Source organism: Notothenia rossii (assembly GCF_949606895.1).
Source record: "Notothenia rossii genome assembly, chromosome: 2".
Taxonomy (NCBI): Eukaryota; Metazoa; Chordata; class Actinopteri; order Perciformes; family Nototheniidae; genus Notothenia; species Notothenia rossii.
Genome location: NC_136904.1, coordinates 5,799,432 through 5,943,610, shown reverse-complemented (window position 1 = coordinate 5,943,610; position 144,179 = coordinate 5,799,432). Strand labels below are relative to the sequence as shown.

The 144,179-nt window shown below is 43.5% G+C and overlaps 2 protein-coding genes across 2 annotated transcripts; both read left to right on the top strand.

Moving 5' to 3' along the window:
• Nucleotides 1-963: 963 nt before the first annotated feature.
• LOC307027958 (mucin-5B-like) lies at nucleotides 964-48,822 on the top strand (the record flags this gene model as incomplete). The annotated part of the gene is made up of 50 exons (XM_079662652.1): nucleotides 964-982; nucleotides 1,101-1,175; nucleotides 1,332-1,391; nucleotides 1,507-1,786; nucleotides 2,361-2,475; nucleotides 2,769-2,853; nucleotides 2,933-3,039; nucleotides 4,062-4,290; nucleotides 6,468-6,593; nucleotides 9,087-9,204; nucleotides 9,589-9,727; nucleotides 9,958-10,068; nucleotides 10,341-10,410; nucleotides 13,135-13,272; nucleotides 14,147-14,311; nucleotides 14,394-14,488; nucleotides 14,588-14,714; nucleotides 16,940-17,195; nucleotides 18,784-18,836; nucleotides 21,179-21,282; nucleotides 21,406-21,557; nucleotides 21,640-21,778; nucleotides 22,190-22,300; nucleotides 22,387-22,566; nucleotides 22,666-22,905; nucleotides 23,243-23,399; nucleotides 27,335-27,463; nucleotides 27,695-27,845; nucleotides 27,961-28,004; nucleotides 28,094-28,318; nucleotides 28,418-29,260; nucleotides 29,576-30,871; nucleotides 32,569-32,711; nucleotides 33,256-33,427; nucleotides 33,604-33,851; nucleotides 34,242-34,425; nucleotides 34,615-34,801; nucleotides 37,372-37,550; nucleotides 37,651-37,720; nucleotides 37,821-37,951; nucleotides 38,619-38,653; nucleotides 38,747-38,915; nucleotides 43,614-43,712; nucleotides 43,823-43,866; nucleotides 44,593-44,715; nucleotides 46,489-46,584; nucleotides 46,977-47,105; nucleotides 47,437-47,476; nucleotides 47,814-47,937; nucleotides 48,492-48,822. 50 exons carry the CDS (start codon nucleotides 964-966, stop codon nucleotides 48,709-48,711), a joined length of 8,532 nt encoding a protein of 2,843 aa, XP_079518778.1. The 3' UTR covers nucleotides 48,712-48,822.
• Nucleotides 48,823-93,827: 45,005 nt separating this feature from the next.
• On the top strand, nucleotides 93,828-134,248 carry LOC307027957 (uncharacterized protein; the record flags this gene model as incomplete). Its single annotated transcript, XM_079662651.1, is given in 70 exon segments — nucleotides 93,828-93,846; nucleotides 93,965-94,039; nucleotides 94,196-94,255; nucleotides 94,371-94,650; nucleotides 95,338-95,452; nucleotides 95,746-95,830; nucleotides 95,910-96,016; nucleotides 96,691-96,919; nucleotides 99,347-99,472; nucleotides 100,524-100,641; nucleotides 100,819-100,957; nucleotides 101,188-101,298; nucleotides 101,566-101,635; nucleotides 102,791-102,928; nucleotides 103,515-103,679; nucleotides 103,762-103,856; nucleotides 103,956-104,082; nucleotides 105,057-105,312; nucleotides 105,643-105,695; nucleotides 107,280-107,383; nucleotides 107,507-107,658; nucleotides 107,741-107,879; nucleotides 108,325-108,435; nucleotides 108,522-108,701; nucleotides 108,801-109,040; nucleotides 109,375-109,531; nucleotides 110,923-111,051; nucleotides 111,283-111,433; nucleotides 111,549-111,592; nucleotides 111,693-111,917; nucleotides 112,029-112,876; nucleotides 113,657-114,202; nucleotides 114,459-114,526; nucleotides 114,648-114,779; nucleotides 115,191-115,322; nucleotides 115,638-115,757; nucleotides 116,148-116,273; nucleotides 116,670-116,795; nucleotides 117,186-117,311; nucleotides 117,708-117,833; nucleotides 118,224-118,361; nucleotides 118,455-118,493; nucleotides 119,256-119,381; nucleotides 119,778-119,903; nucleotides 120,294-120,469; nucleotides 120,543-120,765; nucleotides 121,056-121,679; nucleotides 122,070-122,369; nucleotides 122,760-122,827; nucleotides 122,865-122,971; nucleotides 123,333-123,400; nucleotides 123,522-123,841; nucleotides 124,951-124,955; nucleotides 125,366-125,537; nucleotides 125,714-125,961; nucleotides 126,155-126,338; nucleotides 126,524-126,710; nucleotides 127,091-127,269; nucleotides 127,369-127,438; nucleotides 127,542-127,672; nucleotides 128,415-128,449; nucleotides 128,543-128,711; nucleotides 129,193-129,291; nucleotides 129,402-129,445; nucleotides 131,033-131,155; nucleotides 131,890-131,985; nucleotides 132,222-132,350; nucleotides 132,597-132,636; nucleotides 132,981-133,104; nucleotides 133,919-134,248. Coding segments are annotated over 70 exon segments (10,920 nt in total). The 3' UTR covers nucleotides 134,139-134,248.
• Nucleotides 134,249-144,179: the final 9,931 nt, after the last annotated feature.

Genomic DNA, 144,179 nt, shown 5'->3' with positions numbered 1-144,179 from the left:
GATAATTGTTATGATTGTGATTGACTGTTTCAATCTGAAATGTTTTATTAATGTGATTATTTGCAACATTGTGTAGAATGTCTACACCCTTTCTGAAGAATATAATTTATTAGGGTATTGAATAAATTATTATAATATTTTGTTTAGGTTATCAAAATTGATAAAAAGAGAGGGACAGTTAAGGAATAATTTGATAAGGTATTCAACCTTCGACACAGTTCATCGTTTTCTCTTCTCAAGTTCTCTTTTCCCAGGGCCTAGTTCTACGGCCTTGGGTATTGCTGCTATTTCTCTTAAAGAGGGGCAGTTGGGGCGCATTGTTGTTGCCAGTCTATGACAGAGGTAGCTGCCATGAGGTAGTTTACTGTTCAGGGACGAAGGTTCCCTGGCGCACATTCTTTCCTATGGACGAGAGCTCTAGTTAGATTCAGGGTCCATATATGTTTAGGCTCGCTGATGAAGAATTTTGATTATTACACTCCGAACTAGTTAAAACCTCGAGCTGCTGAAGAGTTCTTCAGAATTGATTTGGCATCTCTTCCGTGTGGTCAACTCTTGGACCGTGATATGTCTTGTGAATTCTCTGGCCGAAGCTCCAAATAAACCATCAGTGTTTGACATCAAAGCTCCAGCTCTCCACCATGTCTCTTCTAGTCCTGAGTCTCAATTGCTTCAGAAGTTTCCCCCTCATAATCGTTAGCCTTTTTAATTAAGTTGTGAAGTGAAAAGTGTGAGAGGGTGACTTTTACTTCTCTAGATTCAGTTCAAGATCACACCAGAAGGACCAGAAGCACCCACACTATGTGAGTCCGGCCATCAGAGTGGCCATTAGTCCATATAAGAACATGCTGTGGACTTTGGTGCTACTTCTTTTCCATCACAGATGTGAGGTGAACATCTGTTTGCATGCTCTGTAACCTCACCCTTAATATTAGTTGTTTGAAGGGGAGTGTAACAGGGACAATGGAAATAAATGGGACAGGTAAGATTAGCAATCATGAATCACCATGTCAAACTATAGGATTGCCACTCCCTCCCCTGCGTCAGTAAGACCTTACCCCCTGCTATAAAGCGCTGGAACTCTCTCTCATCTTCCTCAGAGTTCCCAAAGAAGCAAATGGCTATGGCTAAAGAGTTGCTGCTATGGCTGTCGGTTGTAGCTGCCTGGTACAGCGGTAAATATATTATATTCCATTAGGAAGCATGACAATATAACAAAAGGGACTATTAACAGTTCAAATGTTTACCTGTGGGATGCAATCTTGTTTTTAATGTAGATTGAGATTTGTTATGGATTACTTGACAAAATAAAACATACTTTTTTTCAACAGATGCAACGTCTGCTGTGGACCCGTTCACCTCCAGGTCCCAGATTCCTGAGAGAATAACAGGTGAGCTTTTTGGTTGTTGCTTCATAACTATAAACATCTTCCTTATGGAGGGAACATGTGAGAATCATGCATGGACCTAATGACACGTTTACAAATCTGCCTTTTGTGGCTTAATGTCCTGATCTCTCTGAAGGTGTGAGTCCCATCCACAATGGCCAGGTTTGCAGTACGTGGGGCAAATTCCACTACAAGACCTTTGATGGAGATGTGTTCCAGTTGCACTCCACCTGCAACTACGTCCTGACCTCTTCATGCAGCAGCTATTACAAGGACTTCAACATCCAGATAAGAAGGGGGGAAGATGGCGACCACCACACCATCAAAAACATCATCATGAAGCTGGAGGGCTCAGTAGTGGAGCTCTCTGTGGGCTCAGTGGTCATTAATGGCAAATCGTAAGTTAACCTTCAAAACACTAAGACCTTTCTGCTCTGCCTGCATAACACAGTGCTGCCGACACAATGGTGCATACAATATGAAATCTCATAACTTTATTAGAAATACACTGGGACTGTGGTTGTGACTTCATACACAGTAACATGGTTACCATGGCAACTTTACTATGTTACTAATTAAGTCTATGTGTGGTATTCCTATTAAAACGTTTGAATGAAGTGGTTAATGAGGTGAATTGTGTTGGGAAAAAATGTGGTTTGATGTTTTATGATTTTGATCTGCAAAAAATCCCTGACAAAATGTCGGAAACTGTGAATCGATTTGGCTTGCTTATCAGACGGTCGCTGGTCAAGAGTCCAAATGGACCAAGTAAGGGCACTGCCACAGTGCCCTTGAGCAAAGCACCAGAACCCCACACTGCTCCCTGTATATTAGCTGCCCACTGCTCCCAGCACTAGGACTGGTGTTGTGTACTTATGTAGGACGAGTAAATAAGGATATGATTAAAATCCTCTATTGAAAATCCTCCCTTTGGCTCTAACCAGCATGAAATGATGACTTTTCTTTTTGCAGAGTCATCTTACCATATAGTGAAGCAGGTGTACTCATCGAGAGAAGTCCCACCTACATCAAAATCAAAGCAAAACTGGGGTTATTTGCCATCTGGAATGAGGAAGACTCTTTTCTGGTAGGATTGTGTTGGCAGAGAAACATCTTTTATCGCCATTATTATTGAATCACTTTTAAAGCTTTGGATTAAAGTGCGGCAAGATGAGGCTGCACTCTAAACAAATTATGTTTATAAGTTGTAATGGAATGAAACATTTCCATTTGACAAGTAGAACCGCCATATTCATATTATTTAAAGCATCATATGTACTTTGATTTCTCAAAGTCGTGTTGATTATCAGAATTAGTATTGCATGGTGAATCATCTGCAAGTTCGAGCTGTCCCTTAATGCGATGGTTTTGTTCTCACAGGTGGAATTAGACCCAAAGTTCAAGAACCAAACGTGTGGTCTTTGTGGAGACTTTAATGGAGTCTACAATGAGTTCTTCAGCCATGGTACACTTTAAGCCACATAAACAACTCCATCTGTGTAGGTTTGGCCAGAAAACTAAGATGTTTCTTTGATGTAACCCAGGTGTGAAAATATCCCCCATGGATTTTGCTAACTTCTGGAAAATGAATGGTCCAACTGAAAGCTGCTCTGACTACACACTGGAATCAACACAAAGCTGCAGCAACATGGTGAGCTCCACCCACAAACCAAAACACATTGTTTTACGTACTGGGAAATAGTTTAATTTGAGAATGAAAGGACTAATACCTCTTTTTTATTATTATTTTGAAATACTTCTTTATTCTATTGTTACTTTATTTGTATTTCGTATTCATATTCTTCTTCTTCTTCTTCTTCTTCTTCTTCTTCTTCTTCTTCTTCTTCTTCTTCTTCTTCTTCTTCTTATTATTATTATTATTATTATTATTATTATTATTATTATTATTATTGTAGCCTTATATCTACCCTACAAATCTGGTATCACAGTTAATTCTGCACCAAAGCAAATAAGTATATTTCCTAGAAAAATCTTCACAATACAATAGTACTTTTCCCAGGAATAGTTCCGATAGTTCTTGGGATTTTACGTTCACACCAAAAAGATCTGGAACTAGAACCTAGTTCCTGCAAACCTTTTCACCCCTTTTTAGTCCCTGCTAGAGAACAGGGACTTTCCTGGGGAGAAAACGGTTCGTGGGTGTATCGGCCACACTAACAATTTCTGATTAGTTTTCCCTAAAACTCTGAAAAGTTTTGTGAAGCCGCCATTTTATTTGCCCGCATTAGCATTATTAGCATTAGCCCAGCGCACCAACGGAGAGAGACTAACTTATGGCAACAAAAAATAAAACATGGGAGCGGTGGAGTGATAAGTAGATGTCGGCACTTCTGGCGATTTACCCGGGACTTTGGGTGGCAGTATACGCCGTGATGTTGTTTGCGGCCTGCCAGTAAACGAGAAGAAGGGACGTCAGCGGCTTCATTTGCGTAATCCTCCCTCAGGGACTTATTCTGGTGTGAACGCGATCTACTAAGTTCCAGGGACTAAAAGTTTGGGGGAATTAAGTACCGGGAACTAAGTACCGGGAACTAAGTACCACAAAGTGCTTGGTGTGAAAGCGGCTATTGACTACCATACCATCTCCTGCGTGTGTGTGTGTGTGTGTGTGTGTGTGTGTGTGTGTGTGTGTGTGTGTGTGTGTGTCTGCAGAGACCTCTGTGCGAGCAGATCCTCACTGGCCCGGCGTTCAGCAGCTGTCACAGTGGTCTGGACGTGGCCTCCTTTACCTCTGCCTGTGTAGCTGACCTCTGCCACTGTGGTGCTGGCGGCAGTGAACAGCTGGACCCCGCCTGTCTGTGCAACACTGTGTCCGAGTTCTCCAGGCAGTGCAGCCATGCTGGTGGACAACCCCAAAACTGGAGAACCAAAGAGCTCTGCTGTGAGTTCACTCAATACACACTTTTAATGGAATATTCCATGTGAAGGAGGTTTATTTCAGTTTCCAATTAAGGGTTTTAAAAAGCAGATACACTACAGCGTATATCAGTGACCATCAACTGGCGGCCCGCGGGCCAAATCTGGCACGACAGACATTCTCATCCGGCACGCGCTGTGGCGCTGGTGGAGTGATTAGTGTGTTCGCCCCCCACAATTTTTTTTTTACAAAGTCTTGTGAGTAATGTGCAGTACCAGAGTCCAACAGAGAGGCAGCAGCTGCGGGACAGTAGCCTGCGTACTGCATAGCCTTCCCTGCCCTGAAGAAGAAGTGATCCTTCGGTAGCTTGAAGAGTCTGCTTTATGCGCTCCGCAGTAGCCCCCACTACGAGGCTCCGGCGTCTTGACAGTACATGAGTGTGCTCCACTAGCACCCCCCTGGTCAATTACTTCAAAATTCAGTGCTATATATAAAAATCGCTGGCCCCCGAAAGTGTATCAAGGAATAATTTTGGCCCTTGGACAAATGTAGTTGGTGATCCCTGGCGTATATGTTCAGCATCATGCAAATGTTTCATTTATTAAATTTTTATGTAGAACTAGAAAATCCAGAGACATTTTGACAGTAGGACTGAAACACTGGTGTGCATCCCGATGCTAACACTACCCCCGCTGAGTAAGTATTAATAGCATTAGTTGTATTGTTAAGGTACAACAAAGAATACCCAATAATGTTAGCTGACTATTTGAACTGTTTATGTATTACATTTTTGGATTCTTGTACCACATTCCTGCATCGTTTCTGAACATCTTTAGATAACCACTGGATTTATTTAACGAGCGACAGGTGAGTATTTAGGATACCAGATGACCAGATGACCACCTGACGGCTCTCGTGTTTGCTATATGTGATATGTGTCCGTTTGATTAAATGAGCATTGGTGCGGCCGTGTACATTTCCCTACATTATGATCACCAAATTATGATGAAGAGTGAAAATTGTGGCCAGCCGAGCAATAGTTCGAAAAAAAACTCTTCCGATTTTCAAGCTCCTCTCCCCTCTAGCCGTGATGTCACCCACTCTAAGTCTTAACCAGCTCTCCCATGCACACCCATTATAAAATGTGAAAAAGTGTGACATTTTCACAAAACGTAAGCTGCGAATACATGAGAACTGTACTAGCTATAAAAACATATCCGATCAGTCTAATAAAGTATTTTCGTATGTTAAAGTATGCAAAATCTGTATGGGGTCAAAGATTTCCCATTCATTCCTATGGGCAAAAAACTCCTGTGGCTTGGTCACCAAACATGGGTGTTTCGTCTCAATATGACGCCGGAGTTTACATGCTCTCATACTGTCATTAGCTAGCACCTCATAGCAGATAACACACTGTGGCAGTGGAGTGTCATCAGGACCGCTCCATGAAAATCCTAGCTTCAAATAATCATTGTCATAATTCCTCAGTTTTCTGACAGACGCTATCTCCTCTCTCACTTTAGGTAACTTCCCTAAAAATATATCCATATTTTGCCGCTCGCATACATTTAGCTGAAGTTAACTAGCTAGATTTCACTGTTTCTCTTTATTTTTTTCTGGCGGCTGCGCCTCCCTTGAAGCTCTCTGGCGCCCCCCAGGGGAGGCGCGCCTCACACTTTGGGAACCCCTGCTGTACATTATAAATGCAAGCTATTACATTTGTTATAATGCTACCGAACTTGCTGCTGCAGCTACAGTACAGCACAGGTTGATTAAACGGTTCGCTCGTCACACAAGGTATCACATGACATGGAACGGAGCAAGGTCATTGTACAGACAAATTACAAATTAATTTAGGTTGCTTGGTTACTTTGAAGACTGCGTGAACCGGTCAATGCCATTGGGGCCCCCAACAAAAAAAAAAAAATATTGAAAAACAAATATTAAAAAGAATATTGTAATATTTTGTTGTTGTTGCATGGGCCCCTTGCCGGCTCTGGACCGCGGTGCGTTGCACCGGCTGCACCGTCGATAGTTACGCCACTGAGGTCAGCTCAGCAGGACAACAGGTCAATTCAACCCCCCCCCCCTATCAAAGCTGAAAGAGGACAAGTGTCAGCGTGCGGTTGAGGGTCTGGTTCCAGGCTACAGAAGTGAAGTTATGAAAAGTGCATTTTACTAAAAATAAAATGTATTTACAGGGAGGTCATGTCCGGACAAAATGGAGTACAAGGAGTGTGGTAGTCCCTGTGCTGATACCTGCTCCAACCCAGAGGCCAGCCACACCTGCGACAACCACTGTATCGATGGATGCTTCTGCCCTGCAGGTACAGTTCACACATTTCACATTTTTATTCAACACCCTTTTAAGCTGTAAACAAGGTGAAGTGCTGCCGGAGCGAGATTCAATTATTGCAGTAGCCTACCCATAAGGAGCCGTACACATGCCACAGTGTTTTGCGTGGCTGTGTTTTTAGTTGAAAGCCCAGTGGCATCTGTTCATCTATCATACTGATCATACAATAAAGCCATCGAAAAGAATATACAGTTGTAAAAGTACTTCTGGGTCTCTGTGTGTCATTCAAGCTCAGCTGTGTGTGTGGCACAAGCGCATTTTGTGTGAGCGAGCGAGAGAGAGAGAGCACACAGGTGCCGGGGATTGTTGTTAGCATCTGGTTAGCTAGCTATGCTAACGTACATAAGGAGTTGTTTCTACAACAAGGTGGACGAGAGTCCCATACCTGCCAACCCTACCGATTTGGGCGGTAGTTTACCGCTTTTGATATGTTTCTACCGCCTACCGACTCAGCTGGCGTTCCCTACCGATTTTCAATCTTCCCAAACTCTAGCAAATAAAAATGACTCTACATAGACACTGGATTCGACTTTTGGCGGACACCGTTTGCAACTTGTCTGTGATCGCATCATACAAACAGTCCTCTGTGTTTCTGAAAGAGAAACAACGTGCAGACCGGGGGTAACGCTGCCTTTCCTCTGCACCCCTGGGGCTGATGGGTAATCACTCCCAAATGAGTTTAAGGGAACAGAGACGAGGCATTTGCAGGATTTCCCCGTTAGTATCAGTGTCTCGAAAACACATGTTGGCGACTGAAAGACATCCAGTGTTTGGTCTTTTCCTGAAGCATCCTTCACCTACAGTGTCTCAACTGAAAGAGGACCAAAAACACACACAACATATAATACAATTTTGAGATTTGGGGATATTTATCTCCCATTCTTTCACTTTTTCTCACATTTTCAATATTAAACATGTCGTTAATGTCTCTGTTTAGTGAACTACAGCAATCTGAAAGCCTGTAAATTATTTATATCACACTTTATCAGTAAAAACATGCAGGAAATGACTTTTTTAATGCAGTATTTTCTGATTTATGGCGCAACACCAAGATATTTTGCTCTGTGCAAACCTTTGACTCTAATATGCCAACAACATGAAACAAGAATGAACCTGGCTTTATCCAATGTTCACACAAGAGTTCTACATCCTGACACATCCTTCATCTACACTGTCTCAACTGAAAGAGGACCAGAAACAAATTAAACATATAATAAAATGTGGAGACTTTGGGATATTTATCTCCCATTCTTTTACTTTTCGGGCATTTTACAGACATGCCGTTGATGTCACTGTTTACCAAACTACCACTTTTTCTGATAAATGCATAAAATAATGCAATATATGTTAAATACATGGTTTATACATGTAATTACTGGGGTTTCATTTCTTCTGATTACCTAATTTGGGCGTGCACATTTGCTGCGTGCAAACCTACCTCTTTTGGATTTGGAAAGGTTGGCATGTATGGAGTCCTCTCCTATCAGACTGAGAGGATCTTATAACTACAGCTCAGTGAGGTAAAGGACTCTCTGAGGGTCTAGATAGTTAACTTTAGTCTAAGCTATCTCAGTGGGTCTCAAACGGTTTTGTCACCATTTATGATGAAAACAAGTATTTCCAAGGCACACCTTTTTACATGATCATTATAGTTATACAAAGTAAGAGAATAAATGAAATCATTCCAACTCATACTATAGGAGAGTAAAACTAAAATACAGTTTAAAAGGGGAGTGATTAGTTAGATATGCATAAATAAAAAGTACATCTGTTTACAGTACTGTTTTACATGGGTCTTGTTGAGAGATGTATCCATAGATGTAGTCCCTAATTTTGCTCTCAAAGTGCAAGAGTTGATGCATTAACTTCAACATGCCCCCGGACCTCCCTAGAGGATGTTAGGTCCACCACCCACAAAAAAAAGGGTCACATGGATAGCATTCTAAATACATTTGCACACTTTTGATATAGTAACCTATGTCCATATGTTTCTGTTTTGGTGGTCGTGCCACAACCGTGCACGTGCATGCGCGTGCGAGTCATAGGTGTGCTCCTGCAGTTGTAAAAATAGCACTACACCTATGGCTGTAAACAATGTCTATAATACTGGTTGACCTGAATAACAGAGAATATACAATGAATAAACCCCGAAAAAGTATTCCAAAATCAACTCGGTTGAAGATTTTCGGATGAGTACAATCTGATGCATAAACATAATCTAGGGTTACCCTTTCAATTCCTATGGCGTTCATATTTCACCGGCAACCACAGTTGACTAAACCAATCAAAAGTCAATGAAAGTGGTGATCAGCAATGTTATGGGTTCAAACTGTGGAGGATGTCATCAGTCCTTGAAGAAATCAAATGTAAAACACATTATTTATGATTGATGAAAGTAGTGAATTGGTCAGATGTAACCCGAAAGCCACAGGAGGGTTAATGCAGTGGTTCTCCGGTCCTGCAGGCACGGTGCTGGATGATCTGAATGGACGGGGCTGTATCCCGCTGAAGGAGTGCTCATGCAACTACAACAGCCAGACGTACAGAACTGGGGGGTCCTACTCCAGCAACTGCAAAAAATGGTACGACATCCAGTATTTCAGTGTTGTTAAAGGAACACGACACACAAATGGAACATGTGTTATGAGCGAAAATGTGTTATGAGTATTATTGAGATGAACCAACTTGTTTTCAAGGAAAATATTTCAACAAAAATACATCAATATATAATAAATAAATATAAATATTGATACTCATCAAGCTACAACAAAAAATAAACAAGAGCACACACACATAAGGGCTATTTTACAGGTGCTTTCATAACAAAATAAATGACAAAATAAAAGCTAAATAAATGTGTGTGTGTGTGTGTGTGTGTGTGTGTGTGTGTGTGTGTGTGTGTGTGTGTGTGTGTGTGTGTGTGTGTGTGTGTGTGTGTGTGTGTGTGTGTGTGTGTGTGCTGACAGTATGTGTCAGAGTGGACAGTGGAGTTGTACAGAGGAGAACTGTCCAGGAACCTGCTCTCTGGAGGGGGGGGCTCACATCAACACCTTTGATGGCAAAGACTACACCTTTCATGGGGACTGTTCCTACGTCCTGGCTAAGGTAGTACACACACATCCTCTTCTGTGCTGTTATACCAAAAACACACCCACGCCATGGTAACCCTTGCACAGCAGAGCTAACCAAGCCTGAAGCAACTGACGGTACTATTCATGCAAGGTTCTGATTAGTGTTGCTCTTCTACTGGGGTTCTATACACTGCTAGGTGCAGCCATGTTGTTTCACTGCAGCAGTGTGAGAGATGTGTGAGAGTGTTGTGTGTCTCTGTTTAGGACTGCAGTGGAGCCCAGTTTGTAGTGCAGGCGCAGCTGCTGCAGTGTGGAGTGACCGAGAGTGAAACCTGCCTTAAGTCTGTGACCTTGGGTTTGTCTGGAGGGGCTAACGTGAGTATAATAAACACAGACACAGACACACACACACACACACACACACACACACACACACACACACACACACACACACACACACACACACACACACACACACACACACACACACACACACACACACACACACACACACACACACACACACACACACACACACACACACACACACACACACACACACACACACACACACACACACACACGGGAGTGCACACTCATGAACACACGCCACCCAGATGATAACAACAGGTCTCTTTTCTATGAAGGTGATCACCATCCAACCCAGTGGCAAGGTGTTTGTGAATGGCATCTACGCTCAGTTACCCTTCTCTGCTGGTGAGACACTTTCCATATCTAATCTTATCCTTACGTTTCTTCCACAGTAGCACCGTAACTTACATGACCTGCGTTTGTCAGTCACAATCAGTTGTTTTTTCTGAACGTCTGAATGGAGAGACTGCAAGGACAGCATCATCTCCTTCCGTTGTTAAACGGTGGACCGGTGAATCCTAAAGGAGATAACAAAGGAAGCACTGAATCTTCTTTCCTTATCATTGAAGAATTCGAATAGCTCCTCTTATAATAATAATAATAATAATAATAATACAAATAAATAATATTTATATAGCGCCTTTCACGAAACCCAAGGTCGCTTTACAAGTCGGGTAGGGGAGGGAGTAGGGCAAAAGAGGCAGAAAGGTTAGGGGGGGTGGGGGGGGAGAGAGTTCCAAAGGGTGTGGGGATGCTACACTGAAAGCTCTGTCACCGAAAGTCCGCAACCTGGTGCGGGGGGTAGAGAGGAGATCCTGTCCAGACGATCGTAGCTTCCGGGATGGAGTGTGGTGGCGGAGAAGGTCAGACAGGTATTGGGGGGCAAGGGCATGGAGGGATTTGTAGGTCAGAAGAAGGAGTTTATACATGATACGGTGCTTGACTGGGAGCCAGTGGAGGTGGATGAGGGTGGGGGTGATGTGCTGCCAGGGCTTGGTGTGAGTGAGCACCCTGGCAGCCGAGTTCTGCGCATACTGGAGCCTGTCCAGGGCTTTACTGGGAACCCCGAACAGGACTCCGTTACAGTAGTCCAACCGGGAGGAGGCGAATGCATGGATGAGGGTCTCGGCCACGGAATCGGAGAGTGTTGGTCGTAGACGGGAGATGTTCCTGAGGTGATAGAAGGCAGACTTGGTGACAGATTTGATATGTGACTGAAATGAGAGAGTGGAGTGAAGGATGACACCCAGGTTACGGACTTCGGGAGATGGGGAGATGGAACATCCGTCAATGTGGAGGAGGAGATCCCCAACCTTCCGGAGCAGTGCCTTGGGGGCCACAACCATGAGCTCAGTCTTCTTACTGTTGAGTTTGAGTAGATTTGCTGTCATCCAGGTTTTTATGGCATGGAGACAATTGACCAGAGACTGTGGAGGGAGCTGGGCAGATGGTGAGGTGCTGAGATAGAGCTGAGTGTCATCAGCGTAGCAGTGGAAATTGAGACCGAAGTGACGTATGATCTGGCCAAGTGGGAGCATGTAAATGGTGAAAAGTAGGGGACCAAGCACGGAGCCTTGGGGGACACCATGGTTGACTGGGGCCGGGGGGGAGGATGAGCCGCTGATGCTGACAAACTGAGACCTGGTTGAGAGATAGGACTGAAACCATGACAGAGCTGTGCCAGTGATGCCAAGGTTGTCGGAGAGGCATTTCAGGAGGACTGTATGAGAAACTTTTTTTTTTAAAACTCTTATGGCATGAAGTTAGCACTTCTTGGACATTTCATCAGTTAGGAATCTTCCCGACCACACTGACAGTAAAGTTGTGGCTCCTTGTCCCTTGTCCTTGTTCCTGGGGGTGTGTGTTATTGTTAGTTACATGTGTGGGGTAAGGACTTGCTGCAGGGCCATTATCGCACTGTGTTTCATCATTGGTTGAGACGCTTGATGACGCCCAACCTAAGCCAATACTGATCCACATCCCCCCCCCCTCCTGTGGTCTGTCTGTATGTGTATTCAGTAGCAGTGAACAACAAATTTCAAATTAATAATATTAATAAGAACGCTATGTGTTAACGCTATAATAATGCTTTAACTTGCCCAGCCCTAATATATATATTTAGCAGTGGCGAACCGTTTCTATCACAACTGGACCTTCTGTATACACACACACCCACCCCCACCGTTAAATGTCCGACTTCACTGAATTGTCGTCTTGAAAAGGGTACTGACAACAATTCCGCAACAACATCAACATATTCGAGGTGGTTTTCAATAACATATCCGTATTTATTTATTTCTCCAATTTATGTTTTTGTGTGAACTGAAGAGTCTCAAACAGGCGTTTGTTTAATCATTTTAAGATTGGCTTCAATCAATTTGTTGCAAATTAATTCTTCATAAATGATAAATGAGAGGTAACATTATATTTATGGTATTTCTTTGACATATTTCTCTCCATTCTTCCTTCTGCCAATTTCGCCGCAGTTTCTCGTCTCTCCCGTTTTTGTGCGTACCGCGTACGGATGGTTCAGAGTTTGTGTGGAGGACCGCACATTTTCCCGTCAAGTTTGCTTTTTATAAATCGAAAACATTGCTTAGAAACTGGCGTACGCCATCTTTTGAGCGTACGCACCGTTTAGAAATGAGGCCCCAGGGCATTCTATCATGGATATAGAATCAACGTAACACTGTAATATACGATGACCGATCAACAACACATACGATTCTCATTTAGTCATTTTATTTACATTTTTTTTAATATAATTACATCGATTTTTTGTTTGTTTTATCTGAGTGTTTCACGGTATTCTCTGAATACCTTGAATGCCCTGACGGTTCACCACTGATATACAGTATATACGTTTTTTCCAGGTAAGGAAATCAACAGCATGGGATCAGTAATACTACACTTGATGAGCTTCTCTTTTTAACTTCTACACACATCCTCCAACAAAACAACATGACCATCTTTACTGTAGATCCAGAGTCATTTGCCTCTGAGCTGGATAGGATGACAGCTTTGTAGAAAGTGATAGATCTTTTTAACAAACTCTCGTCCCCCCTGCAGCTGGGATCTCGGCCTTCAGAGCGTCCTCCTTCTACCTGCTGGTGCAGACGTCTGTGGGGGTGCTGCTGGAGGTGCAGCTCCACCCGGTGATGCAGCTCCACCTCACAGTGACCAGCGACTACCAGGCCAACACCTGTGGTATGTGTCCTGAAGTCAATCAGTACTTCAGAATTCAAATAGTGCTGGCTATTGATCCGTGTTTGTTGTTACAAACAGTAAACCAAATATCACAAATAACACATTTTGGGTACAGCCTGATAATAATGAGTTACAATAATCCAGCATTTAAGTAACAAATGCAGGGAATAGTTTTTCTGGATCGTTTTGAGGCAGGAAGATTTTAGCAAGGGTACCCAGATGAAAGATCCTTGAGAATTATTTTATGTGGGCGTTAAAGGACTATTCCGGATCAAATATAATGCTGAGATTCCTTACGGTTTCGTTGGAGGCCAAGTTAATGCCATCCAGAGTGAGTCCTGTCTGTCTTTAGGTAATTTGTTTTGGAGTTGTTTGGGGCTGAGCAAAATAATAAATAAAAAGGTGTTCAACCTTAATAAAGTTAGAGGTCGTCAAAGTGTGTATGTCCTTTAAGGCATTCTTGAACTCTATTTAGATTGATAGGTGCCATCTGGCTTGGCTGATCACCTAGATAACAAAGCAAGTCAGAGTGAATCCTTATATCATATTGCCTACATATATATAGCATATATCATATATTGTTCAAATAAATAGCATTTGAACCAACCATTTTAATATTCCATGTACTGCTGTTTTCAAAGTGTAATATGTATGAATGAATGATGCACTTAGGAGCACATTGAACTGATTTGTTTTAGTTAGTCAAAGTTAGTCAATATTTGCTAACTCAAGTGGCACACGTTTGGTTCTAGTGTGGGACATGGCATTTTTATGTGTCACACATCAGTCTGCTTCAGTTTGAAAGAACAGGGAAGCTGGATAGACAGAGTAAAGTGCCCTGTGGGGGTCCTGATCATGATTTTCCTGCCTGCAGGTCTGTGTGGCAACTTCAACAGCAACCAGGCGGATGACTTCCTGAAGCTCAGTGGGGTTCCAGATGCCACAGCAGCTGGTTTTGTCAACAGTTGGAAGACACATGCTGGTTGCCGCGATGTTCAGAGCAGCTTTGAGAACCCTTGCAGTCTTAGTCTGGAAAATGGTTTGTCTGACTCTTTCCACTCTTTGCCGACACTTTGGGTTCTTCAGAATGTCTGATGTTGGTCCTGTTTTGTCCCCGACAGAGAGATACGCCCAGCACTGGTGCTCAATGCTGAGCGAGCCTGAGGGAGTGTTTGCCTCCTGTCACTCAGAGATCAGCCCTGACTCTTACAAAGAGGTGAGTCTCACTGTTTCCTGTGGACTGTTCCTAGACCAGTCTCCAGGCCTGTCACATGACCTCACACTGCCCTTCCTTTTCCGTTCCGTCTCCTCCCAGAACTGCATGTATGACAGCTGTAACTCTGAGAACAGTGAGGACTGCATGTGTGCTGCAGTCTCCGCCTATGTCCATGCCTGTGCAGCTGCAGGGATCCACCTCAGCGGCTGGAGGAACACCATCTGTGGTGAGCACTGAGTAACTGTGGAGCAGAGTCAAACCCAACGTGTTGCATCAGTATGGAAGCATTGAATCTGAGAGCGTGATCACAATACAAGTGATCTTACTGCTTTTAATATTGTATTGTAGAGCAGTCTGCTCTTGTTTGATAACAGATTATTGCTAGGGATGCTTTGATCAAGAGGATATTTGCATTTATATGAATCAGCAAAAATAAGTGTTGTCAATTTAACCTCAGCTGTGGCCATAAAAACATTAGTTTTTCTCCATCAGAAAAGAGTCATATTTTATATATTTGTGGAGAACAAGAAACTTTAAATTCCCCCAGTGAAAAAATGAATTGAACCAGAGCAGGAACCAAACACAGAAGAAGGTATGGAGTTGAAAGACATAGTGCTGGACGAGAGAGAAATCAGCAGAAGAACAAGACAGGAACACAGTATGGGCTCTATCAGTGTTTAAAGACTGGTTACTGGAAAATAAAATGTGAACAGTTCCCGAGAAATCTCCATAAAAACCTCTATCAGTTCTGCCATCATTTAGGTAACGTCGCAGTAGACGCTGTTCCAGTCATTGCTACACAGTAGAATAGACTATGATGTCTTACCGAAAGCAAGCCTCCTTCCAGAGCAGGGGTCTCCAACATTTTTGACCAAAAGAGCCATTTTGCGCCTTCTTCCAAAACATTTTTTTCTCTGGAGCCGCAAAACATATTTCATAGCTTGATAGCTAATAAAGTTGTATTTATTGTTATATCAGACAAAAACTAATTTTTTTTTGCCTTTATTAGGCTATTTATTACATTATATAAAACTGTTAACCTCTAATAAGAAACAAAGAACTCCTATAAGGAGAATTAGAAATAATACACAGGCCTACTTTAAAATGAATTAAACACAGCACTTGGGGAGTCTTCTGCACATTTGAAGGGAAAAATATTATTAAAATGGGCCCACTTTGAAATAAATAAAACATATAGCTGCACCCTAAAAAGAGTTAAAGGTAGGGTAGGTTAGAATGGAGAAACCAGCTCGAGTGCGCTAGAATTTGAATATGCCTCTTCCTTCAGACTTTCTCACAGAGTCCCTCCTCCAACACACACGAACGCGCATATGACCAATGAGGGCACGAGATAAGTTTGTGCACAGATGGAAGGCTGACAGGCAGGTAGGCCATCCAATCATTTTAGCCCGGCCGGCTAAAATGATTGGTCGTGCTTTTTACAGCGCTACGGCTTCCACAGATTAATTTGTTTATGTATTTATTGTCAAAGCATTTCATATATTCATTGCTATTGGGACGTTAAGAGCATTCCATGGAATATAACAAAAAGTTTTTTCTGAAATAAATTACATACCCCATTGAATTATGACTGAAGATTGTCAGCTGTCTTCCTCTCCGTGTTGTTCCTCGATACGTAAAGGCTGCAGCACCGTTGACAACTTCTCTCCACATATCAAACATACCAGTAAACCAGCATCGTTTGCTGTGAAAGCATATAACTCTGTCCACGCAGAATTAAATCCTGTGTTCCTCCGGTACTTTTCTTTGATTTATCCATAGTTCGCTCATCGAGCCGGGGGTCAGGTTATTCGCCTCCAAGAAAAGGCGCTGGCGCGGGACCGTAGCAGGATGTGACGCATATTTTAGTTGACCTAATTAAAACCGTTTTGTTTTTTATTTATGTGTCACAGTATCACCTCAAAATACAAGATACGAAACATTTTCAACCGTGCAACAAAACATAAATAGTCCTACAAATACTTTTATTTTATTTCCTTCTTATTTTAGTCTAAACTCAAGGGAGCCAGAGCAGAGGGCTTAAAGGGCCGCATGCGGCCCGAGGGCCGCGGGTTGCCGACCCCTGTTCCAGAGGAACACAACGGCACAGCCAGCGCAGAACCGTGTACTGCTGATGGTGTAAAGACAGCTTCAGCAGAATTATAATGGGATACAGCACTGTGGCTATGCCAGAGTACATTTTCTACATTGTTGTTTTAGGCCATTAGTTTTTTTTAAATAATAGTAATGTTAATAATCCACAGAAAAAGGGGGTTGTAACTCTGTTGTTGCTTGGACCCTTAAACAAAACCGTTAGCAGGAAAACACATGCAACAACCTAAAGCCCTGCAGCAAAACTACAAAGAGTTCTTGCTGTGACATTGCAGCACAACGGGCTAACAAACAGTGGCCTTCATGTGGCCGGCACTGACTCTGCTGTGTCCTCCTCAGGGAAATATGCCAGCTCGTGCCCCAGCAGCATGGTGTACTCGGAAAGCATCACGACCAGCAGCCACACCTGCCGCTGCCTCGGCTCCACGGACCTCAGCTGCCACGCTTCCTTCCCCCCCATTGACGGCTGTGTCTGTGCACAGGGAACCTACCTGGACGACACCGGGAAGTGTGTTCCATCTACGGCTTGTCCCTGTTATGACGAAGGCTCAGTGGTGCCTCCTGGACAGGTCGTTAACAAGCAAGGGCTCATGTGGTACGTAAAGCTTTTGTTATTTTGGATATTGTTATTCCAGGTATGTGTCAAGTTGTGATCTGGTTTGTTTGATTGACTCCTTCCTAAACTTGTCATGGCTTGATTCTTTCCAAAAGGACACAAGGGACAAATAGAGACTTGAATCTTTCCTCTTTATTTGAGTGATGGCAGATTCCTTTTTGCTTCATTCAGCCTCTTGTTAGCCTCTTGATGCATCGTTTAGTTATTTAGGTTGAAAACCTTTAACACAAAACATACCTTCATTCATTTTAGGCAAACAAACATTTCAATTAAAAACATGCCATCCTTTAACAAGCACTTTCATTTCTGCTCCATAATCAAGTTACAATTAAACCTAACATCTAATCAAAAGTAAATGCATCTCAACAAAGTAAATTATATTCCAGCATCTTATATTATAGCTTCTTACTTCATAAGAGTAGAAATAATAATACATGTAATCAAACATGGTTAAAACAGACTAATACATCCACAAATATTCACCAGCAGCGTCTTTGGTCGAATCCCTGAGCCTCCTCTCCTCTCTCACAGCGAATTGTTTGTCCTCTGCTGAGAGTGTGTTCCCAGGTGTGTTGCATTCAGCTCATTAAGGAGACTCACTCTTTCTTTGAGCCACATTCTCAGTGGAATCACAGACCCTATGCTCCCTGTCTCCACCTGCTGGACTGGAGCCAGATGTTGCATTGCACTTGGGGCTCTGACAAAACAGTATGTGTTTGGGATTTGGTAGGATGAAATGATTCCCCATGTTATCCCTTAATGCACATGTGTCAAACTCAAATCAGGCCCTTGGTGGATTTAATTTCGGCCCGCAGGATCATTTCGAATTACTATTAGATCTGGCCCGCCGGGATATATTGCACGAACTCCTCAGCTCAGAGCCTGACCCCAAGCATTGATGAACTTGCACCCAAGATGAGATGCCAAGTATCTGGCTTGAACTAGCATCACAGAGCAGCACACCGAGTTTAATGGATGTTTCCTTCTGCACTTTCTTTCTCGCAACAACAGGGCATGTTTGGTTTGTTCTTTGAGGGAAATAGTTTTTTTGAAGCTGTTGTTGGCCTGTGGGAAAATGTAATCATAAGAAATGACTCTGGAAAAGCTGCAGATAGAGCCATAAGAAATGAATGCAACTGATTATTTAATGTTTGATGTTGTTTTTATAGGCAATCATTTAAGCTTTGTTAGTCCCAGGTTTAATATGTGCAATAAGTTCATTTCAATAAGTTTTGCAATAAACATTGAACCAATCCGGCCCTCGACTAGCACCCATTTTGTTATTTTGGCCCACTGTGTTTTTGAGTTTGGCACCCCTGCCTTAATGCATCTGCAAACAAACTGAAGTATATGTGTGTACTTAAAATAATTGTGAATTATACGGGAACAGGTATTGTATGCCAACTGATCCTAAACATTATGGCTGTAGTTCCTTTGTGCCAGCTCTGGATCTTCCTTCCTTTCTTTCGGGCTTGAGAGGAACAAATTCATGTTGATCTCTGACAATGTGTACGCTGCAGTGTTATATACGTGTATGTATTCATGACTTTTTATATTCCTCCTCTAGCTCCTGTAAGGACGGTAAACTGGGCTGCATTGGGGAGATGATGGTACAGCCATGTAAGTAACACAATAGAAAGACCTGAAAGGGAGTGTGAAATGGCAGTGCAGTTGTTTTTTAGCTTCTAAGAGAGAATAGGACTTCATCCAGCTGAGACAGGTTTCAAACATCTTATATCCCTTTCAGATTTAGACCCTTGGGAAGTTGCTGCCTGCCAACATAGATCATAATTTTCACTTGTTTTACATTTGAAAATACTAACCCGGTTTATGACAATTTCAAAGAATGTACTGATCACTAACGCTCTCTGAGACTGAGCTGTTTGGAGGGATAATGATCTCATGCATGTGTTGGGTCAGGTAAAAAACAGCAGGGAAAAGCTTGCTCAGCTCTGATCAAAAAGACCTACCAACACCTATGAAGCTAATTTGTTTAATGTGTCCACACACAACTACCTCTAGAACCACTATCACTGTTGCCGTTATGTTTGTATACAGCGTTTCAACACACAAGATACAGCCTGAACTTTAGATGTGTTCTTCAGATCAAAACAACATAAGGTCAAAATGGCAAAAGGTCAGGGGGAAATATGTACAAGTGGACAGTTTGCATCACAAAAACTAAAACAGAACGATTTGCGGCTCAGACAAAAGAATAAAACGCTACTTCCCATCTGCTGTACTTTCTATACTGGAGGCACTGTTCGAAATGGGGTGGAGCCAGGGGGAGCTTGGCTCCCCTAAAGAGGGGGGGAGCTCCCCTGAAGGCCAACTTTGAGATAAATAGGGGGAGCTCAAAACAATCGTGCATATTTGTGTCACACTGTGACAGTTTACTTATTTAGGTTCTTTGGGGTGCCAGTCAGGTCTCTCTCCTGACGTTTGAGATTTGGCTAGTCAGTCAGTTTTAGTAAGTCTGCACAAAGGTGTAAACATCTCGCAGCAAACACCCAACATTGAATGACATTAGAAAATATAAGAAAGGACACAACTCAAAATTATAATCACAAATAGCAAGTGTATTTTTGAATACCCCACAAACAATCAACCAATTAGTCTTCCCACAGTTCAATGTTAAATCCAAAATGTTCCACTTCGGGTTTTCTTCAAAATAAATAAAACAGTCAATTTACCACGGGAGAATGTCAGTCATTTTTAGCAATCCAGTCGGTTTTGAAAATCCAGTCCTGGTTTTTAAGGTGGTTGGGAGATGACCGGCTCCTTTCAGTTTTGTAAACAATAATCCGGGAAGTGAAGCGACATAAGGGTATGATGACGGTGGACCAGACAACAGTAACACGGACTTTAAACGACCTAACTGCTGGTCTCTTAACAGATGAGCGTGTTGCTCCACCGATCCCTCTTGCTGCACACACCTTTCCCTTCCTGCTCCGTCTAACTAAATAGGGGAAAAAGGAAATGGAGGCGCCAACCAACAGCGAATCCCTGGCTGGGTGGGCGTTACCGTGAGTGACTACCGGTCCCATAAAAACCCCGGTTGTTACAACACAGATTAGAAAGGTTGAGTTTCTGTAAATAACAGTTCTTGAAATAAATAATAGTTATTGTTCATTACAGTTTCTGAATATTTGTTTTATATTTGTGAATATGTCTGGGTGTTGCCATCTGTACGTGGCGTCGCTGCATTCTTTACGTTACTATGGTTACGGCGGCAATGCTGGCACGGTATTTGAAATGTTCATATTGATATTTTTTTAACTCTGGCTTTGTAATAGAAAATATGCCGAAACGAAAACAGCCAAGCCTCGCAGCTTTTGGATTCACAAGCAAAGAAGCAAAGGAGTCTAAAATTGACAACGTGAACGGAACAACTTTTAGTTAGCCGGCTGTAAGCGGCGTTGGGGTCGAGATTGACAGCTCCACACCGAGGGAGAGGCCTGCCGATGCGGAGCGTGAAGAGGCTTCAACAACGGCCACAGCCGCCGGCCTAGTGACGCCGTCTGTAGTAGCAGAGTGTTTTTATAGCAATTGATCGAATCCGCGCTGCTGCGCCAGTCAACAGAGCGTGCGTGTGATTATTTAGTAGCAGGATGTGCACGGAAAAATAGGGCTCCCCCGAAAGCAAATGGGTAATTCGAACACTGACTGGCGGCCATAGCTGATGGTAATCATACAACTGCAGTTAGGGTGGCGATATACGGAGCCCCTAAAGGGACATGAAATACTCTGTGTGTTAGAGTGAGGGGGCTTGTTTACATGTAAAAAAAAACATTTGATATGATATCAAAAATACTCCACCAACAAGGTACGATCTTGGTTGTCAGAAAAACAAGTTTGTTTTTGATGTTGCATAAAATCAGGGCAACAGTAGTAATGTAAAGAAAGAAACCAAGATTCATTTTAGAATGAAGTATAGTAATTTCAGATGTGTCTTTTCTTAGCAGCCTGTGCTCTTCCTATGGAGTTTTTCAACTGCTCTACCCATGGTCCAGCTGCTAAAGGAACTGAGTGTGAGAAGAGCTGCAACACATTAGACATGGCCTGTGTGAGTCCCCTTTTTCCCAACATAGAGGAACAGTTATCTGCAAATACATTACTAGTTTATACGGATCAAATATTTGGAGAATCAAAGTGAAACATACAACTGTATGTTTGCTAACTTCTGCAGGTGTCCACTGGGTGCGTGTCCGGGTGTATGTGTCCATCTGGGATGGTGTCTGATGGTAAAGGAGGCTGCATCAAGCCAGACGCCTGCTCCTGTGTTCACAACGGCATCTCCTACCAGCCTGGAGAGAGCACCAAGGTGGACTGCAACACCTGGTAGGTGAATCCCAAGTGTTTTGGTTACTCCTCCATCTTTGAGTGACACGTACAATGAGAATTCCAATCTCTCTGTTTACAGCACTTGTAAAGACAGGAAGTGGCAGTGCACTACAGAGGCGTGTGATGGGACCTGCTCTGTCTACGGAGCAGGACACTACATGACTTTTGATCAGAAACGCTTCAGCTTTGATGGCAGCTGTGAATACATTCTCACTCAGGTATGAATTCACTCACAAACACAGGGACATAACAGATTAATGCAATTGTGGTACATATGTTATAACTAACCCTGTCCCACAAAAGGTTTATGCCTTACTATTGCTTAATTTCACGAGACAAGACTGACAGATAAATACTCAACATCTTAAATTCACATTAAATTATTATTAGGACGGGCCAGTGATGTGAATCAGGAGTGCTTTTTGAGGACCACCATTCTTTGAATGTGTTGCTGTAGTCCTTTGGCTTGTAGAGTTATTTCAAACCACTGTGACCTCCCTGCTTCCTTAACTGTCCCTGTCCGTTTGTTCGAAGAACATATCCCTGACAAAGCAGAGAACGGGAGTCGAGCAGGGCCACTAATATTGATGACTTTGTTCTGTGTGTGTGTGTGTGTGTGCCTTCCTCAGGACTACTGTGGCAGTGCACAGAGTAATGGAACCTTCAGAGTTATCTCTGAGAACATTCCTTGTGGAACCACAGGAACCACCTGCTCCAAGACAATCAGGATCTTCCTGGGGGTAAACAGTCAAATATCCATCCATCTGTGTGTCTGTCTCTCTGTAATGTATCGACATCAACAATACAAATCTGTCCTTTTCTATAGAATGCAGAAGTGATTCTAACAGAGGGACGCTACCAGCTGCTTTCAAGTGGAGATGAACATTCAGTTCCATTCCGTTACAGCACTATGGGCATCTACCTGGTAGTTGAAGCCAACAATGGACTCATTCTCATGTGGGACAGAAAGACCAGCTTGTTCATCCAGCTAAGCTCAAAATATAAGGTACCGCCGGATACATTTTTTTGGTCTTATTATCACAAAAATTGATTAATTTGGATATTCAAGCAGACAGCCATGACATAAGGACCTCTACCTTTTCAGGGTCGCGTGTGTGGCCTGTGTGGCAATTATGACGGCAATGCAAATAATGACTTCACAACAAGGGGCAATGCTGTGGTGGTCAACCCACTGGTGTTTGGAAACAGCTGGAAGGATTTACCCAGTTGCCCCGACGCTCAGAGCATTAGCAGCCCCTGCACAACCAACCCATACCGACAGGCCTGGTCGCAGAAACAGTGCAGCATTATACAGAGTGACGTCTTCTCCGCCTGCCACTCCACTGTAGGTTGTTGATGAGACCATGTTAGACTATTCATGAGCTTTCCTTTTCAGCCTGCTGGCCCAAAGGTTGTCCCTGTTAGGAAGACAGCACATAACCTACTGATTATGCTCTATAAAGTGTCTTCAAACATGTATGTTTAAACCTTTCTCAGGCTGTTCACTCAATGACTGACTGGTGGAAGACTTATCCAGATCCTTTACTCATTTCAAAGTAGAAATGCCACACTGTAAAAATACCATTAAAAAAAAAAAGGAGTGCAGAAATATACTTGGAAAAGAAAAGGAAAATAATGGCGTTTTTCATCCATTATTGTTTAATAATATAATTTTTTTGCAGGTGGATCCAACTCCATACTATGATGCATGTGTGTTTGACTCCTGTGCTTGTGACACGGGTGGAGACTGTGAGTGTTTTTGCACTGCTGTAGCTGCTTATGCTGAATCCTGTAATCAAGCTGGAATCTGTATACCATGGAGAACCCCAAATATCTGTCGTGAGTATCTAAGACGAACAATCATTTAAGGCAATAGACACAATTAATCAGGGTTACGTAAGGTAACAAGCAAAGTTATTTTAGATAAATACATACCTATCAAGATCACTAAGGTAAAAAAGGATTTGCTGGATATTATACAAATACTACATACTTTATATAACTGGAAAAATAACAAGATATTCATCAAACACCTTCATGATCTGTTTTCAAATAATAGATAACTTCTTTATTATTTAAGTAGCATCAACTATGAGGCACAGGCTAGCAGGGGTGGTAACCATGTAAACAAAACCAACTAGTAGTCTTCACCGCAAAGCTCTGCTCCCTACCTTGCAGTAAGCAAAGAGCAAATCTCTTATCAAGTAGAGTCAGTTTGATCCTCTTGGCTCAAAGTTTAGTTATAAAGCCCAAACTACAGATATTACATTTGTCTCAGGTATGAAAATACAGTATACGAATACAGCACATTTGACCGAGAGTCATCCAGCAAAGTCCTGATGGGGGCTTCTATGCAGGACCCTTAAGGTTTTTGAAATCAACTGCTGCCAGATGCCTCTATGAAAACACTTACTTACAAGTAACAAGTTACTGTATTATTTTAGGTATATCCTTGATCATTCAGAAAATGAATACAAATTCAGAAAGTGAAACACAAGTGTGGTATATTACGAAGAAATTATAATATCTGGAGTATTTTCCATGTTGGGTTTGAAAGATTGAAAACAAGGCCTTTCAAAGAGTTGTAATTAAGATTTGGTTATGTACGTCTTTTCTACATGAATATGTGTCCCCGGTGTTCCAGGGAACTCACCAAGTGTCAGAAAACACAACCCTCTCTATTTTCCTCCGTACCCAAATCTCTAAAAAAGGGGCTGCAACGGATCTGATACAGACTGATCCAGATTTGAACACTGTCCTGACGTCAGGACGGTGGCGCTACGGCTATTGGTCAATTATCCACCTATCAGGGGAATGTGGGGTTGGGCCACGGCCGGCCATTGCTGCTCGAAAGCGCTGGAGACGCTGTAGTACATATGCCAGGCCTGTAAGTGGCGCTGTAGTCTGCCACAAAAGCAGCAAAGAAGACTTCCCTTCTATTGTTGCCATGGTTGCCCTTCTGTTTATTCTCCGCTGTGGCTCTTTTTCTCCCTCCCCGAGGCAAGCGTTTGCGCCTCCTGCTTTAAAGAGCAACTTGCAGTTTAGAGACACCAGTGAATACATGTGTAGGAAAATGATGAATACACTAGATTTTCCCAAAAATATACAGAAATATACACTACAGTGACATCTGGCATTGTTTTAGTAAGACATTTTCACTTCCGCATAAAAAAGCCTCCGCACGTGACCTCCCGCGTGTGACGTAACATGGGGGAAACAAGGGGGAGAGCGGCCGGTCTAACGTATGAATAAACATGGATCACAATGCTAGTTTTGACACAGAAGAGGTTGAAAATATATATTCGAATGCATATGATTATAATTATGAGCCTGCTAGGCGTCCAAGAGACCAGGAGCAGCCAAGGATTAGAAAATATAACGGCCATCGGAGAGAAATGGAGCTTTGGTGTGTGGAGAACCAGTGGAGAACAGAGCAGCTGTCTTGGTGAGTGACCGGCGTTAGCATGTTAGCTAACGTCAGTCACATCACAACATTGTAAAGTTAGCAATCATATATCAGGCTATAACTAAAGTAGTATTGATAATATAGTAACGTTTCTGGCAGGACTGTTGATACTGATCCATAACAGAAACTAATGCGCAAGTATCAGCCGTATCTCGCGTTACCTAATGCAACTCCACCCTACGGTGCTGTGTACCGGAGGGGAGATGCGAGATACGGCTGATACTTGACGATCTGGCGGAGAAAGGTTGTGGAGCCTCCGTTGATATGCCGTTGTAAATGTCTTGATGGAAAGCAGGTGTGTAGTCGGGGAGGGTGCACAGCTGATTGCAGCAGGTGAGTGGAGGTTGAGCCGGGAGCCAGGAGTGACAGCCACCACGCCCACACAAACAACACACACAGGGGGAAACAAACAAACACAAAGGAGACGGCTGGAGCAGTACAGCCACCACAGCGTTACCAAATGCAACTCCACACTACGTGTTACGGTGCCGTGTACCGGAGGGGAGAGAGAGCAGCGAAGGGGGGAGAGAGAGAGCAGCGAAGGGGGGAGAGAGATGTAATACGGTTTCTTGATAAAGCTGTGGAGACGGAGTATGTGCTGCAGGGAGGTGGATGCACAACGCACCCAGGAACGAACGCTAGCTCCGGTCCTTTTCCCGTGAGGGAAACTGTGGACTCGATGCCCTGACAGGCTTGTTTTTGTGCAACCTGCACAAACACAAGCTCACCATGATTACAAATGGTGAAATGCAATGTAAAATTACCGAAAAAATACCAGCTCACTAAATCACAACCGTTCAAACCAACTACAAACTACTACCGCGGATTGGGCAGAGAACGAGTCCGAGAAAGTTAACTCCCCCATGTGACGTAATATGACGCGTTTGACGTATGACGTTGAAAAAAAGCAGTTTTTAGTAGCAGAGCTCAAAACGGCTCCTTTTCCTCTGAATAACTGCCCTTATGTCTTGTAAAACATATCAAATACTGCATTAACATTTTTAATTGTAAATTTCAGGCAAGGTTAAGCATAAATGTAGTAAAAACAAAAACCTGCAAGTTGCTCTTTAAAATGAATAATGACTCTATATAATCATATGTAAGGGATAATGTGCTGCGATGTGGTAATTATGGGAAAAAGAACACCGACAGGTTGATCAGGAGCCCGACGCGAAGCGGAGGGATCTAGATCGGCATGAAAATAGTTGTATGTGTTGATTTAAATTGACATGCATCCGCGAAGAAAAATAGTCCGTTGTTACCGTTTGAACTAACGTAGCAACGGCAGGAACTGCTTCGATCATGTTTTTGAGGAGCTTTTGGATTACAGATTTGAAAACATCGCTGCTTGCTTTAAAAGTAGAACAATTCATTATGTCAAACCTTGGAAAGTATCTAGATATCCCTGCTCTAATGCCAAAGTAACTGGCAACTCCCCTCTCCTGCAGGGGGGCGTGGTCAGTTTCAGCTCACAGAATCAGCCCCTGCAAAAACAGGGCTGGAAAGAGCAAATAGAGCGAAATGAGGCATGGCTAAAATGCAGGACCTGTTTGGTATTTTGAAAAAATATATATATTTATATACTTTATATAGGCATGGCCCTACAATATATGTTTCAAATATAGCATGATAGGTCACCTTTAAGTAAAAGATGGCTGGACCCTACCTTCTTGGCCTGTGCCTCAAGGAACATGAGTATAAATATAACCTGGCAGGGTGGATTGATTGCACTGTTGCAACACAACACCAAAAATAACTATATATTAATAAACAACATGTATATGTTTAATAAGTATTCAGATTAGTTTTGCATTCATATTTGTATTGCTCCCTGGGGCAGATACAGTCACTGTGGGGTTTTGGGAGGGCAACTGCTTTAGTAGAAACAAAACAGAGAGAAGAGTGTACAACTTCAACTCTTGATTTAAACTCTGGTTGGTTATGAATAAAGTTGTCTAATCAACTTAATTCTAGATCCATAGTGGGATATATGGCTTCTTTCCTAATCAGACAAGGCGTTTCCTAGATAACCAGATCATCAGCTGGATACCACATCGGCAGCCAGCATGGGACCAATGACATTAGGCTGAACTTCTGATCACTGGTTGGACTTGTCAGGGATGAGAGAAAACTTTGGAGACCAATATTATCTTTGGATATTTATACAACTACTCAGCATTAACTCAAGAAGTTCAATTGGCGTATTGATCATACTATGTTTCTACTTTTTCGTAGCCAGTATTTAAATAGTACAGCCACACTTTTAAAATCACCAGTACTTTCTCTGAGAGTATCATTTATTTTCCAGCTCTCTTCTGTGATTACTACAATCCCCCTGGAGAATGTGAATGGCACTACATGCCATGCGGTTCTCCTTGTATGAAAACCTGCAGGAATCCATCAGGCAGCTGCTCTCCACAGATTCCTCCTCTTGAAGGTAAGTTCAGCTTTTTTATAACTTGAACTAACCCCAAAAACACATTCAAGATTGAAGATTTGTGATTGAACGCATTGTCTCTTTCAATTGGCTGGATTTGTTTAAAGTTCTGTATTTTAAAGTTGTTGTTCAACCGCAATGCCAGGTTGAAGTACACAAAAAGCATTTAATCTGGTTGTACCCATGAATCAGCAAATATTCCAACATGACCGTTTGTTTGTTTTTAATTAGGTTGCTATCCAAAATGTCCTCCTGCTCAGCCATACTTTGATGAAGATACTATGACATGTGTTTCAAAAGAACTGTGTGGCTGTCGCGATAAAGAGGGGACATACTATAATAATACTGACAAAGTTCCAACAGCCGAAAACTGTCATACATGGTACGTCTTGCATATAATACATGTCCCAGTCAAGGATGTATGGGTTTGTTGCAGGTTCAAATTCAATGAAAACAATATTATTGTCAGTAATATTTTCTGTTTCTTGTTATTGTAGTAACTGCAGTTCAACGACCATCCAATGCTTTTATGATGCCCAAGGTATGCTAAAAGTTTGGAGAGATTGAGGGTTGTAAAAATATATAAATATGTCAATTAACTATGTTAACAAACTTATTATCTTTTTACAGCCTGTACTTGCACATATTTGAATAAAACATATTACCCTGGCAATACCATCTATAACACAACAGATGGGCTTGGTAACTGCTTCAAAGCAGTGTGTGGGACAAATGGTACCATTGACAAGGGGTCATATTTATGCCCAGTACCAACACCAACAACACCTATGCCACTTGTAAGCACATCTACAGCAAGCCAGTCTTCAGCCACCTTTGTTTTTACAACCACACCAGGTACGAGCAACATCTTTTTTTTTTTTAAATTGAAGTCATATTCAGCTGTATCGTGTAAGATATACTAAATAACCAGCCCACTTTGATGTATGTCCACAGAGCCCCATACAGTTACAGTCCCATGCAGTCCCTGTGAATGGTCCCCATGGTATGATACTAGCTTCCCAACTCTTGGAACTCCAGGAGGAGATAATGAAACTTATGACAAGATTAGAGAGGCAGGGCACAAGATATGTGCCAAGCCAAACGAAATCCAATGCAGAGCTGAGAAATTCCCAAATGTCTCCATTGACAGTGTTGGACAAGTGGTACAATGTGATCTGGCTAAGGGGCTCAGATGCAGAAATGAAGATCAGTCAGGACCACTGGCTTTGTGCTTCAACTACCAAGTCAGAGTTCTGTGTTGTGACTATAGTGCATGCCCAACAAAGCCTAGTCCTTCTATGACACCTTCAATCTCAACAGCAAAGACCCCAACAATACATACAACCAAACATTTTACAGAAACAACACCTTGTCAGGAAACGTTATGCCAATGGTCAAAATGGATAAGTTCTGACTACCCTGTATATGGAAATGGAGGTGGAGACAATGAAACCATCAAACACATCATTCAGAAAGGATTTAAAATCTGCGAGGATCCGGTGGCAGTGGAATGTCGTGCTGAGGAATATCCAACAGTTCCCCTTCACCAATTGCCGCAACAAGTGACATGTAATAAACAAGGACTTGTATGTAAGAACAATTTACAGTTTCCTCCCATATGTCTCAATTATGAAATAAGGGTAGAATGTTGCAGAACAGTTCAATGCAGCACAACACCACAAACTACTATTACTTTCACAACGACATCACAAAAAACACCTACCACTACAACCACCAAGCCTTCTACCACAACTGGAACAACAACACCTCAGCCAATCCCAACTGCACCTTGTCCTGGTGGACATAATATGACATGTGTCTGGTCAGCATGGATCAACCTTGGCACGCCAACATCAGGCCCCAATGGTGGAGATGATGAATCAATCCATAATATAATCTCTGCTGGTTATCATATATGCTCAGCTCCTGAAGAAGTCCAGTGTAGATCTGTTCTTCACCCTGGTATTCCCTTATCAGAGATGGGACAAACTGTGACTTGCAACAAAGATGTTGGTTTCATCTGCAACAACAATCAACAAGGGCCTACGCAGCAGTGTTTTGATTATGAGATTAGATTGAAATGCTGTGACTGTCAAACACCTTCCACTACAGGACCTACGACACCCTCAACGCCTTCCACCACAGTAACAACTGCAACACCCTCAACTCCTTCCACCACAGTAACATCTGCAACACCCTCAACTCCTTCCACCACAGTAACAACTTCAAGACCTTCGACTACAACCACCACTACACCTTCCACCACAACCGAAACAACAACACCTCAGCCAATCCCAACTGCACCTTGCCCTGGTGGACATAATATGACATGTGTCTGGTCAGAATGGATCAACCTTGGCAATCCCACATCAGGCCCCAATGGTGGAGATGATGAATCAATCCATAATATAATCTCTGCTGGTTATCATATATGCTCAGCTCCTGAAGAAGTCCAGTGCAGATCTGTTCTTCACCCTGGTCTTCCCTTATCAGAGATGGGACAAACTGTGACTTGCAACAAAGATGTTGGTTTCATCTGCAACAACAATCAACAAGGGCCTACGCAACAGTGTTTTGATTATGAGATTAGATTGAAATGTTGTGACTGTCAAACCCCTTCCACTACAGGACCTACTACACCCTCAACTCCTTCCACCACAGTAACATCTGCAACAACCTCAACTCCTTCCACCACAGTGACAACTTCAAGACCTTCGACTACAACCACCACTACACCTTCCACCACAACCGAAACAACAACACCTCAGCCAATCCCAACTGCACCTTGCCCTGGTGGACATAATATGACATGTGTCTGGTCAGAATGGATCAACCTTGGCAATCCCACATCAGGCCCCAATGGTGGAGATGATGAGTCAATCCATAATATAATCTCTGCTGGTTATCATATATGCTCAGCTCCTGAAGAAGTCCAGTGTAGATCTGTTCTTCACCCTGGTATTCCCTTATCAGAGATGGGACAAACTGTGACTTGCAACAAAGATGTTGGTTTCATCTGCAACAACAATCAACAAGGGCCTACGCAACAGTGTTTTGATTATGAGATTAGATTGAAATGTTGTGACTGTCAAACACCTTCCACTACAGGACCTACGACACCCTCCACGCCTTCCACCACAGTAACATCTGCAACAACCTCAACTCCTTCCACCACAGTAACAACTACAACACCCTCTACTACTTCCACCACAGTAACAACTACAACACCCTCAACTCCTTCCACCACAGTAACGACTACAACACCCTCAACTCCCTCCACCACAGTAACAACTTCAAAACCATCAACTCCTCCCACTACGATACATGTAGTAACAGAAGGAACCACTCAACCAATTACTTTGCCACAGCACTGCCAATGTTTTTATAATGGTACAACGTTTCCTGCTGGTAAGTACTCTTCATTATAACGGATTTCTCTTGAAAATGGGTCATATCAATTTAAGACACCAGTGTGATATCACAAAAAAACACAAATATAAAATAAAGGCCAATGCTACATAAGATATTTGTTGCAAACCCATTTATCCACTTAAATTGTACACTTAGCATGTACCAAACAATCCTATACTAAACTTTTATAGAATAATAAACCAAACATGCAGGTTCATTGTTGTTGCTCAAACAAACTCCAGTGACATTGGTACAACGGAATTAGGGAAAACAGAACGTCTTTCACCATAAATATATATATGAATAATAATAAATATGGATCATATGTATGTTAGCATGCTAGCTAGTTGTGCGTCCGCTCAAAGGCACAGTTGCATTTTGATAAAAGTTGTCAGAGCTGGGCATTTACAATCCTATTTTCCAAATTACTTAGAAAGACTGTACAGCAGTTTGTTTATTATAAGAACAATGTAAGTCTGATGAGGTAAATTAATAAGAAAGAGTGCCCAAGTCTGCATGTATTTTTTGTATGCACAGTATCTGAATACATCTGTGTCATGCATTTTTTTAAATGTGGTGGGTGGAAATCCGATTTATTAAACAAAAATACCGTGTTTGATTTGAATTAAACTATAGTATTCTGTAGGCCTATCCTTTAATTAAAGAGGACACATTTTTTTTATACGGAATCATTTGGTTTCTTCTTTTCTAAGTTGATATTGTTTTGTTTTTCTTCATAATACGCTAAAGTAAAAGCCATCTTAGTGTTTGCATGGTGATGGCATTGCATTTCATATTGAGGTACTCCAAAAGTAACTGAAAGTAATCAGGTACATAACTTTTATATTGTGATACTAAAATAAGGTTATTACCGTAATTTTCGGACTATAAACCGCACTGGACTATAAGCCGCAGGTGTTTTAATGTTTCATTACCATATGTAAGGGTTCGTGCACAGAGGGGATTGTTGGGAAAGAGATGGCTGTTTGAGGAAGCTCCCATTTATTAACATTTCAACAAACAAGTTGCATATTTGCATAACGTATTCAAGTGTTAGCATTTAGTGCAATAGTAGCTACAGAACATGTGCTGTGTAAACTGTACTGTATCACATAGCGTTTCAGACACACACACTTTTCAACTTTCAAACTTAAACGGTGCGCTCCCAGCGCACGTACCGGCAGTGATCTACAGCAGTGGTTTTCAACCAGTGGTACGGGGACAAACTGTCTCGCTCTCGTAATGTCTGTCTGTCTTGCTCTCGTTCTGTCTCTCGTACCACTCTCGGTTCCACTTTTACTTTTGCGCGCTACCTGTCTCACTCTTTTCCGGCCTCCAGCTTTTCCTGCTGGAGCCCGCCGCTTAAAGGTGGGGGGCGCGGAGCGGCCATAGAGCCCATAGAGTTAAAGGTGGTGGACTGTAACCTGTAAAATCCATAGATTTAGGAGGTCCCCTAGTGGCCGTTAGCTGTACAAATACATAGATTAGCCGCACCGTTATATAAGCCGCAGCGTCGAAAAAAGGGAAAAAAGGCGCGGCTTATAGTCCGAAAATTACGGTAATTAAACTTGTTTAACATTTAACTAATCATTTTAAGAGAATATAGATTTAGGGTAACCCTCCGAACTCTGGATATAACATTATGTGATATGTGATAGACTCCTTTTCACGATCCTGCTGTGTCTCATTTTCAGGCTCCATAGTATACAACGAGACAGACCATGATGGCTACTGTTACACAGGGTACTGCAATGAGAGCTGTCATATAGTAATCACAGCACAGCCATGTTTTCCAGGCATTCCACCTGTGTGTTTTACAGATCAAGGTACAAAACAGGTAATTCTTGATTTATATTCCATATAAAAGTTTTTTTTTTATACGCAATTGTTCAACCCACAAACTGTTGTCAGATAATGAAATGTGCATTATTAATTGTTATACCTACCTTACTGACTAATTATTTAGGTTTAGTCAGCACAGCTACTTGGTTAAGTTTAGGAACAAGATGTGATTTTAGTTTAAATAACAAGGTCAACATCCTTTGTTTTGTGTCCCATCCCTCCCTTATGGAGTGTTCTAGCTGATATACTATGCAACTGACTATAGCCTCTGCTCCTGTCATAATTGCTACTGTTGCTACACGTGTTGTCTTCTTTTATTCAATCCTTTGGTGAAAAAGCGTGCTGAAACATCATGAGTACTGCCTTCTAGTTGGTTTAGCAGGCCCCTTCTGACCTGCATTTATAAAGCTGAAGACCACTGATACCACTCATTTAATGGGCTGATAAATGGAACCAGGTGTTAAATCCTTTGATTGTTATTAATGCATTAAAACCACTCATCTCTATTTTTAAACAACAATCTTTGATTATCCCCACAGAATGGTGAAAGTTGGATTTCGAGTGACTGTAAAAATGCAAAGTGTATAAATGGCATCACTTACAAGAGCCCCAGACAGTGCCCTACTCAAAAGCCTGTATTCTGTGCAAATAACCTCGCTGCAATTCAAGTGCTGGATGATTATGGATGCTGCCCCCACTATGAATGTCAATGTAAGTCTGACCTGCTAAAAGGTTGCTTGTTGAAAAGTCCTAAGGTTGAGCATGTAAAAGCATTTTACCTAAAACAATCTTTTATCTTCTTTTCTTTCTCTATATTCTTGACTTAAATTGTTTCAACAATTGCGTGAAATGTCATAAAACAACTGAAATATATGTTTTGTATTAAGGTATCTGCTACGGGTGGGGAGATCCCCATTATGTCACATTCGATGGAACCTACTATGGTTTTCAAGGCAACTGTTCCTACTGGCTGGTGAAAGAGATCTCGCCCAAATATAACTTCAGTGTTATGATTGACAACTACTACTGTGGAGCAGCTGATGGCTTGTCCTGTCCTGAGTCCATCACAGTCTTCTACAAAAGCTACAAGATCTTTATAACGCAAAAGGAAATAAATAGCATGGTTAAAAATCAGGTAATTCAAAGCAACTATTAACTTTCTTCATTTAAATGTAAACTATCAATCAATCAATCAATGTTTATTTATATAGCCCAATATCACAAATGTTACATTTGTCTCAGTGGACTTCACAGTTTGTACAGAATATCAGTATGACAATACGACACCCTCTGTCCTTAGACCCTCACATCGTACAAGGAAAAACTTCCAGAGAAAACCCACAGTTTAAAGGGGAACATGGGAGAAACCTCAAACTAGTGATTATCTTAGCTTCAACCTTTTTTTGTTCCCTTCAATGCAAACGCAACCCATTGTGTGAACCTTACAGAACTGATTTGATCCTTATTTGTATAATTATCAAATGCATTGACCCTAACAAATTGTAATTTCTGCTTTTTGTTTTAGGTTTCCGTCAATGACAGGCATGTAAGTCCTGCATACCAGAACGGGGACTTCCGTATAACCACCACTGGTATTAATACAGTGCTTGTCATCCCTAAAATCTATGCCAAGATCACCTTCTCAGGGCTCATATTCAGCATCGACCTGCCCTATAGTAAATTTGGCAACAACACCTGGGGCCAGTGTGGTAAGTCCTGCAGTTTAAATAAAAAGCATCTCAATGTATGTAGACTTTGGAAAGCAGTCGATGATGGGCATGCTTCATATCTTCAGGGGTTGAATATTTTGTGAAGTTAATACTTACAATCTACATCTATTGTACCTATTCGACACATTCTGCCATCAGTGTGATTGATAATGATGAGGGTTTCTCCAGGCACATGTGATAACAACCGGACAGATGACTGCATGTTGCCCAGTGGCAAAATTGATTCTTCATGTCCTAATATGGCACACGAGTGGCATACTAACGACAGCAACTGTAAACAACCTCCTCCCACACCAAAAACAACTCCTACGCCCGATACCTGCAATACAAGCATCTGTGAGATCATCGAGAGCAGGTAGGAGGAACATAGGAAAACATGTCATCTATAACTCTAATTCTCAGTAACATCAGGTGTAACATTGCTTTTTTTTCATTTTCAGTCTTTATTTCGAACAGATTAAAAAATAACAAATAAAAAATTACAAATGTGAAAAACAGAATACCGTATTGTTAAATACAGTAATTATCCACATTCATGGTAACATTTGTATATCCCTTTAACTGCCGGGCCAAGAAAAATATTTTTTTTGCATTTTCTTATGAAATGGGCCACAAATAAGCACAAAAACATTTTTTTTTTTTGACTGACCACACAGTTTTGTTTTTATGAGCCACTACCAAATGGTCGAGCTGGCCTTCTATGGTAAAAGTACATTTTCAACAATCATCATATACAGTACATTATTTGTATGCATCAAACTCAAATAAAACACAAACTCAATTACATGTGTTTCTTTTGTGGAAAATGAGCAATATATACAACCAGATATATTCATAAAAGATAATAAATTATAATTGTAAAAAAAAAAAAAAATGGAAAAAAGTAATATAAAGTGTTTTTCATGATAAAAAAAAGACTTGCTCATCTTACTGTATATGCTGAATTGGCCTAACAGGAAACCACTGGCCTAACAGTAAATGTCTATATCCTGTGTTGGCCTAACTTGCTCATCTGTGTGCAACTTTGGGCTGAATGCCATGCATGAAAGGTGCTATATAAATTATTATCACTATTTCACTCTGAAACTCATAAGGCAGTATTAGATATAGTAATATTACCATGAATCTAGCCATTTATTTACCATATCTTATTGGAAAACATCTCTGAACTCTGAAAAAGTCATATTGCTAGCTTACCATAAAAGGCTAATTTGACCGATTGGTTGAGAATATTTTCAAAAAGACAATTACACCCTTGTTAAAACTTTTTTTGTGCATCAAGTTACCTAATTATGTTCAGTCAGTACTCTGACACTAAAATATGTCAAAAATGATATGGTTACCTGACAAAAGTTGACCAAAAAGAGTGATTTCTTCAGCAGTGATTTTTAGCATTGCCAACTTCCTCAGTGGAAGCTATCTGAAGGGCATTATGTTTGAACCACAGTGACATCTAGAGGTTGTTTTGTGCGTAACATGTCAACCAAAGGGTAGAGCTGGCTGAATCAGATGGAGTTCAACTTTTTTAATTTTTTTAAACAAGATATCATGACGCGAAATGTGCTCTACCAAATGGTGGTGCTGGCAGTTAAAGGGATGTTCAACAAAAAAACAAAAAAAAGTCATCATATTAATAATAATAATAAATCATATGTGTCCGAAAGGGAGTAGGAGCAAGCAAATGCTTATTAATTCCCACCCCTTACTTGCTCAATGATTGTCCTTTAAATCATTATGCAAGTTATTCCTACATACATTTACATTTATACATAGATATACAATAATTTCTCTTCTTCAATCACCTTTCTTCATTCTCATATTTTTCCAAAAAGGTGTTTCTGTACATCCTTTTAAACTGAATTATGCTTGTGCTTTGTTTTAACTCCTGCTCCAAACCATTCCATAAAATCACCCCACAGATTTGTATACTCATACTTCTCAGAGTTGTTCTGACCTTGAGTTGTTTAAAATGTAGATTTCCTCTCAAATTATACCCCCCCTCTCTGTCTACGAACAATGTTTTTAATTTCCTAGGAAGTAGATTATGTCTGGCTCTGTACATGATTTCTGCCGTTTTAAATTTAAACAGATCAGTGAACTTCAATATGTGTGAATTCAAAAATAATACATTAGTGTGTTCAAGATATCCAACATTATTGAAAACTCTTATAGCCCTTTTTTGTAATGTGCATAACGGCTGTAGGTTGGTTTTGTACGTGTTTGCCCAAATCTCCATACAGTAAATCAGATATGTCAGTATGAGTGTATACAGAGTAGATAATGATTTGTAGTCCAGAATGTATCTGGCTTTTCCCAATATTGCGATAGTTTTAGCCAGTTTTGCTTTTACATGAGTGATACGAGGTTTCCAGCTCATTTTGAGCTCTAAAACCACACCAAGGAACTTAATTTCATATACTCTTTCTATGTTTATGTTATCTAGTATTAATTGCACCTGTGGATTTGTTTTATGTTTTCCAAATAACATAATCTTTGTTTTGCTTATATTTAATGATAATTTTTTGTGTCAAACCAATGTTTTACTTTAATCATTTCTGCTGTTATCACTTCACTTAGTTTTAATAATACATTTCAGCTGATGAGTTTAAGAATTTACAAATTCTTTCACTTATTGTTGGTAAGTATAGTCTTTATATATATTCTACACAGGGATTTTAGCCTTTGCAGACCACTTACATGCACTAAAAACTATAGAACACACTACCGGAAAGGGAGCACTGAAAGAACACTGATAACTGACTATTTTGTCTTAATGACAAAAAGCCAGCAATATTTCATGTTTCCTCTCTTTAAAAGCTCTTATTAGACAACACACATACTGGTTTATTGATTTGCATGTCTTGTTAATCTGTAACGATATATTCAGCTTGTGTCCATTCTGACTATAAATCTCATACTCCCCAGTGTATTTGAAGCTTGCCACAAGGTCGTTGACTACCGTCCTTTTGTTGAGGCCTGTGAGTTTGACGTGTGTCACATGCACATTAATCACATTGGCTGCATCAGCTTACAAACTTACGCTGAAGTCTGTGCTTTGGCTGGAATATGCATCGACTGGAGGAATTCCACCAAAGGACTCTGTGGTATGCAACCAGATTATGTTATACAGGCACTATAACAATATCACAGCAATGACCTCAACTTAAAAAAGCATGATGTTTATTCTGTCTTCGTCTCTTATAGTATATACATGTCCAAGTCCCAAAGTGTATCAGCCCTGTGGCCCCCCGGTGGAGCCTACCTGTGATTCCTGGTACAGACATTCACCAACTCTCATAGTCAATCCATCAACATTCATTTATGCTTTGACTCACATACAACATTGGCTCTCACACAATATGTTGTTTCTGCAGGTACAACCTGAAGTTTATCGAAACTATCAATGAGTTCAGTGAGATGGATAGTGGGATGATGGAGGGTTGCTTCTGCCCCAGTGGCACCAACCTCCTCTCCTCCGCCTCTGATGAATGTGTTCCTACCTGTGGTAAGGGCAGACGGCACTTCTCTATGGCAGAAGCAGTAAAGGCAATCTCTCATTCATTAATGGACTGTATTTTTATCTGACAGTTTGTGTGCTGTAGAACAATTAGGATGTTAGGGAAACTAACTTTAAGGCCCTTCTGCCAGGTTTGTATCTGATCTGAGATCACTTGTGTTTATTATCCTTATCATTCACCTTAAAGTATTTTACCATTACTTTGCCGTACTGTCACTGACATTCTAAAGGTATTCTGAAATGTATTAAAAATGTCTTTCATTTTCCACTGTATCACAGAACTGCCAACTTGTCCTTATAATTAATAACCTGCACACATATACAGGTTTTTGCTTAACCTCTTTTGGTTTATGCAAACCAACATATTCAACTTAAAGTGAAGGTAGACAAGCAGTGATTTAGCACAGTAAAGCTGTGATATTAGATATTAGCCAATTTAAATACGGAGCATGCAAACTGAAAGCAACCTGCGTAGGCAATGGGTTACGTTTTAATGGTTAATCATCATTTGGAATATGAAGTTTGAAGATAAGATTAGGAAAGATATGAGGATTTTTAACACACTCAGTTTTGACTATCCTTATCTCCTGAGGCTGGCTGGCCAAACCACACATTATTGTAAATTACTTTATTCATTCTATTTCCCTCCTAACAGAAATATGTCGACTGGCAAATGGAAAATGGAAAGAGGTAAATGTTTTTTCAACAATGCCAGATTCTTTTTCTTAACCCTTTGATAATACTATGCCTCCTGCCACACTTACCTTAACATTGTGTCCTCAGGCCAATTCCACGTGGACAGAAGACTGTCAGACGTGTATTTGTGAAGAGGACACACTGCAGGTCACATGCAGTAACATGTCCTGTCCAGCACCGCCACCTGTCAGCTGTGAGGAGCCGGGTCAGGTTAAAGTCACTTATACTGTTGGCTGCTGTCAAGAGGATAAGTGTGGTAAGTGAGCAGCAAGAAGTTTAGTCACGTTGTGTTTGTCCCTTTTAAGTTGAACCCAAGGATGGCCTATCAGATGAGTAAGGGAGGCAGCCAGAGCTCTGTGCAGGAACCATGTGTCAGACAGATCCAAAATATGATGGTTGTAAGAAGTCATTGATGTATAAAACAAAACATCTGATGCTTCCAGAATGTATGCAGTGGTTGTTCCAAATGAGTTGGAGTCAGGATGAACTAAGGTTTCACTAGATCATGTGTGTTTGCAGGAAGCCATGTTCAAAGTGAGATAACAACCTAGAGAATTGTACGTATGTTAATTGTAATGGAGGACCAAAAATGACCAAACCATGGTCTTTTCTTCAAATCAAATCAAATCAAGTTTTATTTATATAGCACATTTATAAACGATTTTTGGTCGAGCCAAAGTGCTCTACATATAATAAAATAGCCTACAGTAGAGACTCTTTACAGCAAATACAACAGCACAGATTGTTCAGAATATCAGTATGAGAAAAAAACGACACCCTCTGTCCTTAGACCCTCACATCGTACAAGGAAAAACTTCCGGAGAAAACCCACAGCTTAAAGGGAAAAAATGGGAGAAACCTCAGGGAGAGCAACAGAGGAGGGATCCCTCTCCCGGACAGACGTGCAATAGATGCCGTGTGTACATCAAAGAGATAATACATTTTACAGCATAGGTAGACCAAATGTTAGAAAATGCATGTGTCTGTAATAAGAAGCTGAATCTACGAAGATGTCAACAACAATCCTGTGGAAGCCTTCAGGGAGGCAGCATGACGAGACCCAGGCAGGATCGCAGAGACAGGTTTAGCCACGACCCGAAGTCCACGACTTAATCCAGAACTCAGGACAGTGGATCCAGGACACAGGACCACAGCAAGAAGATCAGCCTCGACTCCGGATCCCGGCGTAGATATAGACACAAAACAAGAACAAATTTGGCTGGGCAGGGAATACACAGACACAGACAGACAGACGGAAGAACAAGCACTCCCTTAGAATAGGTTGAGGGCAAAGGCTAGCAAGTAAGAGAGTAAGAAACAGAGGTGGAGAGGCACACTCAGGGAACAAGGTCCCCACTGGAGCCTTAGTTGGAAATTGATGAGAGAAAGGGAGGTACGCTGTGTCTACGAATCGTAACACTCCCCGGCCTGTCTAAGCCACTCTACAAACCGGTTCCCTCTAATAAAACCTCGAGAGGTTAGAGAGGGAAAAGGTCTTGGATAAAAGTTATTCTTGATAAGAGAAGCCTAGAAGGCCAGAGAGAAAAAAATGAGTTTTAAGTGTTGATTTAAAAACCCCCAGGGTCTGGGCCGAACTCACATGGAGGGGCAAAATGTTCCAGAGCCTGGGGTCCGCTTCTGCGAATGCTCGGTACCCTCGGGTTTTGAGCCTGGTCTTAGGCACTATCAGCAGCAGCTGGTCAGCCGACCTTAAGGCTCTGCCTGGGGTGTAGCGATGGAGGAGTTTGGCTACTTAGGCCGGAGCCAGCCCATTTAGGGCTTTGAAAACAAATAAAAGGATTTTTAAAAAATCTATTCTGAACCGAACTGGAAGCCAGTGCAATGAGGCCAGAATTGAGTTGATGTGGTCACGCTTTTTATGGCCAGTTAGAAGACGTGCAGCTGCGTTCTGCAATAGGTACAGGCGTCTAATTGAGGCCTGGTCCATACATACAGAGCATTGCAGTAATCCAGTCTCGAGGTAACAAAGGCGTTAATAACCCTTTCTAGGTCTTTAAAATATAAAAACGACTTGGTCTTAGCCAATAGTCGTATTTTTCAAAAGCAGGTCTTGATAACGGTGCTGACCTGCTTATCAAATTTAAAGCGCTATTGAAGGTCACTCCAAGGTTCATGACAAAGGGGAGGATGTTTTTATTGAGGGAGCCCAGAATATCAACCGGACAGGCTGGAGGCCGGGGTCCAAAAAAGATGACCTCGGTCTTGCTCTCGTTGAGGGTGAGGAAGTTTTGGCTCAGCCAGGATTTAATCTCTGTTAAGCAGTCCATCAACTGCTGTATTGAGTTGGCATTTTGATTGAGAGGCAGAGAGATCTGTACATCGTCAGCGTAACAATGGAAGGGGATGTTGTGTTTTGTGAGAATTGAATCTAGGGGCAGTTTGTACAGTAGAAAAATTATGGGACCCAGAATTGAGCCTTGGGGAACCCCACAGGTAAGAGGGGCTTTGGCAGAGGAGAAGGCCCCCAACTGCACTGAGAGGCTACGGTCTGTCAGGTAGGACCTGAACCAAGCAAGGGCAGAGCCTGTGATGCCTGTGGACTGTTCAAGCCGCGACAACAGGATGCTATGGTCCACAGTGTCAAAGGCAGCTGTCAGGTCTAACAGCACCAAGACAGCTGAGCTACCTGAGTCAGCGGCTAGGAGCAGATCATTAAAAACTCTTAAAATGGCTGTTTCAGTGCTGTGCATGGGTTTGAAGCCGGACTGACTCAGTGAATGCCATGTGTGGTTAAAAACGACTGCAGCTAGACGTAGACTACTCGCTCCAGGGCTTTAGATAAAAAAGGTAGCTGTAAGATGGGCCTAAAATTTGCGAGAATGGAAGGGTCTAAATTTTTCTTTTTTAGTAGTGGCTTAACCACGGCATGTTTGAAGGCAGCTGGGACACATCCTGAGCAAAGAGAGGTGTTTACAAGCAATTAAACACTTGCTCCAACTGATTTAAAAACATCTCTAAGGAAGCGAGAGGGAATGCTGTCTGAGGTGCAGTTTGTCGGCCGCAGGCGCTTCACTACATCCGAGAGAGAAGAGAGGGATACAGGCTCAAAGTGGTCGAGGACAGCAGGGCACAGAAAAGGAGCAGAATCTGGGGTAGCACTAGTGTGGGCTAGCCTAAGAGCAGATACCTTTTCGATAAAAAATGTAAGAAACTTATCGCAGAGAGTAGTCGATGGCACAATTGGAGAAGCATCACAAGGATTAATGATCGAGTTGAGGACATTAAAAAGAACCTGAGGTTTATGGCTGTTTTTAGAGATTAACAGAGAAATGTGCTCCGTTTTGGCTGCTTTGACTGCCGTCTGGTAGTCGGAAAGGCAAGCGAAGGATTTCTAAGGAGACATGGAGTTTATCTTTTTTCCATTTTCTCTCTGCACGCCTGCAAGCGCGTCTAAGAGCGTGAGTACAGTCATTAAGCCACGGCTCTAAGAGAACTTTTGTGCGTCTAAGCGTAAAAGGAGCAACGGAATCCAGTATTAGTGTACATGTCGAGTCAAACATGGAGATAAGCTCATCAGCACTAAGAGCACAGTTCACCTCTAATTTGCAGATCGGAGAAGCATTAAAAGCATCTGAAAACTGTGAGGCAGTCAAGGGGTTAATCGAACGCAGACGACGCGCAGGGGCACGTCATTCGACTCCCGCAGAAGGGATCGAGGTTGTAAACAGAACCGGTAAATGGTCTTAGATAGGCGTTGCTGCACAGATTTCATCCACAGAGATAGACAGTCCAAACGATAATACTATCTAAGGTGTGTCCTTTATCGTGTGAGGGCCAGCCACAGACTGAATAAGACCGAAAGAGTCGAGAAGATTTAAAAAGTCCCTACCCAGAAGTTTGGACTCGCAGCACACATGGACATTAAAGTCTCCGCAGATCAAAACACGATCATATTTCACCATGATCCCGGACAGAAAGTCAGAAAAGTCAGTTATGAAATCCTTTTTGGACTTTGGTGGACGATACACGACTGCGCAGAGTATAGGCAAGGCCGGGTTCAGTTCAAAAAGCTGCAACTCGAAGCTAGCATAGCTAGTTACAGGGTGAAGCAATCTGCATTGGAGGCTAGCTCTAAACACTGATGCTATTCCCCCACCACGGCCGGTGGTACGGGGGGAGCTGAGGAAAGTACAGTCAGGAGGAAGAAGTTCAGAAAACGGTACATACTCGCCAGTGTGGACCCAGGTCTCCGTCAGGAACATCAAATCCAGATCACAAGAGGTGAAGAACTTGTTTAACAGGAAGGTCTTGTTTGCTATTGACCTAGCGTTTAGTGAAGCCATGCAGAGTTTTCTCTCCGGAGGTGCCGAAGGTGTCGTGCGTCTCAGCTGACGAAGATGTGCGTCTTGAACGCCGCGCGGACTGGGAGCATTCAGTCGGGCAGGAGGAGCTGCCAGCGGGCCCAGCAGAGGCCGCAGCTCCGCAAAGACAGGGTGAATCCACCGATCCCTCACATGGCGTGCAGCGGGAGGGCCATGACATCTGATACGTGGATAAGTCCCAGAAGAAGCCGTCAGGTGTGCTTTTTGATGGACAAGCGCGCCACCACGCTTTCGCCGTCGTCTAAAGCGCTTTCGGTGAGGCAGGATGCAGGGCAACCGGCGCAGGTAGGTGGGAATATCTGACAGTAGAGGGGGTGGGGGGGGAGTAGATTTACGGTTGCCAGATTTAGGTTTGGGCAGCAGTATAAACTCCAGTGAGGGTCTTAGGTGGAGGGGAGCTTGGCGATCATAGACGAGCAGAGCAGAGACATTCTGACAAACACAAAACAAAAGCAGGATAGCTAAAGGCAGAGAGCTGAGGGAGCGGCATGCCGACACAGGCGCCATCTTGAAATCCACCGGAAACCGGTGGATTGCCTGTTCTGATTAGGATAAGGATGTTTTTAACGCAGTAAAGATGAATTTTATGTTATTGTCTTGTGTTTAAACAGAGTGCGATGTGAAGCAGTGCTCTGGGGTTGTGCCATCCTGTCCTGTGGGTTATACTCTCCACACCACTGTGGGAGTCTGCTGTTCGAACTACTCCTGCGGTGAGTGTGCCATGCTGGTCCATCCCCTCACTCAATAGCCAGGTTGATTTTCACTAGGATTTTTATATCTGTGAATTAATCTGAATTGAATTGGTATTTTTCCTTCACAGAGCTCATTCCGGATGTGTGTGTTTTCAACAACCTTCAATATCAGGTGAGATCCCACATTTTAATATGATGGGAATATAATACATCATCATAAAGGATTACAAGATGGCTTTGTTTAAAACATAGAGGACTGTGTCATCTTTCTATAGCCATCTGTCATCAAGAACATTTTTAGACCTACCAAGTAGTAGTAGTGTGGGACATGTATGGTGGTTGTTGCTGTACTGCCTGCATACTGATGTTTAGCTTTAAAAAATTGCAAAAATAAAAAAAGTATGCAACATTTAGACAAAACTAGGTGGGAATTGGTGTGTCTTATAGTGTGGGACCTGCCAATGAATCCAGGGAAATGTTTATTTGCCTCATGTTCCAGTATTTATAGTATATTAAATAACAAAAAGTGCATTATTTCTAAACACATGTGCACTAGATCTGTTGAAACCAAATACATAGAAAGCCACTGGACATTTGGATTCAGTTAATCTATTAATGTCTTGCATCATAATGCAGTCTCTCTTACAAATGGAAAGTTGAATACATAAGCCATAACATATCAACGAGGAGCTGGTTTATGTTTGAGTCCTCTTTCCATCGATACAGAGGTAAATTGTGAACATATGTTAGTGGCCACTTTTCCAGTTACACTTATAAAACACAACCCAACAACACAGTAATTATCTCTGAGGTATGAACGTATAACTATATGTGTATTACTGAGGACTGCATAACAGAGGAAATGTCTTCTTGCTGACTGCTCACCTTGTCTACCCAGGTTGGAGACTCAGTGCCCATGAAGTCATGTGAGAAGTGCATATGTAGTTCCCGGACAAATGCCAGCAGCCACCGGAACATCATAGAATGTCAGCCATTACCATGTGACACACACTGCCCTGTGGTAAGATATTCAACATCCAATCAATTGTTGACGTGTTTTTAACTGTGCACAGTGTTTGCTGGTAGGCTGTGTACTTTCCAGACCATACAGTTATGTGTTTCCTTATCTGACTTGGAATCTGGTGCCCTCTTGGATCAGCAGCCCTCCACCCAAACCAGAAGTCCTTTATTTGTCCCACATTGCTCCCTCATACATATTTATTTTTAAGTTCATGCTACCTAGGTTCTTTATGACATTAATTATGATAATTAATCACATTCTATCCACAAAACATTAATCTTCTTTTTTCAAAGGTAAAGGCAAGCACTGGCGGCATTCTCATTTTTCAATCCACATTAATGCCCATAAAAATTGAGCTCTGAAGTGGACTTTTCTGTTCTGCTTTGATTGTATGTTCAATCATAACATATGGGATAAGCAAAAGAAAAACAGAACAATTCCACATTTGATTTAAAACCATCTATTTAATACACAAAGGGAATCCAGTTACAGGCCATTTTCATTACTTCTGCTAGGACACACGTTTGTCTTCACACCAGCCACACACAAGAGGTTAATAAGTGTTCTGTGTTTGCCCAAACTTTAGTTTTTATCTTTACTGCCACTGTAAATATTTAATACAACTTATTAAAAAGTAAGCAATACTGTAAACCAGCGGTTTTCAAAGTGTGAGGCGCGCCTCCCCTGGGGGGCGCCAGAGAGCCTCAGGGGAGGAGCAGCGTGAGACACAAAAGAACGAGAAAAAGACGAGTAAAGTGACACTTGCCCACTTGTGGCTGTCTGTGGAGACCGAGTTCCCCCACCTCGCCAAAAAGGCTGTAAAAGTGCTCATTCCCTTCACCTCCACCTACCTGTGTGAGTGCAGGTTTTCTGCATTGACTTTGATCAAAAGCAAGTACCGGTAAAGGCTGCAGCCAGAGTATGATCTGCGTTTATTCCTGTGTGCATCAAAGACGCAGACTCATTGTTCCCACTAAAGTAGGGGTGAGTGTAATAAGGAGGCAAAGTTGACGTTCAGTGTGTTGCCGGGAGCATATAAGGATTTATCCACCATGTTGAAAATGTTTTAAAAAATATGTCTTGAGAACACGGCGTGCGGAAATATACGGGTCGTGCTGCAGCTGTGCCTGTCCTCTGTAAGAAGGTGTCGGCGACTGACATGCAAGGAAGAACGGCTGTCCACAGGCTGTTCCAACTTTAACAACTGTATGAACTTCCAGGGTAGTGAATTGAACATGCAATTGTAATTGGGTGTGTGGTATATTTTCATGCACGGACACGCATGTTCCACAACACACAAACTGAACAACACTCAATTTTCCGATCGCTACTAGCGTCCTTGCGATCTTGTTATAATAACAAGTGCACGTTACTGATGCAATATGGTTGAGACCATTCGTGCTTATTCTAGAGGGGTGCAAGGAATAGTCCAAGTAGTGGGGGAGTTTTATACAATATGTTTAAAACATAAAAATAAAAAGGTTTTAAAAAGTTATTGTTTAATGTTTTAAGGAGGTAACGCTACTCAACCAATCAAATCGGTGCAGTCAGCACGATAGATTCAAACACAGAGACGAGACAAGAGGAGAGAAACAGTCTGAGTAATTTCAAATGGCGGTAAAGGCAAAGGTAGACAGCGAAAACAGAGCATTTAATTACATTTTCTCTTACTGGACCTCTTTGAAATGCAATTGAATACCCCTGCATTATAGCAACAATAATAATAATAATAATAATAACAGCAATAATATGAGTCTTTGTGTTTCTGTTCAGGGTTATGAGTACCAGGTCAGCCCTGTTCAGTGCTGTGGACAGTGTGTCCAGGTCAGCTGTGTTGTCGCATTGCCCAACTCCACACACGCATTAAAGGTTAGTATATGTGTGTGTGCATGCACTGCTCGTTTGGAGAGAGAGTGAAAGAGATTATATGTGATGATTCTGTGGCGTCATCAACATTCATTTTTTGTTTGCTTTTGGTTAATGCAAACCTTGCTGTGTTTAGAAACATACTTAGCAATATATTTTGAGTAAAAAAAATAAATAAACATACATAACCCCTGGTGCGACATCTCTTCAAGTTTTTCCGGTCATGCCACTAGAATCAGCAGAAATCCACAAGAGATGAAGTGCATCTTTATTCCTTGACACATTGAAAGAAAGTGCAGACAAGACAACATTCCATGAAGATCAGATGACTCTGATGAAGCACTCTTTGAGAGACTGTTTTACAAAAAATACAATTATTTGATTTGATTCTTTAGCCTGGAACCATTTGGAGTCCCGCTTGGAACCCCTGTGTGACGTTTGAGTGTGTGAAGATTGCTAATCACTTCATCACTGTTGAGGCCAAGACCATGTGCCCTCTCTACGACCCAGCAGAATGCATACCGGTAACTTCACACACACACACACACACACACACACACACACACACACACACACACACACACACACACACACACACACACACACACACACACACACACACACACACACACACACACACACACACACACACACACACACACACACACACACACACACACACACACACACACACACACACACACACACACACACACACACAGACACACACAGACACACCCCACACACACACACACACACACACACACACACACACACACACACACACACACACACACACACACACACAGAGAAGCAGCAGTATACTGATGTGATCTGATTGTGTGTCTCCTGCAGGGAACTGAGACCGTCGCTCCAGACGGATGCTGCCGCACCTGTATGTATTGCTTTCATGAACCTGAACACTATTTAGCAGGCTCTCCTCTCTCTCTGCTTCACATTGACGTCAACTTATTATTTAACCATTCAGAAGCATTGTGATCAGCAGGTCATTCAACTAGTTTTGGTATTGATCCAGGGCAGTTACCTGAAAACTAGGAGCTCACTTAAGTACTCATGTTCAACAAAGAGATTTGTCTTACCAAAAGAAAATACTTTTCAACCATGACCTGCTACCATCAAAAGCAGGAGAAGTAGCCTCCAGCCTACAGCTGCTATGAATGTGTAAACCAGGTCAGATAGAAAGATCTCATCCCTCCTCTGTCCTGCCTCAGGTATTCCCATAGGTCATTCCTGCAATGTGAGCAGCACTGCTGTGATCGTGGAGAGCCAGGGCTGCAACTCCAAAGAGGTCGTCAATGTCACGTCCTGCGCCGGAGCTTGTGGAACCTTCACCTTGTAAGTCCCCCTCATGTCATTATCTCAGGATGGGTAAAAATAATACTTTTTTTTCAATTGCTAAAACTAATCTTTTGGAAACTTATTTTCCCTAAACACAATTCAGAAAACCACACACCCAAAGTGCAAAACATGTCATATATCTTGCAAAATGACCCACTGCACTGCACTCAAAACTACGTCAACGCTTAACAAAACCAAACTTTGGTACTCACTTATTTTATAGTTCAAGACACTTTTTCCCACCAACTACACACTGTGGTGTTCTGTAGAGAATTCTTCAGAGTTTTGGAGATTTGAGCTGAGGTTTTGCTCTTTGAGTGTGAGATTAAATAATTGTGCTTTATGTGTTATAGCAACTGAAAAAAACGTTAGTAATAATAATCTCAGGCTTTGTACTTTCGCTACGACATCATCATTGTTATTGCCTCTGATGAAGTTTAGAGTAGTACACTGATCGTTACATATATTACGTGTACGTATATAATATCGTATTTTTTAGCTTTTTTTCTGTGTCACCTTTATCTTCACACACGGTTCCACTCTCTCCTCAGTTATTCTTACAAAATGCGAGCTCTGCAGCACTCCTGCTCCTGCTGCCAGGAGGTGGCTACGTCTGAGAGGCAGATCCAGCTCTCCTGCCCCGACAGCACAGAGATCACCTACAGCTTCACCCACATCGAGAAGTGCGCCTGCCTGGACACCGACTGCTCTGTGGTGCGCCGCGGGCAGACCTCTTCCCCAGCTACCAGCTCTCGCCGACGCAGGAGATAAGGCCAAAACCAGGCATCATCTGCATACATTTTGCTCTATGTCTCATGTATTAGGGCAGATACAATTATAAGCCCACATATATCTCTTTAATAAAGATCATACAGTACTGCAGGCGGAGTATGTCTTGTTTTCTATGCACAGTGTGTGAGTGTGAAGATTTGTCAATGTGAGAAGTGGACCCTTTGAAATTAAATCTAAGTCAAATGTCTACAATTAATAGATTCAAAATAAATTATTATATAGCTTAGTTTAATATTCAATTCTGATTGGTCAATTTGTTTGAGGTGTTTACTCTACAGCTCTGTAGTAGCTGAAGGTTCATCAAAGAGCAGAGGTACATAAAATGGAGCACATTTTTATGGCTGAGTCTGGGACAACTGGACTTGCAAGGGCCCGCGAGACAGTTTCTCATGGCCCCGTTGTGGATATCATGTAATCAGAGATGGGGTCGTTACTAAAAAAATTAAATATATTACATATTACTTTAAAAAAAGTAATATATTACACTCCTTCGTTACTCTCTACATAAAGTAAATCGTTACTTTACTTGTTACTTTACTCGCCGAATACGTACGAACTGCGCATGCGTGAGTGGCAATAACTCTCCTTACCAGCTGGTGGCGGTAGTGTGTATTCGTCATTCAAAACAGGCAACAAACGGAAGACAGAGAAGAACAGGGTATATGCAGGAATCATGAAGTCAAATTTAATACATTTTAAGACCTTTTTTAAGACCCTTTCCATACATTTTAAGACCTCATCGCAACTTTGAGTTCTAACCGGTTACATTGGCAACACACTTTACCTCACATTTACTATATTGATTGTAAGATAGCACAACTAAACAGAGTGCAGACAGACTACTGAAGCCTCCTTTCCACATGAACTTCAACCTCTCTGTGAAGGTCAGGTTTAATGCAGTATGCTGCTTTTTTGCTTCTGTACTCTGTGCTCTTTCATTCCAGTAAAACTCCTCAGAAACCATTAGAAACCAGTATTTGACCAATAAACAAAACAATTGACAAAACTTTGAACTATGAAATATGTTTCAACTTTGGTGAGCTTCAGCGGGGTAATGCCATATAGGAGCTCCCTCACAAATACCCAGGGGTTAAATTGGGCAGGGGCTGTCTGGGGCTAAGCCCTGGCACATAGGACGATGCTCTGACGTCATCACCCTCACACATTTGTCATACGTTTACAAAAAAGGATATATATGTTAAGACTTTTCTCGTTCTTACTATAGACTATATTTAGGGTCTATATGTGTTGACTTTACTTTAAAATAGCAGATCTCTGTGACCGGATATAGTTTGGCTTAGACCCCGGCCCCACGAGGACGCATACGGTAAAACGCATAAGCAAGAGCAAAAAAGGCTTCCGTTCACACGCATTCAATTCATTAACGTGTCCGTTCACACTAGACCGCTGGAAATGTTGGAAACGATGTAGTACATATGTCAGGCCTGTAAGTGGCGCTGCTGCCGCCCAAAATACACCAAAAGCAGCGAAGAAGACCCCGGAGCATGGTTGCCATGGTTGCCCTTCTGTTTATTCTCCGCGGTGGACGGCGTGTTCTCCTGCTGTATCTCTCAGGTAGTCCACCAGCAAATGAAAAACACCCACCTCTCCGCCTCTTCCAAGGAACGAGGGGACCGTGCGGCAGAGTTTCCGTAAAAAAAATGTTCCGCCGGTCAACATGTCCGTTAAAGTTTAAATCTTCCGTACAAAATTAGAAAAGTGCCGGTCAGAGGTCTTCTTTGTTATTTATTGAGCTTTAAAACAAATTGATAACGACTCTGTTCTCTGTATAATAATATAATAGTATTTAATAAACGGTGACTGCCTCTCTTTTCCTCCCCCTCTTCTGACAGCCCAGCAGCAGGAGACGTGGGGAGAGGGAGGCGGGCTATTTCATCGTTATCAGAAAATGATCATGTAGGGCTTAAACACGGAGCCGTTGGACCCCCAGAGCGTTGCGTATGCCGGTCTACCCACCTTGGGACCCGTTACCGTAGTCGTTTAGTCCCCGTCCCCGTCCCCGTCCCCCCACACAGAGCGGAGCAAGGCAACGAAACTTAAAATAATAAGCAGCATTTTACGGCGCGCTATGCATGGGTTCCCGACATGTCGTTTCAGTAAATTAAAGGGTGTTTCATGTTGTCGTTGCTGTGGACCTTCTTAGTACCTTGGAAAATGCCGTTTAATACTTTTTAATACTTTTTAATAGCCTTAATTTTCGCTAAATTGATTTATCAACTTTTAATACTTTTTAAGACCCCGCGGACACCCTGAAGAAGAACAGACTACGTGATATCAGTGGCGAGCCGTCAGGGCCCTCTAGGCCCTCTGTGAGGGCCTAAGATATTCTACAAAATAATATTTAAAAACATTAAAAAAATATATATATTTTTTTATATATTGTAACGTCCACCCGGACGTGTCGGAATGACGAGTGAAGCGTTCTCGAGTTAAACAGGTTTATTAACAACCAACGGCTCTCATCCGTCCTTTCTCACTCTCTCTCCTCTCGCGCCAACCTCTCACTCACCTGCACGCGCCCACACCGACACACACCCACCAAACCCTCTGCTCCCCAACCCCGCCCCTACCTGCTCTCCTCACAGAAGCCTGACACAAACAGTTAACAGAACACTTGAACAATAAAAGCAGATCGCTACATTGCCCCCCCCTTACTAAGTCCCTCGCCCCGAGGGAATGCATAAAAAGTCTCTGAGGTGGCCCGGGGCTCTTCTTGGTCTCTGAGGCCGCCTTGGAGTGAACACAGGCGGCTGCGCTTGCCGGCTTGGAACATCCTGTCCCGGAACAGGGGGTGAGTTTGGGGGTGGGGGTGAATGTGGGGGGTCAGCAGGGGACACAGTCAGTGAATCGGGGGAAGTGACTGTCTGGTTTCTCCTAGACGATGCTGGGGGTCTAGGCCGCGGATGTGCATCGCCTCTGTATGGGGCCAGCCGGTCCCTGTGGAGGGCCACCCGTCTCCCTCTAGGCGGCAGCTGGACCCTATAGACCACCTCTCCCAGCTTTTCCAGCACCTCACAAGGGCCCACCCAGTGACAGTCCAACTTAGGGCACCGGCCCTTCTTTCTTCTTGGACTATACACCCACACCAGGTCCCCGGCCTTGAAGTCCCCCCCTCTGGCCCTCGTGTCATAGTTTCTTTTCTGTCTCATGCCCGCCTTCTGCAGCTGATCGCGGGCAAAGGCATGTGCTGACTCCATTCTATCCTGGAGCCTCCTGGCATATTCCGGTCCCGGAGGAACCGCTGGTGTGTCGGGGGGTCGGCCAAAAGCCATTTCTGCTGGTGTCCGCAGCTCTCGCCCCAGCATGAGCAGGGCCGGTGTGCATGAGGTGGACTCCTGCACAGCCGATCTGTAGGCCCAAAGAACAAGAGGGAGGTGCATGTCCCAATCACGCTGATGCTCCGCGGTGAGGATAGCGAGTTGTTTTCCCAGAGTCCTATTGAACCGTTCGACCAGTCCGTCACTCTGCGGGTGCAGAGGAGTAGTCCGCGTCTTTTGCATGCCCAGCCGGTCACACATAGCGGCGAACACCCTCGACTCAAAGTTTCTTCCTTGGTCGCTGTGAATGACCTCGGCCGCTCCAAATCTGGCAAACATGCCCTCCACCAGGGCACCTGCAACGGTCACCGCCTCCTGGTCTGGTATAGCATACGCCTCTGGCCATTTTGTAAAATAGTCCATGGCGGCCAGGACGTAACGGTTCCCCTTCTCTGTGCACGGGAATGGGCCCATTATGTCCACCGCCACCCTCTCCATCGGGGCCCCCACCGCTAGCTGCTGAAGCTGGGCACGTGACTGATCAGTGGGACCTTTGTACGCCGTACAAAGGTCGCAGCGGCGGCAGAAGTCCTCAACATCTCTCCTGAGCTGGCCCCAGTAACAGCTTTGGCGGAGTCGACGCAAGGTTTTGGAGACCCCAAAGTGTCCTGCCCCAGTAGTTCCATGGGAGGCCTTAAGCACTTCTTCCCTCAGCGCCCTGGGGACCACCACCTGCCACCTCTCCTCCCCCGTTGCAGGCTCTTTCCAGGCTCTCTGCAGCACTCCATCCTTCGTCCGGAGAGCCTCAAACTTTGCAACCAGTCCTTTGGTGGCAAGCGAGCACCCAGCAACTTCATTCCACAGTGGCTTTTGTCCTGACTCCACCCACCTCAGCACTGGCTGTAGGTCAGCATCCTCTTCCTGCCGCGCTCTCCATTCGGGTGAGTCGATGATCCGTGCACCTCTGCAGACCGGCTCGGCTGGTTTATGCCTGTGGTCTCGCTCCTCCTCTGCACAGAGCTCCTTTTCTTGGTCCTCTCTCTTTTCACAGTACCGACAGCCGCTGGGAGCACAGGGGCGCCGGGACAGGGCGTCAGCGTTGGTATGGCGAACCCCCGCCCTGTGCTCCACTGTGAAGACGTACGGCGCCAGTCCTTCTAGCCAGCGTGCAATCTGTCCCTCGGGCTCCTTGAAGGACATCAGCCACTGGAGGGCTGCGTGGTCAGTCCTCACTGTGAAGGACAGGCCACACAGGTAGTACCTGAAATGGCTGATTGCTCTCACAATTGCCAGCAACTCTCTGCGTGTCACACAATAGCGCCGTTCAGCTTTGTTGAAGGTTTTGCTGAAATACGCCACCACTTTTTCCCCCCCAGGCCCCACCTGGCTCAACACCGCCCCCATCCCGACGTCACTGGCGTCCGTATCCAGGACGAACGGTAGGCTGAGGTCTGGGGGAGTGAGGATGGGAGACTCCGTCAAGGCCTTCTTTAAAGAGCTGAAGGCCAGCTCACACTCTGGAGTCCAAGCAAAATCACAGTCTTTCTGTTGCAGGCGGAACAGGGGTGCAGCTATGCAAGAGAAGCCACGCACGAACCGCCTGTAGTACGACGCTAACCCAATGAAGCTCTTCAGCTCCCGCAGATTGATGGGGGCTGGCCAGTCCCTTACTGCCCGCACCTTCTCCTCCAGCGTGCTGATGCCCTCTCCTCCGACTCGGTGCCCCAGGAACTCCAACTCTCTCCTCAAGAAACAGCACTTGTCGGGGTGGAGCTTCAACCCCGCTGCTGCTATCCTCTGTAGAACACGCCGCAGGGCTCCTAAAGCCGCCTGGAAGGAGCTACCATGGACCAGGATATCGTCCAGGTAGACCAGGCACTCCTGTCGGGGAACGTCAGCGAGCACCCTTTCCATCAGCCGCTCAAACGTGGCCGGAGCGTTGCACAGGCCGAAGGAGAGGACTCGAAACTGCCACAGCCCCCTCCCAGTGCAAAAAGCTGTCTTTGGTCTGGCTTCTGGGCTGAGGGGAACTTGCCAATACCCGCTGCGCAGGTCTAAAGAGGAGAACCAGGATGAGCCAGACACCAAGTCCAAACACTCATCTATGCGGGGCAGCGGGTATGAGTCTTTCTTGGTCACACTGTTCAGCGGTCTGTAGTCCACACAAAACCTCATCTTTGAACTCTTCTTCTTATTGACCATCACAACCCCCGAGGCCCAGGGGCTGTCAGAGGGCTCAATAATGCCAGCTGACAGCATCTCATCAATAGCGCTGTCTGCTGCTGTCTGATGGGCCAGGGGAAGGCGGCGGGGGCGTGTCTTGACGGGCCGTGCGTCGCCCGTGTCGATATCGTGCTGCACCAGGTGTGTCAGGCCCACTTCCTCTTCTGTCAGAGCAAAAATGTCCTTAAACTCCCACAGCACTTGCCACAGTTCCTCCCGCTGCTCGGGTTTTAAGTCATCACAGCTGCGTTTCCACACCTCCTTCACTGCCGCCCGTCTGTCCCCCTTTAGAGCTGCAGGTTGTTGTTCCGGGGCCGGGGGCCGTACATCAACTGGAGTACGGGGTGTGGGGTTGGGGCTGGGGTTAGCATTGATGACAGGGGGCATGGCTGCAGGGGGGGGGGTTTGGGGTGGGGGAAGTGTTTCAGTCACTCTTGATGTAGGTGGGTGTGGTGTCGTGGCAAGTGTGGGGTGCACCATTTCAACTGTGGGACCCCCTGGAAAGGCCAGCGTGTTCCTCCCCAGGTCTAGCACACAGCGTGCAACCCGCAGAAAGTCAAGTCCTAATATGCAGGAGTCCTGTACTGCCGCAACCCACACCTTAACAGACACTGACAGCCCCCCCACCTGTATAACCACCACCCCTCTCCCAAGCATAGGGGCTAGCTCACCGGTTACTGTTCGCAGTTTCACCAGAGTGGGTGTCAACCGTGTCCCCGCTGGGACCACGTCCGGTCTCATCAGTGTCGCTGTGGAGCCGGTGTCAACAAGGGCCGTCCATGGGGCCCCTGCCAGGGTGACGGGGACATGGCAGAAATCCCCCGCGTGAGTCCAGCCCACCACCCTCACAGACTCTGCGATGTCGTTTGCTTCTGGGGGAAGCGGAGCCCCGCTCCCCCCTCCGTGCAGCTGGGCTCTGTCCACTGGAGACCAGGCAGGATGGGACCCAACGGCGGGGGTCTGTGACGTCCCGTTTACACAGACCCGGGGGCGTTTCCCTGAATATCAGCATTCATGGGGCACCTTGTGCTAATATGGCCGACCTGGCCGCACCCCCAACACACCAGAGGACCCCGACGAGGACGGTTGCTGCCCTGCGGCGATTGCAGTGCCATAGCACGGATTAGCTCAGTCAACTCAGCCGCCCATGCTGGTTTCTCTTGTCCTGGCTCCTCCTGTCTCACCGTTCTCACAACCGGGCCGCCTCCCGTGTGCGTGCTCTCTGCCGCCCCTCCTACAACCTCTCTCTCCAACGCCAGCTCCAGTGCTTCCTGCAGAGAGCGGGGATGTGCCAGTTGTGTCTGGACGCGCAGCTCCCTGGGGGTTATGGCCCGGATAAACTGGTCCCTAGCCAGCTCGCTCTGCACCTCAGGGGACATGTGGCTGTATGCCCTTCTCGCCAGGGTTTCAATGTCATTAGCCAATTTGCGGAGCGGCTCACCCGGCTGTCTCTGTCTGCTTGACAGCTCCGAACGCAGCACCCCAGGCTGGCTGCATTGTCCAAACCGCCGCTTCAGAGCCCCAACCAAGGCCCCATAGTCAGTTCTTTCAGCCGGGCTGAGCAGTAGCAAACAGGATAAAGCTTCATCTGTAATACACAGGGCCAGCTGGAGCGCCTTATTGTCCTCAGACCAGCCCACAGCCCGTGATAACAGTTCAAATTGGGCATGGAAGGCTTCCCAGTCGGCTTTACCGTTGTATTTCGGTGTTTTAACTTGGAGCCGGGCGCCGCCATCATTGTTTACAACCGGCGCCGCGCCACTCCCGGGGGAGGTCCCTGCGCCGACGTGCCGCTTCCCGCCGGCCGAGTCGAAACCGGCAGCAGCATTTAATTCACGCCATAAATTGTCTTCTGAGTCACGCCATAAGCCATCCATCTCCTCCTTGACTTTCGGACGAGCTCCGGTCCGGTTCATCTGTGCTTCCATTATTTACCCGATGAAGCAGAGCTAACGTTAGCCGAGTCAGTGCTAGCTGCGGCTACCGGCGATTAGCGGATAAAACTCTGTTTTTTTTGTTGTTTTTTTTTACTTCTGACACCAATGTAACGTCCACCCGGACGTGTCGGAATGACGAGTGAAGCGTTCTCGAGTTAAACAGGTTTATTAACAACCAACGGCTCTCATCCGTCCTTTCTCACTCTCTCTCCTCTCGCGCCAACCTCTCACTCACCTGCACGCGCCCACACCGACACACACCCACCAAACCCTCTGCTCCCCAACCCCGCCCCTACCTGCTCTCCTCACAGAAGCCTGACACAAACAGTTAACAGAACACTTGAACAATAAAAGCAGATCGCTACAATATATTTTGTTAGTTATTTTTTTAGTTATATTTTTCGTTAGTTTTACCAAAAATAACTTGATTTAATTGTATTTAAAATAACATTTCCAAAGAAATATATCCTTCGAATCTGCCTATTCAGTTTCTGTTGGAATGTGAAAGGTTAAATGAAAGAAGCTTGTCTCTGCGAGTTACTGTGAAGAGAGGAGCTGTTGGACGTCCAGGCGGTCCAACTATGATTTCACAGAGGGCCCAGCTATAGTAACTGACCGAGAGAGTAATGTCAAATGACAGTACAATTGTCCAATCATATCTTCCCTCTAAATGGGTGGGTGCAGAGCCCTAGAGAGAAAGAGTTACGACACTCTTTGATGTCGCCGACAGCCGGTCACGTGGTTTATGTATGCCGGGATAGTTCAAAACGCACTTCCGGGGCAATGCTTCTCTATGGCAGAAACAACACGAACATGGTCAAAATAGTCAGATTAAACCAACGCTGTTATTTTTTAAAGATTGCTTTCATATGTACATGATGTGGTTACACTTTGTATGGATTGGCACTATTTCCAAGTTTCGTTATTTAACGATATTTTGAGGGGAAAGTGTGATAGCACAAGCAGGCTATGTTGATGTCACTGCCAGGGCAGTCACGTCCGTAGTATAGTTGCGCTGCGCTGTCATGTTCTTCTATGGGACAGACATGTAACGATCAGCTATCTAAAAATAGTTGTGTTAATTAAACGCACAAGGGGTTCTTGAATTAAATATTAACAAAGGTAAACAGAAATAATAAACGGATAATCTGCTCTTCCCACAAAATAGTCCCCACGGAAATGTATTAACTAAAGTCTGTATGCACACATTAACAAAATAAACAAAGAGAGGTTTTCTGCGTTATTCAAATGTATTCACAGTTTTTCGAGCCAAACAAAACAAATAAAACCCAACAAAAAGTCCACTCGCGATACATTGAAATTGTCTTTACTGCCTAATCCAGGCCATAGTATAGTTCATTGATACAAAAAAAAGGGCGGCAAAAACAGATATGTTTGTAAATGGTAAATGGACTGTACTTATATACTGCTTTATCCAGTCCTTAAGACCCCTCAAAGCGCTTTACAACCATTCATACAGAGCAGTGTACCTTACTCTAGGACCTAACATTCACACACATTCACACACCGTTGGCCATCGGGAGCACCTCAGGGTTAAGTATCTTGCCCAAGGATACATCGACATGTTGACTGCATGGGCTGGGATCGAACACACAACCTTCTGGTTGAAAGACGACCACACTCCCTCACAGCCACAGTCCCCCTGTTGGCGGTCGGTTCCTCCAAACTGCGGGTTCGACTCTGCTCCTGGAGCGGACAAAGATATGTGTATTTGCCTGAGTGATGAAAATAAACAAATAATTATATTTTACAGGACATGACGGAGCTCAGGAGTCTGCACTTTGAAGCTCTGGGAGCAGACAAAGATATGTGTATTTGCCTGAATGATGGAAATAAACAAAGAATGATATTTTACAGGACATGACGGAGATAGGTGTATTTTCCAGGCTTTTTGGAAATACACCAAATGTGATATTGCAGGGCATTACGGAGCTCATTTACCCATGTGATGTTGTGCAGTAAATTACTGAGCTCATTTAACGATATGGTGTACCAGGGGCACTAAGGTCTTACCCGGATGTCCTTATGTGTTTAGTCAGAGTCAGAGTGCTTAAGTTTGGGTAAACAGCTTTGCCAGACACACCCACCTGTGGAAAGACGAAAATAACAAAAAAGTTAAAGTGTGAACCTCCAGCGCAGGGGGGGTTCCGTGAAGAAGGCCGAATATGGATGCTGATGGGCGGACGGTAAAGCACCGCAAAATCCATCCCCCTTTTAGGGTTACCAGGGGCATGAGGTTATGTAGGGTGTGATCATCTGGGCTTAGTCCGTGGGGGAGCGCTTAAGTCCGGGGTCCCACGGTGTGCAAGGTTATGGAAGTGCCCATGTTAGCGAGAGATGCTGGAGCTACTTAGTCCGTCCTTTGGGGCTCTGTGAGGGGCTACAGAGAGGTGCTTTTCGTGGTCTCTGTCCTGGAGGCAGCACAATTAGTGCCAACGGAGAAGCGGAGAGAAGGGGCTCGAAAGAGCTCAACTCTTCGGCGCTTCGGGCTGAAGCCCCGGACACTTTTCCACTCCCCCGTTGCAACTTACAACGGAGAGGGGAAACTAAGCCTCCCCTTCTCCGTCAAAAAAAGTTCACTCACCAATTTCAGACTACTGTCTGCACGAAATCGGAAACCCGGTTATTGAGAGGACTCAGAAAAAAAACGGGTGTCTGATTTCATGGAGGAATGTATCCGCTCCATGTGCACTCTGGCTCAGATGCATGTGTTGCCTGGAGACCCCCCAGCGTGGTTCTTACCAAACTTTAAGTTTGCAAACTGGTCTCTGGATGAATGTAAGGGGAGTTTGAGGGGACTCTACCCGCATTATGAGACACTATTTTCAGATACATTTTCTCACTTTCACCCCTTTTCTATGGATCTCCAAAAAGTGAACTCAGACTTTTTCTGACTGTGGAGGAATGCAAGGGGAGTTTGAGGGGACTCTACCCGCATTATGAGACACTATTTTCGGATACATTTTCTCACTTTCACCACTTTTCTATGGATGAATTGAAATACTCCACTCCGGGGGTGCAGGCTCACCCAGTCTGATATGACCCACATCATCAGAGAGGTGACAGCCAACATGAACGACTTGCAAAAGTCTGTCAGTGTCCACCAGTTTAAGGTGAAGAGGAACAAGCTGGATCGTCTGTCGAGCCAGGCGGAGCTTCTCGCCGCCATGGCGGCCGCTGAGAAGCGCATCCCTGATCTCCTTGACCTGATGGCTAGCAATCCGACCTCAATCACCCAGTACCTGCTATATGGCTATCTAACCCTCCATTGGAGCCTCCTGTATGGCCACCGTCCGGGTGTGTATGCAAACATGACCAACACGGAGGTCTTTGAGGCGGACAGAAGGGGCACTGCTGAGGGCTACATTATCCATGTGCAGGATCACAAGACTGCCAAGACATTTGGCGAAGCACAGCTGGTGCTTACAGTAAAGTAGTTTAGCTGGGTCATGCGGTGGATGGGGATAAAAGAGGGCTTGTCGGGTCCTCAGAATGAATTCTTCCTTTACACAACGGGGAAGCACCTGAACGCTCACTTGAAGAGGGCTTGGGCTGATGCTGGGCTAGAAACAGCCGTCACCTTCACCATCTTGCGCACTGCCCTGGTTGACAATATCAAGCATCATCAAGATCCAGAAAGCAGGTCGATTCTCGCCAGGTTTCTGTGTCACGATGGAAGCACTGCAGACCGGTTCTACGTGAATACGCCTGGAATAAAGGAGGGATTGAAGATCCGCTCCATGTTCAGGACGGCAGCAGCTGCAGCAGAATCATCAGAAGGAGGTCTACCGCCGTCAGATACCTCCGAAGAGGGCTCAGGGCCGGAGAGCAGCGATACCTCTTCTTCAGGGCCGGTTGATACTCCTGATGAGGGGACAGGGGCCGTGGACTCAACCTTTTTTCCCCGGTGCACCGTACAAGTTAGACGGCTAATATTGCCCCCAGGCCCCCGCTAATCATGTTTTTATTATGTATATGCGACCCGCTCTATCGAAATCAGTTGGAAGTCGCAACGGCTCATTTCAAAATAAACGTGGATTTGCGTAAACATTTTTTTTAGGGGTTCGGGTGTTTTGTTTGATTTTAATCAAAAACAAAGTCTTGGCTTTCAGAATATGAAACTTTTATTTCCAAACTCACACGATAAATACATTCTTTAAGCTTGTAAAGGGAAGATGACAGGCAATCTGCTCCTCCGCAGCGCCGCCCCCCCTCCCTCCGGCTGACATTATGAATGTATGCGTAGAGTAATCATAAATAACACTGCAGGGTCCGTTACAGTTCGTTTTCATCTGATTTCAATTAAACAAAGTCTTGGCTTTACGAATATTAAACTTGTTTTGGCAAATTCAGATGATAAATACAAGTTTGAAGCTTGTAACGGCATAATTACAAGCGGAGAACGGAGTAACTTAACGTCACAGCAGGCATAACAACAGCCGGTGTTTCTCGTGAGGGTTTTCCTCGGGAAAGAAACGCAATACACACAAACGCAAAATTACACACACACACACACACACACACACACACACACACACACACACACACACACACACACACACACACACACACACACACACACACACACACACACACACACACACACACACACACACACACACACACACACACACACACACACACACACACACACACACACACACACACACACACACACACACGATCTTCTCCCAGACCAGTAATCCAAACGAAAATATCTTCCCTCCGTAGTATTTTGATCATTTGCTCCGCTAATAACCAATCAGATCGATGGATTCCAGAAAAGAAAACACTTTGAAGGCCTTTTTCTCAAAATGATGACTCGGTGACAGTCATTATATAATGTGACATATTTCACTTAATATTTGGAGTACAAACACAATCCTGATATCATTAGAAAGCTAGGAATCTCCTCTTTCCAGCAGTGTATACAAATCAAAATGTGTCTTCGGGTCAATGCGACTGATTTCAATAGAGCAGGTCACATATTGTGTATAGGCTACTGTTTTTGTAAAAATCGTGTGATAATTAAATAAATAATAAACATTAGTATAACCTTGAAGGTTCCCAGGGGCAGATACAGTGCCAGGTATCAGACTATTTAAACAATGTTTACCCATGATTCAGACACCTGCCCTGGCTTGTAAAATGTGGTGATGCGCCCTGGAGGTATCATACTATTTAAAACATGTAAATGCACATATTCTGTGCATTTCCAGGAGAGGTTCAATGTTAATTAATATCGTGCAAAATGACAGGCTAAAACGCTCTTCCAGACGTTTAAAGACACTTTTCCCGACCATTTAAACATTATTTCTGGCTTGTAAAATGTGGTGATGCGCCCTGGAGGTATCAGACTATTTAAAACATGTATACCCATGATTCAATCACTTTTCCTGGCTTGTAAAGTGCTGTGAAGGGCCGGCTGTTGAATTAAAACAGTTTAATGCACTTTTAACACTCATGTACCCAGGATTCAGACACCTTCCCTGGCTTGTAAAATGCGTTGATGAGCCCTAGAGGTATCAGACTATTTTAAACAACTTTCCCCCGCCTTTCAAACACTTATTCCTGGGTTATAGCCTGTCATTTTGCACGATATCATTTAACATTGACCCTCTCCTGAAAATGCACATATTATATATATTATTATATATCCTAGAAAGGCCACCTTTTCTACGTGGAACTCACACTTTTCTGCCTTGACATACAATTGATTTTCGAGTAGTTTCTGCAGAACCTGACGGACATGGTGAACATGGGACTTAGAGTCTGGTGAGAAAATCAAAATGTCATCAAGGTACACAAACACAGAAACATTCAAAAATTCACGCAACACCTCATTCACAAAACCCTGAAACACAGCCGGTGCATTACACAGTCCAAAAGGCATCACAAGGTATTCATAGTGACCGCTCTGAGTGTTGAATCCTGTTTTCCACTCATCCCCTTCCCTTATTCTAACCAAGTGATATGCATTTCTTAAATCCAGCTTGGTAAAAATCTTGGCAGTCTGAAGTAGCTCGAAAGCAGAGGACATGAGTGGCAGAGGATAGCGGTTTTTCACCGTAATGTCATTAAGAGGGCTGTCGTCTATGCAAGGTCTCAGAGAACCGTCCTTCTTTCCTACAAAGAAAAACCCCGCTCCAGCTGGGGAAGAGGAAGGACGGATAATCCCTGATTTGAGAGAAGAGGAAATGTAGTCGTCCATTGCCGCTCTCTCTGGCCTTGAGATCGAATACAGTCTTCCCTTGGGAATGGGAGCCCCCAGTTGGAGATTAATGGGGCAATCAAAAGGTCGGTGAGGAGGTAGCGACATGGCTTTTGATTTGTTGAAGGCTTCCTTTAGATTGTGATAACATAACGGTACTTTCTGTAGGTCAGGATAGTCTGGGTGATCTATGACGATCCTACTAGGGTCTGTTGGTGCCTTAACAGAGCGTGAATGTTTACACCTGTTAATGCAATCCTCTCCCCACTCTTTAATTTTTCCTGAGCGCCAGTCAATGTGTGGGTTGTGGATCTTTAACCACGGAAAACCCCAAATAATCGGATGCTGAGCAGATTCAAAAATGTGAAACTGCATAACTTTAGTGTGGTCATTATTTACAGTAATCTGGATAGGTTCTGTGCAGTGGGTTACTGTAAACAACAAACGTCCCTCTAAGCACTGGTGTTAATGGGGGTAGATAGAGGAACAGTCTTTATACAAAGATGTTTGACTATGCCCCAATCCATAAGACTTTTGTCCGCTCCTGAGTCTATTAGCACCCCTTGGTCAATGACCTGATCATTAATAAAAATGTTTACCTTGGTAACTGGTCGAGGAGGAAAGTCTGTGGGAAGCTTGCTCACCAGCGCCCTCCTCTTGGCTGGTAAGCCGGCCCGGAGCAAAAACTTTGCATGGCTTTGCTAAATGCTAGGTCGAGAGCAAACAAACATTCCTGCTAAATGACTTCTTCACCTCTCGTGATCTGGATTTTATGTTTCTGACGGAGACCTGGGTCCACGCTGGCGAGTATACACCGTTTTCTGAACTTCTTCCTCCTGACTGTACATTCTTCAGCTCCCCCCGTACCACCGGCCATGGTGGGGGAATAGCATCAGTGTTTAGAGCTAGCCTCCAATGCAGATTGCTTCACCCTGTAACTAGCTATGCTAGCTTTGAGTTGCAGCTTTTTGAACTGAACCCGGCCTCGCCTATACTCTGCGCAGTCGTGTATCGTCCGCCAAAGTACAATAAGGATTTCATAAATGACTTTGCTGACTTTCTGTCCGGGATCATGGTGAAATATGATCGTGTTTTGATTTGCGGAGAATTCAATGTCCATGTGTGTTGCGAGTCCAAACCTCTGGTTAGGGATTTTTTAAATCTCCTCTATTCATTCGGTCTCATTTAGTCCGTAGCTGGCCCAACACACGAAAAAGGACACACTTTAGATTTAGTATTATCGTTTGGACTGTCTGTATCTGTGGATGAAATCTGTGTAACCCAGGGCCGCCTTAATGCACGGGCTGACCTGGGCTGAAGCCCAGGGGCCTAGGGAGATCGGGGGCCTATCATGAGCCAATTAAAAAAAAAAAAAAATTCAATTTTTTATTTTTTTTATTTCGGGTGTTTTAAAAAAAAAAGTTAAATAAACAAAGTCTTGGCTTTCAGAATATGAAACTTTCATTTCCAAAATCACACGATAAATACATTTTTGAAGCTTGTAAAGGGAAGGCAACAGCTCTCTCTCACCACTCTGCTGTTCCACAGCGCCGCCCCCCTCCCTCCACTGAAATTATTAATGTAAGACGTATAGTAATCATAGATAACAAAGCAAGGTCCGTTACAGTTTGTCTTCATCTGATTTAAAAAAACAAAGTCTTGGCTTTCAGAATATTAAACTTGTTTCGGCAAATTCAGATGATAAATACAACTTTGAAGTTTGTAAAGGCATAATTACAAGCGGAGAACGGAGTAACTTGAGGTCACAGCAGGCATTACAACAGCCGGTGTTTCTCGTGAGTGTTTTCCCCGGGAAACAAACACACTACACACAAACGCAAATATACACAAACACACACACGTCAGAATGAGAATATGTTTCACATGTGACTTATTCAAATTGCGAGTGATTGAGTGAAGAAAAAGTTTGAGAGTGGCGCTCGGAAAAGGAAATTGTTGAGGGAAAAGGAGTTTCGAGACAAGCAGCTGTTACAAAAAATGCCGAAGCTTACAGGTTATTTTAAACCTGTAGGCCAGGATGAGGAGGAAGGACAGATGAGTTCTGTACCGAGCGGTAGCGGTGCCGGCCGCGGGGCCTCGGAGACAAGTAGGCCGTCTGGTTCTGATAGCGATGGAGTAGCGGGAGAGGAAAAACAGACAGGAGGGACATTATCTGTTGGAGGAGATGGAGAGGACGACGAGGACTTGCTACGTGGAGGGGAGCCAACGGCAACCGGACAAATACATGAGGGAGGCCCGATACGTCACTCATATGGAGGAGAGGACCAGGCGCGTGTAGAGCAGAGTGGAGAAGTGCGATCACAGAGCCTGCCGAGGCTATAAATGACTTGGATTTGTTGTTTAAATAGGGGGCCTACAAAAACTATCAGCCCCAGGGCCTGATGGCAGGTTAAGGCGGGCTTGCTAACAACGCGTATCTAAGACCATTTACCGGTTCTGTTTACATCCTCGATCCCTTCCGCAGGAGTCGAATCACGTGCTCCTGCGCGTCGTCTGCATTCGATTAACCCCTTGACTGCCTCACAGTTTTCTGATGTTTTTAATGTTTCCCTGATCTGTAAATTAGAGGTGAACTGTGCTTTTAATGCTGATGAGCTTATCTCCATGTTTGATTCGACATGTACACTAATTTTGGATTCTGTTGCTCCTTTTACGCTTAGACGCACCAAAGTTCTCTCAGAGCCTTGGCTAAATTACTGTACTCACGCTCTTAGACGCGCTTGCAGGCGTGCAGAGAGAAAATGGAAAAAGGATAAACTCCATGTCTCCTTAGAAATCCTTCGCTTGCCTTTCCGACTACCAGACGGCAGTCAAAGCAGCCAAAACGGAGCACATTTCTCTGTTAATCTCTAAAAACAGCGATAAACCTCAGGTTCTTTTTAATGTCCTCAACTCGATCATTAACCCCTGTGATGCTTCTCCAATTGTGCCATCGACTACTCTCTGTGATAAGTTCCTTACATTTTTTATCGAAAAGGTATCTGCGCTTACGCTAGCCCACACTAGTGCTACCCCAGATTCTGTTCCTTTCCTGTGCCCTGCTGTCCTCGACCACTTTGAGCCTGTATCCCTCTCTTCTCTCTCGGATGTGGTCAAGCACCTGCGGCCGACAAACTGCAGCTCAGACAGCATTCCCTCTCGCTTCCTTAGAGATGTTTTTAATTCAGTTGGAGCAAGTATTTTATTACTATTAAATACCTCTCTTGGCTCAGGATGTGTCCCAGCTGCCTTCAAACATGCCGTGGTAAAGCCACTACTTAAAAAGAAAAAACCTTGACTCTTCCATTCTCGCAAATTTTAGGCCCATCTCCCAGCTACCTTTTTTATCCAAAGTTCTGGAGCGAGTAGTCTATGCCCAGCTGCAGTCTTTTTTAACCACGCATGGAATCCATGAAAAGTTTCAGTCTGGCCTCAAACTCATGCACAGCACTGAAACAGCCCTTTTAAGAGATTTTAATGATCTGCTCCTAGCCGCCAACTTAGGTAGCCCAGCTGTCCTGGTGCTGTTAGACCTGACAGCTGCCTTTGACACTGTGGACCATAGCATCCTGTTGTCACGGCTTGAACAGTCCGCTGGCATCACAGGCTCTGCCCTTGCTTGGTTCAGGTCCTACCTGACAGATCATAGCTTTTCAGTGCAGCTGGGTGCCTTCTCCTCTGCCAATACCCCTCTTACCTGTGGGGTTCCCCAAGGCTCGATTCTGGGCCCCATCCTTTTTCTACTTTACATACTGCCCCTGGGTTCAATCCTTACAAAACACAATGTCCCCTTCCATTGTTATGCAGATGATGTACACATCTATCTGCCTCTCAATTCCAATGCAAACTCTTTACAGATATTGATGGACTGCTTGACAGAGGTCAAATCATGGCTGAGCCAAAATTTCCTCAACCTAAACGAGAATAAGACTGAGGTCATCTCTTTTGGGCCCCAACCTCCAGCCTCCCTAGCTGATACTCTGGGCTCCCTAAAAAAAAACATCCTCCCATCTGTCAAGAACCTTGGAGTGACCTTCGATAGCACTTTTAAATTTGTTAGACAGGTCAGCAGCTTTTTTTAAATACGACTATTGGCTAAGACCAAGTCGTTTTTATCTTTTAAAGACTTGGAAAGGGTTATCAACGCCTTTGTAACCACAAGGTTGGATTACTGCAACGGTATGTATGTGGGTATGGACCAGGCCTAAATTAGACGCCTGCAGCTAGTGCAGAATGCCGCTGCACGTCTTCTTACTGGCCACAAAAAGCGTGACCACATCACCACAATTCTGGCCTCACTGCACTGGCTTCCAATTCGGTTCCGAATTGATTTTAAAATCCTTTTATTTGTTTTTAAAGCACTAAATGGGCTGGCTCCGGCCTATATAGCTGAACTCCTCCAGCGCTACACCCCAGCCAGAGCCTTAAGGTCTGCTGACCAGCTACTGCTGGTAGTGCCCCAGACCAGGCTCAAAACCCGAGGGCACCGAGCCTTCGCAGCAGCTGGTCCCAGGCTCTGGAACACTCTGCCCCTCCATATGAGGTCGGCCCAGACTCTAGGGGTTTTTAAAACAAAACTAAAGATTCACTTCTTCTCCCTGGCATTCTAGTCCGAGCAGAGTATGACTACGGACAATTCCCTGTGTTGGATATTTATATTTGTTGTGGTAATTTATTGTCTTCTGTTCTTTGCGAATGTAGTAATGTGTTATTTATTATTTTCATGTACAGCACTTTGGTCTCGACCAAAAATCGTTTTAAAATGTGTTTTATAAATAAAACCTGATTTGATTTGATTTGATTTGATAAACTTGATCTTTTCCCGGACATGACGCGAGTTGGTGACCCGGCTGGCCACAGTAGAAACAACACCTTTCTCTCCTCCACGGAAAGCCTGGTCCTTCCCAACTGCATGGGTTCATCTGCAACAGGCGGAGGTGCTGTCCTCCAATGGACCGAATCCGCTGGCTGGAAAACCTCCTCTGGTGGAACGGCTGCTGAGAAAAGCCCTGGAAACTGGGACGTCCGTCACGGCTGCGTCGACGTTCTCTCTCTCTTTCCCGAAGACGGTTGTCGATCCGGATGGAAATGGCGATGAGAGACTCCAGGTCCAGTGGTACCTCCAGAGGAGCCAGCTGGTCCTTGATTGGATCTGATAGCCCAGTCAGAAAAGCGTTGCGAAGAGCCGGAACATTCCACCCGCTGTCCGCTGCTGCCGTGCGAAACTGGCGCATCTGAATTAGTCTTCGGCTGGCTTCTGTAGCAGGTGATGAATGGTCTAAAATACGACACATAGTGTCTGTGAAGTCGGTTAATGAGTAACATAGTTCAGTGTCTCTGGACCATTCTGCAGTAGCCTACGCTGCAGCTCTTCCCGTTAAATGGGACACAATGAACGCCACTTTACCATGATCTGATGAAAAAGCCCCTGGGTTGTGTTGGAAATGCAGATCGCACTGCACCAGGAAGGCTCTGCAATTTATAGAATCACCGGAAAACCTCTCCGGGAGAGCCAGCCGTAGTGAGGAAGAAACAGCCTGGCTCGGATTGAAAGCGTCAACATCTGATCCGTCAGCTGTCGTATCTGTGCAACGACGGAAACTTGGAGCTCGGCATGGTTTCCTACCAGTACTCCTTGGCTGATTAATCCGAGCTGTTCCTCGTGAGGAAAAATCCTCATGCCTTGGACTGACAGGGCGGCGTGAAGAGCTTTTGGGTCGGCTGAGTCCATTGTGGTCAGTTCGTTCTGTTACGAACATGGATTCACACGGGGAAAAAGGACTCAAATGCACGACCCGGGAGCCAGAGATAAAGTATAAGTAATATACTTTTATTTGCCAAAAGGATATACAAAAAGAAAAAAAACACTCTTTGCGAGGTGACAAAAATAAAGAGTTTCAATAAGGCTCAACAAAAAAAAAGCCGACCGTTGAAAACTAGCCATGGATCCGAGAAAAAACAAGTCTCCCCCCGCGAGTTGCAGCCGGGAACAAACTCCTGGACTACCATCATCACCACCATTTTGGACATCCAAATCTTGCAGTACTACTGCTGCTGATGTTACTCCTGGGGCCAAGACCTCTCTGTTTATGGACACAGTGAAATCGGAGTTGGTTGATATTCTGGAGAGGATGCTGTATCGGTACAGAGAAGAAATCTGCAACGGATGCCGAGTCAGTCACCCCGGCCAGAGGCAACACGATTGTCTGAATGATATGCCCGATTTTTTCTTCAGAAACAATTACAACGCGTTAATGAAAAGACTTTGGCTTGCCGACTTCATTACTGTGATTGACCAGAGTCTTATTAATAAAGGCATTTGCACGGATGAACGGAGGATCCGAGGCGCTTCGGAGGCTTTTCTGCACAATCTCAAAAATTGCAGATGCCTCAAGGAGAGACTTGAAAAGATCCATGCTGAGTTGGATGGAGAAGAAGAAGACTAATAACCAGCCAGGGATTATTTTTTTTTAGATACTTTGGCTTTTCTTTAAAGTAAAATAAAAATGGGAAACTACTATGCAAAACGCTCTGTATATATTGATCAGAATGTAGTCAACACCCTTTGAATAAGTGTCGTGATGAGGACGATTGAAAACAGAATGAATAGTGACCCCCGTGTAAACAGAATGGCTGAAGTTTGTAAACTAGAAGACATTTTGGATATCGTTCATTCTGGCAGTACTATTCCGGGTCATTGGGAAATTATTGTAAACTAAATATTTAAAGTGGTCCTGGAATCGTCATTTTCCAAAACATTCTGTAACATTACCGAAGAAATTAAACAAACATCAAAAGTGTATCATGTGCTCTCATTGTATGCTCTGTTTCTAGATGTAATGTATCTTTGTGTCAAAAACAGCTACACATGAATATTTTGACTCCATCATGATATTTCCTGTAATCTGGGGAATTCTAAACTGGATACGGTCCTGGGGATGTTACAATCAGTATAACTACTGATTTTGTGTGTGAAAAAAAATAAAATAAAAAATAGGACATTTAAAAAAAAAAAAAAAAAAAGTGTTTTTTACATTTAAAAACTGTTGTCTTCGTTATAGCAAGGGGAGTGTGTCTGCTACATGTGTATTACAGTCCTTCACATGCACTGTTGTCTTCATTATGACAAGGGGAGGGTAACAGGGAAGATGTATGGTACATGTGTATTGAAACGTGCGTATTATACCCCCTTGCATCCTGGTAGACTACGCAGAGAGGTGTATAATGAATAGGGTAAACAAAATGACTGTGTCTGCAGTTAAAGATTTCTTATCTGTACAAGACACTTATACTTTATATAAACCTGCCAGGATTAATTTAGTCAGAAACAGAGTGTTTGTACTTTGCCCCCCTGTATCTGTGTTTCATTTTAAAAAGTCAAATTGTAGCAGTCTCCCATCGACTTTTTAAAATACTGTTGTGTTTATTCAAAAACCATACGAGCACACAAGCCTGTTTTTGTTGTGTTTTCTGTGTTTTCTGTGTTTCCGTGTTTCCGTGTTACCGTGTTTCAGTGTTTTCTGTGTTTCCGTGTTTCCGTGTTTTTGTGTTTCATTGTTTCCGTGTTTGGTGTTTCTGTGTGTCGGTGTTTCAGTGGTTTTGTGTTTCTGTGTGACGGTGTTGCTGTGTTTCAGTGTGTCAGTGTTTCAGTGTTTTTGTCTTTCTGTGTGACGGTGTTGCTGTGTTTCAGTGTTTCAGTGTTTCTGTGTTTGGTGTTTCTGTGTGTCGGTGTTTCAGTGTTTTTGTGTTTCTGTGTGACGGTGTTGCTGTGTTTCAGTGTTTCAGTGTTTCTGTGTGTCAGTGTGTCAGTGTTTCAGTGTGTCGGTGTTTCAGTGTTTTTGTGTTTCTGTTTGTCGGTGAACACAGAAACACTAACAAACTGTTACGTTTACAGTGTTAACCGGTTAAACCCAGGCTTTTTTTTCGCGAAACTGTGTCTCAGGGCTTCTTAACATTTCACAACCTATTAATGTGTCATACCCACTTAACAGGAAGACACTCAGCTAACTGACCTTAAGAACAATTTTTACTGAAACAAAACTCAAGTCTCACAAGAAGCGTCTAAATGAGCCCTGAGCGAAAAAATGCTAACGCACTTAGCACAGAACTCACGGTGGAAATAATGTATTACTTATCGGATCTGCACGAACAATACATCAGATTAAATCTGAGATTCCACAGATTCTAGAGGTATTAGTATCATCACTGTGTGACCAAAACTTGCGGCAGCTCAGGCAAAACCAGAAAACACACGACGTAGCTTTACGGAGCAACAATGGAAAATAGTCTTACCTTTGCTGTTTTTCTGATCAAAAGTTATGTTCAATGGCATTAAAACGATAACAACGCTGCTGAAGGTTAATCCATAGGTTAATCCAATGTGTCTGTCACTTTGAAATGATTACTGATAGTCCATCATTCCATTTTTGTCAAAAACTGAGATTTCATATTGGCTGCTATTAGAGCTACAACCCAGCTTCCGGTTTTTGGCAAACTGCGTGCGCATCACTCTCACTCCTCAATGGAAATGTTTAGATAGATCTAGGAACGTCTCCTCGATTCTCTTGGCTCTAACGGTTCAAAAGAGGTGTCAATCATCAAAATTGGTGGTTTATTTTGGCTAAATCTCTCTAAAAAGGTCAAATGTCAATTGTTTTGCTTCAATCTTGATACAGGGTACTTATTATATGTTATAGTTTGGATTCCTAAAGCTTTTAGTCTACTAACCCATCAATCAAGGGTGGTTTTCACTAAAAGTAATTTAGTTTTTCTTTTGGACAGACACTAAAATTGAAATTTGTTTACTATGTTCAATCTGAATTTACTTTAAAATAAAAAAATTCTATATTGATTCTGACTTTTCTACATCCAACTCACAGGTTTATCATTGCTTTGAGAAAAAAGATTATTAATGTACCCTTTTAGATGTGAATATATCGTCATTAGTTCTGGAAATGTCATTTTCGAGCCTGAGAACTGAAAAACAGGCTGAGGGGTTAACAGGTTAACACATTCAATTATACTTTTCAGTATCATTTCCAGTTTAGTTTATGACAGATTTATTTAGTCATCCACACATATATTGTTTTGATTGTAACACCAAACCGAAATAAAAGAGTGTCTTAACACAACCCAGTGGTCTAGTTAATAAAACATAATAATATCAATTAACTTTATTGTGAAATTAAAACAGAACGGTGAAAAAAAATACAGTTTCTGTTGAGGTTTAGGAATGCAGCTTCTTCTTACGCTGCACTCGGAGAGAAGTAGTGGAGACGGAGACGATGAACTGTTTAGCCCTTGAGCATGATTCATTCCTCTGCTTCACAGGTGATTCCTTCGCTCAGCCGAGCTAACTTAGAAGAGAACAAACATAGACAGTGTACACATGCATCAGGTGAACACACCCTCATTTACATGACGCAAGCCTGGTCCTTACGTAACACGTAAAACTACAGTGCCTCACAGTGGTACAATAACAGTATTACATCCCTATAGTACAGAATAAACACAATCTCTCTATACATACAATAACTGAGGACATATGTAAACATTTCCCTTAACAGTCTCAGTCTCTCGATTTGAAGCTTATGCATTGTACCATGAACCTGTATAGACCTGTAACAGTCAACTGGTGAGGAGTTGGAAAGGTTCTGAAGATGTTACAAATAACACAAAGCATACAATGCCATAATAACTTTGTATTATTAGTGTAGGACACTTACAGATGTAGCACTCCAGATAGGACTCCACCCAGCGGATTCCAACCAAAAACCCAGCGGATCCCAATGACTGGGGGCGTTGCCAAATTTCCCCATTTGTTAAATTACAGGATTTAACCATGAGATGGCGCTTTGTCACAAATACACAAAGACAACTGAGTGTTTTAGGCCTTAGTTTGTTTGAAATGTTTGCAGCTCTGCAGTTGTGTTTGCTTAATACTGTAGCATTTAATCACTTATTAGTTATGGTTTTCATAGGCTACTATAACGAAAAAACTTCAATGTTTTAGATCAAATAAAGTATATCTAATCTTATTATCTTAATTGTAGTTCAATAACATATAGTCTTTATATATTAAATAATCATAATAATGTAAATGTTTACACTTCTTTATTTGTTATGCTCATACTTTTACCTTTACAATAGTTTGCTTTAATATGCAGTATATTTTTGTAATATTGTTGTGGTGTACACAGCACAGTAGATCGAAGTAAATCAACTCATACATTATCACATATTATACAGTAATGTGTTGTATTATTAAGTAATATCATACATTAAACCCATTATAGCAGATGCCACATTGAATGAATGAACAAATGTATGCATCAATAATTACAATGGAGTATTTCTAAATATAAGTTGTAAAATGATATGTATTTAATACTAACAACATAATGATTCATTTTACTTTCAGATCATAATACTTTTCACTTGGGCTATTGACAATTTTGAATGCAGGACATTTGCTTCTAACACGTCTTTTTACCTTGTTAATAATCGGAATACTTCTTCCACCTCTGATTTTAACCTGTCCCTGTTTTTAAGACTTTAATTAAATGTTTGATATTTCCAGAGACCCTGCATTTAATTCCGATAGTCCATCGGAATGTGACAAAAGTCAGAAGCCTCCCACCCCCCTTGGGAGACTTTCTCCGCACATTCCGATGGGCAATTACTTTTAAACAATGAGTCTGCAACATAGGCTACTATCTCTTGTTAACAGAGGGGGGGTGGTAGAGCTTTGTCACACCGTTTCAGGGTTAATGAATAGTGGATAGGAGAATTCAAAAGGATTTAGGAGAAGAGACTGCAGTGCTTTGAGAATCCGAGTGCACTTACACTATCGACGTATTTATTATGCGCCAGCGGACGTCATGAATGTGCGTCTGCTGCTGTGGGGAAACTACACTTTTCTGTACAGCGGACTACTTGATGTAGGTTATAATAAGAACAACAACAACCCAGCACCGTAGATACTTTGCACCGCGCTCCCACTTGTTGTACCTGGCAGAGCAAGAAACACTACAGCCTTTTGTTTAAACTTGTTTAAAACATATCTAAATAAATATGTGTGTCCCGGGCCATACATGTAAGTATGCTGTGCTGTCAGATAAAAACATGGCATCACAATTCCCGTATTGCAGCTGACTGTAAACTTGTCACTCAGAAAGGGTGGGGGCCAAGGCGGATGGGCCATTAGGTGTGTAAACACACAGCTGATCACATGAGAGCTGCCGTTTCATTCAGACTATTTAAAAAAAAGAACGGTCTGATTTTAACATTGCACAACAATGAACTCAATGTGTGATTGTTATAGCAGTAATATTAAACACTAATAATACAGTAAACTATTAACAATAGTATAATATTATAGTCCGTTTGCCCGTGGTGAGACGACGAGGCTTCATTAAAAATAAACCTCTTTTTAGTGAATTACTGAGTTTGGGCAAGTTAATACCGTTTTAATGAAGTTGACTCCAGTATTTTCATATTTGTCAGTGCTTTCATGTCAATTTGGCGAACATAAATTATGGTGAGGATGATGATTAAATTAGGATTAAAAATCGAGCCGTGAGCACTGCATTTCCTCCCGTCGGATGTGATATAAAAACAAAACGATTATTTTTGTAGTTGTAAACTCACGTGGATTAAACCTTATTTATTAGTGCTTTCATGTCAATTCGGCGAACATATGATACATTAAATGATCGTGAGGATGATGTTTAAAAATTGTTTGCTTGAGCCGGTCTGCATTTCCTGATGAAAAAACAAACCGATGGTTTTGTGTCGTACGTCAACATGGATTAAACAACATTATTTTGTTAAATAAAAACTTGGTGAGGTTTTGTAAATGATTACATGTCTCTTATTTAGCACATAATATGATCCTATCCTTGACATATGGATCTTAACAAATATCCGCTATTATACAATGTGATATTTGGGCCCATTTTCGCTACAATGAGGCGGAGAAAAAAAGAGAATGCATTGTTTTATCAGAAGGGAAGCAATGTGGCCATAACACAGCTGGTAAAAACACCACAAACCTGACCATATACTCTCTGCAAAGCTGCATTCTTAATCATTCAACCTGTGTTTTTCATATAATAAGGACAATATATAATCTTATTGTGAAATAAGGTTGACTAAAGTGACAAATTATTGGTTATGGCTAGACTAGTTAGTTAGACTGAAATGTTCGATATAATTCGATGACTAAAAAAGACTCAACAGTTTTCATTGACAAAAAGTAGACTAAAATAATTAGTTTTCTTTGACTAAAATGCTCAGACTTTTAGTCGACTAAATCTTGACTAAAATAGTTACTGTTTTTTTTGACTAAAATAAGACTAAAATGCTCAGACCTTTAGTCGACTAAAACTTGACTAAATAAAAACAGGATGAAGGTGACTGTTAGGGTTTGCGGAAAAGGTAGGACCCAAATGCAGACTATAAAAAGGTAAAAGGTCTAGAAACAAAAACGAGCTTTATTTAAAAGCTGATGAACATAAACATGGCACGAAAAAACACAAGTAGCACAAGGTAGCTTTAACAAACAAAACTGACCGTGACCAACAAGGAGGGAGACAGGAAAGACAAACAATGAACCGACACCGAACACAGTAAGAGACAAAACTAAATACAGGGAGGGGTAATCACAAGACGAGACACAGCCGGGCAGGGGAGGAGAAACACAAAAACACAAGGGACAACAGGTGAACACAATCAGACAACTAGACACACCAGGGACACTAATGACAGGAGGAAAAGCACAGGGAAAAGGACCAGACAATAAACCAGGAGGAAAACATGACAGGGAGAACAGCAAAACACCCAGACCTAGACATAAAAACGTGACATAACATGAATATTGTAACAGAACACCCCCCCCCCCCCCCCTCAAGGGATACTAGACACAAACAAAATAATCCAAAACGTCCAGCAGGGTGGGTGGAGGGGGTCCAGAGGACGGGCCATGACTGACAGCCCAGGAAGGGGTCTCGGGCGGACGGCCCGGGGGCAAGGCAGAGTTCTAGGAGGGGGTCTCGGGCGGACGGCCCGGGGGCAAGGTAGAGTTCGAGGAGGGGGTCTCGGGCGGTTGGCCCGGGGGCAAGGAGGAGTTCGAAAAGGGGCGAAGACCACAGCGGGCGAACCCAGGGGACCAGGCACTAGGGCGAAGGCAGCGGCAGGAAGAGTCAGGGGGAGGGTCCGAGGGCGAGGACCGCGGCCGGGAAAGTCAGGGGGCCGGGCTCGAGGGCGAGGACACGGTACTCAGGGGGCCGGCCTCGAGGGCGAAGACCGCGGCTCTCAGGGGGCCGGGCTTGAGTGCAAAGACCAGACAGCTCCAGAGGCCGGGCAGGAGCCGGTGTCGACCGGACAGGAACCGGAGCCGGTGGGACAGGTGACGGCAAGATCCCACACGGAAGAGGACACAGGGCCGGCAGGACCCCCGGCAGGAGAGCAGTCGGCGGAACCTCCAACGGCACAGGAAATAGGGTTGGCAGGAACCCCGGCAGAAAAGCAGTTGGCGGGACCCTCAACGGGACAGGACATGGAGTTGGCAGGACCCCCAGCAGAACCTCCAACGGAACTTCAGTAGGGACTTGAGTAGGGACTTGAGTAGGGACTTGAGTAGGGACCTCGAGTAGGGACTGGAGAGGGGACTGGAGAGGGGACTCAAGAGGGGACTCGAGAGAGGGAACTCGAGAGGTGACTTGAGAGGAAACTGGAGAGGGGACTTGAGAGGAGACTTGAGAGGAGAATTGAGAGGGGACTCGAGAAGAGACTCGAGAGGGGACCGGAGAGGGAACTCGAGAGGAGACTTGAGAGGGAACTCGAGAGGGGACTCAAGAGGGGACTCGAGAGGGGACTCGAGAGGGAACTCGAGAGGAGACTTGAGAGGTGACTCGAGAGGTGACTTGAGAGGGAAATCTAGAGGGAACTTGAGAGGTGACTTGAAAGGGGACTCGAGAAGGGACTCGAGAGGTGACTCGAGAGAGGGCTTGAGAGGGGACTCGAGAAGAGAATCGAGAGGGGACTTGAGAAGTGACTTGAAAGAGGACTAGAGAAGAGACTTGACAGGGGACTTGAGAAGTGACTTGAAAGGGGACTCGAGAGGGGACTTGAGAGGAACTCGAGAGGGAACTCGAGAGGTGACTCGAGAGGTGACATGAGAGGTGACTCGAGAAGAGAATCGAGAGGGGACTTGAGAAGTGACTTGAAAGAGGACTAGAGAAGAGACTTGACAGGGGACTTGAGAAGTGACTTGAAAGGGGACTCGAGAGGGGACTTGAGAGGAACTCGAGAGGGAACTTGAGAGGTGACTCTAGAGGGAACTTGAGAAGTGCCTTGAGTCGGTCGGTACGCCGACAGGACACGGGGAGCTGGCGTCGGCCGGAGAGCCAACAGGAGACGAGGTGCTGGAGTCGGCCGGTACGCCGACAGGACATGGGGAGCTGGCGTCGGCCGGAGAGCCAGTACTGGAGCCTAAACTGGAGTCGGGATCATGGCTACTGGGGCCGGTACTGAAGCCGGAACCATGGCTGCTGGGGCCGGAACTGGGGCCGGACCCATGGCTGTATTGGTCGGTTCTGGAGCCGGAAACATGGCTTTGTGGGCCGGCACTGGAACCGGAATAACTGGAGCACGGGCTGAAATCTTGGTCTTGCGTCTCCTAGAGATACTTTGGAGGATCCGTGGGCCTCCCAAGGCCTGGTCATACCCCAGGAACGGGTTAGAGGCTTCGGACAAGTCCTCAGGACAACTTGTGAAAAGTTGTAGCCACCTCCATTTGTGCCTTTTTGAGGATAGCCTCTTTGTCCCTTCTAGAAAAGGATCCACTCCACTCGGTATGATAACACTGTAGGGAGAAATCCAGATCGAACAGATGCAGCACAAAATCATAAAAATCTGCTGGGTCCATTATTGGTCGGTTCATTCTGTTATGGTTTGCGGAAAAGGTAGGACCCAAATGCAAACTATAAAAAGGTAAAAGGTCTAGAAACAAAAACAAGCTTTATTTAAAAGCTGATGAACATAAACATGGCACGAAAAAACACAAGTAGCACAAGGTAGCATTAACAAACAAAACTGACCGTGACCAACATGGAGTGAGACAGGAAAGACAAACAATGAACCGACACCAAACACTGGAAGAGACAAGACTAAATACAGGGAGGGGTAATCACAAGACGAGAAACCGCCGGGCAGGGGAGGAGAAACACAAGGGCCACAGGTGAACACAATCAGACAACTAGACACACCAGGGCAACTAACGACAGGGAGGAAAAACACAGGGAGAGGGACCAGACAATATACAAGGAGGAAAACATGACAGGGAGAACAGCAAAACACCCAAACCTAGACATAAAAACGTGACATGACATGAATATCGTGACAGTGACTAAATATGACTATAACTAAAAAGGGAATTTAACACAAGACTAAGACTAAAACTAAATAAAGAAATAGCTGACGAAATTCACACTACAGCCCATGAATCGAAGAAAAATCATATTGTGGCAGTATTTGTGATATGGGCGAATATTTGGACAATCGTTTCCAAACACATTTTATTAATTAGATTAATCGTAAAAGTGATCAGGGTGTTTTGTTAAATGTGTTGCATTTCCCAGTTGCACCAGCCAGTTACATGCATACAGAGACTTGTTCCTCTATGGTTTGATTTGATTTACTCAGCACATTACTGGTTCTATATCGTATAAGGCTTCACCCTCTAAGGCTATCGCTATTGGGTAATCCCTCCTGCACGTGTGCAGCACTGACAGATTTAATCCACGCCCACCTATGACGTGGGCCCCACCTCCGGGCTCACTTCCTTATAAATAGGAAGTAGGCCCTACTATCTACTCCCACTTTTCTTCAGCACTCCGTTGCAGAAGCATTGTCAGGCAAAAACAGTTATGTTAAGAGCTACTTACCGTAACACAAGCATTCCTCCTAAAAAGCTTCTGTTTTCCGGTAAAATGGAGACTGGACAGGAAAGTCAAGGCTGTGTCAGGGATTGCCTCGTATGCGGAACGGGCTACATTATGAGTTTTGACAGGCACTCACAGTGTGAGTCCTGCCTGGGATTAGAGCATGCGAACGCTGCTCTCAATCCCGGGGTGTCTTGCTCGCATTGTGCCCGTCTCCCGCTGGCCCTCAGACAGCAGAGAGCGGACGCTCTCGCTGCTGCGGCCGCCGAGGACGATTGGCACGTCCAGGAGGAGTACTCCGGGGACAAAGCCCTTGATTTCCTGGATCCGAGTGGAGGGCACGAGTCGGACGACTACGTCCCCTCCATTCAGGGATCACCGGGTGATTCCCCCATCATCTCTCCCCTCCGGACGGAGGAGACAGGTATGGGGCCCGGTGCAGGGCCGGTGTACGTCCCAGTGATCCTTATCTCCGGCGCCACGGCGTTGCCATCGATCGGTGGGATCCTCCTAGAACTTCCGGAGATTATATCTAAGGCGGCCGCCTGGAGAAATCTCCCTGTTCCCCTAGCTCAGGAGAGCTCACCGCCGGATGATATGTCCGGGGTGTTCTCCCGGGTGCACAGGGTTAGGACTGACCCGATCTGGCCACGCTTCCCGGCCATAAGGAAGTACCAGGAGGGGGCAGCGAGGGACCCTGGAGCAATGAAAGCTCCGATAGGGACATACGTGCCCCTCACGAGAGTGGAGGGATTCACGGACGTGAATTTCCCGACCGTGCCTCCTCTAGAGCCGAACCTCACGGCATTCTTTGGGGCTAGGCAGGCCAACACGGTTTCCGGACGGCAACCCATGTTGGCTGCCGCCAAAGATCGGTTTGTCGCCCGACAGACTGACCGCATGCATCAGTGTGCGTTCCAGGCGTCGGCGGCGGCAAACAATATAGCGTTGCTGTCAAATTCCATGGTGGAAATGTCAGAGCAGTCTAAAACCATGTCCTCAGTGGAGGCTGAGGAGATAGGTAAGGCGGCTAGTACTGCACTTACCCTGTACGCAGCAGTCGCAGTCTCGCAGGCGCGGATTGTGACATGGGCGACACAGGTTCAACGGTACCTCTGGCTACAGCAGGGGAATATACCGGAGGGTGCAGGAAAGGAGCTGCTGGAGGCGCCAGTCAGTCCGGACGGACTGTTTGGGCCACAGTTCCACACCATGGTGGAGTCTATGAAATCTGCCGCGGAGCAGGCAGAAGACATAAGGCGTCACGCTAGCTGGCTTCAGGACAAACGTCCTCAGCAACAGCAGCGACAGGAACGACAGCACCCGCAGCCCCCGCAACAGTCTCAGCGAGGGCAGCGCGGGCAACGGCGAGAACAGCAACGGCGTCAGAATCACCCTTCGGCAGCTGCAGGGGCTCCGTCCCAGGTCTCCGCTCCTCCGCCACAGAGACAGGATCTGCAGGCGTCGAGTCGGAGGGGAAAAAGGAACCCCCGCCCCTGGTCTGCTCCTCCGAGGGAACCTCCGAGGAAACAGAACCGAAGATGACTCTTTGGGGAGGTTATGTGGGAAGAGAGAATTTTGAATAAAAACGATTCAAATCTCAACAGTGTGTCTGTAGCAACTGTGTCTCACATGTCCCCCACACTAGTCAGGCCGGCTGCCATTAATCTATTGGTTAAAAGGCAGCGGGACTTGTTGCATATTCCATCTGTTTTTTCCTTTTCGGGTAAAAGACAGAAGGACTCGCCGTTTGAGCCAGCTGTTTCTAATCTGTCGGTTAGAAAACAGCAAGGCTCGCTGTATAAGCCTGCGGTATTTAACCAGTCGGTTAAAAGACAACAGGGCTTGACATTTAAACCGGCTACTTCTATCCTTTCGGGTAACAAGCAGCGCAGTTTTTTCTCTGTTCCAGTTGTGCCTACACACAGTCGTATTAAGCCTAGCGCGGCTATTACGCACGAGGTGAATAGCACTGCACACACCTCCACGAGTTGGAGCATAAACCCGCCTCAGGGTCCTGTTGATGAGTCTTCTCCTAAACAGAGACAGGTTGAGAGCCGGTATGTGATGCAGCGTGTGGAGACCCCTTCAAAGCCCTTTAGGGCGGGGCCCCCCTTGGGTTGCTTCACGGGCAACGGCGGCAAGGGCTCTGGCATGGCTTGTCACCATGACTACCACAACACAACAAAAACAGGTACGCCCGCTCTCAGAGCGGTGCTCAGAGTGGAGGCGGCTATGTTTAATGGACGGATGGATGAGCAGGCTGATCAGCAGAGGGTACTCTCTGCAATTTGCCTTACCTCCCCCGCAGTTCGAGGGGATTCAGGAAACGCTCCTGTCATCCCAAGAACAGTGTCTTGCGCTCCAGTCAGAGCTGCGGAGACTCCTGTTAAAGAAAGCAATTTCCAGGGTTCCTCAGGGGAAAGAAAATCGGGGGTTTTTCTCCCGTTATTTTCTTATCCCGAAAAAGACCGGGGGGATGAGACCCATCCTAGATCTGTCAGCATTCAACAGGGTGATAATGAAAAGACCGTTTCATATGCTGACAATCAAACAGGTAATGGAGTGTGTTCACAAGGGAGATTGGTGCACCTCCATAGACCTGAAGGATGCTTACTTCCACATAACCATCATCCCAAAACACAGGAAATTCCTGCGTTTTTCATTCCAGGGAATAGCGTACCAGTTCAATCGACTGCCGTTCGGATATTCTCTGGCTCCACGCACTTTTTCAAAGTGTGTAGAGACGGCGCTGGAGCCGCTACGCAGAAGAGGGATGAGAGTGTTATTTTATCTGGACGACCTGCTATTGCTGGCCCGCTCCAGAGAGGAAGCTGCTTTACAGACGGTACAACTTGTATCTCACCTGTCAAGCCTGGGTTTCATAATCAATTGGGAGAAGAGCTGTCCTCTTCCCTCCCAGGTTATCATATATCTGGGGGTGGAATTCAACTCAGCCCGCATGAGAGCACGACTCTCACAGCGGAGAGTGGAGGATCTGACAGCTCTCCTCGGGCGCGTCACACCCGGCAGGGTGGTGACAGCCCTCTCCGTGATGCAGCTGTTGGGCATGATGTCAGCTGGTCACGTGGTGATCCCCCTGGGTCTCCTTTACATGAGGAGACTTCAGAGATGGTTTATTCGCCTGCGCATCGACCCCGTGCGTCAGAAGAGACGCATGGTGTACATTCCTCTGTCCGTAGGTTTAGATCTGACCTACTGGAAAAATCCCCACGTCCTGTCAGTGGGGGTTCCCCTCGGCAGAGTGACGTCACACACCTCGGTGTTCACAGACGCATCGCTCTCAGGGTGGGGAGGAACATGCATGTCGCAGGCAGTGGGGGGACAGTGGCCGCCTCACATGTCCCTTCATATAAACGCGCTGGAATTACTCGCCATATGGAAAGTAATCCGGAACTTCGCCCCGTTGCTGTGGAATCATCATGTGTTGATTCGAACGGACAACAAGGCAGCAGCAGCATACATACATCGTCAGGGAGGTGTACGATCAGCGCAGCTGCTGGACACAGCCAGGAGGCTGTTGTGCTGGGCGCGCACACACGTACTCTCTGTCAGAGCAGTATATATTCCTGGCGAGCTGAACAGAGGGGCAGACCTCATGTCCAGAGGAGGTCCTCGACAAGGGGACTGGAGCCTCCACCCCGAGCTGGTCTCCCAGGTATGGAGCAGGTTCGGAAGAGCGGAGGTAGATCTGTTCGCTGCACGCGGGAACGCGCAATGTGCTCTCTGGTTCTCCCTGAGAAGGCAGGATCACCCCCCTCTGGGGGTGGACGCGTTCGCACACAGACCTTGGCCCAAGGTGTTACTGTACGCTTTCCCACCAGTCCCTCTGATCCCTCGGTTCCTGGACCGAGTGCAGGAGGAGCGGCTGATAGCGGTCTTAATAGCCCCGGAGCGCACGGGAGCGTCCTGGTTCCCCTGCATACAGCGGATGCTGTCAGGGAGACCGTGGGAAATTCCGTGGCGGGGGGATGCTCTCTCCCAGGTGGAGGGAGCGATCCACAGTCACCCAATGTTAGGCCAACGTTTGTGGGCATGGCCCCTGAGCGGGAACACTTAGAGAGGCTTGGCCTCTCTCAAGATGTTGTGAGTACTATTCAGGGGTCTAGGGCCGCGTCCACCAGGGCGTCTTACACAGCCAAATGGACAGCGTTCCAGCGTTGGTGTGTAGGGAAAGGCTTGGACCCCGTTACGTGTCCCCTGCCTCACGTGCTGTCATTCCTCCAGCTGTTGCTGGACAGGAATTTGGCTTATAGCACGATAAAAACATATGCCGCTGCCATTTCTTCATGCCACGTAGGTTTTGAGATCAGCACGGTGTTCAGTCACCCTCTGACAAAACGTTTTCTACGAGGAGTACAGAGACTCAGACCGGTGTCACGCGCTTTAGCGCCTCAATGGGATTTGGCTTTAGTGCTGCGCGCACTGGGTAAAGCTCCTTTTGAACCATTAGATCAGGTTCCCCTGAAGTTTTTGTCAGTCAAAGTAGCTCTGCTCTTAGCTCTGACATCAGCTAAAAGGGTGAGTGACTTGTCTGCTCTCTCGGTGGCTCCGTCGTGTCTCCAGATCCAAGGAGATGGCAGCTCAGCTGTATTACGCCCAAACCCGGCGTTTATGCCAAAGGTGATAACAAGCTCTTTTAGATCAAGAGTGATAACCTTGAAGGGCTTCTTTCCCCCTCCTCACATATCGGAGGAAGAAGCCACTTTTCATCTCCTCTGTCCCGTGCGCGCGCTGGCAGGCTATATTGCACGCACGGCTGCTTTACGCAAATCCCAGCGTCTGTTTGTACATTATAGAGAGCGCTCATTAGGGCAGCCTCTATCTACACAGCGCCTGTCACACTGGCTATGTGAGGCGGTGTCACAGGCGTATGTCTCCTCTGGGTTGGATCCCCCGGAGAACATTAAAGCGCACAGCACCAGGGGAGTTTCAACCTCTACGGCGTTGCACGGAGGAATGACAGTGGAAGACATTTGCACGGCTGCATCTTGGTCTTCACCCTGTTCTTTTATTCGTTTTTATTTGAGGGATGTCTCCCATTCCTCTCTGACACATTCAGTGCTGAATAGCCTGTCAGAATGAGTAATGTCGGGGTTTTTTAATTGCGTGCCCTCTCTCCGGCCGGTAGGCACTTAGAGAGCTGCCCTTTTTCCCCCTCTCTTGATCGTTTTATTTAAAGGAGACTCGGTCTCTATCTCTTATAAACGATAGGTAGCATAAGTAAGCCTACCCTCGTTCCCTTATGGAGAATATTCATTTTTTAAATGATATATTCCCTAGGAATGTGATGCTCCATTTTACGCAGGACGAAATGGACATGGGTTATTAACTGAGTAGGTGTGTTTTGTGCTTCTGGTAACGGACGGAACCAGTGGGGCGTAGACTACATCCTGCTTCGCCCTTAACCCAATAGCGATAGCCTTAGAGGGCGAAGCCTTATACGATATAGAACTGGGGTTACGTAATGTAACCCAGCTTCTATGAGTATAGGCGCAGCCCTCTAAGGGTCGGGCCCCACTGGCTCCGCGAATAGCTGAAGAAAAGCTGTTTGTGTGGGAGTAGATAGTAGGGCCTACTTCCTATTTATACGGAAGTGAGCCCGGAGGTGGGGCCCACGTCATAGGTAGGCGTGGATTAAATCTGTCAGTGCTGCACACGTGCAGGAGGGATTACCCAATAGCGATAGCCTTAGAGGGCTGCGCCTATACTCATAGAAGCTGGGTTACATTACGTAACCCCAGTTTTTGGTAAGATGGTAACTGTCAGGCCCTTGGTGTGTGTGTGTGTGTGTGTGTGTGTGTGTGTGTGTGTGTGTGTGTGTGTGTGTGTGTGTGTGTGTGTGTGTGTGTGTGTGTGTGTGTGTGTGTGTGTGTGTGTGTGTGTGTGTGTGTGTGTGTGTGTGCGCGCTTGATTATAAGAGTGGGGTCTGGTGTGCTGGTGTCAGGAACCAAGCTGTTGTCAATCCCAATCCCATGGACTATAAATACTGGGCTCCAACTCCACCAAGATCAGATCGCAGATTCGGCTGTCACCGGCCTCCTCCTGGACCACACTCTGAACCAAGGATTGACTCAACCTGCCTGCCTGCCTGGCTCAGCTCAACCCCTCTGCCCGCACCTTAACTATTTGTTAACAAACTCACATGTTTGCAACAGCTCTCAGTCTTACTGTTTTCTGCGTTTCAGTTCAACCGGTTATCAAGCTTTACAGTAAAATGTACTAATCTTATCTCATGGGCTAATGTTGAAGGTGTGATTAACAGAACCTCTTATGAAACAACAGGATCCAAATAGCATGACTAAAAACAATTGCTGATTGGTGTTTCTCTGCAGGGCCACATCCTGGTTCCTGGGTTGAGTCACTGTTAGAGCTTGCGATTGTTTAGGGTTACTGCTGGTGATAGGAAACAAAATACAAAAGCTTTAATCACTCAAAGATCTGAACACTCCTTGAAAAGGGCTGGAGCTGTTATCGCCTTAGTGAAAATATGACAAAACAAAGCAACGTCTTTAAATATCTACAGCATTATGTTGTCTCAATCCAAAATTGGAATTTTGACTGAATTTAGTTATAATGTTAATTTGAATTTCACTTCAACCCATAAGTAATTCTTTAAAGTAACTCTAAATTTGTCATGATGATGGATTAGTGCTCCACATGTTTTCCACAATTTTTTTTTACAATTAGGCCAAAGGTAAAGAGAGACATTGATGACCTTGTGTCCCTTTTTGTTAGTACGTGGCTCCATTTTGTCTATGGCCTTGGACGGCTTCACTAAAAGTCACCCAGTTGAGCCATTCTTAAGCCCGGCTGAGTGCAGTCACAGAGATGCTATGGCTGCTCTACATGCAATGACATTAATTGGTCTGGTCCGAGAATGGACACCATTTCCTGCTCCCAGAGAGAATGACACTCCTCAAACTGCCGCTCCTCCTCCTCCAAAGACTCAAAGGCACATGAACATTACAGCCGTTGATACTGTCTCACATGGGTCTGCTCCCCCCCACTGAGCGATGAACTGAAAGCATGACATCTGCTTTAAACACTTGGAAGCCTCCCTGTCACACCATCACCAACCCTGGGTCAGTCAGATGAGACTAACGGCTTCACTTCGGGCATTTGGTTCAGATACATGACTCTCGTTACCACAGAGTGGGTTGGGTTTTTTAAGGCTATTCATACTGCTATGCAGAGGATGCCTGTATGTTGGCAAGATGTTAAAAGCCCCTACTATTGTTAATATAGGCCTAATGTCAGGGGGCTTCTTAATGTCTAGTTCTACATGTATTCACATTATATATAGACAATGTTTCCACCAAGTAAAACTAAAGGCTGCATGAAACTCAGGCTACAATACAACTATCCTGTTCTGCTCTAACGATTCCATTTATAGATTCTCATTTTACATCAAAACAATTAGCTCTTATTGTTTCCAATGATAACGTCACCTTGACTGGAGGAATGCAAACCTGTTTTCAAATGTAAGGTTTTGATTCTCTTTGACATTTCAGAAGAGAAAATATATTTCTAGTAAACTAATATTTTATCAAATGGTAAATGTTGAATTAATATACATTTAGAATTATTGAGAAGGGGTTATATCCACAGGGACAAGCTCACCCTTAACTTACAATATAATGGACTGATGACTATATGATTCTTGCATGTTGAATGACCAACACAAACCTTCAAAATGAATGTGCATGTGTGAGGAAGGCTCTCAAAGCAATCTGAGGGACCTATCCTATTTTTGTAATTAAATGATAATGTGCTAATTAGTGCTGCGTACCTGGACTCACATTCAGGTTCAGGTCCGGACTTATAAGTCCGGACCTGAACCCATGGCTTGTGTCAAGTTGTGTGAATAACTAAAGTGAACTTATTGTGAGCTAATTATCAATTGAAAATAAACTCATAATCAACTCAAATTCAAACTCGTCAGGTTTATTGTGCTCCCTTCCAACTTGTGTCTACATTTCTCTACAAAGTACAAATGTAAAAAAACACTTTTTGCCACTTATTCTACAAATGACTTATGACAGCAACTACAGTGAACTACTACAAAGTTCAAACATTTATTTCATTTACCAAACTAAAGTAACCAAACAGTCCCTGAGCTGACTGAGCCTAAATCCCTAAAACTTTGCTGAAAGGTAGAGTGTAGAGTAGACTACACGCATTACACTGTTACACACCTACTATACATTATAAAACGGACAAGTCAAATCAAGCAATCTGATTGGTTCTTAGCCGTGACATACTGAGCGTATACCACGGGTAGAATTGTAAGTTACTTCTCACAACAAGTCAGTATCCCTCCGCGTCTGAGAAAAACAGTATACCGTTGGGCTGAAAAGCAGCAGTTTGCTTTTCATACTGGAACAAGAAAGCAGCGGAGAAGTAACGGGCAGAAGCCCTCCTTTTTGACGCAGCGGTCCAGAGACATAGACATCAAACGACAAAACATATTCAGTGTGCAGTTCCTTTGGCATTAGGCCAGGGATATCTAGACACTTTCCAAGGTTTAACATAATGAATTGTGCTACTTTTAAAGCAAGCAACGATGTTTTCAAATCTGTAATCAAAGAGGTCCGCAAAAACGCTAAGGCCAAGGGTCAGAAAGAAAGGGTCCACACTCTCCGGGTGCAGAGAGCACCCCCAGCACCTGCAAGGAAGCACGAGGTAGTTCGAGATGAGAGGATGCTTCTCTTCACCTTTCTGATGAGAGGGGGTTCTTCTCTTCACCTTTCTAATGAGAGGGGGTTCTTCTCTTCACCTTTCTGATGAGAGGGGGTTCTTCTCTTCACCTTTCTGATGAGGGGGTTCTTCTCTTCACCTTTCTGATGAGAGGGGGTTCTTCTCTTCACCTTTCTGATGAGAGGGGGTTCTTCTCTTCACCTTTCTGATGAGAGGGGGTTCTTCTCTTCACCTTTCTGATGAGAGGGGGTTCTTCTCTTCACCTTTCTGATGAGAGGATGTTCTTCTATTCACCTTTCAGATGAGAGGGGGTTCTTCTCTACACCTTTCTGATGAGAGGGGGTTCTTCTATTCACCTTTCTGATGAGAGGGGGTTCTTCTCTTCACCTTTCTGATGAGAGGGGGTTCTTCTATTCACCTTTCCGATGAGAGGGGGTTCTTCTCTTCACCTTTCCGATGAGAGGGGGTTCTTCTATTCACCTTTCTGATGAGAGGGGGTTCTTCTCTTTACCTTTCTGATGAGAGGGGGTTCTTCTCTTTACCTTTCTGATGAGAGGGGGTTCTTCTCTTTACCTTTCTGATGAGAGGGGGTTCTTCTCTTTACCTTTCTGATGAGAGGGGGTTCTTCTCTTTACCTTTCTGATGAGAGGGGGTTCTTCTCTTCACCTTTCCGATGAGAGGGGGTTCTTCTCTTCACCTTTCCGATGAGAGGGGGTTCTTCTCTTCACCTTTCCGATGAGAGGGGGTTCTTCTCTTCACCTTTCTGATGAGAGGGGGTTCTTCTCTTCACCTTTCTGATGAGAGGGGGTTCTTCTCTTCACCAACCCTGCAGGATGAGCGAGGGCTTCAGAGGCTTCTATAATACAAGGCTCCATGTTTCTTGGAGCAGTTTGATGTCTTCCTAATCTCTCCTTTCACGGGGGGGGGGACACCTTGATGCATCAATAGGAATACTCAGTTGAACTGCTCTCAACATTGATTGCAGAAGGAATACAGGCAGATGAGCCTCCGTTTCACTGGGGGGGGGATCAACTACGATGCTCAATGAAGCTCAGCGCAAGTTCTTTCAGGAAGACTGGGTATACATTCAGTCTGCAGCTGCTTATACTCAGCTCATCACGGGCGTTGTCTTTAACCTATTACATTCACCTCATTCTCCAGCAGCCAATCACCGTGCTGCAGCCAAACTTTAAAATTGGTTCTCCTCTCTCCTGCAGTCAGCTGTGATTTCAGGTTGTCATGCTGCCGCCAGCCCCCTTCCCACCCACCTCCTCCCCACCCACCTCCTCCCCATCCACCTCCTCCCCATCCACCTCGTTTCATCACATCCAGTGCCAGGAGAGTTAATCCAAAGACCTCATCACACCTCCTCTTCATCCCATCTCCTCATCAAACCCAGATCTTCAGCATCATCACAGTGTCTAGACCCCGGGGGGTTCCCTATATGCTCACGGCTGCATTTCCCCCTTTAGATATATGATTTCAGGATCAGGGTCTAATTGCCAAAGACTTAACATTTATCACATGACATGTGTCAATAAATGTTCTTTAAACAGAATGAAGTATCTCCTGATTGAACTGAATGGGCCACACAAAAGCAGAGCTATATGAAGGGGTTAAAATATGGCACTGATGAAGAAGAGTTTGAGTCAATCAGCACCTCATTGCTAATCTACAGTATCAGGATGCCTTACACAGAGAACAAGTCAGGAAGACTGACGGACATGTTCTTCCAGCTCTCGTACAAAGATGAACTTTTAATTGAATGACCAGAGGTTTACAGATGTAAAATTAATGATTGTTTTTATATTTCCAATGACCAGACATGTGTGAAATAGTGGTGATTAATATATTTTGTCGAATCAGATTACACTTTCGCACTAAACAAACTAAATACATTCTTATTTTCAAATGATAAGGTATTGAATAATAAGGTATTTCTACTATTATCACAGATAATGTTAATATCCTTAATCGTCCAGCAATCAGACTTAACAACACTCCTCAATGCATTATACATGCAAGGAAAGAACTAAAGTGTTGTTTCAAGAACTGGATTAATTTCTGTTTTGGCCCAAAACAAATATGTTTTACAACAATTATATAGCATATTGGATCCTCTAATAAGAATAATTAATTGAGTTAATTTGGTACAGATCAGTTGTAGCATTTACAAATGTATGAATTAAAGTTTTAAGAATGTTTAATCCTTCCTTTCCAGGTTCTTACACAAATCTTTGAATATTTGCCTAACTTTTCCTTTTCCGAAAGTTAAACATTTTGAGAATTCTTTAACTTTTCCCTTCAGATTTTGAAATGACATTATGATTGATCGGTCAATTAATGTAATTCTGTTATCATGCCATATTCTTTTGATTTAATATTTAATGAGTAATGTAATCCTAGGTTGATAGTTAAACTTTGCAGCCAATCTTATTTGTTACAGTGTACCGTGCACCAGGTCCTTATTCAGAATTCTTATCAGAATTCTCTGAGTTTTTATCAGCTTTGGTTCTTAAAACAGATAAAGTAATTATCGTAGGTGACTTTAATGTTCATGTTGACGATGATAAAAATAGCCTTACTGTTGCATTTAACTCTATATTAGATTCTGTTGGTTTCTGTCAGAGTGTAAATAAACCAACCCACTGCTATAATCACACTCTCGACCTTGTTCTGACTTATGGTATTGAAATTGAGCAACTATTAGTCGAACCGCATAATCCTTCTTTATCCGACCATTTCTTAGTAACTTTTGAAGTACTGTTACTAGACTACAAAGCATTAGCCAAAAGCTCCTGCAGCAGAAACCTATCTGTTAGTGCTATAGCCAAATTTAAGGAAGAGATTCCACCAATACTTAACTCGATAGCATGTCTGCATGTAAGGGAGGAAACTTATACAAAATGTACACCACCCCAAATTGATCATGTTGTTGATAGTGCTACAGATGCGCTGCGAATAAAATTAGACTCTGTTGCTCCTTTGAAAAAGAAGAAAATAAAACAACATAGATTAGCTCCATGGCATAATGCCGAAACCCGCAAAATAAAGCAAAAGTCGAGACAACTTGAAAGGATATGGCGTTCCACTAAACTTGAAGAATCTCGTTTAATTTGGCATATTACTCTCAATGAATATAAGAAAGCACTGCGTAAAGCGAGAGCAGCCTACTACTCTTCATTAATAGATGAGAATAAGAATAATGCAAGATTTCTTTTCAGCACTGTAGCCAGGCTGACAGAGAGCCACAGCTCGACTGAGCCTTCTATTCCCATAGCACTCAGTAGTAATGATTTTATGTGCTTTTTTAACGATAAAATTGTTACTCTTAGAAACAAAATCAATGACCTCTTGCCTTTGACCAGTATAGTGTTATCAACAGCTCCTGGAAACGTAAGTTCTAATATTACACTAGATAGTAAACTAGAATGCTTTTCAGCCATAAACCTTGAACAATTAAATTCAATGATTCTCTCTTCTAAACCATCAACGTGTATCTTAGACCCAATTCCAACTAAGCTGTTAAAAGAAGTTTTTCCATTAATTAGCACTTCTTTATTAAATATTATGAATATGTCTTTATTATCCGGCTATGTTCCACAATCATTCAAAGTAGCAGTGATAAAACCGCTTCTTAAAAAGCACAACCTCGATCCAGAGGTTTCTAATCTTCCGTTCCTCTCAAAAATGATTGAGAAAGCAGTCGCAGAACAGCTGTGTGATTACTTAAAAAACTATGATTTATTTGAAGATTTTCAGTCTGGCTTTAGAACACAACATAGCACAGAGACAGCTCTGGTTAAAGTCACAAATGACATTCTAATAGCCTCTGACAAGGGACTTGTCTCTATTCTTGTTTTGCTCGATCTCAGTGCTGCATTTGATACTATCGACCATGATATCCTATTGCAAAGACTAGAGCACTTAGTTGGCATACAGGGAACTGCTTTAGGCTGGTTTAGGTCCTATCTATCTGAACGCTCTCAGTTTGTACGTGTCAACGATGAATCTTCCACGCAAACCAAAGTTAGCCATGGAGTGCCACAGGGCTCAGTGCTCGGACCTATTTTGTTCACATTATATATGCTTCCGTTAGGCAATATTATCAGGAATCATTCTGTAAAGTTTCATTGTTATGCGGATGATACTCAACTATATTTATCAATCAAGCCTGATGAAATTAATCATCTAAATAAAATTCAAGACTGCCTCGAGGACTTGAAAACGTGGATGACCTTACATTTTTTGATGTTAAACACGAGCAAAAAGTTATTGTACTTGGCCCAAAGAATCTACGAAATAAATTATCTAAAGAAATACTAACTATGGATGGCATTAATTTGGCCTCCAGTGAGACTGTAAGGAATCTTGGTGTTATATTTGATCAGGATTTATCCTTTAACGCCCACATAAAATCAATTTCAAGGACCGCTTACTTCCATCTACGTAACATTGCAAAAATCAGGCATATCTTGCCTCAAAACGATGCAGAGAAACTAGTCCATGCATTTGTTACTTCAAGGCTGGATTATTGTAACTCCTTATTATCAGGGTGTAACAAGAAGTCAGTCAAGTCGCTTCAGCTGATTCAAAATGCTGCAGCTCGTGTACTAACCAGAGTTAGGAAAAGGGACCACCTTACTCCTGTTCTGGCTGCCTTACACTGGCTCCCTATAGAACACAGGATATAATTTAAAATTCTTCTTCTCGCCTACAAAGCCCTTAATGGGCAGGCGCCATCTTACCTTAAAGAAATCATTATATCCTACTGTCCTACTAGGGCATTGCGTTCCAAGAATGCAGGGTTGTTGGTTGTTCCTAGAGTCTCTAAAAGTACAATGGGAGCCAGAGCCTTTTCTTATCAAACTCCACTTTTGTGGAATCAGCTTCCAGTTTGTGTTCGGACGGCAGACACCCTATCCGTTTTTAAGAGTGCGCTTAAGACCTTCCTTTTTGATAAAGCTTATAGTTAGGGCTGATTAGATTCAGCCCCTAGTTTTGCTGATATAGGCTTAGTTTGTCGGGGGACATCTTACTTCTTCCTTCTCTCTGTCTATACCTGTGTATTCTCATGTTCCGATTAACCCAGCTTCCCCAAATTTCTTTCTTTTTGGTGTCTATATACGCCGGGATCCGGAGTCATGGATGATCCTGCGGTCCTGTGTCATGGATTGCGAGTCCTGGATCTTGAGTCGTGGCTGTGGTCCTGGATCATAAGTCCTGGATGGATATCCTCGTGGATTCATTTTCCTATTGTACACACATGCATTTCCAAACATTTGGACTACCTATGTTGCAAATGTATTATCTTTTCAATTTACACACGGCATCTATTGCACGTCTGTCCGTCCTGGGAGAGGGATCCCTCCTCTGTTGCTCTCCCTGAGGTTTCTCCCATGTTCCCCTTTAAACTGTGGGGTTTCTCCGGAGGTTTTTCCTTGTACGATGTGAGGGTCTAAGGACAAAGGGTGTCGTATTGTCATACTGGTATTCTGTACAAACTGTGAAGTCCACTGAGACAAATGTAACATTTGTGATATTGGGCTATATAAATAAACATTGATTGATTGATCGATTGATTGATTGATTGATTGATTGATAAAGTACCAGTTGTTTAGCTTCTGAATCAGAATCCCTTTATTCGTACATAGTATTTTAAATGTAATAGGTCAATGAATAATATTTGAATTTACTACATTGATGATTGATAAATACATGATAAAGTTTGTTCGGATTAAATGATTTGTGTTATTATGTATCTGTGATTTTCATGTATGTTCATTATTATGCTTTTGACAAAAGATGCTCCAAACACTGATGAGAGATAATTGTTATGATTGTGATTGACTGTTTCAATCTGAAATGTTTTGTTAATGTGATTATTTGCAACATTTTGTAGAATGTCTACACCCTTTCTGAAGAATCTAATTTATCAGGTTATCAAAGTTGATAAAAAGAGAGGGACAGTTAAGGAATAATTTGCTCAGGTATTCAACCTTCGACACAGTTCATCGTTTTCTCTTCTCAAGTTCTCTTTTCCCAGGGCCTAGTTCTACGGCCTTGGGTATTGCTGCTATTTCTCTTAAAGAGGGGCAGTTGGGGCGCATTGTTGTTGCCAGTCTATGACAGAGGTAGCTGCCATGAGGTAGTTTACTTTTCAGGGACGAAGGTTCCCTGGCACACATTCTTTCCTATGGACGAGAGCTCTAGTTAGATTCAGGGACCATATTTGTTTAGTCTCGCTGATGAAGAATTTTGATTATTACACTCCGAACTAGTTAAAACCTTGAGCTGCTGAAGAGTTCTTCAGAATTGATTTGGCATCTCTTCCGTGTGGTCAACTCTTGGCCCATGATATGTCTTGTGAATTCTCCAGCCGAAGCTCCAAATAAACCATTAGTGTTTGACATCAAAGCTCCAGCTCTCCACCATGTCTCTTCGAGTCCTCACTGAGTCTCAATTGCTTCAGAAGTTTCCCCCTCATAATCATTAGCCTTTTTAATTAAGTTGTGAAGTGAAAAGTTTGAGAGGGTGACTTTTACTTCTCTAGATTCAGTTCAAGATCACATCAGAAGGACCAAAAGCACCCACACTATGTGAGTCCGGCCATCAGAGTGGCCATTAGTCCATATAAGAACATGCTGTGGACTTTGGTGCTACTTTTTTTCCATTACAGCTGTGAGGTGAATATCTGTTTGCATGCTCTGTAACCTCACCCTTAATATTAGTTGTTTTGAAGGGGAGTGTAACAGGGACAATGGAAATAAATGGGACAGGTAAGATTAGCAATCATGAATCACCATGTCAAACTATAGGATTGCCACTCCCTCCCCTGCGTCAGTAAGACCTTACCCCCTGCTATAAAGCGCTGGAACTCTCTCTCATCTTCCTCAGAGTTCCCAAAGAAGCAAATGGCTATGGCTAAAGAGTTGCTGCTATGGCTGTCGGTTGTAGCTGCCTGGTACAGCGGTAAATATATTATATTCCATTAGGAAGCATGACAATATAACAAAAGGGACTATTAACAGTTCAAATGTTTACCTGTGGGATGCAATTTTGTTTTTAATGTAGATTGAGATTTGTTATGGATTACTCGACAAAATAAAACATACTTTTTTTCAACAGATGCAACGTCTGCTGTGGACCCGTTCACCTCCAGGTCCCAGATTCCTGAGAGAATAACAGGTGAGCTTTTTGGTTGTTACTTCATAACTATAAACATCTTCCTTATGGAGGCAACATGTGAGAATCATGCATGGACCTAATGACACATTTACAAATCTGCCTTTTGTGGCTTAATGTCCTGATCTCTCTGAAGGTGTGAGTCCCATCCACAATGGCCAGGTTTGCAGTACGTGGGGCAAATTCCACTACAAGACCTTTGATGGAGATGTGTTCCAGTTGCACTCCACCTGCAACTACGTCCTGACCTCTTCATGCAGCAGCTATTACAAGGACTTCAACATCCAGATAAGAAGGGGGGAAGATGGCGACCACCACACCATCAAAAACATCATCATGAAGCTGGAGGGCTCAGTAGTGGAGCTCTCTGTGGGCTCAGTGGTCATTAATGGCAAATCGTAAGTTAACCTTCAAAACACTAAGACCTTTCTGCTCTGCCTGCATAACACAGTGCTGCCGACACAATGGTGCATACAATATGAAATCTCATAACTTCATTAGAAATACACTTGGACTGTGGTTGTGACTTCATAAACAGTAACATGGTTTCCATGGCAAATGTAGTATGTTACTATTTAAGTCTATGTGTGGGGAGGCTGTGGCTCAGTGGGTAGTCTGCTGGACACCAAATCAGGGGATAGCAAGTTCGCGTCCCACTGCAGTCAGCATGTCGTTGTGTCGTTGGGCACAGTATTGACTATGTAAGTAACAAGTAACATGTAATGTATTCCAATTAAATGAGGTGAATTGTGTTGGGAAAAAATGTGGTTCAATGTTTTATGATTTTGATCTGCAAAAAATCCCTGACAGAATGTCGGCAACTGTGAATCGATTTGGCTTGCTTACCAGACGGTCGCTGGTCAAGAGTCCAAATGGACCAAGTAAGGGCACTGCCAAAGTGCCCTTGAGCAAAGCACCAGAACCCCACACTGGTCCCTGTATAGTAGCTGCCCACTGCTCCCAGGACTAGGACTGGTGTTGTGTACTTATGTAGGACGAGTAAATAAGGATATGATTAAAATCCTCTATTGAAAATCCTCCCTTTGGCTCTAACCAGCATGAAATGATGACTTTTCTTTTTGCAGAGTCATCTTACCATATAGTGAAGCAGGTGTACTCATCGAGAGAAGTCCCACCTACATCAAAATCAAAGCAAAACTGGGGTTATTTGCCATCTGGAATGAGGAAGACTCTTTTCTGGTATGATTGTGTTGGCAGAGAAACATCTTTTATCGCCATTATTATTGAATCACTTTTAAAGCTTTGGATTAAAGTGCGGCAAGATGAGGCTGCACTCTAAACAAATTATGTTTATAAGTTGTAATGGAATGAAACATTTCCATTGGTCAAGTAGAACCGCCATATTCATATTATTTAAAGCATCATATGTACTTTGATTTCTCAAAGTCGTGTTGATTATCAGAATTAGCATTGCATGGTGAATCATCTGCAAGTTCGAGCTGTCCCTTAATGCGATGGTTTTGTTCTCACAGGTGGAATTAGACCCAAAGTTCAAGAACCAAACGTGTGGTCTTTGTGGAGACTTTAATGGAGTCTACAATGAGTTCTTCAGCCATGGTACACTTTAAGCCACATAAACAACTCCATCTGTGTAGGTTTGGCCAGAAAACTAAGATGTTTCTTTGATGTAACCCAGGTGTGAAAATATCCCCCATGGATTTTGCTAACTTCTGGAAAATGAATGGTCCAACTGAAAGCTGCTCTGACTACACACTGGAATCAACACAAAGCTGCAGCAACATGGTGAGCTCCACCCACAAACCAAAACATATTGTTTTACGTACTGGGAAATAGTTTAATTTGAGAATGAAAGGACTAATACCTCTTTTTTATAATAATTTGTTAATACTTCTTTATTCTATAGTTACTTTATTTGTATTCTTCTTAAGCAAATAAGTGTATTTCCTAAAAAAATCTTCACAATACAATACCTCAAGCGCTTTAACACCGCAGTACTTTTCCCAGGAATAGTTCCGACAGTTCTTGGGATTTTACGTTCCCACCAAAAAGATCTGGAACTAGAACCTAGTTCCTGCAAACCTTTTCACCCCTTTTTAGTCCCTGCTATAGAACAGGGACTTTCCTGCGGAGAAAACGGTTCGTGGGTGTGTCGGCCACACTAAGAATTTCTGATTGGCTGGGCGAATTGCAAACCCCCGTAAAATTCCGAAAAGTTTTGTGAAGCCGCCATTTTATTTGCTCGCATTAGCATTATTAGCATTAGCATTAGCACAGCGCACCAATGGAGAGACTAACTTATGGCAACAGAAAATAACTACCATACCTCTCTCTCTCTGTCTGTGTGCGTGTTGTGTGTGTGTGTGTGTGTGTGTGTGTGTGTGTGTGTGTGTGTGTGTGTGTGTGTGTGTGTGTGTGTGTGTGTGTGTGTTTGTGTGTGTTTGTGTATGTGTCTGCAGAGACCTCTGTGCGAGCAGATCCTCACTGGCCCGGCGTTCAGCAGCTGTCACAGTGGGCTGGACGTGGCCTCCTTTACCTCTGCCTGTGTAGCTGACCTCTGCCACTGTAGTGCTGGCGGCAGTGAACAGCTGGACCCCGCCTGTCTGTGCAACACTGTGTCCGAGTTCTCCAGGCAGTGCAGCCATGCTGGTGGACAACCCCAAAACTGGAGAACCAAAGAGCTCTGCTGTGAGTTCACTCAATACACACTGTTAATGGAATATTCCATGTGAAGGAGGTTTATTTCAGTTTCCAATTAAGGGTTTTAAAAAGCAGACACACTACAGCGTATATGTTCATCATCATGCAAATGTTTCATTTATTCTATTTGTATGTAGAATTAGAAAATCCAGAGACATTTTGACAGTGTGACTGAAACTTGGGTGCGCGTCCCAATGCTAACCCCGCTGAGTAAGTCTTAATAGCATTAGTTGTATTGTTAAGGTACAACAAAGAATACCCATTAATTTTAGCTCACTTTTAGCTGGCTATTTGAACTGTTTATGTATTACATTTCTTGATTATTGTACCACATTCCTGCATCGTTTCTGAACATCTTTAGATTACCACTGGATTTAGTTAACGACCGACAGGTGTGTTCAAAGAACAAAGCGTTTCCACGGCAATGCCCTGCCAGTGAACGAGAGACAGCCTGTCAGACAATGTAATGTATTGACAATATTGGCCTTGACAAATTTCCCTACATTATAATCACCAAATGATGTATGAAGAGTGAAAATTGTGGCCAGCCGAGCAATAGTTAGATAGAAAATTCTTCAGATTTTCCAACTCCTCTCCCCTCTAGCCGTGATGTCATCCACTCTATGTCTTAACCAGCTCTCCATTACACACCCATTATAAAATGTGAAACAGTGTGACTACGTGAGAACTGTAATAGCTATAAAAAAAATATCCAATTAGTCTAATAAAGTCCATAGTCTCGAGCACCGTTTAAACTTGTAATTGTTGTCCTACTTTAAAGTATGCAGAATCTGTATGGGGTCAAAGATTTCCCATTCATTCCTATGGGGCAAATGATCGCAATTTTCTGCGATTTTCCTTAAAACGGCTAAGCGAATCTCTTATAAAAGACATAGCAACCCGATTCCACATGTTTTTAAGTGTTTTTTGTGTGTTTCGTGTCAACGCTGTAGCATGACAACGAGTAGCATGACAACATTTGTGGCGGAAGAAGGAGAATAAGATGAGATAAGTATGTAGAATACTATATTGTGTGTTGCTTCGCCAGTATGTTTCATGTGGAACTACTTGAGCAGGTCTCCCTTGAAAAAGAGATCAATGATCTCAATGGGATTCATCTGTATAAATGAAGGTTTGAAAAAAAAATGAAATGAAAAGTCACACAGAATTAGGACCTACTGTGAGAGAATGGTGTCTGGTTGTTGCCAGAGTAAAGCTCACCACTGATCACTTTTAATGCGAGTTGGCCGTGGGCTATATCTGAACAAATTGTGCATTATGTTGCTCTAAAATAATTGAGAGAGGAGATCATGAACCTGGATGTAGCTCTCTGATTACTTTAGGCCAGGGCTGGGGAAGCTTTTTCCTATCAAGGCATTTTACAACCTCTTTTTTTTGGGGGGGAGGGGTTTCAAAGGATTTATCATTAATTTAACAATAAGTGATAATACGTCTGAAAAACTAAACCGACCACAAACAACTTTCTTCCTTTTATATAATTATTTTATTCTTATTTATGTTCATTTTCATTCAGGCTTGACGCGCTGGATTTGACAGGCTACTGTAACAAGTTATTGTAAATCTTCCTGAACAAATGAAGCCTTGTCAGTGTTCAAAAAATACCACGATCATATCCTGGATTATTAGATTATGAATTCAAAATTCAGGACATCAATAAATGTAGACGTTAATAACTAAATTAATAATTTAAAGGCATTCTGCGGGTAGAACAGGTCAGCTCAGAAGGACACAGAATGACTCCAGAGAGCAGTGGTTATTAATGTGCAGGTGTGTGTGGAACAGGAACACACTGCCGCTGCTAAGATAACGGTTTGCCTTTTATTAGTAGCAGATCAGCGAACATGTCTGCAAACACAAACTCCATCAAAACTCTCTGCAGCGACCGGCAGCCGACCCAGCAGCGATCAGAAAGCTCCCTTGCTTCCTCTCTCTTCACGTGGTTTTGCGAAAAAATACGCAAGTGAGGGAAACATGGAATCAAATTAAGAGAAATTAGATGGACCTACGGACGGTCTTGTTTATTTGAAGTTTTTTAAATGACTTGATCACTTGATGACACGTTCCTCTCGTGTTGGTTTCAAGGATCCTGACAGTGGCCAGGCAAAACAGTGTGTTGCCCGGTGTGTTTTATTGCTGTTTAGACTTCAAATATCTAAATTTCAAGTTTATTTTGTATATTTTGCGTGTGTTTATGAATTACCTCGAGGGCCAAATCAAATGGTCTGCGGCCCGTATTCAGTCCGGAGGCCAGAGGTTCCCTAACCCTGCTTTAGACCCTTCAACTACAGCAATGATGACTCTACTGTTTGAGGCGTGCGGTTGAGGGTCTGGTTCCAGGCTACAGAAGTGAAGTTATGAAAAGTGCATTTTACTAAAAATAAAATGTATTTACAGGGAGGTCATGTCCGGACAAAATGGAGTACAAGGAGTGTGGTAGTCCCTGTGCTGATACATGCTCCAACCCAGAGGCCAGCCACACCTGCGACAACCACTGTATCGATGGATGCTTCTGCCCTGCAGGTACAGTTCACACATTTCACATTTTTATTTGCACCGGAAAGCCACTCCGGCACTTCAAACATTGCAGTAGCCTACCCATAAGGAGCCGTACACATGCCACAGTTATTTGCATGGCTGTGTTTTTAGTTGCAAGCCCAGTGGCATCTGTTCATCTGTCATACTGATCATACAATAAAGCCATCGAAAAGAATATACAGTATTAAAATTACTTCTGGGTCTCTGTGTGTCATTCAAGCTCAGCTGTGTGTGTGTGTGTGTGTGTGTGTGTGTGTGTGTGTGTGTGGCACAAGCGCATTTTGTGTGAGCGAGCGAGAGAGAGAGAGAGAGAGAGAGCACACAGGTGCCGGGCATTGTTGTTAGCATCTGGTTAGCTAGCTATGCTAACGTACATAAGGAGTTGTTTCTACAACAAGGTGGACGAGAGTCCTCTCCTGTCAGACTGAGAGGATCTTATAACTACAGCTCAGTGAGGTAAAGGACTCTCTGAGGGTTTAGATAGTTAACTTTAGTCTAAGTTATCTCAGTGGGTCTCAAACGGTTTGGTCGCCATTTATGATGTAAACAAGTATTTCCAAGGCACACCTTTTTATATGATCATTGTAGTTATAAAAAACAAGAGAATAGAAGAAAAACAGTGCTCCTGCACTTATGAAAATAGCACTACACCTATGGCTGTAAACAATGTCTATAATACTGGTTGACCTGAATAACAGAGAATATACAATGAATAAACCCTGAAAAAGTATTCCAAAATCAACTTGGTTGAAGATTTTCGGATGAGTACAATCTGATGCATAAACATAATCTAGGGTTACCCTTTCAATTCCTATGCCGTTCATATTTCACCGGCAACCACAGTTGACTAAACCAATCAAAATTCAATGAAAGTGGTGATCAGCAATGTTATGGGTTCAAACTGTGGAGGATATCATCAGTCCTTGAAGAAATCAAATGTAAAACACATTATTTATGATTGATGAAAGTAGTGAATTGGTCAGATGTAACCCGAAAGCCACAGGAGGGTTAATGCAGTGGTTCTCCGGTCCTGCAGGCACGGTGCTGGATGATCTGAATGGACGGGGCTGTATCCCGCTGAAGGAGTGCTCATGCAGCTACAACAGCCAGACGTACAGAACTGGGGGGTCCTACTCCAGCAACTGCAAAAAATGGTATGACATCCAGTATTTCAGTGTTGTTAAAGGAACACGACACACAAATGGAACATGCGTTATGAGCGAAAACGTGTTATGCTATATAAATGTGTGCGTGTTTGTGTGTGTATGTGTGTGTGTGTGTGTGTGTGTGTGTGTGTGTGTGTGTGTGTGTGTGTGTGTGTGTGCTGACAGTATGTGTCAGAGTGGACAGTGGAGTTGTACAGAGGAGAACTGTCCAGGAACCTGCTCTCTGGAGGGAGGGGCTCACATCAACACCTTTGATGGCAAAGACTACACCTTTCATGGGGACTGTTCCTACGTCCTGGCTAAGGTAGTACACACACATCCTCTTCCGTGCTGTTATAGCAAACACACACCCACGCCTTGGTTACCCTTGCACAGCAGAGCTAACCAAGCCTGAAGCAACTGACGGTACTATTCATGCAAGGTTCTGATTAGTGTTGCTCTTCTACCGGGGTTCTATACACTGCTAGGTGCAGCCATGTTGTTTCACTGCAGCAGTGTGAGAGATGTGTGAGAGTGTTGTGTGTCTGTGTTTAGGACTGCAGTGGAGCCCAGTTTGTAGTGCAGGCGCAGCTGCTGCAGTGTGGAGTGACCGAGAGTGAAACCTGCCTTAAGTCTGTGACCTTGGGTTTGTCTGGAGGGGCTAACGTGAGTATAATACACACACACACACACACACACACACACACACACACACACACACACACACACACACACACACACACACACACACACACACACACACACACACACACACACACACACACACACACACACACACACACACACACACACACACACACACACACACACACACACACACACACACACACACACACACACACACACACACACACACACACACACACACACACGCCACACAGATGATAACAACAGGTCTCTTTTCATATGAAGGTGATCACCATCCAACCCAGTGGCAAGGTGTTTGTGAATGGCATCTACGCTCAGTTACCCTTCTCTGCTGGTGAGACACTTTCCATATCTAATCTTATCCGTTTCTTCCACAGTAGCACCATAACTTACATGATCTGTGTTTGTCAGTCACAATCAGTTGTTTTTTCTGAACGTCTGAATGGAGAGACTGCAAGGACAGCATCATCTCCTTCCGTTGTTAAACGGTGGACCGGTGAATCCTAAGCTAAAGGAGATAACAAAGGAAGCACTGAATCTTCTTTCCTTATCATTAAATAATTCAAATAGCTCCTGTTATGGCATGAAGTTAGCACTTCTTGGACATTTAATTAGTTAGGAATCTTCCCGACCACACTGACATTAAAGCTGTGGCTCCTTGTCCCTTGTCCTTGTTCCTGGGGGTGTGTGTTATTGTTAGTGTGTAGCTGTGTTACATGTTTGGGGTAAGGACTTGCTGCAGGGCCATTATCGCACTGTGTTTCATCATTGATGACGCCCAACCTAAGTCAATACTGATCAACATCCCCCCCCCTCCTGTGACCCATGGTCTGTCTGTATGTGTATTCAGAAGCAGTGAACAACGAATTTCAAATTACTAATATTAATAAGAACGCTATGTGTTAACGCTATAATAATGCTTTAACTTGCCCAGCCCTAATATATATATATTTAGCAGTGGCGAACCGTTTCTATCACAACTGGACCTTCTGTATACCCACTCCCATCAAGTTTGCTTTTTATAAATCGAAAACATTGCTTAGAAACTGGCGTACGCCATCTTTTGAGCGTACGCACCGTTTAGAAATGAGGCCCCAGGGCATTCTATCATGGATATAGAATCAACATAAAACTGTAATATACGATGACCGATCAACAACACATACGATTCTCATTTAGTCATTTTATTTACATTTTTTAATATAATTACTTCGATTTTTTCTTTGTTTTATCTGAGTGTTTCATGGTATTCTCTGAATACCTTGAATGCCCTGATGGTTCACCACTGATATACAGTATATACGTTTTTTCCAGGTAAGGAAATCAACAGCATGGGATCAGTAATAACTTCTACACACATCCACCAACCAAACAACATGACCCTCTTTACTGCAGATCCAGAGTCATTCCATTTGCCTCTGAGTTGGATAGGATGACAGCTTGAAGAAAGTGATAGATTTTTTTTAACAAACTCTCGTCCCCCCTGCAGTTGGGATCTCGGCCTTCAGAGCGTCCTCCTTCTACCTGCTGGTGCAGACGTCTGTGGGGGTGCTGCTGGAGGTGCAGCTCCACCCGGTGATGCAGCTCCACCTCACAGTGACCAGCGACTACCAGGCCAACACCTGTGGTATGTGTCATGGAGTCATCAGTACTTCAGAATTCAAATAGTGCTGGCTATTGATCCGTGTTTGTTGTTACAAACAGTAAACCCAATATCACAAATAACACATTTTGGGTACAGCTTGATAATAATAAGTTACAATAATCCAGCCTTTAAGTAAAAAATGCAGGGAATAGTTTTTCTGGATCGTTTTGAGGCAGGAAGATTTTAGCAAGGGTACCCAGATGAAAGAAGGCGATCCTTGAGATGTATTTGATTTGGGCGTTAAAGGACTATTCCTGATCAAATATAATGCTGAGATTCCTTACGGTTTCGTTGGAGGCCAAGTTAATGCCATCCAGAGTGAGTCCTGTCTGTCTTTAGGTAATTTGTTTTGGAGTTGTTTGGGGCTGAGTAAAATAATAAATAAAAAGGTGTTCAACCTTAATAAAGTTAGAGGTCGTCAAAGTGTGAATGTCCTTTAAGGCTAGTGTGGGACATGGCATTTGTATGTATCACGCATCAGTCTGCTTCAGTTTGAAAGAACAGGGAAGCTGGATAGACAGAGTAAAGTGCCGTGTGGGGGTCCTGATCATGATTTTCCTACCTGCAGGTCTGTGTGGCAACTTCAACAGCAACCAGGCGGATGACTTCCTGAAGCTCAGTGGGGTTCCAGATGCCACAGCAGCTGGTTTTGTCAACAGTTGGAAGACACATGCTGGTTGCCGCGATGTTCAGAGCAGCTTTGAGAACCCTTGCAGTCTTAGTCTGGAAAATGGTTTGTCTGACTCTTTCCACTCTTTGCCGACACTTTGGGTTCTTCAGAATGTCTGATGTTGGTCCTGTTTTGTCCCCGACAGAGAGATACGCCCAGCACTGGTGCTCAATGCTGAGCGAGCCTGAGGGAGTGTTTGCCTCCTGTCACTCAGAGATCAGCCCTGACTCTTACAAAGAGGTGAGTCTCACTGTTTCCTGAGGACTGTTCCTAGACCAGTCTCCAGGCCTGTCACATGACCTCACACTGCCCTTCCTTTTCCGTTCCGTCTCCTCCCAGAACTGCATGTATGACAGCTGTAACTCTGAGAACAGTGAGGACTGCATGTGTGCTGCAGTCTCCGCCTATGTCCATGCCTGTGCAGCTGCAGGGATCCACCTCAGCGGCTGGAGGAACACCATCTGTGGTGAGCACTGAGTAACTGTGGAGCAGAGTCAAACCCAACGTGTTGCATCAATATGGAAGCATTGAATCTGAGAGCGTGATCACAATACAAGTGATCTTACTGCTTTTAATATTGTATTGTAGAGCAGTCTGCTCTTGTTTGAGAACAGATTATTGCTAGGGACACTTTGATCAAGAGGACATTTACATTAATATTAATCAGCAAAAATAAGTGTTGTGAATTTAACCTCAGCTGTGGCCAATAAAAACATTAGTTTTTCTCCATCAGAAAACATAGTAATATTTTATATATTTGTGGAGAACAAGAAACTTTAAATTCCCCCAGTGAAAAAATGAATAGAACCAGAGCAGGAACCAAACACAGAAGAAGGTATGGAGTTGAAAGACATAGTGCTGGACGAGAGAGAAATCAGCAGAAGAACAAGACAGGAGCACAGTATGGGCTCTATCAGTGTTTAAAGACTGGTTACTGGAAAATAAAATGTGAACAGTTCCCGAGAAATCTCCATAAAAACCTCTCAGTTCTGCCATCATTTAGGTAACGCCGCAGTAGACGCTGTTCCAGTCATTGCTACACAGTAGAATGGACTATGATGTCTTACCGAAAGCAAGCCTCCTTCCAGAGGAACACAACGGCACAGCCAGCGCAGAACCGTGTACTGCTGATGGTGTGAAGACAGCTTCAGCAGAATGATCATGGGACACAGCACTGTGGCTATGCCAGACTACATTTTCTACATTGTTGTTTTAGGCCATTAGTTTTTTTTAAATAATAGTAATGTTAATAATCCACAGAAAAAGGGGGTTGTAACTCTGTTGTTGCTTGGACCCTTAAACAAAACCGTTAGCAGGAACACACAACCTAAAGCCCTGCAGCAAAACTACAAAGGGATCTTGCTGTGACATTGCAGCAGAACGGGCTAACAAACAGTGGCCTTCATGTGGCCGGCACTGACTCTGCTGTGTCCTCCTCAGGGAAATATGCCAGCTCGTGCCCCAGCAGCATGGTGTACTCGGAAAGCATCACGACCAGCAGCCACACCTGCCGCTGCCTCGGCTCCACGGACCTCAGCTGCCACGCTTCCTTCCCCCCCATTGACGGCTGTGTCTGTGCACAGGGAACCTACCTGGACGACACCGGGAAGTGTGTTCCATCTACGGCTTGTCCCTGTTATGACGAAGGCTCAGTGGTGCCTCCTGGACAGGTCGTTAACAAGCAAGGGCTCATGTGGTACGTAAAGCTTTTGTTATTTTGGCCCACTGTGTGTTTGAGTTTGGCACCCCTGCCTTAATGCATCTACAAACAAACTGAAGTATATGTGTGTACTTAAAATAATTGTGAATTATACGGGAACAGGTATTGTATGCCAACTGATCCTAAACATTATGGCTGTAGTTCCTTTGTGCCAGCTCTGGATCTTCCTTCCTTTCTTTCGGGCTTGAGAGGAACAAATTCATGTTGATCTCTGACATATCTGGAAAAAGGGAGAATTTCACAAATGTGTACGCTGCAGTGTTATATACGTGTATGTATTCATGACTTTTTATATTCCTCCTCTAGCTCCTGTAAGGACGGTAAACTGGGCTGCATTGGGGAGATGATGGTACAGCCATGTAAGTAACACAATAGAAAGACCTGAAAGGGAGTGTTGCCTTACTTCCTGATGGTAGCTTTCAAAGTGAAATGGCAGTCCAGTTGTTTTTTAGCTTCCAAAAGCCCGGACACACCAGGCCGATTATCGGCGTCGGTGGGCCGACGATGAGCGTCGACACGACCTACTCAGATTGGTGTGTCCTGCACCGTAAGGTCTTTTCAGCCGGGTCGACGCCTTTTCGGCCGACTGACAGTCGGCCAAAGGCAGTCGGCAAACGCAATCACTCTGATTGGCTTTTCAGCTAGCGAATCAGTGCATGAGAAGCGAAACGGAAGTGAGGGACCCAAAGAAGTGATTAAGAAGGCAAATCGGAGATTTCATTGAACTCCAGCTCTCGACTCAGGTTGGGGAAAGCCCCGTGAGCTTCTCTCTGTAGAGTGAAAATGGAACACGCTATTTGTTGTTTGTTTATATCAGGCAGTCTGTTCTTCTTCTCTCGGTTATCACGCAGTCTGTCTTCCGGTTGCCTCTTTTGAATGACGAATACACACTACCGCCGCCTGCTGGTAAGGAGAGTTATTGCCACTCACGCATGCGCAGTTCGTACGTGCGTCTTGGCCGTCAGCTGAAGTCCTTGCGGTGTGTTCCAGTGCGACACATGGCCAAAACGCAGAGACGTGAGGAGACACAACTGTCGGGGTCCGTCTGTGTCAGTTCTTTGTTGTCAGCTTGGTGTGTCCGGGCCTTAAGAGAGAATAGGACTTCATCCAGCTGACACAGGTTTCAAACCTCTTATATCCCTTTCAGATTTAGATCCTTGGAAAGTTGCTGCCTGCCAACGTAGATCATCATTTTCACTTGTTTTACATTTGAAAATACTAACCCGGTTTATGACCATTTCAAAGAATGTACTGATCACTAACGCTCTCTGAGACTGAGCTGTTTAGAGGGATAATGATCTCATGCATGTGTTGGGTCAGGTAAAAGACAGCAGGGAAAAGCTTGCTCAGCTCTGATCAAAAAGACCTACCAACACCTATGAAGCTAATTTGTTTAATGCCTCCACACACAACTACCTCTAGAACCACTATCACTGTTGCCGTTATGTTTGTGTACAGCGTTTCAACACACAAGATACAGCCTGAACTTTAGATGTGTTCTTCAGATCAAAACAACATAAGGTCAAAATGGCAAAAGGTCAGGGGGAAATATGTACAAGTGGACAGTTTGCATCACAAAAACTAAAACAGAACGATTTGCGGCTTGGACAAAAGAATAAAACGCTACTTCCCATCTGCTGTACTTTCTATACTGGAGGCCATAGCTGATGGTAATCATACAACTGCAGTTAGGGTGGCGAGATACGGAGTCCCTAAAGGGACATGAAATTCTCTGGCTGTGTGTTGGAGTGATGGGGCTTGTTTAACAAAACATTTGATATGATATCAAAAATACTCCACCAACAAGGTACGATCTTGGTTGTCAGAAAAACAAGTTTGTTTTTGATGTTGCATAAAATCAGGGCAACAGTAGTAATGTAAAGAAAGAAACCAAGATTCATTTTAGAATGAAGTATAGTAATTTCAGATGTGTCTTTTCTTAGCAGCCTGTGCTCTTCCTATGGAGTTTTTCAACTGCTCTACCCATGGTCCAGCTGCTAAAGGAACTGAGTGTGAGAAGAGCTGCAACACATTATACATGGCCTGTGTGAGTCACCTTTTTCCCAACATAGAGGAACAGTTATCTGCAAATACATTACTAGTTTATACGGATCAAATATTTGGATAATCAAAGTGAAATATACAACTGTATGTTTGCTAACTTCTGCAGGTGTCCACTGGGTGCGTGTCCGGGTGTATGTGTCCATCTGGGATGGTGTCTGATGGTAAAGGAGGCTGCATCAAGCCAGACGCCTGCTCCTGTGTTCACAACGGTATCTCCTACCAGCCTGGAGAGAGCACCAAGGTGGACTGCAACACCTGGTAGGTGAATCCCAAGTGTTTTGGTTACTCCTCCATCTTTGAGTGACACGTACAATGAGAAGTCCAATCTCTCTGTTTACAGCACTTGTAAAGACAGGAAGTGGCAGTGCACTACAGAGGCGTGTGATGGGACCTGCTCTGTCTACGGAGCAGGACACTACATGACCTTTGATCAGAAACGCTTCACCTTTGATGGCAGCTGTGAATACATTCTCACTCAGGTATGAATTCACTCACAAACCGAGGGACATAACAGATTAATGCAATTGTGGTAAATATGTTATAACTAACCCTATCCAACAAAAGGTTTATGCCTTACTATTGAATGGGCTTGCTTAATTTCACGAGACAAGACCGACAGATAAATACTCCAACATCTTAAATTCACATTAAATTATTATTAGGACGGGCCAGTGATGTGAATCAGGAGTGCTTTTTGAGGAACGTTGAATGTTTTTGAATCTTTGAATCTTTGAATCTGTTTTAATGTGTTGCTGTAGTCCTTTGGCTTGAAGAGTTATTTCAAACCACTGTGACCTCCCTGCTTCCTTAACTGTCCCTGTCCGTTCGTTCAAAGAACATATCCCTGACAAAGAAGAGAACGGGAGTCGAGCAGGGCCACTAATATTGATGACTTTGTTCTGTGTGTGTGTGTGCCTTCCTCAGGACTATTGTGGCAGTGCACAGAGTAATGGAACCTTCAGAGTTATCTCTGAGAACATTCCTTGTGGAACCACAGGAACCACCTGCTCCAAGACAATCAGGATCTTCCTGGGGGTAAACAGTCAAATATCCATCCATCTGTGTGTCTGTCTCTCTGTAATGTATCGACATCAACAATACAAATCTGTCCTTTTCTATAGAATGCAGAAGTGATTCTAACAGAGGGACGCTACCAGCTGCTTTCGAGTGGAGATGAACATTCAGTTCCATTCCGTTACAGCACTATGGGCATCTACCTGGTAGTTGAAGCCAACAATGGACTCATTCTCATGTGGGACAGAAAGACCAGCTTGTTCATCCAGCTAAGCTCAAAATATAAGGTACCGCTGGATACATTTTTTTGGTCTTATTATCACAAAAATTGATTAATTTGGATATTCAAGCCGACAGCCATGACATAAGGACCTCTCCCTTTTCAGGGTCGCGTGTGTGGCCTGTGTGGCAATTATGACGGCAATTCAAATAATGACTTCACAACAAGGGGCAATGCTGTGGTGGTCAACCCACTGGTGTTTGGAAACAGCTGGAAGGATTTACCCAGTTGCCCCGACGCTCAGAGCATTAGCAGCCCCTGCACAACCAACCCATACCGACAGGCCTGGTCGCAGAAACAGTGCAGCATTATACAGAGTGACGTCTTCTCCGCCTGCCACTCCACTGTAGGTTGTTGATGAGACCATGTTAGACTATTCATGAGCTTTCCTTTTCAGCCTGCTGGCCCAAAGGTTGTCCCTGTTAGGAAGACAGCACATAACCTACTGATTATGCTCTATAAAGTGTCTTCAAACATGTATGTTTAAACCTTTCTCAGGGTGTTCACTCAATGACTGACTGGTGGAAGACTTATCCAGATCCTTTACTCATGTTAAAGTAGAAATGCCACACTGTAAAAATACCATTAAAAAAAAGGAGTGCAGAAATATACTTGGAAAAGAAAAGGAAAATAATAGCGTTTTTCATCCATTATTGTTTAATAATATAATTGTTTTGCAGGTGGATCCAACTCCATACTATGATGCATGTGTGTTTGACTCCTGTGCTTGTGACACGGGTGGAGACTGTGAGTGTTTTTGCACTGCTGTAGCTGCTTATGCTGAATCCTGTAATCAAGCTGGAATCTGTATACCATGGAGAACCCCAAATATCTGTCGTGAGTATCTAAGACGAACAATCATTTAAGGCAATAGACACAATTAATCAGGGTTACGTAAGGTAACAAGCAAAGTTATTTTAGATAAATACATACCTATCAAGATCACTAAGGTAAAAAAGGATTTGCTGGATATTATAACCTTTGTCAGTGAGATATTCATCAAACACCTTCATGATCTGTTTTCAAATAATATATCAGTTATTTATTATTTAAGAAGCATCAAATATGAGGCACAGGCTAACTAGAAGTCTTCACCGCAAAGCTCTGCCTCCTACCTTGCAGTAAGCAAAGAGCAAATCTCTTATCAAGTAGAGTCAGTTTGATCCTCTTGGCTCAAAGTTTAGTTATAAAGCCCAAACTACAGATATTACATTTGTCTCAGGTATACAAATACAGTATACGAATACGACACATTTGACCGAGTGTCATCCAGCAAAGTCCTGATGGGGGCTTCTATGCAGGACCCTTGCATATAAGGTTTTTGAAGTCAACTGCTGCCAGATGCCTCTCTGAAAACACTTACACGTAACAAGTTACTGTATTATTGTACGTATATCTTTGATTATTCAGAAAATGAATACAAATTCAGAAAGCGAAACACAAGTGTGGTATACTACGAATAAATTATAATATCTGGAGTGTTTTCCAGGTTGATTTTGAAAGATTTAAAACAAGGCATTTCAAAGAGTTGCAATTAAGATTTGGTTATGGGTTACTTAATAGGCTTGAGTAAAAGATGGCTGGACCGTACCTTCTTGGCCTGTGCCTCAAGGAACATGAGTGTAAATATAACCTGGCAGGGTGGATTGATTGCACTGTTGCAACACAACACCAAAATTAACTATATATTAATAAACAACGTTTATATGTTTAATAAGTCTTAGGATTAGTTTTGCATTCATATTTGTATTGCTCCCTGGGGCAGATACAGTCACTGTGGGGTTTTGGGAGGGCAACTGCTTTAGTAGAAACAGAGAGAAGAGTGTACAACTTCAACTCTTGATTTAAACTCTGGTTGGTTATGAATAAAGTTGTCAAATCAACTTAATTCTAGATCCCTAGTGGGATATATGGCTTCTTTCCTAATCAGACAAGGCGTTTCCTAGATAACCAGATCATCAGCTGGATACCACATCGGCAGCCAGCATGGGACCAATGACATTAGGCTGAACTTCTGATCACTGGTTGGACTTGTCAGGGATGAGAGAAAACTTTGGAGACCAATATTATCTTTGGATATTTATACAACTACTCAGCATTAACTTAAGAAGTGAAATTGGCGTATTGATCATACTATGTTTCTACTTTTTCGTAGCCAGTATTTAAATAGTACAGCCACACTTTTAAAATCACCAGTACTTTCTCTGAGAGTATCATTTATTTTCCAGCTCTCTTCTGTGATTACTACAATCCCCTTGGAGAATGTGAATGGCACTACATGCCATGCGGTTCTCCTTGTATGAAAACCTGCAGGAATCCATCAGGCAGCTGCTCTCCACAGATTCCTCCTCTTGAAGGTAAGTTCAGCTTTTTTATAATTTGAACTAACCCCAAAAACACATTCAAGATTGAAGATTTGTGATTGAACGCATTGTCTCTTTCAATTGGCTGGATTTCTTTAAATTTCTGTATTTTAAAGTTGTTGTTCAACCGCAATGCCAGGTTGAAGTACACAAACAGCATTTAATCTGGTTGTACCCATGAATCGGCAAATATTCCAACATGACCGTTTGTTTGTTTTTAACTAGGTTGCTATCCAAAATGTCCTCCTGCTCAGCCATACTTTGATGAAGATACTATGACATGTGTTTCAAAAGAACTGTGTGGCTGTCGCGATAAAGAGGGGACATACTATAATAATACTGACAAAGTTCCAACAGCCGAAAACTGTCATACATGGTACGTCTTGCATATAATACATGTCCCAGTCAAGGATGTATGGCTTTGTTGCAGGTTCAAATTCAATGAAAACAATATTATTGTCAGTAATATTTTCTGTTTCTTGTTATTGTAGTAACTGCAGTTCAACGACCATCCAATGCTTTTATGATGCCCAAGGTATGCTAAAAGTTTGGAGAGATTGAGGGTTGTAAAAATATATAAATATGTCAATTAACTATAACGATAATATGTTAACAAACTTATTATCTTTTTACAGCCTGTACTTGCACATATTTGAATAAAACATATTACCCTGGCAATACCATCTATAACACAACAGATGGGCTTGGTAACTGCTTCAAAGCAGTGTGTGGGACAAATGGTACCATTGACAAGGGGTCATATTTATGCCCAGTACCAACACCAACAACACCTATGCCACTTGTAAGCACATCTACAGCAAGCCAGTCCTCAGCCACCTTTGTTTTTACAACCACACCAGGTACGCGCAACATCTTTTTTTTCTTTAAATTGAAGTCATATTCAGCTGTATCGTGTACGATATACTAAATAACCAGCCCACTTTGATGTATGTCCACAGAGCCCCATACAGTTACAGTCCCATGCAGTCCCTGTGAATGGTCCCCATGGTATGATACTAGCTTCCCAACTCTTGGAACTCCAGGAGGAGATAATGAAACTTATGACAAGATTAGAGAGGCAGGGCACAAGATATGTGCCAAGCCAAGCGAAATCCAATGCAGAGCTGAGAAATTCCCAAATGTCTCCATTGACAGTGTTGGACAAGTGGTACAATGTGATCTGGCTAAGGGGCTCAGATGCAGAAATGAAGATCAGTCAGGACCACTGGCTTTGTGCTTCAACTACCAAGTCAGAGTTCTGTGTTGTGACTATAGTGCATGCCCAACAAAGCCTAGTCCTTCTATGACACCTTCAATCTCAACCGCAAAGACCCCAACAATACATACAACCAAACATTTTACAGAAACAACACCTTGTCAGGAAACGTTATGCCAATGGTCAAAATGGATAAGTTCTGACTACCCTGTATATGGAAATGGAGGTGGAGACAATGAAACCATCAAACACATCATTCAGAAAGGATTTAAAATCTGCGAGGATCCGGTGGCAGTGGAATGTCGTGCTGAGGAATATCCAACAGTTCCCCTTCACCAATTGCCGCAACAAGTGACATGTAATAAACAAGGACTTGTGTGTGAGAACAATTTACAGTTTCCTCCCATATGTCTCAATTATGAAATAAGGGTAGAATGTTGCAGAACAGTTCAATGCAGCACAACACCACAAACTACTATTACTTTCACAACGACATCACAAAAAACACCTACCACTACAACCACCAAGCCTTCTACCACAACTGGAACAACAACACCTCAGCCAATCCCAACTGCACCTTGCCCTGGTGGACATAATATGACATGTGTCTGGTCAGCATGGATCAACCTTGGCAATCCCACATCAGGCCCCAATGGTGGAGATGATGAATCAATCCATAATATAATCTCTGCTGGTTATCATATATGCTCAGCTCCTGAAGAAGTCCAGTGCAGATCTGTTCTTCACCCTGGTCTTCCCTTATCAGAGATGGGACAAACTGTGACTTGCAACAAAGATGTTGGTTTCATCTGCAACAACAATCAACAAGGGCCTACGCAACAGTGTTTTGATTATGAGATTAGATTGAAATGCTGTGACTGTCAAACCCCTTCCACTACAGGACCTACTACACCCTCAACTCCTTCCACCACAGTAACATCTGCAACACCCTCAACTCCTTCCACCACAGTAACAACTTCAAGACCTTCGACTACAACCACCACTACACCTTCCACCACAACCGAAACAACAACACCTCAGCCAATCCCAACTGCACCTTGCCCTGGTGGACATAATATGACATGTGTCTGGTCAGCATGGATCAACCTTGGCAATCCCACATCAGGCCCCAATGGTGGAGATGATGAATCAATCCATAATATAATCTCTGCTGGTTATCATATATGCTCAGCTCCTGAAGAAGTCCAGTGTAGATCTGTTCTTCACCCTGGTATTCCCTTATCAGAGATGGGACAAACTGTGACTTGCAACAAAGATGTTGGTTTCATCTGCAACAACAAACAACAAGGGCCTACGCAACAGTGTTTTGATTATGAGATTAGATTGAAATGCTGTGACTGTCAAACACCTTCCACTACAGGACCTACGACACCCTCAACTACTTCAACTACAGGAACAACTACAAAACCATCTACTCCTTCCACCACAGTAACAACTGCAACACCATCAACTCCATTAACAACAGTTACAGCCTCAACACCTTTGAGTACAACAACTAGTACACCTTCTACCACAACCGAAACAACAACACCTCAGCCAATCCCAACTGCACCTTGCCCTGGTGGACATAATATGACATGTGTCTGGTCAGCATGGATCAACCTTGGCAATCCCACATCAGGCCCCAATGGTGGAGATGATGAATCAATCCATAATATAATCTCTGCTGGTTATCATATATGCTCAGCTCCTGAAGAAGTCCAGTGTAGATCTGTTCTTCACCCTGGTATTCCCTTATCAGAGATGGGACAAACTGTGACTTGCAACAAAGATGTTGGTTTCATCTGCAACAACAAACAACAAGGGCTTATGAAACAGTGTTTTGATTATGAGATTAGATTGAAATGCTGTGACTGTCAAACACCTTCCACTACAGGACCTACTACACCCTCAACTCCTTCCACCACAGTAACAACACGATCAACTCCATCAACAACAGTTACAGCCTCAACACCTTTGAGTTCAACAACTAGTACACCTTCTACTACAACCGAAACAACAACAACACATCAGCCAATCCCAACTGCACCTTGCCCTGGTGGACATAATATGACATGTGTCTGGTCAGCATGGATCAACCTTGGCAATCCCACATCAGGCCTCAATGGTGGAGATGATGAATCAATCCATAATATAATCTCTGCTGGTTATCATATATGCTCAGCTCCTGAAGAAGTCCAGTGTAGATCTGTTCTTCACCCTGGTATTCCCTTATCAGAGATGGGACAAATTGTGACTTGCAACAAAGATGTTGGTTTCATCTGCAACAACAAACAACAAGGGCCTACGCAACAGTGTTTTGATTATGAGATTAGATTGAAATGCTGTGACTGTCAAACACCTTCCACTACAGGACCTACGACACCCTCAACTACTTCAACTACAGGAACAACTACAAAACCATCTACTCCTTCCACCACAGTAACAACACCATCAACTCCATCAACAACAGTTACAGCCTCAACACCTTTGAGTTCAACAACTAGTACACCTTCTACCACAACCGAAACAACAACACCTCAGACAATCCCAACTGCACCTTGCCCTGGTGGACATAATATGACATGTGTCTGGTCAGCATGGATCAACCTTGGCAATCCCACATCAGGCCCCAATGGTGGAGATGATGAATCAATCCATAATATAATCTCTGCTGGTTATCATATATGCTCAGCTCCTGAAGAAGTCCAGTGTAGATCTGTTCTTCACCCTGGTATTCCCTTATCAGAGATGGGTCAAACTGTGACTTGCAACAAAGATGTTGGTTTCATCTGCAACAACAATCAACAAGGGCTTATGAAACAGTGTTTTGATTATGAGATTAGATTGAAATGCTGTGACTGTCAAACACCTTCCACTACAGGACCTACTACACCCTCAACTCCTTCCACCACAGTAACAACTGCAACAACCTCAACTCCTTCCACCACAGTAACAACTTCAAGACCTTCGACTACAACCACCACTACACCTTCCACCACAACCGAAACAACAACACCTCAGCCAATCCCAACTGCACCTTGCCCTGGTGGACATAATATGACATGTGTCTGGTCAGCATGGATCAACTTTGGCAATCCCACATCAGGCCCCAATGGTGGAGATGATGAATCAATCCATAATATAATCTCTGCTGGTTATCATATATGCTCAGCTCCTGAAGAAGTCCAGTGTAGATCTGTTCTTCACCCTGGTATTCCCTTATCAGAGATGGGACAAACTGTGACTTGCAACAAAGATGTTGGTTTCATCTGCAACAACAAACAACAAGGGCCTACGCAACAGTGTTTTGATTATGAGATTAGATTGAAATGCTGTGACTGTCAAACACCTTCCACTACAGGACCTACGAAACCCTCAACTACTTCAACTACAGGAACAACTACAAAACCATCTACTCCTTCCACCACAGTAACAACACCATCAACTCCATCAACAACAGTTACAGCCTCAACACCTTTGAGTACAACAACTAGTACACCTTCTACCACAACCGAAACAACAACACCTCAGACAATCCCAACTGCACCTTGCCCTGGTGGACATAATATGACATGTGTCTGGTCAGCATGGATCAACCTTGGCAATCCCACATCAGGCCTCAATGGTGGAGATGATGAATCAATCCATAATATAATCTCTGCTGGTTATCATATATGCTCAGCTCCTGAAGAAGTCCAGTGTAGATCTGTTCTTCACCCTGGTATTCCCTTATCAGAGATGGGACAAATTGTGACTTGCAACAAAGATGTTGGTTTCATCTGCAACAACAAACAACAAGGGCCTACGCAACAGTGTTTTGATTATGAGATTAGATTGAAATGCTGTGACTGTCAAACACCTTCCACTACAGGACCTACGACACCCTCAACGCCTTCCACCACAGTAACATCTGCAACAACCTCAACTCCTTCCACCACAGTAACAACTGCAACACCATCAACTCCATCAACAACAGTTACAGCCTCAACACCTTTGAGTTCAACAACTAGTACACCTTCTACTACAACCGAAACAACAACAACAACACATCAGCCAATCCCAACTGCACCTTGCCCTGGTGGACATAATATGACATGTGTCTGGTCTGCATGGATCAACCTTGGCAATCCCACATCAGGCCCCAATGGTGGGGATGATGAGTCAATCCATAATATAATCTCTGCTGGTTATCATATATGCTCAGCTCCTGAAGAAGTCCAGTGTAGATCTGTTCTTCACCCTGGTATTCCCTTATCAGAGATGGGACAAATTGTGACTTGCAACAAAGATGTTGGTTTCATCTGCAACAACAAACAACAAGGGCCTACGCAACAGTGTTTTGATTATGAGATTAGATTGAAATGCTGTGACTGTCAAACACCTTCCACTACAGGACCTACGACACCCTCAACTACTTCAACTACAGGAACAACTACAAAACCATCTACTCCTTCCACCACAGTAACAACTGCAACACCATCAACTCCATCAACAACAGTTACAGCCTCAACACATTTGAGTACAACAACTAGTACACCTTCTACCACAACCAAAACAACAACACCTCAGCCAATCCCAACTGCACCTTGCCCTGGTGGACATAATATGACATGTGTCTGGTCAGCATGGATCAACCTTGGCAATCCCACATCAGGCCTCAATGGTGGAGATGATGAATCAATCCATAATATAATCTCTGCTGGTTATCATATATGCTCAGCTCCTGAAGAAGTCCAGTGTAGATCTGTTCTTCACCCTGGTATTCCCTTATCAGAGATGGGACAAACTGTGACTTGCAACAAAGATGTTGGTTTCATCTGCAACAACAAACAACAAGGGCCTACGCAACAGTGTTTTGATTATGAGATTAGATTGAAATGCTGTGACTGTCAAACACCTTCCACTACAGGACCTACGACACCCTCAACTACTTCAACTACAGGAACAACTACAAAACCATCTACTCCTTCCACCACAGTAACAACTGCAACACCATCAACTCCATCAACAACAGTTACAGCCTCAACACCTTTGAGTTCAACAACTAGTACACCTTCTACTACAACCGAAACAACAACAACAACACATCAGCCAATCCCAACTGCACCTTGCCCTGGTGGACATAATATGACATGTGTCTGGTCTGCATGGATCAACCTTGGCAATCCCACATCAGGCCCCAATGGTGGGGATGATGAGTCAATCCATAATATAATCTCTGCTGGTTATCATATATGCTCAGCTCCTGAAGAAGTCCAGTGTAGATCTGTTCTTCACCCTGGTATTCCCTTATCAGAGATGGGACAAACTGTGACTTGCAACAAAGATGTTGGTTTCATCTGCAACAACAAACAACAAGGGCCTACGCAACAGTGTTTTGATTATGAGATTAGATTGAAATGCTGTGACTGTCAAACACCTTCCACTACAGGACCTACGACACCCTCAACTACTTCAACTACAGGAACAACTACAAAACCATCTACTCCTTCCACCACAGTAACAACTGCAACACCATCAACTCCATCAACAACAGTTACAGCCTCAACACCTTTGAGTACAACAACTAGTACACCTTCTACCACAACCGAAACAACAACACCTCAGCCAATCCCAACTGCACCTTGCCCTGGTGGACATAATATGACATGTGTCTGGTCAGCATGGATCAACCTTGGCAATCCCACATCAGGCCCCAATGGTGGAGATGATGAATCAATCCATAATATAATCTCTGCTGGTTATCATATATGCTCAGCTCCTGAAGAAGTCCAGTGTAGATCTGTTCTTCACCCTGGTATTCCCTTATCAGAGATGGGACAAATTGTGACTTGCAACAAAGATGTTGGTTTCATCTGCAACAACAAACAACAAGGGCCTACGCAACAGTGTTTTGATTATGAGATTAGATTGAAATGCTGTGACTGTCAAACACCTTCCACTACAGGACCTACGACACCCTCAACGCCTTCCACCACAGTAACATCTGCAACAACCTCAACTCCTTCCACCACAGTAACAACTGCAACACCATCAACTCCATCAACAACAGTTACAGCCTCAACACCTTTGAGTTCAACAACTAGTACACCTTCTACTACAACCGAAACAACAACACCTCAGCCAATCCCAACTGCACCTTGCCCTGGTGGACATAATATGACATGTGTCTGGTCAGCATGGATCAACCTTGGCACGCCAACATCAGGCCCCAATGGTGGAGATGATGAATCAATCCATAATATAATCTCTGCTGGTTATCATATATGCTCAGCTCCTGAAGAAGTCCAGTGTAGATCTGTTCTTCACCCTGGTATTCCCTTATCAGAGATGGGACAAATTGTGACTTGCAACAAAGATGTTGGTTTCATCTGCAACAACAAACAACAAGGGCCTACGCAACAGTGTTTTGATTATGAGATTAGATTGAAATGCTGTGACTGTCAAACACCTTCCACTACAGGACCTACGACACCCTCAACTACTTCAACTACAGGAACAACTACAAAACCATCTACTCCTTCCACCACAGTAACAACTGCAACACCATCAACTCCATTAACAACAGTTAAAGCCTCAACACCTTTGAGTTCAACAACTAGTACACCTTCTACCACAACCGAAACAACAACACATCAGCCAATCCCAACTGCACCTTGCCCTGGTGGACATAATATGACATGTGTCTGGTCAGCATGGATCAACTTTGGCAATCCCACATCAGGCCCCAATGGTGGGGATGATGAATCAATCCATAATATAATCTCTGCTGGTTATCATATATGCTCAGCTCCTGAAGAAGTCCAGTGTAGATCTGTTCTTCACCCTGGTATTCCCTTATCAGAGATGGGACAAACTGTGACTTGCAACAAAGATGTTGGTTTCATCTGCAACAACAAACAACAAGGGCCTACGCAACAGTGTTTTGATTATGAGATTAGATTGAAATGCTGTGACTGTCAAACACCTTCCACTACAGGACCTACGACACCCTCAACGCCTTCCACCACAGTAACATCTGCAACAACCTCAACTCCTTCCACCACAGTAACAACTGCAACACCATCAACTCCATCAACAACAGTTACAGCCTCAACACCTTTGAGTTCAACAACTAGTACACCTTCTACTACAACCGAAACAACAACAACAACACATCAGCCAATCCCAACTGCACCTTGCCCTGGTGGACATAATATGACATGTGTCTGGTCAGCATGGATCAACCTTGGCAATCCCACATCAGGCCCCAATGGTGGAGATGATGAGTCAATCCATAATATAATCTCTGCTGGTTATCATATATGCTCAGCTCCTGAAGAAGTCCAGTGTAGATCTGTTCTTCACCCTGGTATTCCCTTATCAGAGATGGGACAAATTGTGACTTGCAACAAAGATGTTGGTTTCATCTGCAACAACAAACAACAAGGGCCTACGCAACAGTGTTTTGATTATGAGATTAGATTGAAATGCTGTGACTGTCAAACACCTTCCACTACAGGACCTACGACACCCTCAACTACTTCAACTACAGGAACAACTACAAAACCATCTACTCCTTCCACCACAGTAACAACTGCAACACCATCAACTCCATCAACAACAGTTACAGCCTCAACACCTTTGAGTACAACAACTAGTACACCTTCTACCACAACCAAAACAACAACACCTCAGCCAATCCCAACTGCACCTTGCCCTGGTGGACATAATATGACATGTGTCTGGTCAGCATGGATCAACCTTGGCAATCCCACATCAGGCCTCAATGGTGGAGATGATGAATCAATCCATAATATAATCTCTGCTGGTTATCATATATGCTCAGCTCCTGAAGAAGTCCAGTGTAGATCTGTTCTTCACCCTGGTATTCCCTTATCAGAGATGGGACAAACTGTGACTTGCAACAAAGATGTTGGTTTCATCTGCAACAACAAACAACAAGGGCCTACGCAACAGTGTTTTGATTATGAGATTAGATTGAAATGCTGTGACTGTCAAACACCTTCCACTACAGGACCTACGACACCCTCAACTACTTCAACTACAGGAACAACTGCAAAACCATCTACTCCTTCCACCACAGTAACGACTACAACACCCTCAACTCCTTCCACCACAGTAACAACTACAACACCCTCAACTCCTTCCACCACAGTAACAACTACAACACCCTCAACTACTTCCACCACAGTAACAACTACAACACCCTCAACTCCTTCCACCACAGTAACAACTACAACACCCTCAACTCCTTCCACCACAGTAACAACTACAACACCCTCAACTCCTTCCACCACAGTAACAACTACAACACCCTCAACTACTTCCACCACAGTAACAACACCATCAACTCCATCAACAACAGTTATAGCCACAACACCTTTGAGTACAACAACTAGTACACCTTCTACCACAACCGAAACAACAACACCTCAGACAATCCCAACTGCACCTTGCCCTGGTGGACATAATATGACATGTGTCTGGTCAGCATGGATCAACCTTGGCAAGCCCACATCAGGCCCCATTGGTGGAGATTATGAATCAATCCATAATATAATCTCTGCTGGTTATCATATATGCTCAGCTCCTGAAGAAGTCCAGTGTAGATCTGTTCTTCACCCTGGTATTCCCTTATCAGAGATGGGACAAACTGTGACTTGCAACAAAGATGTTGGTTTCATCTGCAACAACAAACAACAAGGGCCTACGCAACAGTGTTTTGATTATGAGATTAGATTGAAATGCTGTGACTGTCAAACACCTTCCACTACAGGACCTACGACACCCTCAACTCCTTCCACCACAGTAACATCTGCAACAACCTCAACTCCTTCCACCACAGTAACAACTACAACACCCTCAACTCCTTCCACCATAGTAACAACTACAACACCCTCAACTACTTCCACCACAGTAACAACTACAACACCCTCAATTCCTTCCACCACAGTAACAGCTGCAACACCCTCAACTCCTTCCACCACAGTAACGACTACAACACCCTCAACTCCTTCCACCACAGTAACAACTACAACACCCTCAACTCCTTCCACCACAGTACCAACTACAACACCCTCAACTCCTTCCACCACAGTAACGACTACAACACCCTCAACTCCCTCCACCACAGTAACAGCTGCAACACCCTCAACTCCTTCCACCACAGTACCAACTACAACACCCTCAACTCCTTCCACCACAGTAACGACTACAACACCCTCAACTCCTTCCACCACAGTACCAACTACAACACCCTCAACTCCTTCCACCACAGTAACAACTACAACACCCTCAACTCCTTCCACCAAAGTAACAACTACAACACCCTCTACTACTTCCACCACAGTAACAACACCATCAACTCCATTAACAACAGTTATAGCCACAACACCTTTGAGTACAACAACTAGTACACCTTCTACCACAACCGAAACAACAACACCTCAGACAATCCCAACTGCACCTTGCCCTGGTGGACATAATATGACATGTGTCTGGTCAGCCTGGATCAACCTTGGCAAGCCCACATCAGGCCCCAATGGTGGGGATGATGAATCAATCCATAATATAATCTCTGCTGGTTATCATATATGCTCAGCTCCTGAAGAAGTCCAGTGTAGATCTGTTCTTCACCCTGGTATTCCCTTATCAGAGATGGGACAAACTGTGACTTGCAACAAAGATGTTGGTTTCATCTGCAACAACAAACAACAAGGGCCTACGCAACAGTGTTTTGATTATGAGATTAGATTGAAATGTTGTGACTGTCAAACACCTTCCACTACAGGACCTACTACACCCTCCACGCCTTCCACCACAGTAACATCTGCAACAACCTCCACGCCTTCCACCACAGTAACATCTGCAACAACCTCAACTCCTTCCACCACAGTAACAGCTGCAACACCCTCAACTACTTCCACCACAGTAACGACTACAACACCCTCAACTCCCTCCACCACAGTAACGACTACAACACCCTCAACTCCCTCCACCAAAGTAACAACTACAACACCCTCTACTACTTCCACCACAGTAACAACACCATCAACTCCATTAACAACAGTTATAGCCACAACACCTTTGAGTACAACAACTAGTACACCTTCTACCACAACCGAAACAACAACACCTCAGACAATCCCAACTGCACCTTGCCCTGGTGGACATAATATGACATGTGTCTGGTCAGCCTGGATCAACCTTGGCAAGCCCACATCAGGCCCCAATGGTGGAGATGATGAATCAATCCATAATATAATCTCTGCTGGTTATCATATATGCTCAGCTCCTGAAGAAGTCCAGTGTAGATCTGTTCTTCACCCTGGTATTCCCTTATCAGAGATGGGACAAACTGTGACTTGCAACAAAGATGTTGGTTTCATCTGCAACAACAAACAACAAGGGCCTACGCAACAGTGTTTTGATTATGAGATTAGATTGAAATGCTGTGACTGTCAAACACCTTCCACTACAGGACCTACGACACCCTCAACTACTTCAACTACAGGAACAACTACAAAACCCTCAACTCCTTCCACCACAGTAACATCTGCAACAACCTCAACTCCTTCCACCACAGTAACAACTACAACACCCTCAACTCCTTCCACCACAGTAACAACTACAACACCCTCAACTCCTTCCACCACAGTAACAACTTCAACACCCTCTACTACTTCCACCACAGTAACAACTACAACACCCTCAACTCCTTCCACCACAGTAACGACTACAACACCCTCTACTACTTCCACCACAGTAACGACTACAACACCCTCTACTACTTCCACCACAGTAACAACACCATCAACTCCATTAACAACAGTTATAGCCACAACACCTTTGAGTACAACAACTAGTACACCTTCTACCACAACCGAAACAACAACACCTCAGACAATCCCAACTGCACCTTGCCCTGGTGGACATAATATGACATGTGTCTGGTCAGCCTGGATCAACCTTGGCAAGCCCACATCAGGCCCCATTGGTGGGGATGATGAATCAATCCATAATATAATCTCTGCTGGTTATCATATATGCTCAGCTCCTGAAGAAGTCCAGTGTAGATCTGTTCTTCACCCTGGTATTCCCTTATCAGAGATGGGACAAACTGTGACTTGCAACAAAGATGTTGGTTTCATCTGCAACAACAAACAACAAGGGCCTACGCAACAGTGTTTTGATTATGAGATTAGATTGAAATGCTGTGACTGTCAAACACCTTCCACTACAGGACCTACGACACCCTCAACGCCTTCCACCACAGTAACATCTGCAACAACCTCAACTCCTTCCACCACAGTAACAACTACAACACCCTCTACTACTTCCACCACAGTAACAACTACAACACCCTCAACTCCTTCCACCACAGTAACAACTACAACACCCTCAACTCCTTCCACCACAGTAACAACTACAACACCCTCAACTCCTTCCACCACAGTAACAACTACAACACCCTCAACTCCTTCCACCACAGTAACAACTACAACACCCTCTACTACTTCCACCACAGTAACGACTACAACACCCTCAACTCCCTCCACCACAGTAACAACTTCAAAACCATCAACTCCTCCCACTACGATACATGTAGTAACAGAAGGAACCACTCAACCAATTACTTCGCCACAGCACTGCCAATGTTTTTATAATGGTACAAAGTTTCCTGCTGGTAAGTACTCTTCATTATAACGGATTTATCTTGAAAATGGGTCATATCAATTTAAGACACCAGTGTGATATTGTTACGTCCCCACTAAGGTCTAGGGGACCTGGAGACAATAACATACAACCAATAAAAATGAGGGGGTTAGTGTAACAGTTGACAAAAGGTTTATTTTGTATAAACCCAGAATCGAACAGACATATACTTGAAACACTCGGTTGGTGACAAAAAAACACAAATATAAGATAAAGGCCTATGCTACATAAGATATTTGTTCGAAACCTATTTCTCCACTTAAATTGTACATTTAGCATGTACCAAACAATCCTATACTATGTTTGATTTGAATTAAACTATAGTATTCTGTAGGCCTATCCTTTAATTAAAGAGGACACATTTTTTATACGGAATCATTTGGTTTCTTCTTTTCTAAGTTGATATTGTTTTGTCTTTCTACATACTACACTAAAGTAAAAGCCATCTTAGTGTTTGCATGGTGATGGCATCGCATTTCATATTGAGGTACTCCAAAAGTAACTGAAAGTAATCAGGTACATACGTTTTATATTGTGATACTTAAATAAGGTTATTAATTAAACTTGTGTAACATTTAACTAATCATTTTAAGAGAATATAGATTTAGGGTAACCCTCCGAACTCTGGATATAACATTATGTGATATGTGATAGACTCCTTTTCACAAACCTGCTGTGTCTCATTTTCAGGCTCCATAGTATACAACGAGACAGACCATGATGGCTACTGTTACACAGCGCACTGCAATGAGAGCTGTCATATAGTAATCACAGCACAGCCATGTTATATACTTCCTGTGTGTTTAACACCTCAAGGTACAAAACAGGTAATTCTTGATTTATATTCCATATAAAAGTTTTTTTTTTATACGCAATTGTTCAACCCACAAACTGTTGTCAGATAATGAAATGTGCATTATTAATTGTTATACCTACTTTACTGACAAATTATTTAGGTTTAGTCAGCACAACTACTTGGTTAAGTTTAGGAACAAGATGTGATTTTAGTTTAAATAACAAGGTCAACATCCTTTGTTTTGTGTCCCATCCCTCCCTTATGGAGTGTTCTAGCTGATATACTATGCAACTGACTATAGCCTCTGCTCCTGTCATAATTGCTACTGTTGCTACACGTGTTGTCTTCTTTTATTCAATCCTTTGGTGAAAAAGCGTGCTGAAACATCATGAGTACTGCCTTCTAGTTGGTTTAGCAGGCCCCTTCTGACCTGCATTTATAAAGCTGAAGACCACTGATACCACTCATTTAATGGGCTGATAAATGGAACCAGGTGTTAAATCCTTTGATTGTTATTAATGCATTAAAACCACTCATCTCTATTTTTAAACAACAATCTTTGATTATCCCCACAGAATGGTGAAAGTTGGATTTCGAGTGACTGTACAAATGCAACGTGTATAAATGGCATCACTTACAAGAGCCCCAGACAGTGCCCTACTCAAAAGCCTGTAGTCTGTGCAAATAACTTCGCTCCAATTCAAGTGCTGGATGATGATGGATGCTGCTCCCACTATGAATGTCAATGTAAGTCTGACCTGCTAAAAGGTTGCTTGTTGAAAAGTCCTAAGGTTGAGCATGTAAAAGCATTTTACCTAAAACAATCTTTTATCTTCTTTTCTTTCTCTATATTCTTGACTTATATTGTTTCAACAATTGCGTGAAATGTCATAAAACAACTGAAATGTATGTTTTGTATTAAGGTATCTGCTACGGGTGGGGAGATCCCCATTATGTCACATTCGATGGAACCTACTATGGTTTTCAAGGCAACTGTTCCTACTGGCTGGTGAAAGAGATCTCGCCCAAATATAACTTCAGTGTTATGATTGACAACTACTACTGTGGAGCAGCTGATGGCTTGTCCTGTCCTGAGTCCATCACAGTCTTCTACAAAAGCTACAAGATCTTTATAACGCAAAAGGAAATAAATAGCATGGTTAAAAATCAGGTAATTCAAAGCAACTATTAACTTTCTTCATTTAAATGTAAACTAGTGATTATCTTAGCTTCAACCTTTTTTTGTTCCCTTCAATGCAAACGCAACCCATTGTGTGAACCTTACAGAACTGATTTGATCCTTATTTGTATAATTATCAAATGCATTGACCCTAACAAATTGTAATTTCTGCTTTTTGTTTTAGGTTTCCGTCAATGACAGGCATGTAAGTCCTGCATACCAGAACGGGGACTTCCGTATAACCACCACTGGTATTAATACAGTGCTTGTCATCCCTAAAATCTATGCCAAGATCACCTTCTCAGGGCTCATATTCAGCATCGATCTGCCCTATAGTAAATTTGGCAACAACACCTGGGGCCAGTGTGGTAAGTCCTGCAGTTTAAATAAAAAGCATCTATCTGTAGACTTTGGAAAGCAGTCGATGATGGGCATGCTTCATATCTTCAGGGGTTGAATATTTTGTGAAGTTAATACTTACAATCTCCATCTATTGTACCTATTCGACACATTCTGCCATCAGTGTGATTGCTAATGATGAGGGTTTCTCCAGGCACATGTGATAACAACCGGACAGATGACTGCATGTTGCCCAGTGGCAAAATTGATTCTTCATGTCCTAATATGGCACACGAGTGGCATACTAACAACAGCAACTGTAATCAACCTCCTCCCACACCAAAAACAACTCCTACGCCCGATACCTGCAATACAAGCATCTGTGAGATCATCGAGAGCAGGTAGGAGGAACATAGGATTTTACATTGCTTAGTTTTAATAATACATTTCAGCTGATGATTTTGCGAATTTACAAATTCTTTCACTTATTGTTGGTAAGTATAGTCTTTATATATATTCTACACAGGGATTTTAGCCTTTGCAGACCACTTACATGCACTAAAACCTATAGAACACACTACCGGAAAGGGAGCACTGAAAGAACACTGATAACTGACTATTTTGTCTTAATGACAAAAAGCCAGCAATATTTCATGTTTCCTCTCTTTAAAAGCTCTTATTAGACAACACACATACTGGTTTATTGATTTGCATGTCTTGTTAATCTGTAACGATATATTCAGCTTGTGTCCATTCTGACTATAAATCTCATACTCCCCAGTGTATTTGAAGCTTGCCACAAGGTCGTTGACTACCGTCCTTTTGTTGAGGCCTGTGAGTTTGACGTGTGTCACATGCACATTAATCACATTGGCTGCATCAGCTTACAAACTTACGCTGAAGTCTGTGCTTTGGCTGGAATATGCATCGACTGGAGGAATTCCACCAAAGGACTCTGTGGTATGCAACCAGATTATGTTATACAGGCACTATAACAATATCACAGCAATGACCTCAACTTAAAAAGCATGATGTTTATTCTGTCTTCGTCTCTTATAGTATATACATGTCCAAGTCCCAAAGTGTATCAGCCCTGTGGCCCCCCGGTGGAGCCTACCTGTGATTCCTGGTACAGACATTCACCAACTCTCATAGTCAATCCATCAACATTCATTTATGCTTTGACTCACATACAACATTGGCTCTCACACAATATGTTGTTGTTTCTGCAGGTACAACCTGAAGTTTATCGAAACTATCAATGAGTTCAGTAAGATGGATAGTGGGATGATGGAGGGTTGCTTCTGCCCCAGTGGCACCAACCTCCTCTCCTCCGCCTCTGATGAATGTGTTCCTACCTGTGGTAAGGGCAGATGGCACTTCTCTATGGCAAAAGCAGTAAAGGCAATCTCTCATTCATTAATGGACTGTAATTCTATCTGACCGTTTGTGTGCTGTAGAACAATTAGGATGTTAGGGAAACTAACTTTAAGGCCCTTCTGCCAGGTTTGTATCTGATCTGAGATCACTTGTGTTTATTATCCTTATCTTTCACCTTAAAGTATTTTACCATTACTTTGCCGTACTGTCGCTGACATTCTAAAGGTATTCTGAAATGTATTAAAAATGTATTTCATTTTCCACTGTATCACAGAACTGCCAACTTGTCCTTATAATTAATAACCTGCACACATATACAGGTTTTTGCTTAACCTCTTTTGGTTTATGCAAACCAACATATTCAACTTAAAGTGAAGATAGACAAGCAGTGATTTAGCACAGTAAAGCTGTGATATTAGATATTAGCCAATTTAAATACGGAGCATGCAAACTGAAAGCAACCTGCGTAGGCAATGGGTTACGTTTTAATGGTTAATCATCATTTGGAATATGAAGTTTGAAGGTAAGATTAGGAAAGATATAGCAGGTCTCCCTTGAAAAAGAGATCAATGATCTCAATGGGATACACCTGGATAAATAAAGGTTTGAAAAAATATGAGGATTTTTAACACACTCAGTTTTGACTATCCTTATCTCCTGAGGCTGGCTGGCCAAACCACACATTATTGTAAATTACTTTATTCATTCTTTTTCCCTCCTAACAGAAATATGTCGACTGGCAAATGGAAAATGGATAGAGGTAAATGTTTTTTCAACAATGCCAGACCCTTTTTCTTAACCCTTTGATAATACTATGCCTCCTGCCACACTTACCTTAACATTGTGTCCTCAGGCCAATTCCACGTGGACAGAAGACTGTAAGACGTGTATTTGTGAAGAGGACACACTGCAGGTCACATGCAGTAACATGTCCTGTCCAGCACCGCCACCTGTCAGCTGTGAGGAGCCGGGTCAGGTTAAAGTCACTTATACTGTTGGCTGCTGTCAAGAGGATAAGTGTGGTAAGTGAGCAGCAAGAAGTTTATTCACGTTGTGTTTGTCCCTTTTAAGTTGAACCCAAGGATGGCCTATCAGATGAGTAAGGGAGGCAGCCAGAGCTCTGTGCAGGAACCATGTGTCAGACAGATCCAAAATATGATGGTTGTAAGAAGTCATTGATGTATAAAACAAAAAATCTGATGCTTCCAGAATGTATGCAGTGGTTGTTCCAAATGAGCTGGAGTCAGGATGAACTAAGGTTTCACTAGATCATGTGTGTTTGCAGGAAGCCATGTTCAAAATGAGATAACAACCTAGAGAATTGTACGTGTGTTCTGGAACATGCTGGTCCATCCTTTCACTCAATAACCAGGTTGATTTTTAATTGTAATGGAGTACCAAAAATGACCAAACCATGGTCTTTTCTTGCCTGTTCTGATTAGGATAAGGATGTTTTTAATGCAGTAAAGATGAATCTTATGTTATTGTCTTGTGTTTAAACAGAGTGCGATGTGAAGCAGTGCTCTGGGGTTGTGCCGTCCTGTCCTGTGGGTTATACTCTCCACACCACTGTGGGAGTCTGCTGTTCGAACTACTCCTGCGGTGAGTGTGCCATGCTGGTCCATCCCCTCACTCAATAGCCAGGTTGATTTTCACTAGGATTTTTATATCTGTGAATTAATCTGAATTGAATTGGTATTTTTCCTTCACAGAGCTCATTCCGGATGTGTGTGTTTTCAACAACCTTCAATATCAGGTGAGATCCCACATTTTAATATGATGGGAATATAATACATCACCATAAAGGATTACGAGATGGCTTTGTTTAAAACATAGAGGACTGTGTCATCTTTCTATAGCCATATGTCATCAAGAACATTTTTAGACCTACCAAGTAGTAGTAGTGTGGGACATGTATGGTGGTTGTTGCTGTACTGCCTGCATACTGATGTTTAGCTTTAAAAAATTGCAAAAATAAAAAAAGTATGCAACATTTAGACAAATCTAGGTGGGAATTGGTGTGTCTTATAGTGTGGGACCTGCCAATGAATCCAGGGAAATGTTTATTTGCCTCATGTTCCAGTATTTATAGTATATTAAAAAACAAAAAGTGAATTATTTCTAAACACATGTGCACTAGATCTGTTGAAACCAAATACATAGAAAGCCACTGGACATTTGGATTCAGTTAATCTATGAATGTCTTGCATCATAATGTCTCTCTTACAAATGGACAGAGGTGGGAGTATTTCCTACATGTGCAAGTCATGAGCAAGTCTCAAGTCTTGACCCACAATTATCAAGCAAGTCCCAAGTCACTGTGGTGAGAGTCAAGTCAAGTCATTGTTCAAGTCAAGTCAAGTCAACTTACACGAAATTCTGATGAATGAGCCCAGTTTCCGCATTTAAATCAGTTAAAAGACAGTGGTTATGAAAATGGATTCAACCCACACTATGAACTTCTCTCTCTCTCTCGACAGCCCGTCAGTATCAGGGTCAGTCAAAATGAATCCCTTGGCGGTTCTAGTGTTCATTTACCGTTTTGTCTTCTCTTTGCTTAATCGATTTGAAACCAAGTCTAACGTAGCTTAAACTTAACGTTAGCTTTCTAGCTAACACAACACAGTCACGTAGCCTACCTTTCTCTGTGGGTTTTTTGTAGTGACGAATGAAGTTGGATGTTGTGGTGGTCCTGTGATCTTTATGCTGCAGACCCTGCATACCGCTGTTCTCTTCTTATTACCGTCATGGACAAAATAATCCTTGAATCCAAACTTCACTATTTTTGGAGTAACGCTAGCCGCTGCCATGTTAACTGACACTCCTGCCATCTAGTGGGTTGCCAGGTTTGCGCGCATGATGCTATAATCCCCCAATCACATTTCTAAAAAACTATACGTAATATCTCAATACAAAAACAAACGCAAATATTTAATTTTAAAAAGTCAAGTCCTTTCAAGTCATCTGTCTCAAGTTTAAGTCAAGTCTCAAGTAATGAATACCAAGTCAAAGTCAAGTCAAGTCTTTTATCATTGTTAGTCAAACAAGTCTCAAGTCCAAAAATATGCGACTCGCCACTCCCCACCTCTGCAAATGGAAAGTTGAATACATAAGCCATAAAATATCAACGAGGAGCTGGTTTATGTTTGAGTCCTCTTTCCATTGATATAGAAGTAAATTGTGAACATATTTTATTGGCCACTTTTCCAGTTACACTTATAAAACACAACCCAACAACACAGTAATTAACTCGGAGGTATGAACGTATAACTATATGTGTATTACTGAGGACTGCATAACAGAGGAAATGTCTTCTTGCTGACTGCTCACCTTGTCTACCCAGGTTGGAGACTCAGTGCCCATGAAGTCATGTGAGAAGTGCATATGTAGTTCCCGGATAAATGCCAGCAGCCACCGGAACATCATAGAATGTCAGCCATTACCATGTGACACACACTGCCCTGTGGTAAGATATTCAACATCCAATCAATTGTTGACGTGTTTTTAACTGTGCACAGTGTTTGCTGGTAGGCTGTGTACTTTCCAGACCATACAGTTATGTGTTTCCTTAACTGACTTAAGTCATAGTTTTGGTAAACTTTATGTTGGGGTGATGGAATCTGGTGCCCTCTTGGATCAGCAGCCCTCCACCCAAACCAGAAGTCCTTTATTTGTCCCACATTGGTCCCTCATACATATTTATTTTTAAGCTCATGCTACCTAGGTTCTTTATGACATTAATTATGATAATTAACAAAGGTAAAGGAAAGCACTGGCGGCATTGTCATTTTTCAATCCACATTAATGCCCATAAAAACCGAGCTCTGAAGTGGACTTTTCTGTTCTGCTTTGATTGTATGTTCCATCATAAAATATGGGATAAGCAAAAGAAAAACAGAACACCTCCACATTTGATTTAAAACCATCTATTTAATACACAAAGGGAATCCAGTTACAGGCCATTTTCATTACTTCTGCTAGGACACACGTTTGTCTTCACACCAGCCACACACCAGAGGTTAAGTGTTCTGTGTTTGCCCAAACTTTAGTTTTTATCTTTACTGCCACTGTAAACCAAAGTCAAGCCAAATTGCGATGCTCTCATACTGCACATTTTCAGATGTTAATATCAGATCTCCAGCAGATTTGATTATGTTAATTGTTTTACTGTGCTAAATGAGTCTTTGTGTTTCTGTTCAGGGTTATGAGTACCAGGTCAGCCCTGTTCAGTGCTGTGGACAGTGTGTCCAGGTCAGCTGTGTTGTCGCATTGCCCAACTCCACACACGCATTAAAGGTTAGTATATGTGTGTGTGCATGCACTGCTCGTTTGGAGAGAGTGAAAGAGGTTATATGTGATGATTCTGTGACGTCATCAACATTCATTTTTTGTTCACTGAAGTGCATCTTTATTCCTTGACACACACACATTGAAAGAAAGTGCAGACAAGGCAACATTCCATGAAGATCAGATGAAGCACTCTTTGAGAGACTGTTTTACAAAAAATTAAATTATTTGATTTGATTCTTTAGCCTGGAACCATTTGGAGTCCCGCTTGGAACCCCTGTGTGAAGTTTGAGTGTGTGAAGATTGCTAATCACTTCATCACTGTTGAGGCCAAGACCATGTGCCCTCTCTACGACCCAGCAGCATGCATACCGGTAACTTCACACACACACACACACACACACACACACACACACACACACACACACACACACACACACACACACACACACACACACACACACACACACACACACACACACACACACACACACACACACACACACACACACACACACACACACACACACACACACACACACACACACACACACACACACACACACACACACAGAGAAGCAGCAGTATACTGATGTGATCTGATTGTGTGTCTCCTGCAGGGAACTGAGACCGTCGCTCCAGACGGATGCTGCCGCACCTGTATGTATTGCTTTCATGAACCTGAACACTATTTAGCAGGCTCTCCTCTCTCTCTGCTTCACATTGATGTCAACTTATTATTTAACCATTCAGAAGCATTGTGATCAGCAGGTCATTCAACTAGTTTAAGTATTGATCCAGGGCAGTTACCTGAAAACTAGGAGCTCACTTAAGTACTCATGTTCAACAAAGAGATTTGTCTTACCAAAAGAAAATACTCTCTAACCATGACCTATGACCTGCTACCATCAAAAGCAGGAGAAGTAGGCTCCAGCCTACAGCTGCTATGAATGTGTAAACCAGGTCAGATAGAAAGATCTCATCCCTCCTCTGTCCTGCCTCAGGTATTCCCATAGGTCATTCCTGCAATGTGAGCAGCACTGCTGTGATCGTGGAGAGCCAGGGTTGCAACTCCAAAGAGGTCGTCAATGTCACGTCCTGCGCCGGAGCTTGTGGAACCTCCACCTTGTAAGTCCCCCTCATGTCATTATCTCAGGATGGGTAAAAATAATAATACTTTTTTTTCAATTGCTAAAACTAATCTTTTGGAAACTTATTTTCTCTAAACACTAAAAACAATTCAGAAAACCACACACCCAAAGTGCAAAACATGTCATATATCTTGCAAAATGACCCACTGCACTGCACTCAAAACTACGTCAACGCTTAACAAAACCAAACTTTGGTACTCACTTATTTTATAGTTCAAGACACTTTTTCCCACCAACTACACACTGTGGTGTTCTGTAGAGAATTCTGCCTATAAAGATTGTTCTACAGGAATATGTGCAGAAACACCCTGTCATTTGGTTTTTTTCGTGCAATATTCAAGCACACCACATAGATAGATAGATACATAGATACAGTTGTGTAAACAAAAATTATGATTCAAATCATAGTAAAGTAAAAGAAAACTTTGAAGAAATAGGAAAAAAAACTGCAAACACATGAATTTGTCAGATTTTCTTACTTAGAGAACCTTGTGCAGTGTTTTGCCACCGTGTTGCAGAGCTGAACATGTGTTCAGAGTTTTGGAGATTTGAGCTGAGGTTTTGCTCTTTGAGTGTGAGATTAAATAATTGTGCTTTATGTGTTATAGCAACTGAAAAAAACGTTAGTAATAATAATCTCAGGCTTTGTACTTTCGCTATGACATCATCATTGTTATTGCCTCTGATGAAGCTTAGAGTAGTACACTGATCGTTACATATATTACATGTACGTATATAATATCTTATTGTTTAGCTTTTTATCTTCACACACGGTTCCACTCTCTCCTCAGTTATTCTTACAAAATGGGAGCTCTGCAGCACACCTGCTCCTGCTGCCAGGAGGTGGCTACGTCTGAGAGGAAGATCCAGCTCTCCTGCCCCGACAGCACAGAGATCACCTACAGCTTCACCCACATCGAGAAGTGCGCCTGCCTGGACACCGACTGCTCTGTGGTGCGCCGCGGGCAGACCTCTTCCCCAGCTACCAGCTCTCGCCGACGCAGGAGATAAGGCCAAAACCAGGCATCATCTGCATACATTTTCCTCTATGTCTCGTGTATTAGGGCAGATACAATTATAAGCCCACATATATCTCTTTAATAAAGATCATACAGTACTGCAGGCGGAGTATGTCTTGTTTTCTATGCACAGTGTGTGAGTGTGAAGATTTGTCAATGTGAGAAGTGGACCTTTTGAAATGAAATCTAAGTCAAATTTCTACAATTAATAGATTCAAAATAAATTATTAGTTTAATATTCAATTCTGATTGGTCAATTTGTTTGAGGTGTTTACTCTACAGCTCTGTAGTAGCTGAAGGTTCATCAGAGAGCAGAGGCACATAAAATGGAGGACATTTTTAGGGCTGAGTCTGGGACAACTGGACTTGCTTTAGATATATCATGGAATAACAAATAAGCAGCATAAATATTAAATGTAATGCTGAATGCAATGTTAATTGGAGCTTGGATTCTGAATCATCGTTTTGATCATGGTTGATTTTAAGAGTTATCTAAACTACACTTACACCAAACATCAAAAAAGTACTTTTATTGAAAGTAATTATCGTATAATAACAATAAGAGCTTTGAGCCATTTTATTTCCCAAACCAACTTCCTTCCTCACCCTTGGTAAGTATTCTCCTTAGTGTCGATTGATTTTACAGTGATATCTGCACTACTCATCAACTCAAACACACAAAATTATCCTTGTTAATTACACAACATTGATTGGTTTAAATCAGGGGTGGGGAACCTCCGGCCCCCGGGCCGTATACGGCCCGCGAGACCATTTGGTACGGCCCTCGAAGTAATTTATAAACACACGTAAAAAAGAAAAAAATTAAAGAAATCTAGACCGCAAAAAAAATAAACAAGCGAGTGCCTGTTTTTCCCGGCCAAGGTCAGGGTCCTTGAACACAACACGAGCCAAACGTGTCATCACGTGGTATATGTCTCGTCTGACAGGGGTGCAGTTCTGACGGAGAGCACCAGAACGCCACTCCGGCACTTCCAAAAATTGCAGTACCCATAAGGAGCCGTACACATGCCGCAGTTTCTGCGTGGCTGTTAGTTGAAAGCCCAGTGGCGATCTGTTCATCTGTCATACTGATCATACAGTCAATAACTTTGTTGTTATTAGCATCTGGTTAGCTAGCTATGCTAACGAATATAAGAAGCTTTTTCTACAACCAATGAGGTAAAGGCACAACTTTATATGATCATTATAGCTATAAAAAAACAAGAGAATAAAGTAAACAGGTATAAAATACTATATGACAGTAAAAACAAGTTGTTATTAATAAACAAGAATACAGTTTGAAAGGGGAGTGATTTGTAAAATATCCATAAAGAAAAATAAATCTGCTTCCAGTTCTGTTTCATCTGGGTGTTGAGAGATGTATCCACAGATCTCCTAATGTTGCTCTCAAAGTGCACCAGATTGATGCTTACAACTTCAACATTTAAAGAAAAATATTCCAGGGGGAGCATGCCCCCCAGACCCCCCTGGAGGAGGTGAGGACCCCCCTAGAGGAGGTTAGGTCCCCCCCCTCCCCACTTAAATCATGTCCACATGGATAGGAAACTAAATACATTTGCACACATCTTGTGTCCATATCTTTCTGTTTTGGTGGTCATGCCACACCGTGCACGTGCATGCATGCACGAGTCATGGTGAGATATCTGGATTAAGAGGTTGCTTTTTCTTTGCACGGCATGAAAGAAAGGGGAAATGAATGGGCTGTGATTTCAGTATTTTTAAACAGAGGTCAATAATTTGTACGGCCCTCGGAGGATGTTGAAAAAATTGAAATGGCCCTTGAGAGGAAAAAGGTTCCCCACTGTTAAATTGTGTACAATGCTTTTGTATTTTTCCCCTTCGATTCATATTTTTTCGGAGTTTAGGATTGCCGAAGACACTACCCAGAATCCTCAGCTATCATTCCGGTTTGCTCGACAAACCCCGTGATTAGTCCTCAAGCTCTGTGATTGGTTGACCTCCAACTGCATATTAAAAAAAACGTTTCGTAAAAGATAAAATCATATTTTATTCAGCAATGCTTGCTTTACTCTTTAACCTGTTTAGCCCTGAGCCTGTTTTTCAGGTCTCAGGCTCGAAAATGACAGAACAAATGACCATATCTTTTCTTCTGAAAGGGTTAAATTAATCATCTTTTTTCTCAAAGTAATGATAAACCTGTGAGTTGGATATAAAAAGTCAGAATCAATATAGATGTTTTTTTATTTTAAAGAAAATTCAGATTGAACATAGTAAAAAACTGTACATTATAGTGTCCGTCCAAAAATATTTTTTTACTTATAGTGTAATGTGTGGCGCAGTGGAGAGAGCCTTGGTGTTGGGATCAGGGGGTCACAAGTTCAAACCCCACTGCAGTCAGCATGTTGTTGTGTCCCTGAGACACTTCACCCCAAATTGCTCCTGTGGGGATTGTCCACAGTATTGAGTATTTAAGTCGGTTGGATAAAAGCGTCTAATAAGTAACATGTACAGATGTTGCACCTCATTTCAGTTTACAGCTTCCTGCCTACGATCTGCCTAAGACCACTATCGAGGAATGTTGAGCCCTCCCACTATTTTCCAAGAGGGCGTTGCCAGATTTTCAATTTCAGGTTTTAATCAGTAACGAATTTAGCAGTTAAACATAAAAGTCAACTAACTGAGGGTCACTTGCAATGACAGTGTTGTGTCTAACTGTAAGCTTGTTAACCTACAGTTAATTTAGCTGCTGGAGAAGAAAGATCAGGGGGGGAGGGGGGGAGAGAGCTGTGGTTGATGGGCCATTAGTTGTGTAAATACACAGCTGAGAGCTGCCGTTTCTTTCAGACTGTTTAGCGGATGCATGTCAATTTAAATCAATACATACAACTATTTTTTTAATCAATACATACAACTTTTTTTAAATCAATAAAAACATTTTCTAAATCCATAAAAGCATTTCAATTAATATTTGGAATCATTTCGTTACTTTGTTGAGAATGTGGCCGTGTAATAAGCGGGATAATTTGCAGCGACTTGTTCCTTATGGGGAAAATAACACCCTACGCGTCGGGATCCTGATCTGCCGACGAGGCTCCATTAAAATATAAATATTTTTAGTGAATTACTGAGTTTAGGCACGTTAATAACGTTTTAATGGAGTTGAATACAGTATATTCATATGTGTCAGTGATTTCATGTCAATTCGGCGAACATAAACATAAATGATCGTGTTGAAGATGATGATTAAATTAGGATTAAAAATCGAGAGCCGGGCTGCATTTCCTCCCGTTCGTTTTTTTCGACTAAACAACATTGTTAAATAACAACATGGTGATGTTTTGTAAATGATTACATGTCTCTTATTTAGCACAGAGTATGATATCCGTGACATATGGATCTTAACAAAGTTCCGCTGTACATCCAGCGTACTGTATCTGACTTTATTTCACATGAGCTCCAGTGTGGAACCCCACTGCACCTCCTGGTGGATCATTGATCCATTGCAGCTGGCTTCATTATAATTACATTTATCTATCACGGGGGCGGTCTCAAGTCAAGCTGGAGGTTTTCCCTTGAGCGAGGGCAGATCACGTACCAATCACGGCCCTCGCGTTTCAAACTGTCTGAAATGAGGCGCTACATCTGTAATGTAATGAAAACTAACCTTGGATGATGGTAAGGTAGACTAACAGCTTTAGGAATCCAAAGTACAACATATAACAAGTACCTTGTATCAAGATTGATGCAAAACAAGTGACATTTGACCTTTTGAGAGAGATTTAGCAAAAAAAAACTCCACCTCTGAGGTGATTTGGGTGGACATGGGGGTTTTACCGTTTCTCTGGAACCCATTGGTCGATTTTGGTGATTGACATCTCTTTCTGACCATTAGAGCAATAGAATCGAAGCGGAATCCCCCGACTCACACACACATGCTATAACAAAAAGGTGGGGGCTTCGCGCACGCAGTTTTGCACCGGAGTGAAGCTATTTCTAGCTCTGATCTCTAGAAACGGAAAAGCAGGTTTATTGCTCAAGGATTAACAGAAATAATTTCAAAGGCACACAGACACATTGGATTAACCTATGGATTAACTTCAGCAGTGTTTTTTTTATCGTTTTAATGCCATTGAAGACCACTTTTGACCAGACTACGACACAGATGAGCCATGTTAGCGTTTTTAGCTACCTAGCGCCACATGTTTTGATGTCTGTTCTTGTTATTATCTCCACGAGTTCGTATCATTGAGTGATAATGTCTGCACCCATCGATTCTGTGTCATCTCATGATGTGAAACGATGTGTTGGATGTGCAGCAAAGATAAATAATAAGGTTTTGTGAGTGAGTTGCCACAATTTTAGATGCAGATTTTGTTAAACTAATAAGTTTGCGCCGTGGACCAACACTATACATTGACGGGGAAGGGGGTAGCAATAAAGATAAAACCATTTTACACAACATAACAGAAATTATATCGATAGCAGCATCCCTAGCAACCACCTTGGTAACAATGAAAACGTTGTATAGACACAATTTCCTGAAGTAATCTTCGTAATAACTAGCAAACTAAAGATCATGTACATCCACTGCACACATAATCTGAAATAACAACTAATATTTCTCACATCAAATGACATCAAAACTCATCTTAATGGCCAAACTAACTTTAAAATAGGCATTTTACACCGAGAATAAAACGAAGATCGGCCATGTTTTTTTTTTCTGCAGGGAGAAATGTGAAGATCACGTGACATAGACGCCAGCCATTGGAATGAATGGTGAAAAAAAACGTAGGGATTTTACAATTTCAGAGGCGTTTTTGTAGAAATACTACGTCCTACGTTGTGGACCAACGTAGTTATTACACATTTTGTTATGAGACTGGGTTGGGTCCTTCTTCCTGTGTTTTCCCCCTGTCGTTAGTTTCCCTGGTGTGTCTAATTGTCTGATTGTGTTCACCTGTCGCCCTTGTGTTTCTCCTCCCCTGCCCGGCTGTTTCTCTGCTCGAATCGATGGAGGGGAGCGTCCGGGGTTCAGCTGCGAGAGGTTGCTCTGGCAGAGGTGCGCCAGATGACTATGGAGAAACCAGACTTGGTGAAATTCCTACCTAGCCGGATTTTGGATTTCCTATCGGTTTGTTATCCCCTACCTGCTGGCCCCGGGCATGCTAGCTCCCTGCCTTCCAATTCCCATTTTGACACCACGCGCATCGGTGTGTTCCGTCTGGAGTCAACCCTTGCTTCTGCTCCAGTTCCTGCTCCTGTCCAGGAGCCGTTCTCTGGAACTCGTCTGGCTTTTGGAGGTCCACAGAGCCTCCAAACGGCTCCTAAAAGGAGGAGTCGCAAGTCCAGGCTCGCAGCCCGAGCCCCAAGAGCCATGGTTCCGGCCCTGGTTCCGGCCCCAGCTGCCATGGTTCCGGCCCCGGTTCTGTCCCCAGCAGCCATGGTTCCAGCCTCAGTCCTGGCCCCAGCAGCCATGGTTCCGGCCCCAATTCTGGCCCCAATAGCCATGGTTCCAGCCCCGGTTCTGGTCCCAGCAGCCATGATTCCGGCCCCAGCAGCCATGGTTCCGGCCCCAGTTCTGGAACCAGCAGCCATGGTTCCAGCCCCGGTTCTGGTCCCAGCAGCCATGGTTCCCCCAGTTCTGGCTCCAGCGGCCATGGTTCCCGACCCAGTTCTGGCCCCAGCAGCCATGGTTCCAGACCCAGTTCTGGCCCCAGCAGCCAAGGTTCCGGCCCCAATTCTGCCCCCAATAGCCATGGTTCCAGCCCCGGTTCTGGTCCCAGCAGCCATGGTTCCGGCCCCAGTTCTGGCCCCAGCAACCATGGTTCCAGCCCCGGTTCTGTTCCCAGCAGCCATGGTTCCAGCCCCGGTTCTGGTCCCAGCAGCCATGGTTCCGGCCCCTGTTATGGCCCCAGCAGCCATGGTTCCAGACCCAGTTCTGGCCCCAGCAGCCATGGCTCCAGCCCCGGTTCTGGTCCCAGCAGCCATGGTTCCGGCACCTGTTATGGCCCCAGCAGCCATGGTTCCAGACCCAGTTCTGGCCTCAGCAGCCATGGTCCTGGCCCCAGTTCTGGCCCCAGCCAAGTCCCTACTCAAGTCCTTACTCAAATCCCTACTGAAGTGCCGTTGGAGGTTCCGCTGGAGGTGCTGCCAACTCCATGTCCTGTCCCGTTGGGGGTCCCGCCGACTACTCTTCTGCCGGGGGTCCTGCCAACCCTATATACTGTGCAGTTGGGGGTCCTGCCGACTACTCTCCTGCCGGGGGTCCTGCCAACCCTATGCCCTGTTCCTCTGGGGGTCCCGCCGACAACTTTTCTGCCGAAGGTCCTGCCAACCCCTTGTCCTGTTCCGTTGGAGGCCCCGCCATCACCTGTCTCGCCGGGGGTCCTGCCAACTCCTGGTCCTCTTCCGTGGGGGATCCTGCCGAAGCCTGTCCCACCGGCTCCGGTTCCTGTTCAGCCGACACCGGGCCCTGCCCGGCCTGCGGAGCTGTCTGGTCTTCGCCCTCGAGCCCGGCCCCCTGAGAGCCGCAGTCTTCGCCCTCGAGCCCGGCCCCCTGAGTGCCGCGGTCTTCGCCCTCGGGCCCGGCCCCCTGACTGTTCCTGCCACGGTCCTCGCACTCGGGCCCGGCCCACTGACTCTTCCTGCCGCTGCCTTCGCCCTAATACTCGGCCCCCTGAGTTCGCCCGCTGTGGCTTTCGCCCCACCATGGACTCTGCCTTACCCCCGGGCCGTTCGCCCGAGACCCCCACTTTGGACACTGCCTTGCCCCCGGGCCGTCTGCCTGAGTACCCCACCTTGGACTCTGCCTTGCCCCCGTTTTTAGTCTTGTCTCTTCCTGTGTTCAGTGTGGGGTCGTCTTTTGTTTGTGACTGAGTTCACCGGTGAGTGTTCTGTTTTGTCTATATTATCCTTGAAATAAAGGCATTTTCAGCGTTATCTGCATTTGGGTCCTGCTTCCTTCACTCAACCGTAACACCTTCTAAAAGGGTTACATTAATAATATTTTTTCTCAAAGCAAGGTTACATCTGTGAGTTGGATGTAAAAGTGTTAGAATTAATATAGATCTTTTTATTTTAAAGTCAATTCAGATTGAACACAGTAAAAAAATGTAAATTATTGTGTCCGTCCAGAAAAAAAAAATTACTTATAGTGAAAACCCCCCTTGAATGATGGGATGGTAGACTAAAAGCTTTAGGAATCCAAACTACAACATATAATCACCCTGTATCAAGATTGATGCAAAACAAGTGACATTTGACCTTTTTAGAGAGGTTTAGCACAAAATAACACTTCTGGGGACATTTGGGTTGATTTTCCATATCTCTGGCCCCCCATGGTCGATTTTGATGATTGACATCTCTTTCTTCAGAGCCAATGGAATCGAGGGGAACTCCCACATACACACACACATGACCAAATAAGGAGTGGGAGCCAAAACCGGAAGCTGCAATAACTCTGGTGGCTACCATTAGCAGCTAACTTTTACTCTCCGATTTTTAAATAAAAATGGAATTATGGATTTTAAATAATTTTTTCAAAGCCACAGACACATTATCAACCTATGGATTAACCAATTCAGCCGCGTTTTTTCTCGTTTTAATGCCATTAAACAAGTCTTTTGATCAGATTGACAGCTACAGTGAGACGATCTCCCGTAAAAGCTACGTAAAGGTACATGTTGTGATGTCTGTGTTTGCTTCCCCTGTCGTGAGTTCGGATCGCTCAATGATGATACTATACCTCTATAATCTGTGGAACCTCAGCTTTAATCGGATATCTTGTATGTGCAGCTAAGTAATAAGGTTATCTTTATCTTGAGTTCTGTGCCAAAGTGCGTTAGCATTTTTCGCTCAGGGGTCATTTAGATGCTTCTTATGAGACTTGTGTTTTGTTTTGGTAAAAATGGGAAAATTATTTCTGTTAATCTGATATAACACATTAATAGGTTCTTAAATATTAAGATCCCCTGAGACACAGTGTCGTGAAAAAAAGAAAAAAAGGACCCGCCGAGGGGGTCCTTGGGGCTTAAGATGATCTATGGCTACTGCCATATTTGCAACATTTTCCTCTGAACCTTGACAAGTGCATGTTTCAGGCTTATCAATTGATAACAGGAGGGGTCACAGACATAAGACCAGCTGTCAAATAAAGCTCTTCTGACCTTAGCTGTCATGTGGGTATATATGCTGCCCATTATGGACACAAGCAATTTTCACCCATTTATTCATTATATGTTTTAAATTTGATAACAACAATGTGTTTCGTATCCCCTAAACCAGGGGTACTGAAACTTTTTTGTTAAAGGTCCACTTGTGAGTTTTATACAAGGTCAATGGTCCGGATCAATCCAATCCAATCCAATTCATTTTATTTCTATGGCACATTTAAAAACAGCAGAGTTGAACAAAGTGCTGTACATCAATAACTGCATAAAAACATAGCATAAAAACAGACAGGACATGAAACACATGTAAAGCACGAGACAATGAAACCAGATCAGAAGCCACAGACTGAGAAACTCTCCTACATGACGTAAAAACAATACAAAACACTAGTAAGATAAAAACCCAAATTTAAAAGGGAAAATAAGTGGATTTTTAAACGAGATTTAAAAACAGGCAGAGTTGGAGCAAGTCTAACCTGGAGGGGCAATTCGTTCCATAATTTTGGAGCTGCAACAGCAAAGGCTCTGTCTCCTCGCTGCTTTAACCTCGATTTTGGGACTACCAGAAGGAGTCTGTCAGCAGACCTCAGTGACCGTGTGGGTGTGTATGGTTTTCAAAGATCTGTTGTTGTTATCGGTGGTGCTAAACCGTTTAGGGCCTTGTTTGCGAACAGTAACATTTTAAATTGGATTCTAAAACAGACTGGTAGCCAATGTAACGAGGCGAGTACAGGCGTAATATGTTCACGCCTGCCTGTCCTTGTAAGGAGGCGCGCAGCAGCATTCTGGACCAGCTGTAGGCGAGACAGGGAAGCCTTGGTTACTCCAATGTACAGAGCATTGCAGTAATTCAGTTTAGTGGATATAAAACAATATATTACCTTCTCAAAGTCACTAAAAGTCTTAGCTGAAAGAAGCTGGATTTTACCACAGAATTGATCTGTTTGTCTAGTTTAAAATCACGATCATATGGGACAAGAGAATCCAGCCCAGGCGGGGCATTGGGGCCACCAGTGGGTCCAAATATTATGACCTCTGTCTTTTTTTCATTGAATTTTAAAAAGTTCAAGGCCATCCAGGCTCTGATGTCCTGCAGACAGTCAGACAGGAGTTGCTGAGGGTTTGGGTCATTTATTTTCAGGGGCATGTAGATTTGCGAGTCATCTGCATAAAAAGGAAATGAGACACCATATTTCTTAATGATAGCGCCCAGGGGGAGCAGGTACAGGGAAAATAAAATCGGCCCAAGAATGGAGCCTTGGGGTACCCCGCATGGGAGAGGAGCAGGGGAGGAAGTAAATTAATTAAGATTTACATTAAAACTTCTTTCAGACAGATACGACTTAAACCAGTCTAGAGCAGTATGACTGATTCCCACAAAATGTTGCAGGTGAGAAATGAGAATACTGTGATCTACAGTGTCAAAGGCAGCTCTAAAAGTATAAGAACAGGACTGTTCCCAGAACAGTGGCAGTTCAGAACAGACGCTTCGCGTCGGGCCGAACCACGCCCCTTAGCTGTGATATAATGAGCATATACCACGGCCTGTCGTTAGCTATTGCTTAAATATATATTAATATATATATGCAGTGCAATAATTCTTTCATGCTAAATGAAGCTCTGTTGCTTGGATATCACTAGATCCTGTTACAGCGTAATATAAGTATCGATTGATGTGCACATTAGCATAATTACTAGCTAGCCGCTAGCTGTTAACTGCCGCCTCGTTAATATCAAATCCATCATAAAAACAAGCCATTACCATGCTGTCATGAACGTGCGGTGCTGTTACGTGTACGCAAATTGACGTGCTTGATGTGAACGAGCATTTTGGTGAAAGTGAGCGCACATACGGGTACTTCTCAGGCATGCCGTAATCT